Source organism: Trachypithecus francoisi, unplaced genomic scaffold, assembly GCF_009764315.1.
Source record: "Trachypithecus francoisi isolate TF-2019V2 unplaced genomic scaffold, Tfra_2.0 Lachesis_group8, whole genome shotgun sequence".
NCBI lineage: Eukaryota > Metazoa > Chordata > Mammalia > Primates > Cercopithecidae > Trachypithecus > Trachypithecus francoisi.
Window position 1 is genome coordinate 92,046,413 of NW_022681473.1, and position 144,179 is coordinate 92,190,591.

At 38.4% G+C, this 144,179-nt stretch overlaps 2 protein-coding genes across 3 annotated transcripts; one reads left to right on the forward strand and one right to left on the reverse strand.

Moving 5' to 3' along the window:
• Positions 1 to 6,397: 6,397 nt before the first annotated feature.
• Positions 6,398 to 32,214, reverse strand: ANGPTL5 (angiopoietin like 5). Its single transcript, XM_033205659.1, has 9 exons — positions 31,707 to 32,214; positions 23,745 to 23,932; positions 23,050 to 23,194; positions 21,689 to 21,792; positions 20,460 to 20,553; positions 18,282 to 18,382; positions 16,129 to 16,249; positions 10,594 to 10,779; positions 6,398 to 7,335 (listed from the first exon to the last, which is right to left on the reverse strand). The coding sequence occupies exons 2-9, from the start codon at positions 23,838 to 23,840 to the stop codon at positions 7,016 to 7,018; spliced, it is 1,167 nt and encodes a 388-aa protein (XP_033061550.1). The 5' UTR covers positions 23,841 to 23,932; positions 31,707 to 32,214; the 3' UTR covers positions 6,398 to 7,015.
• Positions 30,680 to 117,773, forward strand: CEP126 (centrosomal protein 126). Of its 2 annotated transcripts, XM_033205657.1 has the most exons (11): positions 30,680 to 31,084; positions 38,259 to 38,378; positions 59,172 to 59,317; positions 63,221 to 63,332; positions 73,291 to 73,489; positions 76,855 to 79,000; positions 88,885 to 88,997; positions 93,079 to 93,154; positions 104,556 to 104,765; positions 112,214 to 112,278; positions 117,340 to 117,773. In XM_033205657.1, the coding sequence occupies exons 1-11, from the start codon at positions 30,957 to 30,959 to the stop codon at positions 117,382 to 117,384; spliced, it is 3,360 nt and encodes a 1,119-aa protein (XP_033061548.1). In that variant the 5' UTR covers positions 30,680 to 30,956; the 3' UTR covers positions 117,385 to 117,773. The 2 variants fall into 2 exon arrangements, with proteins under 2 accessions (XP_033061548.1, XP_033061549.1); XM_033205658.1 differs by lacking the exons at positions 30,680 to 31,084; positions 38,259 to 38,378; positions 59,172 to 59,317; positions 63,221 to 63,332 and adding an exon at positions 71,048 to 72,066 and having other exon boundaries at positions 117,340 to 117,769.
• The last annotated feature ends 26,406 nt before the right edge of the window (positions 117,774 to 144,179 follow it).

Consider the following 144,179-nt stretch of genomic DNA (forward strand, 5'->3'; position numbering starts at 1 on the left):
CTCTGGTTTCTTTTCTGCCCAGTGAGCTTGATCTCTCACAGATCCTCTTCCAATTTCCCATCTTGAATATAATCCAGGATTCAGCAAACTTTTTATGTAAAGGGCAAGATAGTAAGTATGTTCACTTTTACAGACCGTACAGTCTCAGTGGGAACTTCTCAACTCTACCCTTACAGCATGAAAGAAGACATAAACAATATTCAAATGAATGCATATATCTGTGTTTCATTAATACTTTATTGGACAAAAAAAAATCACAAATATGGGCCATATTTGGCCTGTGGGCCACACTTTACCAACTGCTGATTTTAACCATTCTCACATCTGGACTCAAACGTGTCTGGGGAAATAAACACTAAATCTAGTGTGGGCAGGCCTGAATGGGCCCACACACTAGATTTAGTCTAGAAGCCTTTTGGGCCCAAGTTGTCAGGAAATAAAAAGAATGAAGGCAGATTATCAGAGAGTAGTCAACTTCTCTAGCCCTGCCACAAGACTTAACTTCTAGCCAAGATGCTTGGGAATCTTAGAACAAGATTTTATTCCCCCAATCTCAGACCTCCTGCTGCCCTGTATATGAGCTCATTTCTGAGACTATGCAGTGAAAACAACCATCTAACTCAGACCAATGGGTCGCCTAGTCAACCTGATAAGGTAACAATTCTTGAACTCTGACATATGGATGTCAGACAACATAGTGAAAATGTATTTGTTATCTCTCTTAGTTTGGGTTTATCTAAAAGTAAACCCAAAAACAAGAATTTGAGTACAGGTAACTTACTTAGGTGCAAAAAGATTGATAATCCTTAGAAATGAGCTCTTAAATCATGCCATTAACTTATAAGATTGTCTCCTGCAGAGAGAGACAATAGTCTGGCAAATAGCAAGACAATTTCTTGTGCATCAAGAAAGAACCAACCCTTGCCATCAACTTAAAATGAACTCCCAGGCCGACCTATGCTAGTTGGCTAACTGCCTGGCCACCCAACTTTATTCGTTCAAGGACTGACCACGTAGCTCAGTTTTCCTCTCCATGCTAAGACCTTCCATCCCTCTAGGAGGTTTCAGCACACAGACTCTGGTGCCTCAATTATCTGGCCTCCTCACTTCCCAAGACTAAAAACTGTCCCGTATTTGGCATTCACTCTCATGACCAAATTCTAGAGCTCACCACCTAGAGTCACATAGCTCTCCAAGCCCGCATTCAGACAGCACCCCAAGCCCAGCAGCCAGTCCTTCCCACTTGCTCAGGTGAAAGGAGAGGCCACCATGGACCACAAGAGCCTTAGGGCAGGGATTCCTTCTGGAGAATACTCAGAGACAACGAAAACCTCTTCTGATCCATGGATTCACGTTTCCTCTTTAAAATACCTTTGGATATTTCTTTGAAACCTGACAATACAAGGAAATAAATTTGTACAACTTGGGAGAAATCAAAGTTTTCATTATTCCATTTGTTTCACTTTCAGAAGACTAGCCTTGCTGGAATATAAAATGTCTCGGGCATTAGGGGAAAATGAAACATCTTGTTTTATTCCCAGCTGCTTAATGCGTTAAGTTCTTAAGCACAACGTAACAAGTATCTGACCTTACACTCTGCTTTTATAGAAAACAAAAAGAATGATTACATTTGATTTATAATACTCTGAACAATGAAATGAAGATAGCCTTTTATATGCTTTCGTATTACCAACTTTTCTCATTTCTATTTCTCAAAGCTTTTCTAGTCTTGTTTATTTGAATTGAAAGCACATGTCCTGTGAGCCTCTTATATAATTCCTTGGATAGTGAGCAATAACTGTGAGTCTGATGGCAAGCCTGGTTTAGGCTAATTTTAACAGACAATAAAGTTTTGGTTTTGTTTTCACAAAACCTGTCTCCTATTATTTATTACACATACCTAGATACCTAACTACCTATCTCCTGCTGTTACGTCACCACACGACTTTGCAAACTCTTTCTTTATGACATCGCTGAAAACCTATTTCAGAACTAACATAAGGATTCAGTTGTCCTTAACTTATAAGAACATTCACTGCATAATAGCACAACAGGGACTAGTGGTTAGAAGCAGGTGGAGCAGGGCCAGCCATATGGGGGCCGCCACACTGCCTCCCACACCTGGCTGTGTCAGCACAGTAGATGGAATTGAAAAGACCTGAGTTCCTTCAGCTACACATAAGTGGGATTGCTGTGGTTATAAATTGGATTCAGTTGTCTTCATCAGAAAAATGAGAATAATACCTAACTCATAGGATTTTCTAAGGACTAAATGAGATCCATGCATAATATTTAGCACAGTGTCAGGCACAAAGTAAAGACTAAATGTTAACTCTGATAGAATATTCATAATCAAGTGTATGTGTTATATAAATTTGTTATATAAAATTGGGATAAGCTGTTTTCTCCTGACTATTCCTCAGACCTAGACAAGTATCAAATGTACCCTTCAACAAGGTTGTATCAGTTTACGTAACAATAAAACTATGAGTAAGCCCACTTCTTGGCTTCTGTACAAACACTGAGTGTTACCTCATGTAAATGCTGACATAAGGTCTTAATTTTTATAACTCAGGAGATCATTTTATGTATATTGACCATTTATATTATGGCAATTGCTTTTCATGTCATTTGCCTATTTTATAAGGATGTTCTTTTCTTATATTTTAGGGTGCATCATATATAAGAAACAGAATCTGTCATTTGTTCAAATACTTTTTCTAGTTTCTCCCTTGTCTGTAATTTTCCTTACAATGTATGGGGTATATGGAGCCTTCAAATATTCAAGTAATCAAATGAAATCTTTCTGCCTTTGAAATAAAAAGATTAACTCATATGTTTGCCTAACATTAATTTTTTTTAGTGTATTTAATTGATCTGTAATTAATTTCTATGCAATACAGCATTCCTTTTTATTTTCAAGTTTTTAACCATTTTCCCAATTACCATTTATCCATTTTTCTCTTCTCCCACTAACATAAAACTCTACTTTTTCTGTATTCTGCATAACATATTTCTATCAAGTTATAGACATAGTCAAGTATTTTACTGACCTTTCTGCTTTCCTCATTACACATATTTTAATTTTGTAGTTTTATTGTGGTAGGCAGAATTCTAAGATGGCCTCCAATATTGCTCGCACATGCACACACCTTCTTCCAGTTATTCAATTAAACACCAATCCATATACTGCCTTGGAGGAATATCCAAATGCAATTAAGTTTCCAAACCAGTTAACCTTAAGCTAAGATTATGCAGGTGGCTTGACCTAACCACATGAGCCCTTTAAAAGCAGCTAGTTTTCTCTGGCTGGTCTGGCTGGCAGCAGAGGTAGTAGATAGAGAGATGTGTTCTGGTTGACCTGGAAGAAAGCAAATATTCATCCTGTAAACTGGAGGTCCCATGTTAGGGAACAGCAGGCCACCTCTAGAAGCTGAGAGCAGTCCCACACACAGCTAGATAAACCACAAGGTCCTGAATCTTATAACCACAAAGAAATGAATTCTGCCAACAAATAAGCAGGCAAGAGGACCCCGAACCCAGATGAGAACTCAACCTGGATGACAACTTGATTTAGTCCCATCATTCTCTGAGCAGAGAACCCACACAACCTTTGCCAGACTTCTGAGTTTCAAAACTGTAAGCTAATAGTTGAGAGTCCTTTTAAGCCACTAAATTTGTGGTAATCTGTCACATAGCAATAAAAAACTTACATGTTTATAGTATACTTTCACAACCAGTATATCAGAACACCATCAATTCCTATTCCATCATATTATTTGTTCTTGGTAATCACACTTACAGTGCTTTAAATTTTCTCAAAATTTAAAAAAAAAGTTCCATCGATCTTTCATGTTAAGTGTATGGATTACATTGGAGACAGATCTGAGTAGTCCAGGAGGCTCATTATCCCTCTTTCGTGGTAGCTAGACAGAAAGAGCAGCCTGGTGCCAGCCACTGCACTTCAGTGAGCTCTTCTTTCAAACCAGGCCACGCCCTCAACCACAAAGCCCATACTGTTACAAAACTGCCCTCCCAGAGCACACTGCTCATTAAGATTAGTAGGCTCCATCAATGATAGACTGGATAAAGAAAACATGGTGCATATATCCTATGGAATACTATGCAGTCATAAAAAAGAACAAAATTGTGTCCTTTGCAGGGACAAGCATGGAGCTGGAGGCCATTATCCTTAGCAAACTAATGCAGGAACAGAAAACCAAATACTGCATGTTCTCACTAGCAAGTGGGAGCTAACTGATGAGAACACACTGACACATAGAGGGGAACAACGCACCCTGGGGCCTATTGGAGGGTGAAAGGTAGGAGGAGGAAGAGAAGCAGGAAAAATAACTAATGGATATCAGGCTTAATACCTGGGTGGTTAAATAATCTGTACAACCAACCCTCATGACACACATTTACCTATGTAAAAACCTGGACATCCTGCACATGTACCCCCTGAACTTAAAATTTAAGTTAAAAAAGTAAAGTTTAGTGTACTCTCCTACCTGCAAGCCAGTCATTTACACACACACACACACACACACAAACCTATTCCCTGTATACCTAGGATGTTGCTGGGGTGCATCAGCAAGCTCCTAAGTAATACCCAAATCGTCCTTACGCATTGTTCCTGCATCTCCAAACCACCCTTGGTTCTCACACCCACTGCTCAACTTCACACATTCGGGGCCCTTTGCATCAAGTCTTCTATTTGAAGACTATGATGTGTGTTGCTACTTTGAGTTGTTTATGTTTTTCTGCCATGTTTTAGAAATATTTTTAAATAGATCATTACTTGCCTTTAGCCTACCTCTGAGTATTGTAGCTCTCAAAGCTATTATGAGTAAGTTAACTTTTTTTGTTTATAATTAATCTATGCTGGCATAAAGAGAAGCTATTGGATCTATATATTTCTGGGTTTTTTTTCCAACTGGACACAGAGTGTTTACTGACCATTGAAGTGTAAGTGGATGAAAGAATAAAGCATTCATATTTTTAAATAGGACCAGTTAGCCAGAGAAGTCTTCAGAATCTGAAAGAATGACTCTATAATGATGTTATTCAGACTATGAGCATGTGGTTGCTACCTATTATGCCTACTTCTGAGGCACATGTTCATGCTACTGGGGGAGTAGATACAAACAGAAAGAAAAAGAAGAAAAAGAAAAAAGAAAGAAAGAAAGAAAAAGAAAGAAAGAAAGAAAGAGAAAGAAAGAAAAAGAAAGAGAGAAAGAAAGTTGTCCTTATCCCTTAACATCTCCTAAGAGTCAGGCCTAAGTGTCTGAGGCTCAGGATTATGACCTGAAATACAGCTTCTCATTTGCAATAGGGTTTGAGACCTCTTAATACTTTTATAGCTTCTCACAAGGCATCCTGGAAGTAATGTTGTCCATGGTTAGTCAATTACAACTCAAATATATCTTCCCATTCCAAAGCCCCCAAAATTAAAATTTCTCACTGCTCCCTGGGTCCATCTTTCCCTTTAATATTCCATTGATTCCCATTCTGCTTTCATCCGCAATTTTTCCATCATTTCCATAGCCTTTGGATGGGATAAAAATGTGAAGCCCCTATCTCTTGCAGTACCATAAGGGAGATTGCCTCTGTCTCAGTTCAGCAAAGATTTCAAGGCCCAGATCTGAAACAACAGATTGGCTTGCTAAGTAACAAAATTATTGACTTGATTTGTAGGGGAATTTGCCTTGTGGTGCTCACGTCATTACAGATGTAAAAGTCAGTTCTGTGCTTCTCCAGTCTGGCAGGCATCTTACTCCACTGCCAAGACACAACCTCAGCTGTGCCTCTGTGATATGCATTGGAGACCACGGAAATCCATGTGCACCCTCCTGCAATCTTATCTCATGTAATCCTGTTCATGATTTATTCACTGCTTTCAGAGGATATCAAAGTGAAAGTACCTTAAATGATGACCTTATTATCATTTTTGTCCATCCCTGAACCCAAATCAGATTCTGTGTTCTATTCTGGGCTTAGCTATGTCACCCTGACATCTATATCCTCAAACCTACTTTTAATTCAATCCTCTTCCCATTTAATTTTTCAGCCACTTTTCCCCTCCCTTGAGTTTTATATAACCCTAACTCTGGACAAAGTACTTCCTATTAAAAACTAATTCTTGATCATTTCCCTTGTCTCTCTTATCAGTAACTGATACTTGCCCCTGCATGTTCCCTGCTGTCCTCCCCTATGGAATCCTTACCATCCAATTCCCTCCAGCTTAGTAGGAAAAGTAGAGAGGGCCAGCTTATTCCTAGAGTATATCTAGAATTGATTCATCACTCTTTTATCCACCATCCTTCACATAAAGTTCATACCATTCCTGCTGGTTTAAAAAGAGGTCAGATAAAGACATATTTTAGAATGCAACTGATCAGGATATAAAAGTATGGTATATTTATTACAAACAATAACAAAATAATTAACCATGATTAGATATGAAAACAAGAAAAATTATTTGGGCAGCAAACTCTTACTACTTTTAAAATGGTACGGCATCACCTAGAAATAGTAAAGTTTTAAAATCATGTGTAGTTTATATATTAATCTGCATAAAAGTTATTTATTGTAACTGTCTTCAGTAGAAATTATCTGTAGATTATATAATCATATAAAGTAAATATAAAAATAAGTAAAATACTCTCTTCAATTTTCCTAACAACATATTATGGTTTAAAAATGCTTCAAAGAAAAGGCAAAATCCTTTAAAAGCACTTTAAATTTTAGGAAGACAAGTTGTAATTCACTTGAAACAAATTTCATTGTATATTGTTAATATAGTCAGAAGTAAAAACATACAATGAGGCATGTTTTATTTTATAGAATACTACAAAATTGAAGTTTTCTAATTAAACTCATAATATCTAAATGCCATCCACAGTTAAATTTTGCCTAATATGTTTGAAACACTAAGTAAAAAGACAAACTTTTAAAAATCTTTGCTATATTATCACAAATCACTGTAGAACTTGTATTACAATGTTAAATGAGATTATTTAAAATATGGATTGTACATTCTTCTAATTTTCATTGAAACAGATTTAATCTTGACAGGTGAGTTGCTTTTGGTCCATGTGCCCCACTGAATTCCAGTTGCAAGCAATTTTCCAGGGAAGTGATGAATGCCATTTAGATTTGCTAGACCGCACTGGTTAAACCACCAGCCGGTCTTGTTATGGAGGTGACTGCAGCTCTTCACAGACTGACCATTGACCAGGCATGCAGGGCGACACCCATCATTATCAACATCTGATGTACTAAAAGGCATTGCATTTTGATTATCTTCTTTTTTGAGGCCTCGGAATGCATCACCTGGGGAAAAAAAATAATAATGATTGAATTTAAAGGAAATTTCTATTATTTTAATTAATCATTACCAGCATATCAGGCAAGAGCATCACATCTGGAAATAAGGTTTAAATGATTTTTCTACTGTTTATCATGTTAAAATTCTCCTACTCGAAGATTCAATATGCTGCAATCTGGTGATGAGTTCCTCAACATGACAGGCATCTTTAAATGAATATTTGATATACAAGTCACAGTCCAAAATGGAAGTTTTGCTGTGTAGACAAAACCAGATATTTAGGCCAAAAATTATAGCATACAGAGCTGTCATAATTTGGACAGACCAATATGATAATTGATAATTTAGGAAAAGAAAATAATTTACACGGGGTAGGTTTTCATACCACTACCATTGACGTCACTTTAGCTAGAGAAACTTTTACCTTTAAGAAATTTAGATTTACAATTTAAAAAGTTGGGGGGGGTTCTGGGATTTTTTTCTGTATATTATACAGAATACCAAATGCCCTCAAGAAAAATTCAGGTGTACTTTTGAGGTGTACCTTTTCTTCACGGCTCTTCACATGATTTATGGACCAATTGAATAGTAGTTAAGACAAAACATTTTTAAAGGGCTTCTACTAAACATTGTTTTACTTTGTTTTGTTTTGTTTTTGAGACAGAGTTTTCCTCTTGTCCCCTAGTCTCTGGAGTGCAATTGCGTGATCTCGGCTCACTACAACCTTCACCTCCCGGGTTCAAGCGATTCTCCTGCCTCAGCCTACAGTGTAGCTGGGATTATAGGCACAAGCCACCACACTCAGCTAATTTTTTGTGTTTTTAGTAGAGACAGGGTTTCACCATGTTGGCCAGGTTGGTCTTGAACTCCTGTCCTCAAGTGATCCACCTGCCTCGGCCTCCCAAACTGCTAGGATTATAGGTGCGAGCCACCGCTTCTGGCCTGAATATTGTATGTATGGCATCCCTCGTATTTACAATATCCCTGCAATGATTAAGTATCCTGTCCAAGATGACCCAGTTAACTCAGTGGCAGGAGCAGGAGTCATATTTTGTTTCATAAAATTCCATGAAGTTAAAGATTCTAAGTAAACCCATAATACCTACATTTCACCTGTATGTAAACTTTGGTTAATGTTTGAAACACTAATTAAAAAAGAAGTCATATAAAATCTGTGGAGAAACCAAGCTCTATGTTTGTTTCATTATTTCTGAATGCTTGGCATCTCTTGAGATAAATCTATTGAAAGAGCCTCAAGAACTTCATTAGCAGTGGTGGTGATTCTGCTGATTATTAAAGTCTCTGACTCCGCACTTCATGGGAAACAAAACACACACATTGCAGGTATTTTCAGAGACTATATAATCTCCAACACCCACACAGTGTAATATCTTTCCAAATCCAGTGAGAGACAACACCCATGGAGCATTGCCTAAACAATGTGATCATTCCACGGATACTCTCCCTAGATAAAGTCTGACCACCAGAAGGATCATACAGCACATAAGCTCAATAGATTGTATTCAATTCATTTAAAAAATATATGCATAGGTATATTTCCTTAAAAATAGCCTATTAAAATATACCCATCATGTTTTCTGCAAGAATGTGGTTGGAGAACATAACACTTTTGTTTTCTGTAAGAATCCAGAGAAATTTATCTCAAGTCTTATAATCAGGAATAGTTGTGATTCTCATGGAACAAGTGTACTGCTCAAATATTCAAATTCATATTTCTGTTTTTGCACCAAGCTCAAAACCAAATTTGTGACCTGCCTCTACCACACACCTGATTACGTTTAACCCACTGGTTGTATCTGTATTTCTATCATTACATTCTTCTGACACCTTTTTCTTTTATTCTTCTGATTCCTTTATGTGATCGACAGTTGAAAGTTACTTAACAACCTTGTTGGGAAAATGTAGAGTACCATATGGCAAAGTTTGAGAGTTTTGTAAGGAAAATACTTTTGTCATTATCAATGTTATCCTTTAATTAGATCCTAGTCATCTTTCAGAGAACCCCCACATAAACTTTTCCTAATATAATATATTCCATCTTTAGATAGTTCTTTACACTTTTAGAGAGGAAGCATTGAAAATCATATATTGTAACTTTTTAAATTTTTCCCTATAGATCATGATTTTAATGTCAGACTTTCACCTAACATCCCAAGTGTAAACCCTCAGGTATCATAGATTCTAACCATGTCAGACAACTCTCTGTGTCCTATAATTTTCCTCCCTCTATCCCTTAACTCAAACTGCTCTGCTTGTCAGCCTTCATTTGCCAAAAGCCTATCCATTCTTCCAAGACTAGATCAGTGGTTCTCAACGGCAAGTACGCCAACATATCCATCTGGCTTAAAATAACTGAATCAGATTCTATAGGAATATGTACTTTTAAAAAGCTTCCCAGGTTGAACCTAACATTAAAAGCTCGTTGAAAATTGCTTTTCCATGAATATTTTTTGGGTGCAATCAACTGGAATAATTCTCACCCTCTTTCTGACCCCAAAAGTCCTATCAGTATTCTATATTTCCAGGGTTACTTATCTTCTCCTTTATATTGGGATCAGTTAAAGAGCTGGGGACATATATCATTCATTTTTTGATTTCTAACACTAAATATACATAATGAACAAGCACCACAAACAGCAACAAGGGAATTGAATTTAGTACTTTTTAATTCAAATGCCTTTAAATTGTCAGCATTAAAATGCAAGTTTAACATCAAGTATTTTGAAGTTCTAACAAATTAAATTTATTTGGAAATGAGCAGATGCATCAAAGTATAATGAAAAGAACACTAAACTAGTTGTTCTGTCAGCCTGGATTCTTGCCTTGGCTCAGGTGACATGATCTGGGAATCTTGGGCAAGTCACTTTATCACTCAGGTTTTTTCACCTGTAAAGTGAGAAGACTAGAGATCGTCTTTAACAGTCTGTCACTTCTAAATGTCAGCCTCTCTGAACACGAAAATGAAAATACCTTCACAGCCTTCTCCACAGGCCCTCTATCCAAAGAATTAACTGAAATTACATAAGGCAAATTGTTTTAGAGACTATAAAGCACTTCAGAAGCATGAGGTGGTACAATGATCATAACCAAGTTTCAAAACTCAAGACTTGGCCAGCTTTCTTACTCCTAATCTATTCTGTTATCAGTTAGGTGTAAGACAAATGCATTATTTCTATCTTCGCTTAATAATGAGTCAGTTATAATTTAGATTTGGATAATTTTAGGAATAAAAAAAAACTTACCAGCATTTCCTGAATACCGTCCTAAGTGCATTTTAAAAAATCTTGTTTCATCCTCTAGCCAAAAATTATCATATGATGCATAAGCAAGTGTGTCATCTTCAGATTCCAAAGACACATACAGCATAAAACTGGTATTTTTCTGATTTACTATATAAAAAATCTTTTTTAGTCCTAGCCAAAATTCTCCTGTAAAAAAAAAAATGCTTTGTTTTAATATATTTTAATACAAATTAGAATAATGCTTTATTCTTGAATGTTTGGTCTTGTTTAGCATTTCAAAAATTCTGAGATGGCTCACATAAGTAATTACAGGCACTGGATGGCCTAGCTCAAATTACCAGTGCTTACCTACTTTATAAAACAAACAAAATTCCTACTTCTACTTCACCAGGCTTGAGAAAATCAGACCCTTTTTCAATTCTATCTCCCAAATTGAGTAAAATTTGGGGAGAGGAAATAATAATGATCTCCCCAAATTTTATCTCCCAAAATTAAATTAGTCTTCATTTAAAGACTAAAATAGAAAGTCAACTTTTACCTTAAAGCATTTCAACATAAAACCAATTGAAATATTATGGCAGGTAACAAAATGTTATTAACCAGTAAATGTAGAAGGTTTAACCTCCAAATCAGCAGCTCCTAAAGAAACATGTCCTAAAAACGCTCAGTCGAAATTATGTTTTGCTGCCTTGTAATACTTTCTTAACAGACACTTCTTGGTTACAATGCAGCTGGTTAATTTCCTATGCCTTGAACATCATGTAATAACATTGGAGTATCTCTGGGTTTGGGATCAATATTTCCAAGATGATTACAGATTCAGGATGAAATATAAACTCCCCAACTCAGACTGCATACTTCTTGCATACATATCCTAGCCAATGGCTTTCTACCTCTCCTACCCACGTGGCATAGCCCAAATGTGGATACCTCTACTCTGAGATATATGCCTCTACTTGAATCATAAAATTATTAAAGAAAATAAGGGCCCAGTCAAAACAAACTTCAGAGCTGGAGGATTATGTGACAGCATTCAAACTCTTAAAATTATAGCTAAGATATTAAGTCTTTCTTCAGAGCTCACAGGCACGGACATTTTAGCAACACACTTACAATTGAAAAGTAAGGAGAGAAATTGGACCCAATAAGATGGCTCCATAGGGGTCCATTGAGTCTCACACAGTGTATAACACTTCAGTTTAATTGCCCCTGCCATCTTTTCCCAGTAGCCCACCCTCAAATTTAAGACTTAAAAATGCATTTTCTGTAATCCCAAGTTAATTAATTAATTAATTTTTGTTTCTTTTTTTTTTTTTTGAGAGAGTCTCACTCTGTCACCCAGGCTAGGGTGCAGTAGTGCGATCTGGGCTCACTGCAACTTCCGCCTCCCCCCGATTCAAGAGATTCTCATGCCTCAGCCTCCCAAGTAGCTGGGATTACAGAGGCGTGCACCACCACCTCCAGTTAATTCTTGTATTTATTTTTTATTATACTTAAGTTCTGGGATACATGTGCAGAATGTGCAGGTTTGTTACACAGATATACATGTGCTATGGTGATTTGCTGCACCCCTGAACTCATTATCTACATTAGGTATTTCTCATAATGCTATCCCTCCTCTAGCCCCCTACCCCCCAACAGGCCCCGGTGTATGATGTTCCCCTCCCTTCTCATTGTTCACCTCCCACTTATAAGTGAGAACATGCAGTGTTTGGTTTTCTGTTCCTGTGTTAGTTTGCTGAGAATGATGGTTTCCAGCTTCATCCATGTCCCTGCAAAGGACATGAATTCATTCTTTTTATGGCTGCATAGTATTCCATGGTGTATATGTGCCACATTTTCCTTATCCATTTTATCATTGGAGGACATTTGGGTTGGTGCCAAGCCTTTGCTGTTGTGAATAGTGCTGCAATACACATACGTGTGCATGTGTCTTTATAGTAGATTTATAATTCTTTGGGTATATACCCGGTATGGGATTGCTAGGTCAAATGGTATTTCTAGTTCTAGATCCTTGAGGAATCCCCACACTGTCTTCAACAATGGTTGAACTAATTTACACTCCCATCAACAGTGTAAAAGTGTTCCTATTTCTCCACATCCTCTCCAGCATCTGTTGTTTCCTGACTTTTTACTTATCACCATTCTAACTGGCATGAGATGGTATCTGATTGTGGTTTTGATTTGCATTTCTCTAATGACCAGTGATGATGAGCTTTTTTTCGTATGTGGTTGGCTGTTTAAATGTTGTCTTTTGAAAAGTGTCTGTTAATATCCTTTGCCCACTTTTTGATGGGGTTGTTTTTTCCTTGTAAATTTTTTAAAGTTATTTGTAGATTCTAGATATTAGCCCTTTGCCAGAAACTTAGATTGCAAAAATTTTCTCCAATTCTGTAGGTTGCCTATTCACTTTGATGATAATTTCTTTTGCTGTCCAGGAGCTCTTTAGTTTAATTAGATCCCATTTGTCAATTTTGGCTTTTGTTGAAATTGCTTTTGGTGTTTCAGTCATGAAGTCTTTGCCCATGCCTATGTCCTGAATGGTATTGCCTTGGTTTTCTTCTAGGGTTTTTATGATTTTAGGTCTTACATTTAAATCTTTAATCCATCTTGAATTAATTGTTGCATAAGGTAAAAGGAAGGGGTCCAGTTTCAGTTTTCTGCATACAGCTAGCCAGTTTTCCCAGTACCATTTATTAAATAGAGAATCCTTTCCCCATTGCTTGTTTTTGTAAGTTTCGTCAAAGATCAGATGGTTGTAGATTTCTGGTGTTATTTCTGAGGCCTCTGTTCTATTCCATTGGTCTATATATCTGTTTTGGTTCCAGTACCGAGCTGCTTTGGTTATTGTAGCCTTGTAGTATAGTTTGAAGTCAGGTAGCATGATGTCTCCAGCTTTGTTCTTTTTGCTTAGGATTGTCTTGGTTATACAGGCTCCTTTTTGGTTCCATATGAAATTTAAAGTAGTTTTTTCTAACTATGTGAAGAAAGTCAATGGTAACTTGATGGGAATAGCATCGAATCTATAAATCACTTTGGGCAGGCCAGGTACAGTGGCTCACGTCTGTAATCCCAGCACTTTGGGAAGCTGAGGTGGGTGGATCACCTGAGGTCAGAAGTTCAAGACCAGCCTGATCAACATGATGAAATCCCGTCTCTATTAAATATACAAAAATTAGCCAGGTGTAGTGGCAGGCACCTGTAATCCCAGCTACTTGGGAGGCTGAGGCAGGAGAATCTCTTGAATCCGGGAGGCAGAGGTTGCAGTGAGCTGAGATCACACCATTGCGCTCCAGCCTGGGCAACAAGAGTGAAACTTCGTCTCAAAAAAAAATTACTTTGGGCAGTATGGCCATTTTCACGATATTGATTCTTCCTATCCATGAGCATGGCATGTTTTTCCATTTGTTTGTGTCCTCTCTTATTTCCTCCAGCAGTGGTTTGTAGTTCTTGAAGAGGTCCTTCACATCCCTTGTAAGTTGGATTCCTAGATATTGTATTCTCTTTGTAGCAATTGTGAATGGGAGTTCACTTATGATTTGGCTCTCTGTTTGTCTATTATTGGTGTATAGGAATGCTTGTGATTTTTGCAGATTGATGTTGTATCCTGAGACTTTGCTGAAGTTACTTATCAGTTTAAGGAGCTTTGGGACTGAGATGATGGGGTTTTCAAAATATACAATCATGTCATCTGCAAACAGAGACAATTTGACTTCCTCTTTTCCTAATTGAATATCCTTTATTTCTTTCTCCTGCCTGATTGCCCTGGCCAGAACTTCCAATATTATGTTGAATAGGAGTGGAGAGAGGGCATCCTTGTCTTATGCTGGTTTTCAAAGGGAATGCTTCCAGCTTTTGCCCATTCAATATGATACTGGCTGTGGGTTTGTCACAAATAGCTCTTATTATTCTGAGATACATTCTATCAATACCTATTTTATTGAGAGTTTTTAACATGAAGGGGTGTTGAATTTTATCAAAGGGCTTTTCTGCATTTATTGAGATAATCATGTGGTTTTTGTCATTGATTCTGTTTATATGGTGGATTGTGTTTATTGATTTGCATGTGTTGAACCAGTCTTGCATCGCAGGGATGAAGCCCACTTGATCATGGTGGATAAGCTTTTTCATGTGCTGCTGGATTCAGTTTGCCAGTATTTTATTTAGGATTTTTGCATCAATGTTCATCAGGGATATTGGCCTGAAATTTTCTTTTTTTGTTGTGTCTCTGCCAGGTTTTGGTATCAGGATGATGCTGACCTCATAAAAACAGTTAGGGAGGATTCCCTCTTTTACTATTGCTTGGAATAGTTTCAGAAAGAATGGCACCAGCTCTTATTTGTACCTCTGATAAAATTTGGCTGTGAATCCGTCTTTTGTATTTTTATAGAGACATGGTTTCAACATGTTGGCCAGCCTGGTTTCGAACTCCTGGCCTCAAGCAATTCACCTGTCTCAGCCTCCCAAAGTGCTGGGGCTACAGGCATGAGCCACCAGGCCCAGCCCCAAATTTGTTTTCAAAATACACCAGTACAAAGCAGTCTCAGTTTGCATGCACTATACCTGCCTGAAGACCTGGTCAGTCAAAACTCATATTCTTTCCCCATAGAAATAAACCTGAAGTAAGGAAGATGGCAATTCAAAGCCTGTATATGGATCTATAACTACCTAATTCAAGAAGAAGTATCAATGGAAAAATCAGAAGTAATGCTGAGAAAATGCAAGTATATTCACTATACTCCATAGCCTGGCAGTTACCTGGGTATAAGCCAAATGGCTTCTAAAATCACTGGCATTCAGTAGCATTTTTAGCACTAGGACTAACACCATTACTTACCAAATCCTTGGATGACATTATTATGAGAGATTAAAGATTTAAAATTATAAAAACAGTAACTGTTAAAATAGCATAAAAATTAGCAAACTCACTGGCAGAAGCTCCAACTAATGTAAAATTCTGCAAAGTTCAGAAATATTGGTGTTTCTGTTTATCAGCAAAATTGATGCTGCCATGTGGCGATAATGTAAACAGATTTTTACATTCACCTGGTGTTATAATTTTCAAATTTTGAACATAAAGATGTTTACTGACATTTTAATAATATGATCAGTTTAAATAATTTGAATTTGCACAGACACCTCAATTCGCCATTTTACTGGCTTGTATCGATACTACACACATCTCAAGAATTTTAAGATCTAGGACAATGCTGCCATTCAGTTTTTCATTCTGCAAACAGTTGGTGAGCACCTGCCAGAATTCTGCTGGGTACACAGTAGATACTTAATACATATCCAATCTAGAATTTTCACTCAAATCACATTTCACCAGATATCTACAAATAAAAATTTCCAGATCTCAACTGAAGATCTACTTATTTTAAATAATCTGGCATATGAAAAGAGGGTGATTTAAGTCGTATTTTGATATTTGCAAGCATTTGCTATTTTTACTGAAGATCTGACCAACAGAGATTCTATAGATATAATACCAAAAAGAGTAAAAAATGTAGAGTAGAAATACAAAAAATTAACCTAAAAGGTCTCCAAATCCATCCAGATAATCACACCACAACCTTTGGAAATCAATTATCCCACCAATCCTTTTCTGTATCACAGTCCATCCACCTCCTCTGTAATTCATGTCACACATTACCTAAAACAAGCACAGGGAAGCACAAAATAATACACTATTATTTTCATTATTTGATAATATAACACTCATGCTTCATCCTTAGGCTTAGAAAAAGAGACGATACTGCCACTGAGTTTTCAATGCAATCATACGCCATTAATTCATTCAGATTTTTTTATATCTCTAGAAATAATGCTGTTTATTACAAACCTGAAATTAACCTAAATAATGCTGTTTATTATAAAACAAATTTGTAATTAACTTAATCACAGTCCTTATAACAATCATTTTTAAAAATACGTATTTGCAGCATTTTTTTCTTTCTTTTTTTTTTTTTTTGAGACGGAGTGTCCCTCTGTCACCCAGGCTGGAGAGGAGTGGCGCGATCCGGCTTACTGCAAGCTCCGCCTCCCGGGTTCACGCAATTCTCCTGCCTCAGCCTCCTAAGTAGCTGGGACTACAGGCGCCCGCCAGCACGCCGGGCTACTTTTTTGTATTTTTTAGTAGAAACGGGGTTTCAACTGTGTTAGCTGGGATGGTCTCGATCTCCTGACCTCGTGATCCGCCGGCCTCGGCCTCCCAGAGTGCTGAGATTACAGGCGTGAGCCACCGCGCCTGGCCGTATTTGCAGCAGCATTTTAAGGTTATGCTGTTATTACTCAACTTTACAAATATTCTTCAGTTTGTATAACAATATTGCTCTGATGTGGCAGAGCAATGTATTTCTCTATAAACTTTTGAATTAAAACACTGGTGTGTGTGTGTGTGTGTGTGTGTGCGTGTGTGTGTGTGTGAGAAATGTGTTCACGTGCTTGTCTTTGCTCTTTTCTCCCACAAGCCTGGAAGGCCTGTGTTCAGACTGGCATTTTCAGAGAAAGGCATGATGTGTGCCCACTCAGCAGGTGCTCATAGACACATCTGTTGATGCTGTGTAAAAGCTCCCAAAAGGACCTCTGTAGGGGACGCATAGAAGCAATATAGGGAAGAAATCAGAGCGAAATTCTCCCTCAGAAACTTCCCGCATAGAGACAGAGAAAAGGCAGTGTGGAGGAAGTTAAGGAACCAGCACTTTCCCACAAAAGAGGTGATTATGCATCCCACTCTTCACAAAATTAGAAGCCTTCCTTTTCCACGTCTGTTCAGATCTAGTTTTGAATCTGTAGGTGAAGTAACTTAGGTAAGTTTAAAATTATTTCCCACCTAATTTCCAATTTTTTGACATCCTGTCAATAGATTTCAAATAAAATAATGGTAGTAACTCTAAGAAGAGAAACCAGTAGTACCTACTTAGAAAAAAAGTGACTTTATTATCCAATAAAGGTTATCAATAAGGTATAAGTATCATAAACTGTCTTCTGCACAAAGAAGTGCCCAGGAAAAAATATATATAATATATATAATTGTATGTGTGTGCGTGTGTGTGTGTGTATATATATATTCCATCAATATGCATAGTCTCTGGTAGAAATTTCTACTAGATATCCTTGCAGAGAACTACTAAGTATAGACATAAGAGTAATTTATCAATTTCAGAATGAATCAGCTTTTCAATCTGCCTTGCACTCCACTGAAAGGTTTTTTAATTATTAATTTCTCATACAATCACATAAAATCATCTGTCATCAAAAGAAATTATAAACATATACAGGAAGAGAAGTCAAAAGTATTTTTAGTAAACTCCAAGGCAAAGCACACCATTATTTTCCAATATACACAGGCTAATTCAAGCAAGCAAGTATTATATTGCATAGTTCTGCCTGCTATAGTTCTGCCTATTATGAGGATAATATAAGCTTTTGCATCAAATGGATTTACTTTAAAGAGTATAACCATGGAAACTCAAATAGAAAAGTGAAAGACAGACTCTAGCTCTTTTATTAATTCATGTTTTGGGCATTAGAATTCTAAAAAACCAAAATTTTGAAACTAGAACTTTACCTAATTTATTTAAAATTTTTCAAGGAAAAATTAAATATTAAAACAATTTAAATTTTAACATAAATTAAATTGGTTGGATGTTTATCTTAGCCCACGTAATATGGGAAAACCTTACCTCAAATGGGTAGCTAGATCCTTCTGGGTGAATTATGTATAAACCGCTCGGTGTTTTGGTGACAGAACCAATGGTATCCTTAATATCAGTGCAATCTAAACCTAGAAAAGCAAAATTATTTAATTGGGATATTTTCAAGTGTACATTTAAGGCAATCATTTTACTATAGAGAGTTGATAGTGCTATTATTATCATAATTTTCATTAATAATATTATTTTAACTCCCGCAAAATGAAAAATGGTCACAATTTTAGAAATAAGAAGAAAATTTAAGGGATTAAAGAATTTATGCTGCAAGAAGCCTTCACTTATAATATCACTGTTAGTGATTAGTTTCCTATACTGTTTAAAAGTTTCATTTGGGATCAACACTTATTAAACATATTTTATAATTACACATTCTCTTTCCCAATAAATAATGCCCTTTCAGAAATTTAAGTTTATCTTAGAGGACGTAATGTTTAAAGGAAGTCTACATGAACAGGGAGGAGAAAACCGAAAGGAATAAGCAAATTAACCACTATAGACACATCTTTCAGTATTCTATTCCCAGCTTCAGAGACTGATGTGTTTGGGACCACTAATACCAATAGCCAAAGGAAGAAAGGGGAAATCACTTTCTTAACCAAGAAATTATGCCTGACGTTAGAGCCTACTCTGTTTACAACAGTTAGAATTATAGCCCCCCATAATCACCTTCTCCAGAGCACTCATCTCTAAGGGATTGTAAACATGTGTATGTAGATATGGATATTACATTTTCTGGAAGATACTCTACTCTGTAGCATCTTTTATAAACTAAACAAATTCAACCCTTAGAGTGTCCATTATCCAAATGCCCGTCTTAATATCCTAGTTCTACCCCTATCACTTTACTTCATTGTGTTATCCTAACCATTTACGTAGTAAGGTATTACATAAAGCCCTTACCATAGTGCCCAGCACATCCAAATAATGAAGAAAATGCCATCTACAAAAAAGTTAGCTATAAAAAGTCATTTGCTTTCCCCTTCGTCTCTAGGAGACATAGATTTGTTGTTGCCTGTGTCCTTAATTGTTAAGAGATATTCTTATAATGACTCTGTGCTCAGAGACATGATAGAAATTCACGCTGAAGGACTGATCTGGGTTGGAGTATCTGTTTTATCATTACCTTTCAAATTAATGTGAACAGATTATTTCGATTTTTCTGGGCTGGATATTTCTTATCCGATGATGATGATCATAGCAAGCCCTTATATTGCTCTCCCTATGATTCCGGCAATTTTTTTTCCTTGTGATAAACATTTCATTCAGGCAATATTTTAAGAGACTTTCCTGTATTTATTCATTTAATCCTCACATCAACTGTAGGAGGTAGGTACTATCAGTTTACTGACGAGAAAACGTATCAAGAGAGCAGCAGGTCAGAAATTTGAAACCAAGGATTCTGACATCAGAGTCCATGCTCCTGACTACCACACCATACGTGCTTTGGGGCAGTTATGAGATATAATAAAATAATTTTAATAACAAAATAACGTGAGAAAGTGCCTGTCTTCCTACCTATCACATAGAAGATTTTCAGGCACTGTTTATTCTCTTCTTTTTTGAAGAAGAACATAAAGATCATGTTCTAGGCACTCAATAATATTTATTTGTTTAAACATTTGGAGATAAATTCATATTTATAAGATTTGTAGGGTATTGTTCTTAGAAGTCCAAGCCTTTAGGAATTAATATGCTGTATTTTACTAACTTTCAGTTTATTCTTGTCTTACATTTCTTTTTCCTTTCAAATTTTATGCCCCAATTTTAAACATTTCAAACATGTCAGAAACATTTTTTACAGGTGGGAGGAACTTTGAAACTTTCTTTTCTTCTATCTGAAGATGAATTATTAATAAGATATAAACCAGGAGCCCAGAACAATGCTACAGAAAACAATGTTATTTTCAACAGCTTCAGGATACCTTTATACAGCCATGGCTTTCACATGGTTGAAAAAGTATCCCATTTTAAGAAAGTACCACATTGTCTGTGGTGAAATTTGCTTAATGGCAGGTATTAGCACTCCAGTCTGTTAGAGAACGGTGAGCTGTAGTTTTTAAACAAAACTTTCAAATGGATTGACCTGTCCAGGAAAATTTTAAGCAATAAAAGACAAACATGTAAAGGCTGAAATACCAAAGTTCTCACCATGTGACTGAACTGGTCTGTGAGGAAAAGGATCCAGTTGTTTTCTAAAAACTTCTGTAGTCAAAAGGAGAACTCTATTCATGAGCTCGTTAACCTAAACACATGCATACACATTTAAGTAAATTTATATTTGAAGAAATTGCCATCTTTAAGCCTCTCATAAACCCAGCTCTGAAATACATAACGGTGTCCATTTCTCTAGATTGAGTTCTTACTGCTTTAACAAAGAATAAAGACAGGCCGGGCGCGGTGGCTCACGCCTGTAATCCCAGCACTTTGGGAGGCCGAGATGGGCGGATCACGAGGTCAGGAGATCAAGACCATCCTGGCTAGCATGGTGAAACCCCGTCTCTACTAAAAACACAAAAAACTAGCCGGGCGAGGTGGCGGGCGCCTGTACTCCCAGCTACTCGGGAGGCTGAGGCAGGAGAATGGCGTGAACCCGGCAGGCGGAGCTTGCAGTGAGCCGAGATTGCGCCACTGCACTCCAGTCTGGGCGACAGAGCGAGACTCCGCCTCAAAAAAAAAAAAAAAAAGAATAAAGACAAAGCTAAATTGAATTTCGTATTATCTACCTCCTTAACATCGATTTTATCTGCCCCTATTTCTGCATTTGGCTGCTCTTGCACATCTGTCTTTCATGCCTTGTCCAAACCATTGCTGTAGTTTCTTACCTCCTCCCTTGGCTCTTCCTCAAGTCATTGGCCACACAAGTTGATCAGATTGTGGCATTTCCTTGCTTAAACACTACAGTGGCTCGTTGGTGTGGTACAATTTCGTTCTTGCCTATTCCTGTAGTCAGTTTTCCTTAAATACTCAGCCTCACCAGCCACTCCACCCTGCATCAACTCCAAGAAGTTTCCCCAGAACGGAATGTCTCCTTCGCCTTACCCAACCTGTATGATTTTTAAAACATTTATTCATCCTTTATGACTGTTCACAGACTTTCTCCTCTGGGAAACTTTTTTGTATCTGAGACTTCCCTTTTGTGCCGTTCTAACAACCACATTTTTGTCAACACATTTTAATGCTCCACTAGACTGTATACCCCTTGAATAGTTCAATTGTTTTACTGCTTTTTGTTTGCCTAAAGTTTACTATGGTGCCTTTAACATAGTAGGCGCTAAATAGATGTCTGAACATGAAAGCATTTTTAAAAAAGATTATACCTCCAGCTAATTATACATCAACGTGCACATGCAATAAAAACAATGCTAAAACATCTATACCTGATTAGACAAATAATCCAAGGAAGCTTGTTGCTCATCCATCATATTCCTTAGTAGTTTTTTGGTACTTCTTGTGTAGGAAACAATAGAATTTTGCAAATTTCCTTAACCATAATTAAAAAGTGGCTGTTAAGTATTATATTGTTATAGAAAACAATCACAGTGAAAAATAGTGAATTTTACCTGATTTTGGATGTGTATGTTAACACAATACTATCTCAATTTATCTTAATACTCAGAATTACATATTTTAGTTAGTATGTATTTTGTTTAACTCAGGATTAACCCCAGAAATGATTGTGTCAATACTTATTAATGAAACTATGCTTCCTACTAATATAGATTATCCAGAATAATTAATCTGTTATCATTAAGAGACAGTGTTCTGATTATAAATTCTCACTTTACAAGATGAGATATATAAAGGCAGGAGATAGATGAGTCATCAATTCTTACTGTATAAGAAAGTTAATGGCAACAATTTTATACCAGGCAAGTTAAGTTTTAAAAGTACATCTTGGTTTTAATTTTTCTATTAATACTATATTTATGTAATTAAATTGCTAGCACATACATATACATACACATAATAAATCTTAGTCAAAGGTTTTGGTTATTTGGTTTCTGACTAAACATTTACCATGCATTTTCCTTTTAAAAATGTTTTTATCTTAGGAGAAAATTTCTTATAGTGAAGTTGCGGTAACAGTACAAATAACTTTTTGCTAACGCCTTTGAGACCATGTTGCCATGATGTACCATCATGCCCTTTCAGTGTGTATTTCTTACACCAAAGATATTTCTAATAACACAGCCATCAAAACTAGGAAATAAACATTGACTACCTATATTTCTCAGACCCTATGTGAGTTTTACCCAAGATAGCAATAATGATGCCCCCTATAACAAAAGGGCCCACACATTATTACGTATGTTATTCTTTAAAAATTTATTTTCTAAGTTTCTTTCCACCAGCAGTAGGATCGCATTAATAAATCTTGATATTTTTAATTCTACCTCACTCAGCTTCCTCTCTCTTTTTTATTTTCAGTCTCTCACTTTCTATTAGCTTTTCCCTGAATTTAGCCATCTGTCTTAATAGGCCTAAAGCTGCATTCATTGGTTTGAGAAGCCTGAGACCCTTTTGTTACACACAGAATTAGCTACATAGAAAAAGGATCCATTCATTTACCAAATATTTATTAAGCACCTATCATGGGCCAAACAATAAAGCTTCTGGCCTAGGATGATCACAATGTGTAGAAAATGACGCAGACAAAAGCTAAAGTATACTTTTCAATGTCTAGCCTAAAAATAATGAATCATATACCCTTATTATTGTGTTTATTTTTAATACTTACTACACATGAAATGTTTTTCTTCTCGTGTAATTTTAGTTTTAACATCACATGATTCCTCACAGTCTTCCTTACAAACAGTATCATTACTTTTACTTTCATCTTTTGCATTAGATACATCTTCTACAATGTTAACTACTGAAGAATCCTTTATATTAAAAAATAGAAATAAGAAAAAATACATTAAACATGTTATATGACATAATACATAATAAATAAGACTATAGGGAAAAGCTTAGATTTCAGGAAAGACAAGACTGATCATTAGAGAAAAATATAAGCTACTTAATTCAAACTTCCACAAATAAACCTGATGAGTAAATAAAATCTAATGGACCAATTTCTTAATATCCTAGGTAGCCACTCACAGGACAATATTTGAAATATGAAAGTTTGTGGAACAGCTTTTTTTAAGCAATGTGATATTTTATTACCTATCAGATATTTCATTGAAAAGTTGTGGGCTAGTTTTTAATCTAGGCCTGAAATGTCTTTAAAATTTTTTCAGAAGATATTTGTTGAGTCAATCTTCAGTTTATAGCTTCCTCAGTTTAAAAACAGTAACATTAAAGCAATTTTTCAACATTTCTAAATAAATGTTTTAATTGTTCCATAAATTATATTTGGTAGTTATGATTAATCTTTTCAAAATTCTAATCATGCTTTCCTAGCTAATATAATATTGCTAAAATTCTTACCGTAGAATGATGTACACAGTTACCTTGTACAGCTTCTCCACAAATAAAAATATATACATTTACGAATAAGAGTGAGGCTTGGAATGGAGACATCATATTTTTCTTGGATAGATGAAAACACTTCTTCAAATATCAGTCAGCTCTCTGTGGAAAGAACTACAGAGCATAGAGTCTTCAGTTAAAAACCTCTGGAAAGCGTACAACAAAAACAGAAGCCAATACTTACTAGTTTCCATGCCCTGGTTTGAAACAACACCCTTCATACGAAAAAAAAAGTAGCCTCTAGAGATCCTGACATTTTAAGTTGTACAATTTCTTTTTTATCACTTCATGTCTGTATTATATATCCAAGTTTTTGCAATATAGGCAACAAATAGATAAGTAAATAAATAAATGACAGATGTAGATAAATAAAGCATGAATTAATAAATTCATCTAATTTTTGTGAATCAGCCTTTTCTTGCCTTGGAAAAAAAATGCATTTGATAAGCTATACAGCAATAATTGCAAACTGCTTGCAAAAAAAAAGGAAATAGAAATGACTGATGGAGTGGTAAAAATATTACCTTGGAACTATTTCTATAAAATGCTAAGTAGAAATTTGATCAAGGTGGACATCCAGAGCAGATAATTCAGACTTAAAATATACTTTTAAACTGCCAAATTTCAAGGCCGGGCACGGTGGCTCACGCCTGTAATCCCAGCACTTCGGGAGGCCAAGACAGGTGGATCATCTGAGGTCAGGAGTTCAAGACCAGCATGGCCAACATGGCGAAACCCCGTCTCTACTAAAAAATACAAAAATTAGCCGGACGTTGTGGTGGACGCCTGTAATCCTAGCTACTTGGGAGGCTGAGGCAGGGAGAATCGCTTGAACCTGGGAGGTGGAGGTTGCAGTGAGCCGAGATCACACCACTGCACTCTAGCCTGGGCAAAAGAACGAGACTCCGTCTCAGAAAAAAAAAAAAAAAGCCAAATTTCAAGACTGTAATTAATCTGTAATTAGTTGTAATCTAATTACAACTATTTTGTCAAAACTGTAAAAATTCTGAACATCAGAGAAATAATGTTATTGAAAATGGCCACTCTTTGAAGGTTGATAGATCAATGTCTTCAAATTTTCTCTTTCAATGTCTCCTTCCCTTCATTCTACACACATGCCTAAGTCTTCATTATTCTCACATTAAGAGGCAAAGCAAAACTTTCCTGCATCTTTCTTCTGGTTCGAGATATTATTTTCTCCATCTCTTTTCCTGAACTGAGAACTGCCATAGTTTTTATGGTACTAGTACAATGACTGATACACAAGAGGCACTCAAATATTTTCTTAATGAAGAAACAGCTTAAAATAATTATCTGTTCTCTGACTTTCGTTCCTTACCACCTACTATTTAAACCCAAACAATCTTATCTCTTATTTGTGGCAATCACTTTCTCAGAGTTTCTCCAGTGAGATAGTATGAGATGGTTGGGAGTGCCGGCTCCAAGAGGAGATTGCCTAATTTAAAGACTAGTTTCAACACTCCCTTACCCTGGAATCTTGAACAAAGTTACTAATATTGCTACAGCTCAATTACCTCCTTTGTATTATGGAAACTGTTGTATGGATTAAAAGATTAATATATGTGACATTGAGGACAATATTGATGACTTTTTAAATTTATATTAATAGACAAATACACATATTGTAATCTTAAACTTCAAGTTGAAGTCTTACAAAATTGAAGTGAAAATGGCAGAACTTCAGCAGAAGTTGGCAGAACTTTAAATCAGCCAGATGTTAAAATTCTTTGTTCTTTCACATCTTGCCCAGAGACCAATTCAGGAAATTCTTATTTGAGCAAGAAAATACTTCAGCAGAAGATGGAAAAAATATATATACAGCCTCAGCCAAGACAAAAGTGAAAGCACAAAAAATTGTCCATCACAGCTGCCACATGGTTATAATACTTGTTAAATTAAATAAGCAGGAGGCCATTGCCTGAGGCTGTCTCTGTACTTTGAGCTCCTCTGTAGCAAACTGCAGCCTGACTTAGGAGTACATTTTTTGTAACAAATAGCGAAGTTTCAGCCAATCATAGGCAGCCAACTAATCAGAGTATACCCAAATAAGATAAACATCTAGCTGTAGTCAATCACATGATTCCTCTACTTTGTTTCTGTGTCCTATAAATAAAAGCTTGCTGCTCAAGCTGCTGGGTGGAGCTCTCTGAACTTCTTGTTCTGGGTGCTGCCCAATTCATAAATCATTCTTTGCTCAAATAAATTCTGTTTAATTTCTGTTCTAAAGATATTAAAAATAATATTCAGGCTGGGTGCGGTGGCTCATACCTGTAATCCCAGCACTTTGGGAGGCCGAGGCAGGCGGATTACCTGAGGTCGGGAGTTTGAAACCAGCCTGACCAACATGGAGAAACACCATCTCTACTAAAAATACAAAGTTAGCTGGGCGTGGTGGCGCATGCCTGTAATCCCAGCTACTCGGGAGCCTGAGGCAAGAGAATCGCTTGAACCCGGGAGGTAGAAGTTGTGCTAAGCCAATATCGTGCCATTGCACTCCAGCCTGGGCAACAAGAGCAAAACTCCATCTCAAAAAAAGAAAAATATATATATATATGTATATATATGTGTGTGTGTGTATATATTCAAATTCAAATTAAATAAGTTATGTGAATATGCTTTATAACCATAAAGTGGTTATTATTAGTTTCCTTTGTAAATAAAACATCAACAATTTATGAGACCACATTAATGAAATTGCAAGTCTAATAGACATCTCACATTTAACATGTTTGAAGCCTAACTCGTATTCATTATTCCACCCCTACCTATTCTTTCTCATCTTAGTAATGGCAATACACTTTATTCAATTGTTTGAGCCAAAAATCTGAGAGTCACATTTGACTTTTTTCCTCCCGTTTACTGCAGCCATCCACCAACACATCTTATTGGCTCAAGGTTCAAACTGTAAACATTTCTTGCCACCTCCACTGCTACCATCCTAGTGCAAGTCTGCCATCTCTGATAATCTTTTAACTGTCCTCCTTGTTTCTGGTCTTATCTCCTATACTCTGGTTTTCCCCATAACAGCTAGAGGGTCTCTTTAAAGGTTAAACAAAATTGTGTTACTCTTCTAGTCAAAACTCTCCAATGGATTTCCCTCCATTGAAAGTTGGATTTTATATTAAATCCTTGCATACCACACAAGTCACCACTAAATCTGGGCCATGTACCTCTCCAATCTCATCTGTTAGCACACTTCACTTATGATATGGTTTGGATCCACGTCCCTGCCCAAATCTTTTTTTTTTTTTTTTTTTTTGAGATGGAGTCTTGCTCTGTCACCCAGGCTGGAATGCAATTGCACAGTCTCAGCTCACTGCAACCTCTGCCTCTCAGGTTTAAGCGATTCTCCTTCCTCAACCTCCCAAGTAGCAGGGATTATAGGCCCCTGCCACCATGCCCAGTTAATTTCTGTGTTTTTAGTAGAGATGGAGTTTCACCATGTTGGCCTGGCTGGTCTCAAACTCCTGACCTCAAGTGATCCACCCACCTTGGCCTCCCGAAGTGCTGGGATTACAGACCCAAATTTTATGTCGAACTGTAATCCCCAGTGTTGGAGGTAGGGCCTGATGGAAGGTGATTGGATAATGGGGGCAGATTTCCCCACTGATGCTGTTCTCACGATAGTGAGTGATTTCTCGTGAGATCCGGTCATTTTCAAAGTGTGTGGCACCTCCCCTCTCTCTTTCAGTCCTGCTCCTGCCATGTAAGATGCCTGCTCCCACTTTTCCATCTACCATGAGTAAAAAGCTCACTAAAGCCTCCCCATAAGCGGATGCTGCCATGCTTTCTGTACAGCCTGTAGAATCATGAGCCAATTAAACCTCTTTCTTTATAAATTACTGAATCTCAGGTATTTCTTTATAGCAGTCTAAGAGCTGCCTAATACACCCTACCTCACTCTGTTCCAGCCACAGTGGTCTCGTGCTGTTCTTTGAGCACAACAGTATGATTCTGTCCTCACAGTCTTTTGTACTCACAGACCGCTGTGCCCTTATTCTTCATCCAGGTATTTGAATGGCAACCGCTTTCCTCCATTCAGACCTCTGTCCTAATTTCCCTTCCTTTGGGGTCTTTCCTGAGCACTCCCTCACAGATAGAACTGACATTGGTCTCTATCCCCCTCCACTATCCTACTTTCCATGTAGCACTTTTCACTACCCTAATATGTTCTAGTGGGGAAGAAAAATAAATATAAGCTTCATGAACATAAGGACTTTGAAGTTTGATTCACTGTATCCCTAGCATCTAGAAAGTGCTTGGCACATAGTAGGTGCTCAATATGTATTTCCTTAACAAAAGAAGGAATTGTTTTATGGTTTTACAGTGTGAAAGAATATAACATTATATTTAATTCAGATGCCCCTTCTGATAAAAATACAGAGGTTTTAGGGTAATATTCTTCTTTACTGCTTGAATCACAATTGCCTTTCCTGTCAAGAAATGAAGTTTATAAAATCCTCAAATTTTTTATTATCCAAATATCTAATCCTAAAGCCTTTTCCATAAATAACACTGACAAAAAGTCATGACAAAATCAAGAATCATGATGTTCAGAGCCCCTTGGGCCCTGCCTTTCTATAAGAATCTAGGATTCTACAACTAAAATAGAATGTGGAAAACCCACTTAACATTTTGAAGAAATAAAGAAAGAATTTAAAGGTCAAAAAAAAAAAAAACCTATGATAAAAAAAAAAAAAAAACTGGCAGCAGGGCCTGTTGGCTTACGCCTGTAATCCCAGCACTTTGGAAGGCCAAGGCGGGTGGATCACCTGAGGTCAGGAGTTTGAGACCAGCCTGGCCAACCTGGTGAAACCCCGTCTCTACTAAAAATACGAAAATTAGCTGGGCGTGGTGGCGGGCGCCTGTAATCCCAGCTACTCAGGAGGCTGAGGCAGGAGAATCACTTGAACCCGAGAGGCGGAGGTTGCAGTGAGCTGAGATCGCACCACTGTACTCCAACCTGGGCAACAGAGTGAGACTCTGTCTCAAAAAAGAAAAGAAAAGAAAACTGGCAACATTGTTTGAAATTTATTTTCTTCTTGATCATTACCATAAAACAATATTTGAATGAAGAATAATTATATAAGTCTAAACTGAAATAAAATCATAAGCCCCCACTGACCAAGTAGACCCCCTCTTGGCCAAGGGGACCCTGGGAAAACCTTAAAACATTTTTTGATTTCATGTTTGCTAAATACACATGCATCAGAACTACCTTCATAAATAATCATAACTCCTCCTGTATCCTATAAATTATGTATGTTTAGCCAACTTTTTCAGCATAAATCTCCTGTCTCAACCTCCCCTACTTCAAAGTACCTGCCTCTCTAGGCTTCAGCTAGAAGCACACTTTGCAGCTTGTGGGATGGCCCTCCTTCCAGGCTGTAACTCTTTCCTCTCCTTTCCAGATTCATAAATCACGTGTTTTTTTAAGTTAACATAAGAAAGGATATGTAGGCAATTGAAAAACCAAATTATGCTTCTTAGTGCTTATTGCAAGCCACAAAGCAGTGAGATGCCTAGGAGTTATGAGATTGCAAACTAATAATATAGCAAAAGCTGGACTTTTGGAATGATAACCATGCCTAAATACTCCAAATAGCAACCCTAATATACTCATATTCATCTGTACTTTGCACTGCCCTACTTTGCTCAGATCAGCCAAGGGAAGACAAACTTGTGATGATAGCAGTGGGAATAGAATCAAGGCCATTGCCTGCGGCCAGGCCAATTAAAAACTTGCCAAGATAGCCAAGTGTCCAATTGTATCCATTTAGCTTTTCGTGTCAGAATTGTATATTTTATCCTGCTGGTATGCTCCTGAAGGAGACTTCCTGTGTTTTGTGTCTTAAATCTAAACTGGATTTGTTGTGGCACTTTAAAATCTGTCCCCAGTGTACATTCCAATTTCAGTCATTACAACCAAGTTTGCAAAGATTTTTTTAAATAATTTCAACTGGAAAAGTTTATTATTTGAACTCTTAAAATGAACAAATTAATTCACAAAGGCAGAGACATTTGAATGGTGGGTGGATAATCTTTATTTGGTCTGTACATTTGGCTTCCAATCTGGGAATTTTTCCAAGAAAACACTGACTGAAATACAGTCAGAATTTATATGTGCATTTACATTAGGCTCCAACAATAAGATTGAGCCTTTTTCAAAATTTTCACTTGCATAGCCAATAAACTAGTGGCTCAAAAATCCATTTAATTTTCCATGCTTCCCAAAACCATGTCAATGCAATGATCTCTTTTGGCATATCATCCCAAGAGATTGCTAGTTTTGCTGTGATGGTCCATTTCCAGAATCTGGCAGCAAGGCAAGAACCATTAGGAGGCTTTGAAATGTAGACCTTATAAGTAGGGCAAAGGCAAGGAAGACGACTGCAGAGGGAATGCCAGAAGTATTACCGAGTGGATGAGAAAATGCAGGAAAGGAAAATTTCCACTTCACAAAGACATTTTAAAAAGACGGTGTTTGGGGATAGTGATGCCACAGAAAGACTCACAACTCAAAATCTCATAACAGGATTCAGTAGTTTAACAAATTCAACTCCAAATTGTCCCCCAGACAATCACTGCAGAATCCTCCCGGTGGCAATTGCCTGTATCTGAGGATTTTTCATTTGTCTTTCGTCACTGTCAGTACTGCCACAAAAACACTCTCCTAAAAAGGGAGGTAGAACTGCATCAGGCTCTAAAACACCACCCAGCTCACCCCTCGCGCAGCAACGCGGGTCGCTAGGGATGCCTGGGTGGCCATCAGCCGCTCGAAGCGGGCGTGGCTGCCGGAGCCTGCGATTGGCTGCTTCGTGCATATCGTCCCGCCCCGCCCTGTAGCTCCTCCCAGGTTTCCGTTGTCAAGGACGCGGCGTCGGTTGTTGTCAAGATGGCGGCTGCGGGGTTGCTGCCGCCTCCTCTGCTATTGCCCTGCGAGGTCGCCGCTGCCTCAGCTGCCATCTCCACTAAAGGCACAAGTGCCGCTGCGCGGGAGCTAGGGCTCTCGCGGCCGACCCTTCGGCGCCCGTGACGCGGGGCCTGAGAGACGGAGTATAGGGAGGGGCCGAGCAGGAGCAGGAGGAAGCCAGATCTGCCATGAGGGAGGCGCTGGGGGCGAGCAGAGAGGCGGCGCTGAAGTGAAGGATGCTGGCGGGGAGGCCCGGAGCCCGGAGCGCGGTCGGGGAACTGGGCACTGAATCATCGGACAACCTCGACAGAGCCCCCCTCGACCCTCGGGAGAGCGGCAGGCATCACCGACCTGGCGCTTACCTGTATCCTTCCCATTCTGTGGCTGCCAGGGTAGCGATGTTGAAAACGGGGCCCATCTTTTTTCCAATTAGATTCCCATTACCTTTGACGCAGGGTGATCAAAACTAGCAAGTCATCATAGTGCAGATATTTGCTTTAGCAACTGTCGTGGCTCACCTTAGACCTGAAATTATACCATTTTATCTAATTCTGTGGCTGCTTCCGCCACATCACCCTGTTATCCTACTCCCATTCTTCAACTTTGTAACATTTTTGTGAATTTTAAAACACATCAACTGCGTATTCTGTGGGGATTATTTTTTACTTTCTAGAATTATGCCATTATGTTCTTCACTTATATATTAACTACTTCCTGATTTATCATACTACTTGGAGAGAGAAATTACACAAATAAGTAAAATGTTTTGCTATCCTGAAGAGTACGTTTTAACAGTTATCCTAACACAGCCCTAAATCCATTTACCAGAGCTGCTTAAGGCTACACAGTTTGGTAAGTTGTTTTGTTTTCCATCTCTGCCAGTCTGTTGTCAGAGCGACAGAAGAGAGGAAATGAGAAACAAGGGACCTGGACGCTTCACGATCTGGGTTATCTCTGACTTTTCTCGAAGAGTTAGTTAAGCCGACCTTTGATGTTGCTGTTGGTTGCATTGTAGAAAATGGAAAAATGAGAAGTATTTTGTTATCAAAATCTGTAAATCACGTTTATTCCTTTAGAGACTGTTGTGATGATTAGGATTTAACCTTTGTGTTCCCAAAGGACTTGGTTGATTGACAGTGATGGTGTTGTGTAATCATCTTCATTCTTGTCAGAGATGAGTGTCTTCTCTTTGCAAGTTAACCCTGTTTTCTTATCCTCCTTGTCTCCAACTTCTAGGATGTTCTTTGTACTCTGTTACAATTTTAGCAGCAAGTCAACAATGTGTATTGAGTGCCTGCTCTTTGGCTGACTCTGTTCTGGGTTCTAGGGATACAAATCTAGTGAGGAAGACAAATGTGTGTAGAGCTTCACTAAAAATAAAACATCTCTCCTCCGATCATGCTTTCTCCAACCTTCCATCCCTTCAGTCTTTTCTTTCTTTGGGCAACTTCTCAAAATGGTAGCTTGTAACAGCAGCTTCTAGTTCCTCTCATCTATTCATTATTAACCCCATTCAGTTTGGCTTCTGCCCTTGCTACTCCCCAAAATTGCCCTCTTAAAGATGTACTCTGAAATGAACACAATCATTTTCTGTATGGATTTAATTCTAGCCTCTTAACATTATATGTTCTTGGACACAACTGCTATTACACTGACCCTGATTTATCTCTAAATCAGAAAATAGGGAAGTATTGTAAATGGCTCATTGAGAGTGTTGTTCTATTATTTTCATTAATAAAATGGTTGTAGGCCTCAGTTTTTAAAATTTATGTGGTATAAATTTTGATACAACTGCCAAAGAAAATATTCATAAATAGAATCCAGCAATACTTTGAATGAATATGACCAAATAGACTCTATTGCAGAATTAGAATGACATTTCCTATAAATACAACACTAAAAAATATCCATAAAGGCTAAATATATAGTTAAAATTAGGCAAGTTATAAATGAACATTTTAATAGATGACCAACAGACTTTGATAAAATCCAACAACGTGTGTGTAGGGGGGGAGGCTGGTTTATATATATTTTTGCTAATTTGTGCATATATATATGTTTAGATAATATATATTTAAATTGGAACAGAGGAAGTATTTTTGAACATAAGATTATAACACTAAATCAAGAATATTATGTTTACTAGTTGGAAAAACACTAAAGCACCTTTTATATAAGTTTAATTAGAATGTTCTTTGTGTCTATGTTTTCCATTGGATACCTAGTACACAGTAGGTGCTCAAATTTACATGACTAAATGAAAAAAAGGAAAGAAAACAAATGAAAGGACCATAGTCTTAAAATAAGCAAGTACGTGGTAACATTTACATTTCGATTTCAAATATGAACATGATACTGAGAGGCCATCTGGCTTTCTGTTGAAGACATTTTCTCACTGGAGTCAGAATTTTCTGACTCTAAAGGTTATAAAACAACAAAACCTTATAAAGTTTATTTAATTAAAATTAGCTAAAGTTCTATCATTTCAATCTCTTTTGAGAGTTCAAATAGAAATAGAATAAAGATTTTTTTAAAAGGAAGGTCTCTCATGTCCCCTTATACCTGCCTTTTTTTCCTCAGAAATATCTCTAGACTTCAACCCTCCCATTTTATCCTAGCACCCATCTTGCCTCTCCTTTCCTCTCCAGTTTATACCCTATTCTTAACTATTTGAACTTTCTCTCACCAACATCTTTGGCTATTTGTACCACAATCATTCTGCCTCAGTCACTCAGTAACTACTAAAGTCCTGCTCTTTACTCCTTCATGCAAATAATAAAAATGCTGTCAAAGAAAAAATCACAAAACAATACAGATTGTACCACTAAAGATTGATGGTTTCCAGCTTCACCTAAACAGGAACAGGGTTCTTTCTTTTTCCTATTAATGCCTCTGCCAGGTCTCTGTCACCTTCCACCACACTCAGTGTACTGTCTTACCACTTGATAAGACATGGATGCCCTGACAGGTCTCTTCCAACAAACAGCACAAACTCACACACTCCCACCCACCTGTCTTTTTTTTCCTCCAGGCTCACTGATGGGATCTTACTTTTACTGTAGAAAGTGAAGTAAACCCATTCAGCTGGGCCAGGTGGCTCACATCTGTAATCCTAGCACTTTGGGAGGCCGCGTAGGCAGATTGCTTGAGTCCAGGAGTTTGAAACCAGCATATCTCTACAAAAAAATACAAAAATTAGCTGGCTGTTGTGGTGCATGTTTGAAGTACTACTTAAGAGGCTGGGACGGGAGGATTGCTTGAGACTGGGAGGTGAAGGTTGCAGTGAGCTGAGATTATGCCACTGCACTCCAGCCTAGGCAACAGAGTGAGACCCTGTCTATAAATAAATAAATAAGTAAGTAAATAGTATTTTGCTACTACATACATAATAAAACATAGTTTTGTACCTTGTCTTTCTAAAAGGTACTGCCCCATGCTCATGAGATTTTGGAACTTATGTACATAGTACATTTCTAATGGCATATACATTTGTATAACCCTCTTAGGAGCCAAGTTTTCTATAGTGCACTAAAAGATATAAAAATGCATATGCCTTTTGTCCTCATATCTACCCCAGAGAATTTTCTCCAAGAGAATAATTCAGCAGGTTTTTATTAAATCATTACTATATTCTAAGAACTATGCCAGGCATGAGAGTTACAGAAATGTAGTGAAGACACTTATGATGTACTCATGAAGGTGTCATCAAGTCATCTGGTGGAGGTTAGAAAAGGCTTCAAGGGAAGGAACTGCTTGAGATGGCCCTGAAAGGATGAGTAGAGTTAGCCAAGCGTGTGCCAAGAGATAATGGTATGATACAACACGGGTTGTTCTGTTTATAATTATCTTAGTGTGTCTGGGCATAAGATTCATACAGGGAAATGTTAAGAAATGAAGTTGAAAAAACAAACTGTATTATAGAATGGTTTATATATAGGTCCAAGAACTTTGGAATTTTTCTTGAAGGTGATAGGGAGTTTTTAGAGAATAACAAAGAGAAACACAATCAGATTTGTATTTAGCTGACTTCGTGTAGGTTCAAATAGAGGATGGCCAGTTTTGGAGTAAGATGAGTTAGAGGAGCACTGCAATAGTTGAAGCAAGGGATTTAGAGCACCTGAGTTAAGGGGGAGGAAGAAGGTACAGTAGAGGAGAAATAGAATCAACATAACTTTAATAGATTTGGGGGAAAAATGGGTTATGTAATACATGGTTACTTGTGATGATAACATTTTAAACAACCTAACTGGAGAAAAGACTTAGTTGGGAGAGGAGAAGTGAGGATAGAGTGGGGTAGAATAAGCTGTGCTTTAAAATTACATGTTACAATCCATAGTATTCTTGGTTTTGTTTTTTTAATGTTAAGTATCTAAAAATTCCCTTCTTTTGGACAGGTATTTAGCAGTGTTTTTTATGGAACTACCTACCTTTACCATGCAGCCTGTATAAAAAACAAAATTTAACCAGCCATCTAATTTTTTTAAACTTGAATACCTTATTTGAAAAGATACAAAAGCAGCAGGATTCTTTATATTAGTAATTAATAATTCAGCAGGAAACAAACTATACTATTATATATAAATAAAGAAAGACAATCATTTGGTTAAATTGAAGACTATGTAGTTGTCAGAACATTACAAACATTACATTTGTGATTTTCTTTATGCTGTTGTGATGGGACTTCAGACATGTCAAACAGAGAACAGAACTGTCTCCTCCTTCTCACTGAAGCCGAAGCATCTTCCCTCCCTTCAACCTCATGTTGGCCCTGTGCACACTGAAAGAAAGTTGCACTTTTCTTTACTGCCAAGTTGTCACTTTTAATACCTAGCCATCTTGTTGAAGTCTGGCTCTTAATAAAGTATTCTATCAGAGAAAAACAGTTTTTCTGTGCTAGCAAAGAACCAAATTTTCTTCCCTTTTGGCTTGATTTTTATAAATCCTTTAAAAGAAATCTTTAAGTAAAAATATGTTTGTGAGCGTGTTTGGGTCTTTGTCTTGAAGTAGTGTAAAATTTTATTTAAAATGAAGGTAAAATGAATTGTGGCCTATGGTATAAAGATGGTTAAATAGCAACATGAAACAGATAAGCCCCCATCAGCAAAGGTCTAAACAACAAAATGTTCAAATAAATCTGTTATTCTGAATAACAGATTTAATATGTTATTCAGAATATGTAATAATAGAGTTTCTTTATAATATTGATGCTGAAGCACTATAGGATCCTGAAATTAACATATGTTGAATTAACAAATTATGTACCATGTAGTTTATTATTGAGTGTATTTCTTGTCTTGTTTTACCATCAATAATCAATTTATGAAATTTTTACAATCTTGATTAAGTGCAACTTTTAAAGAGAATTTTGAACCTCCATCTTAGAGTAAAAAGTTTTTAAACAAGCTGTTTGTTCTAAAAAAGACAAGTAGATATGCCCTACCATCTATAACTTCGGTGTAATCTCATATATTTCTACATCTAATGATGAGGTACTAAATGTGATTACATGGTAATTGAATGAACTTTTTTTTTTTTTTGAGACAGAGTCTTGCTGTGTTGCCCAGGCTGGAGTATAGTGGCGTGTTCTCAGCTCACTGCAGCCTCAACCCCCTCCAAGCTCAAGCGATCTTCCCACATCAGCCTCCCAAGTAGCTGGGGCTACAGGAATGCACCACCACACCTGGCTGATTTTTGCATTTTTTGTAGAGACGGGGTTTCACCATATTGCCCAGGCTGGTCTCAAACTCCTGGGCTCAAGCAGTCTGCCCACCTTGAACTCCCAAATCGTTGGGATTACAGGTGTGAGCCACTGCACCCGGCCAAATGAACTTCTTCTAATTCAGAATCATTAAAAACAGAAGACTCATGAAAAACAGAAAATTACTCTGACAAATTCGATAAAGATATTTAATAATGTCAATTAAAACACCACTAAATAAATTGGAGAAATTATTCATATTGCTACAACTTATTTAAGGAGAATTTAATGTTATAAAATAAATTTCAAATGAATAGATGATTAGGATAACCAAAATATTCCCCTTTTTCTCTGATGAGCTTCTGGATACACAGATGACTATGCATGGTTTTCCTAGTGGTATTTTATAACCACTAAGTAAGTCAGAAACTATATTCCTAACTGTTCTAGTTATATGGCTATTTGATTGTTTAATATTTGAAAATGTACTTTCCTACTATAGATTAAGGGATCTGTTGGAACATTTACTTCATCTACTTTCTATTAGTGAAATACAACCTTCTTATTTCATTTTCTTATATTTATGGCTATGAGGGCAACTAGTTGGTAAGTACTCAAATATCTGTGTAATGAGGACATGCTCAGTGGCTCACACCTGTAATCCCAGCACTATGGGAGGCTGAAGTGGGCGGATCACCTGAGGTTAGGAATTCGAGACCAGGCTGACCAACATGGTGAAACCCCGTCTCTACTGAAAATACAAAAATTAACTAGGGGTGGTGGCACGTGTCTGTAGTCCCAGCCACTTGGGAGGCTGAGGCAGAAGAATCCCTTGAACCTGGGAGGCAGAGGTTGCAGTGAGCTAAGATCATGCCACTGCACTCCAGCCCGGGCGACAGAGTGAGACTCCATCTCAAAAAAAAAAAAAAAAACCTGTGTTATGAATGAAGATATATAGTCTTCTTATCTGAGCTCATTTTTTTTTTTTTTTTTTCCTGAGGTGGAGTTTCGCTCTTGTTGCCCAGGCTAGAGTGCAGTGGTGCAATCTTGGCTCACTGCAACTTCTGCCTCAGAGGTTCAAGAGATTCTCCTGCCTCAGCCTCCTGAGTTGTTGGGATTACAGGTGCCCGCCAGCACGCATGGCTAATTTTTGTATTTTTAGTAGAGACGCGATTTCACCATGTTGGCGAGGCTGGTCTCAAACTTCTGACCAGGTGATCCACCCACCTCGGCCTCCCAAAGTGTTGGGATTACAGGCGGGAGCCACGGTGCCCAGCTTGAGCTCATGATTTCTAAAAGATTTTTTTCTCCAGGAGAAGTGAGCTATATCTTAAGTTCTAATACCAAATCAGAATTTTTTTTTTTTTTTTTTTTTTTTTGAGACGGAGTCTTGCTCTTGTTGCTCAGGCTGGAGTGCAATGGCACAATCTCGGCTCAGTGCAACCTCCGCCTCCCGGGTTCAAGCGATTCTCCTGCCTCAGCCTCCCAAGTAGCTAGGATTACAGGCATGCACCACCAAGCCCTGCTAATTTTTGTATTTTTAGTAGAGACGGGGTTTCGCCACGTCGGCCAGGCTGGTCTTGAACTCCTGACCTCGTGATCCGCCTGCCTCAGCCTCCTAAAGTGATGGATTACAGGTGTGAGCCACCGCGCCCAGCCCAACATTTTTTTTTACATAAAATGTTTGCCAGTCATATACTAATGTGGGCACATACTAATTATTCCACAAAAACTATCATTACATCATTTGCATGAGGCTGTAGTTATATTTATCATATAGCACTTGACACTCTTCCACTAAAGATGTAGACCATTGTTCTTAACTTAATGCTATCATTAGAGATATGAAAATCCATCTGGAGAAAAATTTAGAAGAAGAGCGCCAGATATTACTGCAGCAACAAAAAATATGTCGAAATCGAGCACGTAAATATTTTGTGGAGTCAAATCGGAGAAAAAAGTAAGTCATTGCACTTTATTCTGAAGTACAGAAATTCAAAGTCAGTATAAAGTAATAGTTTCTCTACTTTGTAGCACTTTATGAAACTAAGTCATGGCAATGTTATCTGTGAAACACTGATCAAGATTTGTGTGACTTTGGAAATTTTATTATTGTTTTCCTCCCCATAGCACAAGGGTGGTGGTGTATTATCTAGGTCTCTGACAGTAGCAGTCTTTTTTTTTCATAGAACAGCTTATTGCATTGTCATGTACACTTCTTAAAATGACTATGAAATGTACTATCTTCTTTTTTTGTATCATTTCATGATGATTTTTAAATTACCAATTAATATTTAGTCTCTATTGGTATATAGTTTGAGTTTGATTTGTTATTCACTTCTATATAATTTTTCTATATCTGCCACTTTTCATTCGTTCAATCTGAAAAAATGGAAAAATATGAATAATGGTACAAAAATTGGAAAAATATGAATAATGGTAGAAATATGAATAGCAGTAGAAGTGGTAGAAATGTTTTATAAGTGAATGCTGGAAAAAGAAGCTTTCTAAGGTAAACTAGAAACTCTAGTAAAGTAAAAATACAAATTGTTCAATCACGCTTAACATTTTTCAGGATGTTTTTTAAATATTAGATTTTTTTGAGACAGAGCAGTTATGCCATTTTTAAATTGTTTTTGCTACCTTGTCCATATTTCTACAATATATGAATAGCAGAAAATCCCTAAAGTTTATTAACTACATCACTGGGCGTATGTTACAAATCCCATTTGAGGAATACAAAGTTGTTTACCTATAATTTTTGCCTGGCATTATGTTTATTTTTAGATTAACTTTTTCATTGTCTGATGTAGTTGAAATTATTTACTGAAATTTAGAATTTTATTTTGTATGTATCTGTTTCCATTTTTCTCCTACTTTTGGGCTCCTGGCATCTATAAACGGCATGTGACAGGTGTTCGATAAAGATGAATAATCATATGTTGAAAGAGTAATGGACTTTGGGGTCAGAGATGTAGGAAATACTAGCTCTATGAATTAAAGGAAGTCTGTTTAATGTCTTTAAGCCTCAGTTTTCTCATTTATGATTGGAATTAATAACATCTGTTTCAATGGATTTTGCTGTACAGCAGAAAGGGTAGAAATAAAGTGGAGTATTTGAGAATACATGTAAAAATATCAGTGTCTGACATATAAGACTTCCTATTTTTATTATTAATGTTTGTCAATTGTTTATTTTACAATAATCGACTTTGTGTAATAGCAAGCCTTATATGGAATTTTATTAATAAATTTTCTATTTGTATTCTCTCATCAAATGTAAGAATTCTGATGTAGAAAATGACAGAAAAGAAATTTTGGTTTAAAATTCTAAGAGGCAGGACATTTTCCAATAAAATATTATTGTGTTTTAGTTTCTGTTACCCTAAAGTGCAATGTAAAGATACATAAACATTTCTTTTAAAACACTAATCATTTGTCTCTGTATTTCACCTTTTATAAGGGGGCCAAATTATTTGTGCATATCCCAATTTCAGGAGCTGTTTATGATTATGGTCTTCTTAACCATGCCATGATCTATCAATTTATACTTTACATCATTTAAGTTTATACTGTCCACTTACATTGTGGTCACAAAGGATTTTTTTGTTTTGTTGTGGTTTTGGCAGTGTGTGTGTGTGTGTGTGGTTTTTTGTGTTTTGTTGTGTTTTTGAGATGGAGTCTCACTCTGTCGTTCAGGCTGGAGTGCAGTGGCACAATCTCAGCTCACTACAACCTCTGCCTCCCAAGTTCAAACGATTCTCCTGCCTCAGCCCCCAGAATAGCTGGGATTACAGGCACGCACCCCCATGCCCAGCTAATTTTTTTGTATTTTTAGTAGAGACAAGATTTCGCCATGTTGGCCAGGCTGGTCTCAAACTCCTGACCTCAAGTGATCCTTCCGCCTGGGCCTCCCAAAGTGCTGGGATTACAGGCATGAGCCACCATGCCTGGCCATCCATACTATATTAAAGAAAATTAGGATATTTTGAAGTTATCTTTGACTATTTAAAATGTTGTGACATAAGACAGTCGTTTATTCACTCAACTAACATTTACTAGGAAACCCCAAGGTTTCATATTCTGAAGGATAAAAAGATACAAAGCATAATTTCTGCCCTCAGATTACTGATAGTGAAATAATAAAAGATGGCAATGCTATGCAGTAAGTACTACAATAGCATCACTTCCAAGATTCTATGGAAGCACATGCCATAGACTTAAAGGACAAGAAAGAATTCCTGGAAGAACAAAGTCTTTTGTATTAGTTAACCAAGAGTTAGCCAGAGAAGATGAAGAGGAAGGGAGATGTTTTATTTAGAGAGAACAGTATATGAAAAAGCCTAATGTTATGAAATACAGGACAAAAGTTGTATGTAGCTGATGCATGGGAATATGTGTAAGAGTATCAGGAGATGAAGTTACAGTGTTGATAGTACACATTTTATGAAATAACTTTTATGACAATCTAAAGAAATTAAAGATGCTGTTGAAGGAACAAAATCAGAGGAATGTCATGATCAGATTTATATTTTAGCTCATTATAGCAAAGGGGTAGAGGATGAATTGAAAACAGGCTGGAGGCAAAGAGTACAGTAGAAAGCTGTTATAATGTTCTAGGCAAGAGGATGGTTATGGAGGTGGAGTTGGATTGAGTAGACAGGGTCAATAGGAGTCAAGGATTAATTATAGGTGAAGCATGATCAGCATTGCCAGAAATGGAATTCTTGTAGATTATGAAAACTTTAACATTTTAACATAAATTTTTCTAAAATACAATGCATATTTCTGTAATCTTTCATATAGTTTATGATAAAGGTGGTTTGATCTTCTTACCCTAGAATCATTATTATGAGCATTAATATTCTCCATTATATTATTGTACTGCCTTTGAGCTGTTAAGCTTTATTTAGTTTATAATAAGTAGCCTGTAACAGTTAAACTTGGTGAGTTCTTGCATCGAGGATTATCTATCTTCTTGTAATTTCTCTTTTTAAAATTAAACTCTTGGCTGGGCGCAGTGACTCACGCCTTTAATCTCAGCACTTTGGGAGGCCGAGGCGGGTGGATTACTTGAGGTCAGGAGTTCAAGACCAGCCTGGCCAACCTGGTGAAACCCCGTCTCTACTAAAAATACAAAAATTAGCCCGGCATGGTGGTGCACTCCTGTAATCCCAGCTACTCAGGAGGCTCAAGCAAGAGAATCTCCTGAACCTGGGAGGCAGAAGTTGCAGTGAGCCAAGATCACGCCACAGCACTCCAGCCTGGGTGACGGAGCAAGGCTCCATTTAAGAAAAAATAATAAATTAAATTAAATTAAACCAAATTATACTCTTTATTTTGAGGTAATTGTAGATTCACAGGCAATTGTAAAAAATAAAACAGAGAGATTCCATATACCTTTTACCCAGTTTCCCCCGGTGATAACATCTTGTAAAACTATAGTACAGTATCACAACTAGGATAATGAGATGTTTGTAGTCAAGATACAGAACACTTCCATCACCATAAAGATCCCTCAAGTGTTGTCCCTTTATAGCCACACCTACTTCTCTCCCAGTCCCACCCCCTGGAAATCACTCATATGATGTTCTCCATTTCTACAGTTTGTTTTCATTTCCAGAGTGTTGTATAAATGGGATCATACCATATATAACCTTTGGGGTTGGCTCTTCTCACTCAGTACAGTTCTTTGGGATTCATTCAAGTTGTAGTGTGTATCACTAGCTTTTTTATTTTTATTGCTGAATATTTATTATTATTTCATGATGTGGATGCACCAGAGTTTGACCATTCATCCATTGAAGGACATGATATCTCAGTCTATTATAAATAAAGTTGATAAAAAACATTCATGTGTAGGTTTTTGTATAAACATAAGCTTTTATTTCTCTGGGATAAGTGACCATGAGTACTCTAGGTAGGTCACATGGTAGTTGCACGTTTAGTGTATTTAAAAACTGCCAGCTGTTTTTCAGAGTATAAGCATGATCGAGCTTTTCCTCATCCTCACTAGCATTTGGTATTGTCACTTTTTTATTTTAATCATTCTGATAGGTATGTAGTAATATCTCATTGTGGTTTTAATTTGTACTTAGGGAAGTACAAAATTGCTAATGATGCAGATTATCTTTTCATATTTTATTTACCATCTGTTCTCTTTTAGTGAAATTTTCTTTACATTTGTATTCATTTTTAATTTCTTTACATTTGTATTCATTTCTTTACATTTGTATTCATTTCTTTACATTTGTATTCTTTTATTATTGAGTTTTGAGAGCTCTACATATATTCTAGATACTAGTCCTTTGTCAGATATGTAGCTTGTAAATATTTTCTCCTACCTTGGAGATTGTTTTTCCATCTTCTTGATAGAGTGTCTTCCAGAGCAGAAATTCTGAATTTTGATGAAATTCAGTTTATTGGTTTTTCTTTTTATGGACTGTGCTTTTGGTATGAAGTCCAGGAACTCTTTGCTTAGCCCTAGGTTCTGAAGATTTTTCTCCTGTGTTTTATCCTCAAAGTATTATAGTTTTATGTTTTACAGTTAAGTCTGTGATCCAGTTTTAGTTAATCTTTGTATGAAGTATCAGATGTTTATCAAAGTTTGGTGGTTTTGTTTGATAGTTTTTTGGGGGATGTGTTTTGTCTCCAGATGTCCAATTGGCCCAGCGTTATTTGTTGAAAAGGCTACCTTTCCTCCATGAATTGTTTTTGCACCCTGTCAAAAATCAGTTGAGCATATTTGTATGCATCTATTTTGGGGTTCTTTATTCTATTCTACTAATTTTTGTGTCTATTCTTCCATCAACACTCCACAATTTTGATTACTGAGCTATATAATAAGTCTTCAAATCATGTAGGCTGATTCTTCCCACTTTGTTCTTCTACAAAATTGTTTTAGGTATTCTAATCTGCCTTTGAATATAAAATTTAGAATAACCTAAACCTGCAAAAATTATTGTTGGGAATTTCATAGGAATTGCATTATACTTATATATCAATGTGGGATGGGGAAAATTGACATCTTCTATTGGTCTAAAATTAGCTTTTTTGTGTGTGTCTCTGCCAGGCTTTGGTATCAAGATGATGCTGGCCTCATAAAATGAGGATCTCCTAATAAATCTACTGAGTTTTTTATTTCAGTCGTTGCATTTTTTAATTCTAAATTTTTTCATTTGACTCTTCTTTATATTGATTCTTTATGTCTTCTATTTATTTGCTGAGACTATTTTTTCATCTGCAGACGTGCTCATTGAAGCATTTTTGTCGTGGCTGCTTTAAAATTTTAGCAAATAATTCTAACATTCCTGTCATCTTGATGGTGGCGTATGTTGATTGTCTTTTTTCACTCAGTTTGAGAGCTTCCTGGTTCTTGGAATGACAAGTGATTTTCTCTTGAAACCTGAACATTTTCATATTCTATTCTAAGATTCTGTGGCTTATTTAAACCTTCAACTTTAGCTGGCTCTCTCTGACACTGCTCTAGTGGGGGAAGAAGGGATGCAGCCTCACCATGGAAAGATGGAGATAGAAGCCAAGGTTCATCAATCAGCCTCTGTGGACACCAGACGAGTAGGAGGGTTCCTTATTACTGCTGAGCAGTAGCAGGAGTTCCAGCTTCTCACATGGTCTCCATTGATACCACAGTGGAGGTGGCCTTATTACTGCTGGATGGTGATGAAAGTCATGTCTCACTGCAGGCTTCCTCATGTCTCTCTGCAGGCCTCCTCAGATATCACCCACTATGGAGAGGTAGGGCATCTCTTCCTGCTGGGTAGGTGAAAATCCAGACTTGCCACATAGTCTCTGCTAATACCAGGGTGAGGAGAAGACCACATTACCACCAGGTGGAGATGAGAGCCAGACGTTCTACTCAGCTTCTCTGACAACATCCCTACAGCAGGGTTGAGAGCACATTGTTATAAGGGAGGCAAGGGTAGAAATCTAAGCTCTCCATTTAGTCTTTTCTGGCTGGATGGGGATGGAACCACAATTTTCTGTGGTGTTCGGATGGAGTAGCAGGATTATTGCCTAAGTTTTCTGCCTAGCTATGCTGATCTTTTCCTTATCCTGAGGCTAGAAAGCGCAAACTTTAGTTGGTGTGTGTGTGTGTTTGTGTGCGCGCACACACGTGTGTGTGTGTGTGTGTAAGCTTTTTGATGCTTCCATGCTTCCAGCTTTTTTCTGCTCCAAGTCTGGAATATATGAAGCAAAAAGAAAACCCAGAGAACTTAATCACCATGTCCTTCCTCAGGCGCCAAGGTCCCTAGCCTGCTGACCTCCTCTTCTTCACTTCTCAGACTCTTCTTATGGCGGGGGTGTGTGTGTGTGTAGTTGTCCCTCGGTATCTGCTGGGGATTGGTTCCAAGACCCCCAGGGATACCAAAATCCACAGATGCTCAAGGCTCTTATATAAAATTGTGGAGTATGTGCATACAATCTATGCACGTCCTCTCATATGCTCTAAATCTTTTCTAGATTACTTATAATAACTAATACAGTGTAAATGTTATGTAAATCGTTGTTATACTGTATTTTTATTTGTATTATTTTTATTGCTGTATTGTTATTTTTATTGTTTTTTTCCCAAGTATTTTCAATCCAGGGTTGGTTGAATCTATAGATATAGAACCCACAGATATGGAGGGCAAACTGTATATATCATGCACAGGAGTTTTAGTTGTACTTAGTGGGAGAAATAGAAAAAGTATGTCTACCTCCATTTTCCCAGAAGCAGAATTTGTTTCTTTTTAATGTTAGTATTTCTCCTTCTAGCAGCTCCTTCACATTTTAAAAATATTTCTAATACATTTTAACCTACCGAATAGAGGGATTTTGTTAGAACTGAAATCTAAGAATAGTGAATGAGAACCTAAGTGATCTCGTTACTGAATTTTTAAGCTTTAGTTAATTGATATGTTTCTCTTCACTGACACCTCAGCCTTTAGAGAAATGAGGTACTTTTATGTTTTTATTTTGTATGATGTCTATTACTAGTTCTATGAATCTTTATTGTTTGGGTGTTTTACCCTGTGATAGTGTATTGAGGGTGATTTTCAACCTTTCATTTGTTTTCTTTTACAGTCAAGTGAAAGACAATGTGTTGGAAAATATGATTTTCAATACATTTTTTTAGGATTTCAAATAATTTTAAGTCTCAGAAAGCACAGAATCATAATCTGGGACACATGTTTCTTTGACAGGCAATGAAAACTCACAGTATATTATTGGGTTTAGTTCTATTTCTTGTAGGCTTATTGTTGGCATTATTGTTTGTTAAAAATGATATTTTTCGGCCGGGCGCGGTGGCTCAAGCCTGTAATCCCAGCACTTTGGGAGGCCGAGACGGGCGGATCACGAGGTCAGGAGATCGAGACCATCCTGGCTAACACGGTAAAACCCCGTCTCTACTAAAAATACAAAAACTAGCCGGGCAAGGTGGCGGGCGTCTGTAGTCCCAGCTACTCGGGAGGCTGAGGCAGGAGAATGGCGTAAACCCGGGAGGCGGAGCTTGCAGTGAGCTGAGATCCGGCCACTGCACTCCAGTCCGGGCGACAGAGCGAGACTCCGCCTCAAAAAAAAAAAAAAAATGATATTTTTCATTTCTAGAAACTATGTCTCCAAGTGCATTTTTTAATTTGCAAGAAGAACAATTTTTCCTTATTTTTAATTTTTTAATTTCTAATTATCTCAAAATACGTTTAGCTTTACAGTTTAATATTATCATATCTCTAGAAAGTTGTAACTACTTAGATCTGAAATATAGTTCCATCCAGAAAAAAGAAATGTATCACAAAAGGCAAGTTCTTCAGTTCTACATTTGTCTCCTGTGACCTCAGATACTCTAAATACTACTCCCTAGGTTCTGTTGTTAAACTGTTGCCATGATGTTTATTTGCTCACTTCTTAAGAGTATTTCCAACAGAGGAAAATGATACCCGTAGCTGTAGACTCCTGGGAAACTAGAACAAGTAGTTTGGCATATAGCTGTCATTTGATGAGATGGCTCACATTTGAGCCAAGGTGCTCTACATGTTTCATGAGGCAGAACTGCACCTGTTAAACAGACGCTTCCAAAGTTGCTAAGGCAGATTGTGTTTCTTCTGCAAAAAAGACTAATTCCAGGGTAAATAGGAAGAAAAATGTACTTTCTCAACTCTGAATTCTACAATGGTAGAGAAGCTTTCTCATTTTTATTGCCAGTTCCTTCTATTCTCACAGCACTTACCAGTGCCTGGCACCGAATAATATAAAAGGAATTCTGTAAATAGTCATGGAGTAATGAAAGAATATAGTAATCATCACTATGATTGCTTATTAAAACTTTTTATTATTGGCCTATCATTGAGTTCAGGAGTAGAAATGTCTGCTTATTGGTCACACTCCATCCCTGGTTTAATGTGGCTCAACCTAACACAGGTTTTATTTTCTCCAGTCCCATAAAATACTGCATGAAATTATTATTACTTTCTGTATACATTTTAGCCCAGAAAACCTGGCCACCGTGGAACAATATGAAATAATGCTGATGATAATTTGCTATCAAAATAACTTTTGGACAATAACAAGGAAAATACCACCTCTTAGCTTTGGAAATCCATCATTCATCATTGGCAAATATTGCTGAGTTGGTGGTTATTTTCTCAATTTCTCGAACATGCTAAGTTTTTTTCCCTCTCAACTCAGGGCCTTTGCATACTGTTTCTGCCTACAGCACTTTTTCCCCATTTTTAAAATGAATTTCCCATGTGTATTTGGAGTTTTTTAGCTTAAATATCTCCAGAGAAATATTCTCTGTTTACCTTATTTAAAGTGGGTTCCCCTGGCTCCCTATCTCAAACTAGAGTTTCTTTACTTCCTAGCACTTATGACAATTAGTAATTCTTTGTTTACTTGGTTTTGTTAGCTTGTCTCGCTAGATAATAAATACCTGCCTGAACCATATCTGTTGTACTTACTGTTATATACTGAACATATACATTATTAAATCAAAATAATAGATAACTGCTTTTAAAAGTGCTCTGATTATATTTGAAGTTGACATATAGTCAAACATTTATTAAACAATTATTCATTAAGCATCTACCAGATACAAAGCATTGTGTTAGGAACAGGAATTCCAGAAATTAAAATTTCAGGCTCTGCACTCAATGAACTTGGAGAGTATCATGGGGAAGACAGACAGTTAAAATGCAATTAATTATTTCATTTGACAATGGTATTGCATGCTGCTGTATTCCAAGCCCTATGCTATGTGCTGACACAGACACTGAACTTATGATACTTAGAGTCTGATAAGCAATGCAGAAAAGTAAATAATTACAATATAGTGAGATAATTCCTATGGTAAGGTTAAGCTTAGGGTTCCATGGGAAAACAAATTCATGTTATGTGTGGAAGTTGGAGATGAAAGTGCTTTCAAGAAAAAAAAATTACGGAAAGGTTGTTACATAGTGTATACTCGTTTAAAACCAGATAGAATCAGGCTGCCTAGTTTAGACTCCCAGTTCTTCCACTTAATAGTTATGTGGCCTTGCACAAGTTACTTAACCTTTTTAAGATTCAAGTTTTTTGTCTGTAAAATGCTTACCTCAGAGAACTGCTGTGGGATAAAACAAGGTAATACATATAAAATACTTAGCATTTATAGTACCTGACCATACTAAGCACTTGTAATGAATGATGATCATTTTCACAGGTCACCTTATATGTAATGACAAACTTTGCTTTGCCAACAGCCTTCTCCCAAACATTCTTTCCAAATCAGTCCCTAGCACCCTGATAGTATCCCTCTATCCAAAATATAAATGCCAATCATATAAATGCTCACATGCACAGTGCTTTTGGGAAGAAAGTAAACATGGGAAACTTTCACCCCCAAGAACCCCCCAAAACAATTAAGACTTAAAGCAACTGAAGATATGTGATTATATTAGAAATTGTTTCTAGAACCCCAAATTGAGGAAAACATGGATGAAGTATTTTTTTGGATACATGATAAGGTCTGTGCTTATAGCTTCTGTTTACTCTATGATAAAGGATGTGAGAGGGAGGTAGAAAGTGATATCATGGAAAGTGTGAAGATACTCAAAGATAGATATAAAGGTGTCATCTTTGCTCTTTGTTGTCATTTCTGGCCATTGCTCTCCCTTTTCTCTAAAATCCTCCAGCTCTCTTCAAGCACATGCCATCAAAATATACTGCTTACCCCTCCTTTTCCTAACTGCAGTCATCTATAGATCCTCTGTGTCATTCCTTGAAAATTTTAGCAACTTGGCTCTTTTTGTCTCCCTACCACTATTCTAGTGATCATTCTTTGTGATTTTAGCGTCCACATAGACCACTCATCCAGCCTAATGATCTGTCATTTTCTTGAACTTCACCCATTCAATGGCACATCACCTCAACTATTACCAATTACTACTTCACCTCCAAAATCTCAATTTCAGTCACCTCAATCTCTGATCTATGTCTCCTATTTTTCCATGTCAGTTCCTCTAGTACCCTGAATTCAACAGTTCTAAAACCCCACCAGGTCCTCCAATCCATTTATCTTATTACCCTTTTTCTGTTAATCTGACCTTTTTTACACACCCTCCAGCAATGCATGTGAGTCCCAGTGGCTTTATAACCTTCCCAGTCAGCCTTTTTAATTTTAGCCATATAGTATGTATAAATTGGGTTTAGTTTACACTTCTCTGATGTGCCATTCCTAAGTTTTTTATGAAATATCTATTCAAATATTTTGTCCATGTTTTAAGTTGGGTTGTTTGTCTTCTTGTTGAATTGTAAGATACATATATATTCTGGGTACAAGTTCTTCGTCACAGATATATATTGCAAGTATTTTCTTCTAACATATGGCTTGCCTTTTCGTTTATTTAATGAAATCTTTCAAAGAGCAGTTTTACATTATGATGACATACAATTATCAATTTTTTGTTCTATGGCTAGTGCTTTTTGTGTCTTCTCTAAGACATTTTGTCCACCCTAAGGTCATAAAGCTAGTCTTCTTGATTTCTTCTGGGAAGTTCATACTTACAGATTTTCAGTCTAGTTTTATCATTCAACTCAAATTATTTGTGTGTAGTATGATATAAGGGTTGAGTAGTTTTTTCATATAAGTGTATTTAGTTGCTCTAGCACCATTTGTTGGAAAATAATTTCCTTTCATCAGTGGCCTTGATGCCTTTTTAAAAATCAATGGAGGGTCTACTTCTGTGCTCTGTATTTTGTTCCATTGGTCTATTTACTCTTATACTAATACTACACTGTCTTGATTATTGTAGCATTATAGTAGGAATTCTCAACAGCAGTACTATTGACATTGTGGATAAGATAATTACTTGTGGGGGGCTACCATATAGGAATTTCAGGACGAAGTATAGGATGTTTAGTAGCACCCTTGCCTGCTGTCCACTAGATACCAGTAGCATACCCCAGTCATGACCATTTAAAATGTCTCTAGACATTGTCAAAGGTCTACTTGAGGGGGAAGGAGCAAAACTTTCCTCAGTTGAGAACCACTTCTTTATAGTGAAATAAGATAGTGTGTAGCCTCCGATTTTGTTTTGATTCAAGATAGTTTTGCTTATTCTAGGTATTTTTACTTTTCCCTATAAATAGATCTGCCTGGTTTTGAGCAGGATTGTGATGAATTTGTAGATAAATTTAGACAGACTTGATAACAATTCTAATCGCGTTAATAAAATTGAGTCTTGCAGTCCATGAAATCCATGAACATAGCTTGTCTCTTCTCTTCCCCCAACCCTTTATTTTGGTTGGAGTTTTTTGTTTGTTTGTTTGTTTAATTTCTCTCAGCAGCATTTTCTAGTTTCAATGCAGAAGTCTTGCATGTCTTTGTTAAATGACTCCTAAATATTTTGTATTTTATAATGCTTTATGAATGAATTTATTTAAACTTCATTTTCAATTGTTTGTTGCTTATATGTTGAAATACAAATTATTTTTCTATATTGACCTTGTATTCTAAGAACTTGTTAAATTTTCTCATTAGTTCCAGGAGTTATTTTATATATTCCTTATGATTTTCTAGTTATATAATTATATCATCTGCAAATAAAGAGAATATAATGTCTGTCTTTCCAGTCAATATGGCTTTTACTTTTTTGTTGGTCTCAGTGAACTTTCTAGGAGTACTTCCAGTGCAATTGGGGAATAGAAGTAGTATGAGTAACCCTCTTTGCCTTCTACCTTTTGGGGAAGTATTTACTATTTCACCATTAACTATGCTGCTAGCTAGGGAATTTGGGTAGGTGCCCGCTATCAGATTGAAGAAGTTTCCTCTCATTCCTAGTTTGCTGAGAATTTTTATGAATGTGCATAGAATATTGTCAAATAGTTTTTCTAAATCTATTTTGATGATCATATCGCTTTCCTCTTTTTTGTCAATATAGTGAAATTCACTAATTTTGCATTGCATGAATAACCCTCATTTGGTAATGATGTGTTATTTTTATAAATTGCTGGATTTTATTTGCTAATACAGATTGAATGCTCGTTATCTAAAATGCTTGGAACTAGAAGTGTGGTGGATTTTAATTTTTTTTTTAACTTTTGGAATATTTGCATATACATAACGAGTTATCACGATTGGGACTCAAGTTTAAGCATGAAATTCATTTGTGTTTGATAAACACCTTATGCACATAGCCTAAGGTAATTTTAATGTAATATTTTTAAATAATTTTGTGCATGAAACAAAGTTTGTGTACACTGAACCGTCAAAAAGCAAAAGTGTCATTATCTCAGTCAACGATGTGGACAATCAATCTGTGGTTGTTTGGTCATCACCATCATTCCTGAGTCTGAATTTATATGCTACTCATAAGCAATCATTTTCTTGTACTTATTCACACTTAACTACTTAAAAGTAAAATATATAACAGATAACATTAACACAATGAAAAAGTAATGTATTTAAGGTAATGAACCAGTACAGTAGCATCACCAGAATACCTGTATCAGCTGTCAGACGACAACAACAGCAAACAAAGGCAGACTTTCAGTCTTCATGTCAGTGCTCAAAAGTTTCAAATTTTGCAGCATTTCAGATTTTGGATTTGTGGATTAGAGATGCTTAACCTGTATTTTGTGAAGGATTTTTGTGTAATGTCGATGAGAGATATTGGGCTATAAGTTTCTTTGCTTGTAATGTGTTGTTGGGTTTTGGAATCATAGTTATGCTGGCCTTATAAAATATGGCAGGGAGTGTTTTCTGCACTTCTATATTTTGAAAAAGGTTGTATATGATTGTCGTTTCTTTTTTAAATGTTTGACCAAAAAAATTATATCTGAAACTAGAGTTTTTTTGTGGAAACTTGTTAATTATAAATTACATTTTATTAATGTGTAGAGGTTTTCATATTTTATTGTCTTTTGTGTCAGTTTTGGAAAGTAGTTTCTTTTAAGAAATTGGTCCATTTTACCTAAGTTGTTGAATTTATTAGTATAAAGTTGTTTGTAATATTCTCCTGTTATTTCTTAAGGCCTGTGGTATTTGTAATGATATCCTGTCTTGCATTCGTGATATTATTAATTTTTGTTTTCCCGTTTTTTCTTCATTGTTCTTGCTAGGAACTTATCAATATTCTTAACATTTTCCAAAGCAACTTGTCTGTGTTTTCTCTGTTTTTTTGCTTACTATTTCATCAGTTTATTTTCTTTTTATTAGATTCTTTCTTCTTTTTTTTTTTTTTTTTTTGAGACGGAGTCTCGCTCTGTCGCCCAGGCTGGAGTGCAGTGGCGGGATCTCAGCTCACTGCAAGCTCCGCCTCCCGGGTTCACGCCATTCTCCCGCCTCAGCCTCCGAGTAGCTGGGACTACAGGCGCCCGCCACCGCGCCCGGCTAGTTTTTTGTATTTTTAGTAGAGACGGGGTTTCACCGTATTAGCCAGGAGGGTCTCGATCTCCTGACCTCGTGATCCGCCCGCCTCGGCCTCCCAAAGTGCTGGGATTACAGGCTTGAGCCACCGCGCCCGGCCGATTCTTTCTTCTTCAGGATAAATTTGCTCATCTTCTATCTTGTTAAGGTGGAAACTGAAGTCGTTGATTTTAAACCTTTCCCCTTTTCTGATATAGCATTTAAAATTATAAATTGGCCAAGCATGGTGGCTCGCTGCCTGTAATCCCAGAACTTTGGAAAGCCAAAGTAGGAGGATTTCTTGAGGCCAGGAGTCAAGACTAGCCCGGGCAACAAATCAAGACCCCCCATCTCTACAAAAAAATTAAATTAAATTAAATTATAAATTTTCTTCCAAACGCTCTTTTAACTGCATTTAACAAATTCAGTATGCTGTATATTCATTTTTATGTCATTCAAAATTTTTTTTTTTTACTTCTCTTTAGATTTTTTTCTTTGATCTGTGGTTTATTTAGTACGGTGTTTTCATTTTTTCTTTAATTTTCAGTTATTTGGAGCTTTTCTAGATACCGTAATTGATTTCTAATGTAAATGTGTTTTGGTCAAAGAACATACTCTGTACGATTTAAATCTTTTTTTTTTTTTTTTTTTTTTTTTGAGACGGAGTCTGGCTCTGTCGCCCAGGCTGGAGCGCAGTGACCGAATCTTGGCTCACTGCAAGCAACGCCTCCCGGGTTTACGCCATTCTCCTGCCTCAGCCTCCCGAGTAGCTGGGACTACAGGCGCCCGCCACCTCGCCCGGCTAGTTTTTTTTTGTATATTTTAGTAGAGACGGGGTTTCACCATGTTAGCCAGGATGGTCTCGATCTCCTGACCTCGTGATCCGCCCATCTCGGCCTCCCAAAGTGCTGGGATTACAGGCTTGAGCCACCGCGCCCGGCCACGATTTAAATCTTATGAAATTCATTAACACTTCTTTTATGGCTCAGCATAAGATTTTTATGGTGTACTTGGGGAAAGACTGTATTATTGTTGGGTATAAATTATTACTCTTCTACAAATATCAACTAGATTGATGTAGCTGATAGCGTTGTTCAAATATTCTGTATTCTTACTGATACTTCTGTTGTTTTTTTTTTTTTTTGGAGACAGAGTCTCACTCTGTCTTCCAGGCTGGAGTGCAGTAGTGCGATCTCGGCTCACTGCAAGCTCCGCCTCCCCAGTTCACGCCATTCTCCTGCCTCAGCCTCCAGAGTAGCTGGGACTACAGGCGCCCGCCACCATGCCCGGCTAATTTTTTGTACTTTTTTAGTAGAGACGGGGTTTCACGGTGTTAGCCAGGATGGTCTCAATCTCCTGATCTCCTGATCCACCCGCCTCGGCCTCCCAAAGTGCTGGGATTACAGGCGTGAGCCACCACGTTCGGCCTCTTACTGACACTTTTGTCCAGTTGTTGTAAGAAAGGATGTTACGATATGCAGCTAGGATTGTGGATTTGTCCGTTTCTATCTTTAGTTCTGTGTTTGCCTTATGTATTTTGAAGATCTGTTATTAGGTTCATACATCTATATAATTTTTGTGCCTTCCTGATGAATTGACCTTTCTATCATTATGAAATGTTGTATTTTATCTCTAGTAATACTCCATTTCTTAAAGTCCAATATTAATAGCACTCTAATAAATTTGTCTGATATTAATATACATAGTCAAAAACTTGATCTGATATTAATGTAGTCAAATAAATTTTTCAAGCTTTTCCATTCTTAGGTCTTCAGCCTGTGTATATTTGCACTTGGGTCTTACTTAGTATCCATTCCAGCAAGTGCTAAGTCAGAAACTGTGAAAGGTCTGAGATTTTGCCCTACTTGCAAGCTAATAATTTAGTTTACCATGATTTCACTCAGTACCAGTGAGATAGTTGTTAATTCATGTTGCCTGTTTTGAAATATTAAACAAATAACTTTTGTTTCCTTGTTTTCATGAGTGTCTGCCATATGACATAAATGTTTAGTGTCTTTTTTGATAACTCAGATACGAGATATTACCAAACGACTTCAAATACTTTAATTAGAGGAAGGCTTATAAACTTACGATTTAACAAATTCCCCTGAGCATCTAGGCAGCCATGTATTTCTCAAACCAATTCTCAGATATACAGTTTTGTCTAGAGTTAGCTCCGTATCAGCCATATTAAAGGACAGACCATCAAAGCATTTGCCCAGGAAACAAATCGGTAAGGATCACTGAAATATCACTAACATAAATCAGTTATACACATCAGCTGACTAAGATTCCTTCCTTACCTAACTAGATAAATGTAAATTGTTCTCATTACCAGTGAAGTAGATAGTGCTCTAAAAGAAAAATACAATAGTACAAAAAAAATCCCTGGAACAGTCATCTCTGTTTTAAAAAATGTCATAGGTATAAGTTGTTTTATGCAGTTACATGCCGCACTATCAGCCATGAGACATAAAGACGCCAGTTGCCTAAGTTGGCAGTTGCAGTGCACTGATACTCAGAAACTGAATAATGCATGATGTAGTGCTATTTACTAGGAAGATTTTAATATCATAAAACTAATTTCCAAAATCAAAAAAAGTTTTATTCTTCAGAAAAGCATACATAATAAATGGATGTAATCCTTTTAAAATAACATAAAGAAGAAAGTAAACCATTTTTGTTAATAAACATTTCTCCCCATCTCTACTAAATAAATGTTAACTGGTTTTTAATATACTAACTTAAAGTTATTATTCTGGTCATTTGCTTCTCTATAACAAACCACCCTAAAATTTAGTAGCTTAAAACAGCTTATTAAAAATCTGTGTTGCATGGCTGAGCTGGTTTATTCTCCCTTGGAAGTCTCATGCTATTGCACTCAGATTTGTGCTGTGGTTGGTGTTATCTGAAGATTCCACTTCGTTGGATATCCAAGATAGTTTCTTCAGTCACATGTTTTGTGCTAGGCTGAGACGGCTAGAACAGTTGGAACCAAGCCATTTATCTCTCTCCAATGCTGTCTTGCCTGTTAGCTAGCTTGGGCTTCTTTTCAGCATGGTGATCCCAAAGGCACTAAAATTCTTACATGGGGTTGGCCTTTTCCTGGAGTGAGCATTCCAGAAGTCCAAGTTGGAAACTGCAAAATTCTAGCATGGTAAGTCACACAGTATCACTTCCATAACATTCTGTTGGTAATAAGAAAGTCACAGGGCCACAATGATTAAAGGGGAGGGGACTACATAATCCTGCTTCATTGAACATTATGTTTGGAGACTGACTATGGCTACCACAGGAGTGCTTGACATGTGATTTTATCTGCTTGACACATTATTTTAATCTCAAGAGCATATGAATGTAGAATTTAGAACTTTTTAAGTTGACTCTGTTAGCTTCTGCTAAGCAAGCTGTGCCTCATTCCTCCCAACAGAAAGTAGAATACTCTATTATGACTCTCTATTTAATCTCTTTTTTGTCTGTCTTCAAAGACTACATTAAGTACATTCACATTGTTGTGTAACCATCATCATTATCCATCTCCAAAACTTCGTCTTGCCCAACTGAAATTCTGTACCCATTAAGCACTAACTCCCCATCCTTCCCTCCCCACCAGCTGGTAACCCCCATTCTACTGTCTCTATGAATTTGAATACTGTAGGTACCTCATTTAAAGTGAAATCTTACAACATTTGTCCTTTTGAGACTGGCTTATTTCACTTAGCAGAATGTTTTCAAGATTCATTTATGTGTAGCACGTGCCAGAATTTTCTTCCTTTCTAGACTGAAAAAAATTCCATTGTATGTCTATGCCACATTTTGTTTATCCATTCATCCATTTATGAACACTTGGATTGCTTCCACCTTTTGGCTATTATGAATAATGTTACTATGAAAATTGATATAAAAATATCTCTTTGAGTCCCTGTTTTCACTTCTTTGGGATATAGTCCTCAAAGTGAAACTCTTTTATCTTATGGTAATTCTATGTTTAATTTTTTGAAGAATCAGCATACCAATTTCTACAGCTGCTGCACCATGTTATATTTCTACCAGCAATGCATAAGAATTCCAGTTTCTCTACATCCTTACCAACAGTTCCTATTTTTTATTTTGTTTTGTTTTTTAAATAATAGTCATCCTAATTGGTGGGGTGTGGCATTTTGTTGTGGTTTTAATTTGCATTTTCTTAATGATTAATGATGTTGAGCATCTTTTCATGTGTTTGTTTGTATTTGTATATCTTCTTTAGAGAAATTTCTATTCAAGTCTTTTGCCCATATTTTTAAATCAGGTTGTTTTGTTGTTGTTGAGTTGTTGAAGTTCTTGATATCAATCCTTATCAGATATGTGATAGGAAATATTTTCTCTCATTTCCTGTGTGGCCATTTTACTCTGTCGATAGTGTCCTTGGATCCACAAAAGTTTTTAATTTTGATGAAGTTCAACTTATCTATTTTTCCTTTTGTTTGTGCTTTTAGTGTGATACCAAGAAATTATTGTCAAACCCAATGTCATGAAGCTTTTTCTGTATGTTCTCTTCTGAGTTTTTAGTTCTTATATTTGGATATTTGATCCACTTTGGGATAATTTTTATATGTGCTGTAAGGTAAGAGTCCAACTATATTGTTTTGCAGTATCCAGATATCCAACACAATTTTCTATAAAGATTGTCCTTTTCTCATTAGATGGTTTTGGCATCCTTGTGGAAAATCATTTGACCATATATAAGAGGGTTTATTTATGGGCTCTCTATTCATTCCATTAGTCTGTGTGTCCATCTTTATGCCAGCACCACACTGCTTTGATTACCATAAATTTGTAGTAAGTTTTGAAATCAGGAAGGGTGAAACATTCCGTTTTGGGTTTTTTTTTTTTTTCAATATTATTTTGGCTATTCAGGGTTCCTTGACGTTGTATGTAAATTTTAAAGTGGATTTTTCTATTTCTGCAAAGAAAAAAAAGTCATTGGGATTTGAGGGATTGAATAGATTGAAGGTAGCTTTGAGTAGTGTTGTCTTCTTAACGATATCTTCTTTGAATTCATGAACATGGTAGGTCTTTACATTTATTTGCATCTTTTTAAAATTATTTCAGTGATGTTTTACAGTTTTTGGTGTATAAGTCTTTTGCCTCCTTGGTTAAGTTTATTCCTAAGCATTTTTGTGCTATTGTAAATTAAGATTGTTTATGTCCTGTCTGGATTGTTCATTGTTAAGTGTATAGAAATGCAACTGGTTTATATGTGTTGATTTTGTATCCTGCAACTTTGCTGAATTCATTTATTAGTGATGGTTTTAGGTGGAATCTTTAGGGTTTTCTAAATATAAGATTATGTCATCTGGATTAGAGTTAATTTTACTTTTTCCTTTCTAGTCCGGATGCCTCTTTTTTTTTTCTTGCCTACTTGCTCTGGCTACAACTTCTAATATTATGTTGAATCAAATGGTAAAAGCAACTTCTTATCTTGACCTGGGGAGATTCTTGAAGGAGATTGTTTAGGGAGCTAAAAATCTTCTCCCCCACCTCTGGTGCTATATCACTACATTCTACCTATCTCATATGTTGCACCACTTGGAGATCTATGGTTCTCTATCACCTGAAAGTATATATAGTTCCCTTAATCGGAGCTATTTAGAGTAGAATAATGTTCTAGCCAGGAGAGGTCTTTAGAAAGATGGTTAATAGTAACCTATGGCACTAAAAATTCTAAAAGAGTTCTTACCAACCATCTCCTAACCCCATGCATTCTAAGGAGTTCCCTTTGAAGGTTTCTCTATCAGTGATTTGTAGGCTCATCTTTTTTTTTTTTTTTTTCATTTTCCAGCAAATAATTATTGAATCATACACACATACATGCACGACACACACACACAGTCTTCCAAGGACAAAATCAATTTTTGAGACAGTATAGCTTAAACTAGAGAACATAAATTTCAAGTGTCTGGGAGCAATCAGAAATAAATGAAATAAGAAAGTTAAGAAAAATAGGGAATGGCAGGGATTGGGGCAGGTGTTTGGAGCTATGTGTGATTAAGAATCCAGATTTGCCAGCTCTTCCAAATTTTGAAGAGAAACTGGAAATTCACATTTTTATGTAAATTTACTGAATTTTTAGCACAGTTCCAACTTAAAATGACAGCCAATTTTAAACTTGTGGTCCAAAAGAAAAAAATGTACAGATTTTATTGAATACCTCATAATTTTCAAAGTTACTTCTTTCACTAATGAATTCATTCTTCACATTACAGAAAATGGCATAGCTTCCTTAGAAAAGGTTTTTTCCACAGGACAGTTTGCAAGTGGGAATAGGTATGCAGACCTGTCAGAAATTAGAAAGGGACGCATAGTTGCAAGAGACCTGGATAAAGTTCTGAAATTACATTTACAAAGAAATAAGTCTTTGGGCCGGGCGCGGTGGCTCAAGCCTGTAATCCCAGCACTTTGGGAGGCCGAGACGGGCGGATCACGAGGTCAGGAGTTTGAGACCACCCTGGCTAACACGGTGAAACCCTGTCTCTACTAAAAAAATACAAAAAGCTAGCCGGGCGAGGTGGCTGGCGCCTGTAGTCCCAGCTACTCGGGAGGCTGAGGCAGGAGAATGGCGTAAACCCGGGAGGCGGAGCTTGCAGTGAGCTGAGATCCGGCCACTGCACTCCAGCCCGGGCGACAGAGCAAGACTCCGTCTCAAAAAAAAAAAAAAAAGAAATAAGTCTTTGGCAAACACTTATTTTAAAAAATTTAAAATATGTTATTTTTAAGTAAAATTTTGAAATATGAAAACATTGTTATATAATAAATGCATCATTTTGAAACTATTTTTTAAACTTACCACCTATTTCTGTTGCCTACTTTGTGTTTTAAATATAGAGCTTTTGAGGAAAAACGAAAAGAACAAGAAGAAAAAGAACACCAAATTAGAGAACAAATACTTCAACAAAGAAAACAGAAGTTTGAAGAAGTTACTGAAAAATTCCAGCGTGCCCATATTCCTCTTTCACAGCGGAGGAAAGCAGGTGCCTTAATTTCTAGAACAATATGAGAACAGAAATTGAAGTTTTAATCTTATTTGACTTGAGTAGACAATAAAATCATAAATGAAGAAATGAAGTGGAAATAAACTAAAATGACCAATATAACTTTTGAGTAAAAGCACTTTAACCAAATGAAAAACAGTTATTTGATTCAGGTTTAATTCAGAGAATACTGTTGGCTCTATTACTAAATTCTGAAACTTACAGTTTGAATTGGCTTCCAACTGGTTATGATGTTTTGTCTTTTTAAAATTGATTTGGTAAGTAGCTTAGTACAAAGAAAATTTAACGTTTGGGTTCAGAAAATTAGTGTCACATTTATTCTAGTATTTTTTAATGGTTTGGTTCAAATTCATATTTGAGAGACTGGCAGAACAAAAAGAAAGTCTGCAGAGTAATATAATCCAACAAGATAAAGACTTGGAACCATTTAAGAATTTAAATAAGATTACAGTTGGTTCTTTTGTATTATATCTACAGTTTAGTAGCTTAAATAGTAAGACAATTAACAGTATGTCAAAACTTCATAAAGAAAAGTGATAAGCAGAACCTTTATGTATTCAGCAAACTTATGGTATACTGTGTTGTACTTAGCCTTAGGCTAAGCTGAGATATAGAAAAATCTAATTGCATTCTACCATTAAAGATCTCACAACCTATTTTGGAGATGAGAGTGGTATAAGCAATGTCAATAATGTAATGATAATTGCTATGGTAGCAGAGTGTGTAAAGTGCCGTGAGAGCACAGAGGAAAGAACACTAAACCTATGTCAGGACCTCAAGGACATCATTCTTGGAAAAATGACTAAGTCAGATCTTAACAAATGAGCATATTGCGAAGCAAACAGAAAATAAAAGGACATCCCAGGCAAAAGAACAGCTTGTACAAATAAATTATGTATTTCAGTGTATCTGAAGCATAGGATGGGGAAAAAAAAGAAAATGGATATGAAGCTAGAAAAAATAAAAGTAGCCAGTTCTCATAGAACTTTATATGCCATGCCAGGAATTTCATCTTTATGCAAAATACAGTCCACTTACAGTTTTTTTTATGAGAAAGCAAGCCATTGCTGTGTTAGTAATATTACTATTAATAAGGGCAGCTAGTAAAACTGTGCAAAATAGCAATAGCTTCAACATGATAGGAGTTTATTTTTCTCCCGTATAATATGGAGTTCTGTGGTAGGCAGTCACGAGCTGGTTTGTTGATTATACTGAGTTGAGAGACAGAAGGATCATCTGTCACTCGGCTCAACAGTCTTTAGTATATGGTTTTTATCCTCACTGTCGTGGTCACATGGTAGCTGCCAGAGCTCAACTATCAGCAGTGTTCTAGGCAAGAAGAAAGGACAGGAAAAAAGGGTGCACCTCTGAGATCTCTGCTTGGCAACTTTATTTGCAAGGGAGTCTGAAAAAAATAGTTTTTTTAATGTGGGTATATTGCTACCCCTAACTATATAGGGTCTATAAGGAAAAAAGAGAAAATGCATATTAGGTGGAGAACTTGGGGTCTCTGTTATATAATTAGATTTGTTAAAAAGATGATTATAGTTACAAGATGGAATATCAATTGAAGAAGAGACTTACTAAAGTAAGTAGACTAGTAGGATACTATTTAAATAATTATGGTGAGAGATGTTAAGCTCCTAAATTAAAGCAGTGCATTGAGTGTAAGAGATAAGAGTTACCGTATTCATGCTTTTTTTTCTCTTTCTTTTTTTTTTTTTTTGAGACGGAGTCTTGCTCTTCTCACCTAGACTGGAATGCAGTGATACGATCTCGGCTCACTGCAACCTCCACCTCCCAGGTTCAAGAGATTCTCCTGCCTCAGCCTCCCAAGTATGTGGGATTACAGGTGCCCTCCACCATGCCCAGTCAACTTTTGTATTTTCAGTAGAAATGGGGTTTCACCATGCTGGCAAAGCTGGTCTTGAACTCCTGACCTCAGGTGATCCGCCCTCCTTGGCCTCCCAAAGTACTGGGATTACAGGCGTGAGCTACTGTGCCCAACCAGAGATACTTATTCAAGAGATATAATCATAGCCAGCTGAGGTGGCTTATGCCTGTAATCCCAGCCCTTTGGGAAGCCAAGGCAGGCGGATGGCTTGAGAGCTCACGAGTTCAAGACCATCCTGGGCAACATGATGAAACTCAATCTCTACAAACAATACAAAAATTAGCCAGGCATGGTGGTGCATGCCTGTAGTCCCAGCTACTCAGGAGGCTGAAGTGGCAGGGTCACTTGAGCCCGGGAAGCGGAGGTTGTAGTGAGCCAAGATCACACCACTGCACTCCAGCCTGGGAAACAGAGTCAGACCTTATCTCAAAAAAAATAAAAAAATAGACATAATCAATAGGATTCAGTTACTAATTTGATTGTGGTGAAAGAGGCTGAGCACGGTGGCTCACACCTGTAATCCCAGCACTTTGGGAGGCCGAGGCGGGTGGACCACCTGAGGTTGGGAGTTCAAGACCAGCCTGGCCAACACGGTAAAACCCCATCTCTAATAAAAATACAAAAGTTAGCCAGGCATCGAGGCGGGTGCCTGTAATCCCAACTACTAGGGAGGCTGAGGCAGGAGAATTGCTTAAAAACCCAGGAGGCGAAGGTCGTAGTAAGCTGAGGTCACACCACTGCACTCCAGCCTGAGTGACAGAGCAAGACTCCTTCAAAAAAAAAAAAAAAAGTGGTGGAAGAGAGGCTAGAAGGAGAACAGTGCCTCTATAAATTAGCAGAAAACCTTATTTTAAACGTTCAATAAATACTTTTTAAATTAATTGATTACTTTCATAGATGCATCCTTTATGATGCGAAATATCAGCAGACTATCCTATAGCTTTGCATTCTTCATGTAATCATCAGTTGATTAGGGAAATGAATTGTCTCTAGAGTTCAAGTTTGAACTAAACCTTGCATAATAACATACTGTTTTTACTTAAACATTCTAAATAAATTACAAACATTGTAATAATTGAAAAGTCTGATGACATATCGGTGTTTTAAAGGAGAAAAGAGGAAGATAGTTTGGAAGTACTCATGAAGAGCTAAAGCCAGAAATTCACTCACTCTATTTCTAGGCCTTGAGTTATTTATAGTATATGATACACTATAGATACCATGTATAGATAGTATAGTATATTTATAGTCTATGATGGGAGGAAAATAATGTCTCTGTTTGAGGAGGTTGTAGGAGAATTGATGTCTTTAAAAGACAGCTATGCTTCAACTTGAACAAGAAAGAGAAGACAATATTTAGAGGGAAGTAGGGGAAAATAGAGTATGTTGAGTACCAAAGTGCACAGTGGAAGGCTTTGAGAAAGTGGATACATATAGGACATAGGGTTATATTAAACGTTGTACAGGACAGTATATGGATGAGTGTCCATAATAATGTATGACCTTGAGCAAGTTACTTTGCTTCTATATGCTTTAGTTTCCTCAGTTGTAAAATTCAAATATACCTCATAGGCCATAGCGAGGGTTAAATAGTTTATGTGTATTAAGTGCTTAAAAATAAGGTCTGTAACTTAAGTGCTCAGTAAATGTTAGTTGGTGTTTTTGTATGTTCCCCTTTTCTTCATAGGAATATTTATAAATAGTGTCAGAAAGGGGAGTTTGCATGCCAGGATGAAGAGCCTGGACATTTCTCAGAGTCTCTTTTTTCCTGATAAATATTCTTAAAATTGGTGATGAAAACTTTGAGGTAACACATTATCTTTTGGGAAGTGAATGTCAAAATGTAAAGTATTTACACTATTCTGAAAATATTTTCTTTTTACAAAAGTTTTAAAGTAATATTTTATCATTAAGCAATTAAATTAGATGTAAAAATACCACTGAAGATAAAGTGATTCAGCACTCTTTGGTCTTTATTATCTCTTTAGTTTTCCGAAAACCAGTTCCTCCATTAGAAGAGGCCCTCAAACAAATTCAGGAATCCAACTTAAAATCAGAAGTAAACCTTCCCTTTTCCCATAGACCAACAATAAACTGGAGGTAAGTAATTTATGATTATTGTATACAATTATTACAATAATTGTATAACCATCCAGTTGCTGTGCTTGTCAGCCTTTTCATCAGCTATTCCTCACCTCTGTTTTAGAGTTTATTATTTTATTTTTACAGATTAAATTGAGGTAGAGTAGAATGTAAATTGCTCCAAGAATAGGTCAGAATTCCAATTTGTTGTCTTAAAGTCTTTGGTGTTACAAAATACTATGTATGTTAAATAATTTTTTGTGGAACATACCATCAAAACATTTAAATATTGATATTGATATTTTGATTAAAATTTAATATCTTTACTGAGAGGAGAAAAATTATGTTGAATTGTAACAAATGTAGGTAAAAAGAGTAACTTTATGGTAGAAATGGGTTTTTCCTCACTAAAAATCTATCTTGGATGTCTTGAAAAGGCTAGAGTCTCCTGGTTCTTCTACAGGATGGCATAAGTGAATCATCTATAAGTAATAGGATAGACCAATCAACCAGTGGGTACCCTTGGACATCCTGTATCTTCCATTTATTTATTCCAAACATTTCTTAACGCTACTATATGTATAGAAGTAGATCAGGCATTATAAGGGGATATGGAGAAGTATATACTATTGTAAAATATAATCCCTAGTGTATAATCGAAAAGATAAGTGAAATCATGCTTCAGAAATATAGAATAGTGCCAAATGAGTAATTATAATAATATATAACATTCATTTATATAAATAACATCTACAATTCAGACAATAAATTATGTTAATATTTTACCTGTGCATAATGTTATTCCATTTTTAGAATATCTGTGGTCAATAGTTCCCTTGATTAGGACTAAGAACAAGTAAATGTATCTTCTTGATCCTAACTAGAGTTCAGGAAAGACCTCATGGGACAGAGAATTCTTCAGCAAAGCTTTGAAGAAAATAGTAGTTATTTGCAACAAGTGAATAGATGGCATTTTAGACAGAGAGATGAGCTGTGCAAAAGCCAAGGGCAATCGAAGCCATGATATACTCTTGGAGTAAGAGCATGTGTACATCATAGAATGCAAAATACAGATGGCTTTGCCAGATACAAGATTGGAGGGATAAGTGCATCTGTATGCCAAGATGTATAAACTTTACCTTGAGGGTTTAAGAGGAGTCAATGAATAATTTTAGACAAATTAGTGATAAGGTGAAATTTTCTTTTTAAACATATTATTCCAATCCATTGTGAACAATTGTGGATAATGGATTGAAAGGTGAGGATATTTCAATAAATGTAGAAATTATATAGCCTAGAGCTCAAGAGAAACTTAGGCTAAAGGCATTTGAAGCTATGGTAATGCATATGGTCAACTATGGAGAGTATGTGTGTGATGACATTTAAGCAAGTGGAAAAAAAAGAGACGCTTGCAAACAGAATGGCTAGAATGGCTCATATAGGACTAGGAGAGGTCAGTACCATGAAAACTAGGGAAGGATAAATTTTCATGGGAAAAAAATAGTTTACAGAGATTGAATGACTTCTAAAGAATCAGACATATAATGTCTGTCAATCAGGATCCTGGCAGGAAACAGGAGGCACACTTAAAAGAGGTGACTGAGAGGTTAAGTAAGGGGCTATAAAACCAACAAGGGATGGTAAAGCACCCCCAGAACTGACACAAAGTCAATATTACCAACACAGACCTGAACTGAAAAGAGCTGGACTGTAGAAGAAGGAGGCTGTGGTCTTAGGGAGAGGAATGTAAGCCACTGCTAAACCAAGCCCAGCAGGGAGGAAGTCAGAGGAATAATTATCAAAAACCTCTTTCTTCTGTCACCCTCGTTTCTCCTTCTAGTCCCTTCCACTGGCCAAACTCAGCCATAAATCAAAGAGCAAGGGACGATTCAGTCTCTTGGAGCAGAGTCAAGTAGAGAAATGTGACAAATGAATCTGGAGAGGCAGAGAATATCCAACATAGAAACAATGTGTGCACTGTATTTCACAACAAAAGCAGTTACTGGCAACTTTTGTCAGGCCAATTTTAGTGCAGTGGTGGGGGCAGAAAACAAATTGCGATGAGTTGAAGAGAAATGGAGAGCAAAAAGGATAACAAGTTTTGTTTGACTGTGAAAGTTAGAGAGTGATAGGACAATAGCCAGAGGAGATGTATGGCCAATATATGGCTTTTCCCTTAAGAGAGATCTTATGATATTTAAATATGAATATTAAAGTGATAAGCAACAGAATTATAGTCTAGAAAGGTAGAGTAGAATTTTAGTAAGTACTTATTCTGTGTTGGACATTGATTAGCATGGATTACACATGTGACTGAGATATGGTCCTCTGCCTAGCAAGGGTTTGCAATTACATTATAATACTGTTTGTTGGTCTTTACAACATAATACACATGTAATACTGCATAGTGGGGGTTGTTACAGAAATACTAGCAAAGTAATAAAGAAGTACAGCATTGAAGGTAGAAGGTAGTCTTAAAGAATGAGTTAAGATTTATCAGAGAAGCATGTGTTGGGTTTTAGGCATGTGCAGTGCTACAGTGTTGTGAAAGGCATAGACCCCCGAGGAAATAGAACTTATTCAGAGTGGCAGGGCTATAGGATGTGTTGCTGATGGGACAGGGGATGATCTAGAAATGTAGATTGTGATCAGATGTAAAATGTTTGTATGTCTAGCAGGTGAGTGTGAACTTTATCCTGTAACCAGTGGGGAGCCAATGGAGATTTTTCAGCAGGGAGTGAGAGCATCCTCTTTATTATTTTAGAAAGATAAATGGTGCAAATGTTAGAGAATAGAGAAGATAGAGACAAATTGGAGGCAAGGAGACCAGAGAGGAAATTATTGGAATAACCCGAGGGATAGATCCTTACTGCCTAAACCATAACAGTGCTATTTTGTATAGTGAAGAAAGGATGGATCTGATAAGAAAAGGTTTTGAGGAGTCAGAGGATGAGAGAGAAGAAAGAATGAAGATAATGTGCTTTCACAGTGCAGAGAAGTAACATGAAGAAATAAGAGTTTAAGGATATTGATCAACTAGAAGTATAAGAATTGAAGTATAGGCTGGGCATAGTGGCCCATACCTGTAATTTCAGTGCTTTGGGAGGCTGAGGAAGGAGAATCGATTAAGGCCAGGAGTTCAAGACCAACCTGGACAATATAGCAAGACCTCATCTCTACACATACATAAAATGTAAAAATTAGCTGGGCATGCTGGCACACATCTGTAGTTCTAGCTACTCAAGATGATATAAAAGGATCACTTGAGCCCAGCAGTGAGCTGTGATCACACCACTGCACTCCAGCCTAGGTAACAGAGTGAAATCCTGTCTCAAAAGAAAAAGGAGAAGGAGAAGGAAAAAGAAAAGAACAAGAAGATGAGGAAGAGGAGGAGGAAGCAGAATTGGAGAATAGACAGAATGGAAGCAGAAAGAAAAGATATTTTATTAAAAGAATAGATGAGTTTGGTATAGGACAAAGGAAATAGAAAAAAGCAAAAAAAAAATCAAAAGCAACTGATATTTTGAGTCTTGATGATTAAGAGAATGTGATTAACTTTTTAAAATTCCCTTTGAGCCTTCTGAATTGAGGGGACAAATATCCATGTAGAAATGTGTAAAAATAATTTAACCAGTGAGGTGAGAGGCCAAGGCTATAGGAATAGATTTGAAAATTATGATTGTATATATTGTTGCTTAATTTTCATGTGTACTTTCGTCCCCGCAGCCAGATTGTGATACTCTAAAGGACAGTGTCTCAGTCTTACATATGCAGGTATTCCCTATAGTGCTTAATTCAGTGCTATCATGTTGGAGGTATTCAGTAAATACTTTGAATGGAAAAATATCATGACATAACATGAGTGAACACTTCTCAAAGTGCATAAAGTGGCCTGAAGTTAGATACATGGGGAGGATATTTATCTGAGACAAACACCAGGAAGAAACTTCAACCAGAAGGAATATTAGCATGTGAAAAACGCATAGAATCATAAAAGGCATGTTGTGTTAAGGGAGCCACAAGTAGCTCAGTTTGGCTAATGTGTACGGTGAGAAGAAGAGAGTTGTGGGCAGATAGGTTGGAAAGGAAGCCATGAGTTAGATCATGAAGAGTCTTGTTAAGGATTTTGTTTTAAAAACAATTACTGAAAGATTTTAAGCAAACACACAATATTTATAGGTTGGAAATGTTGCCAGAATTGAAAAGAAAAGGGGAACACTAAAAGTATAAAAATCAGGTAAAATGGCACTTTAGTTGATGAAAACGATGACTTCTTGAAAGCTATTTAGAAAGTAGAATCAATATGCTTTGGTAACTGTATAAGACCTGGAGTGACTGGAAAGAATCAAAGATGACTCCAGAGATTAGATTTGGTCAGTTAATAAGTGGTAAAACCATTTATCAAAATAAGGACTATGAGGTTAAGAGGGTAGATCTCATGTTGTGTTCTTGCCACAGTAAAAAAAAAAAAAAAAAAAATTGATGAATATGAGGGAAGAATAAATAGGTTTAGGGGAGGAAGTAATTGGAAGGAGAATGACATGTTTGAGTTTGAGACACTTACGAGATATTCAAGAGCCAATTTCTTATAGTAGGAAATCTGGGCCATGAATATAGATATGACAGTCATCGATGAATGAATAAAGTTAAAGTCATGGCAGTATCCACCAGTGGTAGTCTTAGATTCAGCTAAACAATCAAATTCCCTTAACTGCAATAGGCTATGTTTGGCTTCAGTTAGAGACCAGGAAACACTGCATGCCAACTAGGTAACATTTTTCAATCGGATGAATCCTTATAGAAAGCCACAAAGCAGTTAAGGGGCTAGTTTTCGCTACGTTTCTACCCTCTATAAGTGACAGCTCAGCTTTAAGGCTTATAATGCTCACATTATCACAGTGGGTGGGCATCTACCTACTCTGGATAAAAGGGCCTGTGTTCTAAACAGAAACAAATGTTTTTTGTAATGGCTCCATATGAATTGCTCCCATGGAAGAAATATGTCTGGTAATAAGAATCATCATACTCAAGGAAACTCAAAACTATAGCTTTCTAGCCGATATCTATGGTTTCTTTGCAGTCCTCTTAGTCCAGATGTGGTTTACCAATGAAAGGCCATTTTTACTGTAATCAATGTGCCTTGTAACACAGCTTAAATCCTAGTAATTATCCAGAGAAATAGACTTAGAAAGTTAACTCAAAGTTGAATTGGTCCACAGAAAAGGAGAAGATTTTGTTAACCCCTTACTCACACACTAATATAGATAAGGTCACAAAGACAGTATAAGTAAGATTACAAAGGAAGTATGGGTATAGATAAGAAAAAAAGAAAGTCACATAACTCAAAAATTTTATATATATAAAGGACAGGCAAAGAAAAAAATTATATATATAAAGGACAGGCAAAGAAAGAGGAGCTCAAGTAAGAGCCTGAGAAGGAACAACCAGAGAAGTAAGAAAATAAACAGGAAATGTGATGTGGAAACCAAGGGAATTAAAATCAAGAAAGATAGTGGTCAAGAAGTACCTATTTTTGCAATTATTAGGTAATTAGTTAACCACAAGCAAAGTAGTACATTGAAGTGGTAGAGGTGGAAGCCAGATAACAGTCAGGTTAAGAGACAAGTGGAAGTTTTGGTAGTAATATAATTTACTACCACATTATATGTAGCAATATAATTTTAGAGTACTCTGTAGAAAAGCTTGTCTGAAAAGAAATGACAAACAATTAGAGGGAGTCCCAGGATTTATTTAGACTAATTTAAAAAATTCTAAACCAGTTAATATAGAAGCAATATACATTTTTTATACAGGGCTTCTTCACTTTCAGGTTTTTTTTTTTTTCTATTAGTTGTTGTACTTCATGCTAATTGGATATTTTAGTCTCAATCTGTCGCCAGGCTAGAGTGCAGTGGTGCAATCTCAGCTCACTGCAACCTCTGCCTCCCGGGTTCAAGCAAGTAGCTGGGATTACAGGCACGTACCACCATACCCAGCTAAGTTTTGTATTTTTAGTAGAGATTGTGTTTTACCATTTTGTCCAGGAGGGTCTCGATTTCTTGACCTGGTGATCCACCCGCCTCAGCCTCCCAAAGTGCTGGGAATACAGGCCTGAGCCACCGCGCCAGGCCAGATATTTTCAGTTTTGAAAAACTCTTGTAGAATGAAGAAGAGCATAGGCATTTTTCTCGTTCAACAGTGTGCAGTTGCTTGAAGTCTTAGAAGAGTTAAACTGTCAGAACAACTTTGTTTTCCCTGTAGCAAACATGTAGATATGATTACAGCAAGTCTATGCTAGGATCATTAAATAACACACATCGTCTTTGTTTTACGAGAAATGATCTTCATTGTGCATTAGAATACCTAGTTAGTTTTCGTGTTATTTTAATATACTATTTTGACTTTGACTTCATGATATCTATCTATGTGTGCATGTTTATATATATATCACATAAATTCTGTGTATTCGGAAAACAACAAGTATATACAATGTATAGTGAGAATACTGTGATTTACTTATTAAAAAGTTAGACTTCGCTCCACAGATACCCAATAGTCTTAAGTAATGTATATGAAAATGCTTTGTAAACTATGAAATTCTATACAAATATGAGATATTGGAATATTAAGAATCAGGTGTTAGGTTAGTGGGCATATTTTTATTTATTGGAAATTTGATTAAGCTGAAATCATTGATAAACTACTATCATATTAAAAATACATTTTCAGTGGAACGTAAACCTAAATGTGTTAAGAAATAAAGTAATGCCATGAAATAAGGGGCTTACAAAGAAGCAGAAGTATATCAGTAAGATTATTCTAATGTGGAAAATGTTAGTGGTAGATAAAAACAAGATGTGGGCGATGTGATCATGTAAAAGAGAAAAAAAAGTATGACAAAGTTCAGGGCATTTAGTGCTTAAGCCCCAAGATAAATCAGAGAATAGGTTCTCATGAACATAGAAGCTGCTTCAGCAAATAGTGAGACATAGGAATATTAATAAGGAAGTAAAGTTAAAAATACAAGAAGTAATTAGTCTTCTATCACCACCAAATCCTTATCATAAAACTAATGTGCTTGACCATTCTGGAAGGTGTAAGGTAAAAGGGGGATATATTGTCTCCTGTATTAAATGGTTAAACTTCAATAAAATGATACTGCTAGATATCTATCTCCAATATCCATGTATTTGTGGTATGGCAGTTGATCCTGAACTATGTGCTACACTGAGAAATCTGGCCAGAGTTGAGCAGTTATCTATTGACCTCTATTTTCCCTTTGAACTCATGCTTTACACCAGATTGTCCAGCCCATATTCCTGTATCTGTATGAGTAAAAGGCTTCTGAGAAGTGAAAATACTCTCAGAGCCGGAAATAAGAAATGGCGAACCTGAATAAGCTATGTACATTTTTCAGTCCATGTGAGAGGACACTGGTTGATGAAAGGAAGATGATGCATGGACCCTATGGACAAAAAAAGCAACACATGAGTCAAAAGCCTAGAGGCAGCCCAATAAACCAAAAAAAAAAAAAAAAAAAAATTCTTAATAAGGCTGTCTCTCTACTTGCCTGTCCAAATGCTTTTCCACCTGTGCAGATCCATTCCTGCCTGTCCAGCTGTCTCCACACCTGACCCCTACTTACCTGATCAACTGTCTCCTCCGCGGGTCCCATTGCGGTCCCACTGCTTCCAAATTCTTCCTAGCTACCCAACTGTTTCTCCTACCCACCAGCCCCATATACTGCCTGTCCATCCATCTGTACCCTCTACTCTTCCAAAGACCTTTGCACCAGTCCCATTACTGTCTTACCCAATTAAATATCGTCCTCGTCCTCCAACCCCAGCTACTTCCAGCATTTCTAGCAGCTTCCCTCATCTACCAGCACCAATTCCTTCTTGCCCACCTGGCCGTCTACCCCACCCACCCCAAAGGTCTCCAATCATTCCTGACCCTGACTCACAGAACAAGTTATTTTACAAAACTTTCAGACCCAAACGTTTCCTTCCAGCACAGCGTTCCACCGCAGCCACTCTAATGCCTGCCCTTGTTCATCGTTCCCTTCCAGCTCAACTGGTTGTTTCCCCAACCCCTTTGGAACCTCTCCCTGTTTTGAAGCCTTCCTGTTTATCCAGTCACTCCCCTCATCCACCAGTCCCCACTCTTTCTTATGTCACTCCGTTGCCTGCACATCCTGCTAGCTTGGATCCTTTTCAGTCAGTCCAGCAATCTGTTCCACAAGCCACAGCATTGTCAAATCAGCCCAAGGCCTTTGCAGATCATCTGCCAGCCTCAGTTCTCTCCCTTGCATCTCCCTGTCATTCTCCATCTTCTTCTTTGCCTTCATCTCCTTCTACTTCCACATCCTTTTCTTCAGCCTGTATACCGTTTTCTTCCTCCTCATCTATTCTTTCCTCTTCTTCGACTTCCTCTTCTACTTCTCCCTCCTTACCTCCTTCATCTATCCCTCTTTTTTCCTCTCCTTTGCATTCATCTTCCTCTCCAGGTTTGCCTCCAACTTATTTAGCTTTTCCCTCTCCAATTTCTTCTGTTTCTTCTTCCTTTATGATTTCCTCTTCCTTTCCCCCTATTCTTCACTCTCCTTCTGTTTCTACCTCCCCATCTCCTTTTATTCCTATCCACCCGTTCAATCCTCCTCACTGGAGGAAGAAAGTAGAGAAGAGAAGAGAAGAAAGTGAAGTAGAGAAGAAAGGAATAGAGAAGAAAAAGTTGACAGACGACAACTTTAAAGGTAAATAAATTGAGTTTATTAGATATTTTGTAGATATAGCAAGATTTTGTTTGGGAAGGGCGACTGAAGGGGAAGGATTATGTAAGAGTAGGAAAGTGTAAAAGGAAGAGACAGAAACATACTCTCAATGTTCAGGAACTTGTATTAAATACCTTCTTGCTCTCCCTGATTAAATGTGTGATCACAAAGGGATAGTTAAGAATCTAGTAATCTTTGACCTTGACTACTCCAGTCTGTCCAAATAAAGATATATATGGATATTGGAGATAGGTAATAGGTATATATCACATGTGACCATCGTCACCTTCCAAAACATTTTTATTCTCATTAAAGTGAGAATAATTTAATTGAATTAGGAATAAATGCTCTTGGGATTCATACTGCCAGCCCCAGTGCAGCAGCATTCAGCTATATGATAGTCTCATCCCCATCCTATCCTCCCCCAAAAATCTTCTTTAGTTCTTTGCTTTCACTTTATATGTGTACTGAAATGTAACATGCTATAGGTTTGCAGAAGATACAAAATTCTAATAGAAAATGATGTCATGCACTGAAAATGTTTGAATGACCCTTTAGCATAGTAAAGGTAGGCTCTATATTAAGGGTACACTTCTGTGGCATAAAAACCATACCTATATTCCTATTTGTATTCCTGAAATAACTGAAAATAAGTGAGTACTTGGCCTCCATTGAGGAAGATCCAAGTTCCCAAAGCTAGTTAAATAGGGAGGAAATTCCTGCCGACCCCAACAAGCAATTTTTATATTTTCTATCTGCTTGAATCTTCAACCAACACTATTAGGGTTACAGTTTTTTCCTAACCTACCAGCCATGACATCAACTCAGAAAGAAGGGTAATGCAGTGTATTATTATCCATATAGGAATGCTCTTAAAGACCTGAGGACTAACTCTACACAGGAATTACTTCTACCCTTATCCCAGATGATAGAGGGATAGGTTATAATAATTAAAGCCATGAATTACTGGGCATTCCTATATGAAGGTGGAGTTCTTTACTGGCACTTTAGTCTTATAACTATTTTTATTCTACTATTGATTGCCTTAAATTCTCATTCTAACATGTCTATATATTTCTCCAATATCCTTATATGTGGTTACCTGGACAAACACACACATATTACACAAATGTGTCATGTATATACATATAGAAAGAAGTTAACTTTATTTAAATGTACTAAGCACTTTCTATGTCTGGTTCACAGAGCTATAGATTCTGCCTTGCCTTCAGCATTATCAAAAAATGATCACAAACATCAGAAACAACTCTTATCCAGAATCAATTATGATAAAGAAATGAATGAAAACATGAGAGCAACCTTGGCTACTAGCAAAAATGTGTTCCAGCTTAAACTGGAGGAAACTCAGAAACGCCTAGAAGATCAGCATCTAAGCAATTTGCAAGTATGAAACTATAAAAATGTTGTTAATATTTTAATTCCTTGTACTAATTTTGCTCCACTTTTGCAGTGTTCTCCACTGAAGAAATATCTTACTAGCTAAGAGTAGCCTTGAAAGAGAGTGTGGATGAATCAGCACAAATTCATCATAGAAACTATAGAAATAATTTTTTAGTTTTTTCCTTACCTTTGAAAGTACAATGTAATGTATTATTGTTAGAGATTGTATTATAAAAAGCAACCAGAAAATTATAAAGATGTAGATATTAGTTTCTTAATGGAAATATGGCAGAATTCACTAGAAATGATGTTTTTAATCTATCCCTAGAAGGGCATATACTTTGTTATTTTTTCCACAACTGAATACAGAGATATCGGCTGATTTTCCTACATGTCCATCCATGTACTTTATTTTTCATTAATAATTATACACATTTATGAGATTTTTAATAAACCAATATCAAGATTAAATTCATAACATTGACCTGATTCATCCAACAATTAATCAACAGTGGCAAGGCTAAGAAGGCAAAACAGAAGATTCCTGGCAGCTATCGTGATGTGCCTTCCTACCATAAACAACTATGATTATGAATAAAATATATAAAACAGCGGCTTTTAGACATGAGCCAGAGGCAGTGCAAGATGTGATCTTGAAAAGGGGAAACAAATGATGTAAGCCTTATGACCACCTAGGCTTTCTATGTAGGTATATTGCCTGAATAAGCCTTAAAAAGATCCACTAGTAACCCAAGCTACCTATTAAACAAAAAAACTTAACACTTTTTTCTATTTTTCTTTTCTTTTTTGGGGGGAGGGGGAATGGAGTCTCACTCTGTCACCAGGCTGGAATGCAGTGGTGCAATCTCAGCTCACTGCAACCTCCGCCTCCTGGGTTCAAGCTATTCTCCTGCCTCAGCCTCCCGAGTAGCTGGGACTACAGGTGCCTGCCACCACGCCTGGCTAATTTTTGTACTTTTAGTAGAGACGGGGTTTCACCACGTTGGCCAGGATGGTCTCAATCTCTGGACCCCATGATCCGACCGCCTCGGCCTCCCAAAGTGCTGGGATTACAGGTGTGAACCACCATATCTGGCCAACACTTTCTTAAAGAAGATTATGAAATCTAAATATTCAATAACATGATGCTCACAATGTCAGCATTCAATCAAAACTTACTAGACATATGAAGAATCAGGAAAATATGACCCATAACCAGGAGAAGAGTAGTCAATATAATCAGACAGAAATAACAGAGATGATGGAATTAACCAGCAAGGAATTTTAACATATTTTTATAAATATTTTCAAGGAATTAAAGTAAAAACGTACATAAGAAAAACAGTTTAAGAAAGAAATAAACAGACCTTCTAGATCTGAAAGACATACTGTCAGAAATGAAAAATTGACTGGATGGGCTTAACATTGCAGTGATTGCAGAACAAAAGATTAGTGGACTTGAAAACATAGCAATAGAAATTATCCAAGATGAAGCTTTAGGAGAAAAAGGCTGGAAAAAAATGAACAGATTGTTAGTGATCTCTGAGTCCATATAAAGCCATCAACACATTTAATTAAAATTTAAATAAAATTTTACAAAGTGGGAATGGAAATGTTTAAAGAAACCATCACTGGAAATGTTTCAAATTTGATGAAAATTGTAAATCCACAGACTCAAGAAGCTCAACAAACTCCAAGAAGGATAAGTGTATGCACATACACATACCACAGAAAGGCACGTAAAAATCAGATTAAAGCCAGAGGGAAATATATGTTACATGCAGGGCAATAAAGATAATATGGACCGCTCATGTAACTTATAAGCAAAACTTGAAGTTGATCATAATGTTTCATTATTTAATGGTGGAAAAAATTCTGAAAAAAAAAAAAGAGTATTGTTTATGAAATCAGAAATTGCCAAACTTCTTTTGAGGTGATTTGGGAGATGAAGCAATTACAGACCTATGCAAACGGAAATCTTAGAGCCATGGATGTCATACTTATATCTAGAAGGATCTTCTAATGCAAATTCTGTGTCTCTCTAGATGTAACCTCAAAGGATGCCTTCCAGGCCTGATTTCATCATCATTATCAGTTAAAACAACTTAGTTCCAAGAAAGGCATTGAAGTAGCTGTGCTTTGTTTTGTTCGCTGTTTGGTTGAGTGACTATCACTTTAAGAAGTATGCCAAAGGATGTGATAAATAGGGACTAAATGCTAAAACTATAAAACTCTCATGAATAATTTTTAAAACTTATTCCATAATACTAAATAAGAACTAACTATGTAAATTAAAATATTTTTATTCTGTAATTTGTTTACTTTAGTTTTTAGTTTACTTACTGGGCTAAAACAAGAATATAATTTTGTCTGATACCATAGTATGTAAATTTTTTAAATTTTCATATTTTAGATAAATCTAAAATGTACGATAAATCTTAAGGGATATCAATTTTCTTTCCATTCAGCATTTTGACTAGATATACAATTTAATGTCTTCTTAAAATTTATTTCTGTATATGTGATATAGATTAATGCATTCTAGATATGTGTGAGAAAATAGAAATATTTTTAAACATTTACCATACGTTGAAGTAATTTTGAAATTTTATTAAAGACTGATAAATTTCATGTAAATTTCAGTGAAATAGTGATGAAAATGTCTATGGAATTTATGGAAATTACTGCTATGCTAAACCTCCAAAAGGAGTCATTAAAGTCAATAGTTTTTGAGTCTAAACCCATATGAAAATTACCTGGGGAATTTAAATAATACCAATATATGGACCCCATCCGAGTGTTAAATCAGCAGGACCCAGGTTTAGATATTTGACACAGTTCTTCATGTGATTTTAACATGTAGCCAGAGTTAAAAGCCTTACTGCAATCCACAAAATTAAGTTTTGTAAAAAGATGTAGCCCCTACTAACAGGAGGCTCACATTAGGATCGCAGAGCTTTTAGGAGCCTCATTCAAGTCCAGTGAATGTTTTAGGAAAAAATACAATTTGTAAATAATTATTTTTCAGAATCTCACTTGCTATTACTAAGCCTTCAAGAAACTTCATACTCTAAATGGAATAGCAATAACAAAAATATTTTCTAAGTTATAACTGTGGCTAGAATAAGCAGGTATTACTTTAGGAGTTGAAATCAAAGCAAGCATACTATACTGTAAGTCTTTGTTACCTCCCTATTTGTTACCTTGAGGATTGCTGCAGCGATAAGAATTATTTATATACCCACGATGTTTATAGTCATATTACTCTATATGCAAGGAGATTTGGGCTCAGTAACAATGGTATGTTGAATCATTAATCTTGGCATTTAAAAGTTTATAAGCTATAAAACAGTGTTCTTTTTTTTCCAGAAATTTTGTGATGAAGTTAATCAGATAACCAATTCTGAAACCCTCTCAAGTATAGACAGTCTTGAGCCTACAGAGCATGAAGAAATATATTTAACACTTAATAAGGAGCATTCCACATCCATCCAGCGGAATACCATTTCCCTCAAACCAGCAAATATGCAGTCAACTAAACTCAGCTGCTTTGATGAAGATAAACTGGCATTCTCTAAAACTCAGCATATAAATAATTGGCTTACAAATGTAGATGCTTCAAATACTCAGAATGTCACACCTTTCTCAGATATTTTAAGTAAATCTAATGTTCTACCTTCGTGGGAATATTTTAATAGTAAAGAACAAAATCCGTCTTCTTTGAATGGAACAGTGGAAAGAGCCACAAATACTGCTAATAATTCAGTACCCTTTGTATCTAGCCCACCCATGTTTGTACTAGATAAAAAATGTGAAAAGACTTCTGAAACTAGCACTATGAGGACAACTGACTCCACTTCTGGAGCATTCAAAAGAGAGAGGCCGTTAGTTACTGAGAGCCCAACATTTAAATTTAGCAAATCCCAAAGCACTTCAGATTTTCCAACCCAGGAAGTGGCTACGTTTCCAGACCAAGAGAAATATTCTGAAATAAATCAAGAAAATGGAACTACTTCAGTTCCTACTTCATGTGTACCAGTGGCAATGCCTTTAGTTTTGCCATCTAATAAACAGTCAGCTAGACCTTCAGCAAAGAACAGTATACACATAAAAGAAATTGTTGCAGTGCAGTGTTCTGATAAGTCAGATGAATTGAAAGATGGTGAAGAAGAAAAGATAAAATATTTTAACTGCAATAAGGGAGAGTTGCCTTTATTTTCAGACAGTTTTCAAGATGCCTATATACCTCACAATCCGGATTCAAAAGATGAAAAACAAAAATTAGCTGAAACATCATCCTTGTCTAATGTAACTTCTAATTATGACTTTGTTGGCCAGCACAAGAAAGTGAAATACAACATCCATGAGAGAAATGGTGTGAGGTTTCTTAAAAGTATTTTAAAGAAAGAATCTAAATATGAACATGGTTATCTTAAGGCATTAATTATAAATCAGAGCTTTAAGTTTGGAAATCAAAAAGCAGCAGCTATCAAAGATAGTATTGAATTAACAAAGGAAAGGGAAAAAGGTGCAGAAATTCCAAAGACTATTAAAAAGCTGAGGTGGTTTGATGAAACTAGCAGTATAGAAAACAATGCTGAAGACAGTCATTCACTGAAGAATAAAACAGGAATAACTCAAGAGCATTCTCAAAAATTCCACATTCAAAGTGGTGCTGGAAGCAACATAATTAGTGTTTCTGCTTGTGCTGTAAATTCTGCTAGAAAGAAGTCCAGGGAGGATTCTATCTCTGAAAACGTTACGACTTTAGGAGGATCTGGAGCAGACCATATGCCTTTGAACTGTTTTATACCTTCAGGTTATAACTTGGCTAAACATGCCTGGCCGGCCTCAAAAAAAGAGGAAAGTAAAATCCCTGTACATGATGATTCTAAAACTAAGCAGGGTAAGCCACAAAGAGGTGGAGCAAAAATAATTAGAAAACCGGGATCTGCAAAAGTCCAATCAGACTTTATATGTACAAACAGAAAAGGCACTGTCATTGAACCACAGTCTGCAAGCAAAGTCAACATATTTACACAAGCTCAGGGAAAATTAATTATACCTCGTCCTCCTCCTCCTCAATGTACATCAAATATTAGAAGTGGTAAAAATATACAAGTGTCTCAGTGTCCATCAGTAACTCCTGAAAATCCTCAAAACATTGTTACACATAACTGTTTTAATTCAAAACATGAGCTTCCAACAGAACACAATTTGAATCAGTGGAATCAGGAAAGTAGTTCTCCACTCTCAAATGCTCGTTCTGATCTAGTCACTGTGATACCATCACTGCCATCATATTGTTCTTCAGAGTGCCAAACTCTTGCAAAAATAAATCATTCAAATGGCACTCAAGCAGTTGCCCAGCAAGATGGGACATTATATTGCACTCAAAGAAGTCCTGTTTGTGAAGAAAGTTATCCATCTGTGACTCTAAGGACTGCTAAAGAAGAATCAGTTCCCTTGTGGAAAACAGGGCATAATGTCCTGCATCAAAATAAGAGGGCTATGGGTAAGAATAAATTTATGGCTTTTTATAGATAAAATGTACACCTCTGTTAAGGAAATTGTTCCTATTTATGTATGGACATACATACTACATAAATATTAATATTAAACAATAGCTATATAGAACTAACTTACCTCCAGGCCGAGCACAGTGGCTTACACCTGTAATCCCAGCACTTTGGGAGGCCCAGGTGGGTGGATCACTTAAGGCCAGGAGTTCAAGACCAGCCTGGCCAACATAGCAAAATCCCATCTCTACTAATACAAAAGTTAGTCCGGCATGGTGGCACATGCCTATAGTCCCAGCTACTTGGGAGGCAAAGGAAGGAGAATTGCTTGAACCTGGGAGGCAGAGGTTGCAGTGAGCCGAGATCGCATCACTGGCACTCCAGCCTGATGACAGAGCAAGACTCTGTCTCTAAAAAAAAAAAAAAGAAGTAACTTACCTCCTGTAATATTGTGATTTCTGGCCAGGCACGGTGGCTCTTGTCTGTAATCCCAGCACTTTGGGAGGCCAAGGTGCGCAGATTTACTTGAGATTGGAAGTTCGAGACCAGCCTGGCCAACCTGGCGAAACCCTGTCTCTACAAAAATACAAAAATTAGCTGGGCATGGTGGCGCGTGCCTATAATCCCAGTTGCATGGGACGAGGCAGGAGAATCGTTTGAACCTAGAGCCCAGGAGGCGGAGGTTGCAGTGAGCTGAGATTGTGCACCACTGCACTGCAGCCTGGGTGACACAGCCAGACTCCATCTCAAAAAAAACACAAAACACTGTGACATTAGTAGCTGAAGTTTTTAAGAGAATGACCCAACCTGTGCTCAACTGAAATTAGAAACTTTTGCCAGCCTCCATTTTTTTCCATGACTTTTCCTGTTAGTTACAGGAAAAGAGGAAGGACAAGGAATAGGATCTAATTCTTGTCCCATATTATTCTGTCATTACTATTGTAGTCAAATTTTCCATCAAAGAAAGCACAGTGAAAAATATTGTTTAAATTATTATAAACAAGTGAATACATGTAATTATATTCATTTTTCTTTAAATTGTTTGTTAAATTGAGTTGCTATAAACTAATATTAATTAGATATACCTGATTCTCCCATTCCCTTTCCCAAAGTGTGGTAGCTCCGCTTTTATCTGCCATGAGAGCAAAAAAATGATATCATTGCCTTGAAATATTTTTGAAAATTAATTCTCTAGAGAATGCCATTGCCCTTACTAGCTGGTTGACTCTCATAAAACTTCTTTCCTCCTATGAGGGAATAAACTAGAAAGCAATACATTTTCCTGCCAATAGGAAACAGTTGCCTATTGAGAAACAGGACTGGAGTCTGGAGGCAATCAGAAAAACAACTCTTGTTTTTCCAAAGGTATGAATAAATATTGATATATAATGAGAGTTTAAAATTTAATATTCAAAGTCATCTTCAATTAAACCATGAGTTTTTAAGGACCAGGGACATTTGTGTAATTCATCACAGTATCCCCGGATCCTAACAAGTGTCTGGCACTTAGTAATCACCCAGACTCTACTTGAATTGAATGGATACAAGCCACATTAGCAGAAGGGAAGCTAAATGCAGACACTATAATCTAAGAATCTTCATTACTTTTCTACAAAAATCTAGATTTTAAAAAATTGTTTCTGTCACTAAAATTATGATTTTTTTATCCAGTCATTTCAAAATGTAACTTTAGTTTTCACAACACTTCAAAAAATGAAGGTATCATACAGATTAAATATTCTAAAATAAATAATGATGGTTACCCTTTTTGAGTTTCTACCTTGTACCAGTCACAGTACTAAGTGTTTTATACTTATTATCTGATTTAAACCTTCTAATAATATTGAGAAATAAATATTTTTAAGACACTGTTTTGCAAAGAAGTAAGCAGAATTATCCAAGGTCAAGAGCTAGTAAATAGCAGAATTGGTATTTTGATCCAGATCTCTGTGGTTCCAAGTCCTGTGCTTTTTGTACTAAAACCATATAGTAAATATAGTTATGAAGCAAATATCATATATCACACTCTGCTAATTAGGAAAAATATTAGGAAACTTACAGTTTCCCAATAGCTTATGTACAAAAGGGTAGCATATTAAAATTATCTGATTCTCTGATAAAGGAATGGGATACATTTTATCTGGAGAAACCAATATTTTACCGACATTTAATCAAAGGAGGTACTTCTCTCTGGGACCTTCGTATAAAGGACATTGGAAAATATAATGAATTTTAGCATTCTTAAATGTTCTTAAATATTCACACTGTTGTAAATATCTATACATATTAATACAGTGATTATACTTCGAAAATATAACAATATTAACAATACTGAATATTTTGTATGTTCAGTCATTTAAGCTTTTTTTCCAAAACTGTTTAAATATAAAATGCTTCAAGTGAACTCTTTGTTAATGCTGGATTGTAGTTCAGTGAGCATTTGTGGGATTTCTTTTCCTACTCTTTTATTTGCCAATTCATTTTATTTTTATACCCTTATGCATCCAGAGTTGACAGTTGTAGAGAGCATCTTGTTCTCAATTAGCATTTCCAGAACACTCTAGCATAACTCTCTAGGAAAACCTCTTCCAATTAGATCCAAGCCATTCAACTATACCACCTCCTCATGTCTCAAGTTATTTCCCCCCTAAAAGATGACTTTGATATTTGGTTCACAGTCTTCATTTCCAAAGTCTTTGCCATCATACTGGATAGTTCAGCTTTTATATGGATGAGCAAACACCCTGATCTTCCTCACTCCTTTTTCATCTGTAATAACTTTCTATACAATTCTGCCTCAAATACCCATTCCCTTTGCTATATTCTGGACCTCGTCAACATTCATAACTTCTCTACTTCTTTTTTTTATTTCAGCTTTTATTTTAGATACAGAGGATACATGTGCATGTTTGTTACATGGGGATACTGCATGATGCTGAGGTTTGGGGTATGGATCCTATTATCCAGATAGTAAGCAAACTCACTCACTCCACTACTTAAGCAGATTCTCCTCTCTTTTCCCTACTCTTACTCCTCCCATTCTTCTACCCTACTGGGCTTCTTCAGTCCAATATTTTCTCTACTTTCTCATTCCAATTCATCATCTCTTTCTTTCCAAATCATCAGCTCTTTATTTTCTACTCCTTACCCAGCTTAAATTTAATGGTCCATTTCTTTTTCTTTTCTTTCTTTTTTTTTTTTTCTTTTTTTGAGATGGGGGTCTCACTTTGTTCCCCAGGCTAGGGCACAGTGGCATGATCATGGCTCAGTGCAGCCTGGGACTCCTGAGCTCAAGCAATGCTCCCACCTCAACCTTTCAGGCACTACAGGTACACACCTCCATGCCCAACTAATTTTTTTATATAGAGACAGGGTCTCCCTATGATACCCAGGCTGGTCTTGAACTCCTGGGCTCAAGCCATCTTCCCACTTGGTCTCCCAAAGTGCTAGGATTATAGGCATGAGCCACTGTGCCTGGCCAGGTTCATCATTTCATTAGTTCTTTTACCAATATCCTAAGCTCTTTGCCTCTTGGTCTTTTTTGTCACAGTAATCAAACAACCCTCCCCCACCCAGGGGAAAAAATTATTTACTTTTTCTCTGCCTCCTTCTAAGTAGCAGAGAAAATTCATACCAATGTGCCAGGCATATTGGCTATACTGTAGATTTATGATCAACATTTTCTGATGATCAACATTACTGAGTATTCCTACTGTTTCTCTCGTAAATTCACTGTCCTTCCTTTGAAATAATTATTTCAAACATCCTCCCCAAACATCTAATTTCCCCACTTCTCTTTCCTCATCACTTTCACTGCTCATTTTTCTTAAAATGAGAGACTATTTTCATCCAGAAAACCATTAACAGATTGAAAAGGCAAACCACAGAGTGGGAGAATATTTGTAATGCATGTTACTGACAAAGGGCTTATATCCAGAAGATATAAAGAACTCAAAATGTTCTTCAATAGTATAATATATAAATAGAGTTAAATTCCATTATTCATTTAATGAAATACTCTAATATAAATGAGCTATTGCTGAAAAACAGCAGTATGGGTATACCTTACACCATAATATTGTGCAAAAGAACCATATTGCACAATAAAAATGCATATTCTGCTCCATTTATATCAAGAACAGGTAAAATGGCAGGGGGGTATATGGAAACAGGTAATGAGGTGAGCATTTTTGGTGCTAGTAATATTCAGTTTCTTGACATGAGTGGCTGTGAAATCTAGGTTTGGGTATATAATCTGTTTATTTTCAGTTTGTGCACTTTTCTATACATAGATTCTACTTCCATTTTTTTGAAAGCCAAATGATGTTGACACATTATTTAAATCTGATTTCAAAAAGAATACTTTTTTCTTTTCCAATAATTATTAAGAATATCTTCACAGAATCAAAAATTTGATTACTAGAAAGGACCAATGTGACAATTTACTTTCAACTGTCACATTTTATAGATGAGGAAATATCCTAGGCAAAAATTAGGTAACATTTATTATGTTCCAATTACTAAGCACTTTAAATATTGAAACAAAGTTAATCCTCCCAATAAATCTGTGAGGTAAGTAATATTCTTACACCCATTTTGTAGCTGAGGAAACTGGGTCACATAGAGGATAACTGACTGTATAAATTGCATAGCTAGTGTAAGTGGCATACTCAAAATTAAGGCATTATGAATCTATGTTCTTAAATATTGAGCTACTTTGTTTATTTTTTTCTGAGACAGGGATCTCACTGTCACCTGGGCTGGAGTGCAATGGCATGATCTTCGTGCAACCTTCGCCTCCCAAGGTCAAGTGATCCTCCCACCTCAGCCCTCTCAGTAGCTGAGACCACAGGCACGCACCGCCACGCCTGGCTAATTTTTTGTATTTTTGGTAGAGATGAAGTCTCACCATGTTGCCCAGGCTGGTCTCAAACTCCTGAGCTCAGGCTCAGGTGCTCTGCCTCCCTAGGCCTCCCAAGTACTGGGATTATAGGTGTGAGCCACCGTGCCCAGCCTTACTTTGTTTTTTTTAAACTCTTAATAACAACAAATTTTTCAGTAATATACATGAAAAAAATAGTACATTAATCTATACAATTTGTGGATGGTGCAGAGTATCAAAGGAAGTTACTGATGAAATCGAGGCTGGAAGCAAGCTTCAGAATCATCCTGGCTAACTGAACTAGCAAATCAAAACCAGTAAAGTTCAGTTTAGCAGAAATAGCTATAAAGTCATACATTTATTTGCATTCAGTTTACTGTTTACGGTTTTGGGGGGGGGTGCCTTTATTTTTTTTTTTTTTTTAAGGTGGGGAGTCACTGCATTGCCCTGGCTGATCTTGAATTCCTGAGCTGAAGAATTCCTCCTGCTTCAGCCTCCCAAGTAGCTGGGGTTACAGTTGTGAGCCATGGTGCCTGGCATACTTTTAAAAGTTTTAATTGTGAAATATATCTGACATAGAAAAGAATGTATGTGGCATATAAGAACAAGTTAAGACTAATAATAAGAGAACCCTGTACCCATTGCTCACTTTTAGAAATAGAAAATCACCAATAGTGGCCAGGTGCCGTGGCTCACACCTGTAATCCCAGCACTTTGGGTTGCCAAAGCAGGTGGATCACTTGAGCCCAGGAGTTTGAGACCAGCCTGGCCAACATGGTGAAACCCCGTCTCTACTAAAAATATAAAAATTAGCTGTGCGTGGTGGTGGGCGCCTGTAATCCCAGCTACTCAGGAGCCTGAGGCAGGAGAATCACTTCAATCCCAAGGCGGAGTTTGCAGTGTGTCAAGAACATGCCACTGCACTCCAGCCTGGGCAACAGAGTGAGACTCAGTCTCCAAAAAAAATAAAATAAGAAAGAAAAGAAAAATCCCAATACCTACAAAGCCCTATATGCTTCTTCCCAATTGCATCCCCTTCCTCTGTTACAGACGTGAACACCATGAAGAATTTCATGTTAAGCCGGGCACGGTGGCTCACACCTGTAATCCCAACACTTTGGGAGGCCGAGGCAGGCGAATCACAAGGTCAGGAGTTCAAGACCAGCCTGGCCAACATGATGAAACCCTGTCTCTACTAAAAATACAAAAATTAGCTGGATGTGCTGGCGCGCACCTTTAGTCCCAGCTACTCCGGAGACTAAGGCAGGAAAATCACCTGAACCTAGGAAGTGGAGGTTGCAGTGAGCCGAGATTGTGCTGTTGCACTCCAGCCTGGGTGACAGAGTGAGACTCCATCTCAAAAAAAAAAAAAAATTCATGTTAATTATTCCATGATTTTCTTGATAATTTTGCCACATATGAATGTATTGCAATCAACTTTGTTTTTTAGATTGATTAGTGAGCTGTACTTCATATTCATTGCTACAATCACATTCAATTATATGAATGTTCAAACAATGTTTTCATTCTCCTGGCACTGGACATTTGTGTTGCTTCTAGTTTCTTCCTTTTATGAATAATTCAAGAACAGCTTTGTACATCTACTGATGCACACGTTGCTGAACCATATGGTATGTGTATTTTCAACTTTACTAGGTAATCCAAATTGTTTTCCAGAGTAATGTATGAAAGTTGCCTTTACTCCATCTTCACCAAAAGTCTGATAAACTTTTTAATGTTTTTCAGTCGTACAGTATAAAATGGTTTCTAATTATGTGATACATATACACCATGGAATGCTATGCAGCCATAAAAAGGAACAAGATCATGTCCTTTGCAAGAATATAGATGAAGCTGGAAGCCATTATCCTCAGCAAACTAACACAGAACAGAAAATCAAACACCACATGTTCTCACTTATAAATGGGAACTGAACAATGAGAACACGTGGGCACAGGGAGGGGAACAACACACACTAGAGTCTTGGAGTGGGGAGGGGAGAGCATCAGGATAAATAGCTAATGCATCCGGGGCTTAATACCTAGGTGATGGGTAATAATTTTAGGCAGTAACAAGCAGATCTTTAGAAGTACTGCTGTACTCTATGTCATTTTATAATATATATTTTCAGGAATTATAAACTAGATTACCCAGGGCTATGAGAGGAGAGATTCAGTCTAAAAGTCAGTTAAAGAAACACAAGCCTAAGAGACATGATAGCTATGTACAAATATTTGAAGGCTTATTACAAAGAAGAAGGAGTAAACAGAACTGAACTAAAAGGGTAAAAATTGCAGAGAGGTTTTCAGCTCCGCGTAAGGAAGGATTTGAGCTATCCAGCAAAGGAAGAGGATGCCCTCATGAGGCAGTGGCTCCTCATCACTATTCCATTCAAGCAGCAGTTGAATGTCCACCTGTGAGTAATTTAGATCCATGGGTTACAGGTTGAACTAGTTAACTTCGAAGTTTTTTTTCCAAAACTATAATTCTGAGATTGTCTCCGGTATTTTTTTTGTGTTTACAATTAAGAATACTACAGATTTTAAAAAATACAATGCTTTATTGAAGATTAGTTGCTTTATTTTGAGTTGTGGTGGTGAAACTATCATATCTAGAATTTTCATATGAAACTAGGAATTTGGCCAGAGATACCAGTGCAAGCTACATTATTTTTGCAAAAATAGCAAGATTCTCAGCTATTGTATTAATTGTTAGATAATATTTAAACACGTGTATATGAACAGAAAAATACATGAACTGTTTCAGGCATATACTGTGTCTTTAACTGCAATCAATAATTTACAATCCACAAAACTACAAAGAACAATAAAGCACAAAGATAAATAATTCAATCAAGAAAGTACAAAAGTGACTTCAGAAGATTGATGAGTAGACTGAGGGATGAGATAAAACCTTGACACAGCAGTTACGTGAACAAGGGAATTTTTATGCAAGGTGTTTAAAGCTTTTTAGATAAAGATGAGGGCTTCTCAAGATTTAGAGGAAGAAAATTCCAAGAATAGAAAACAACATAGAAACTATATTGCTGCCGAAATAATCTCAGTGGAAACTATAATATTTTGCGTATGTAGCATTTAGCATATTGATACAGGTGGAAATAAGCATAATATAGTGCTTTTTAAACTGTGGGACATGACTTGTTCGTCAATTGTGAAATCAATGACTGGTAACCAGTATTTTTTTAATGAAGTCTAATTTTAGAATTAGAATATTCTAGAATGGAAACTACCAGAAAGTATCATATGTTGTGAGGATAAATATATTTTATAAAACTATGTATGTATCCAAGGTCACAATGCAAAATATATTTATTTCTGTGAGACACAGTCAAATCAGAATGAAAATTACTAGCATATGTGTAGGAGCTAGAAGTTTAGATTTTAGACCCCAACTAATTGGAGCTGAATCCCAGCTTTGCCCCTTACTGGCTCTACGGCCTTGGGCAGGTTATTTATCCTCCCCCCTCCTTTATTTATTTTTGTTGTTGTTGTTTCTTTTTTTTAACTTTTAGGTTCAGGTATACATGTGCACATTTGTTATATAGGTAAATTGCATGTCACTAAGTTTTGGTGTACAGATTATTTTGTCACCTAGGAAGTGAGCATAATACCCAAGGGTGGTTTTCCAGTCCCCGCTCTCCTCCCACCCTGCACTCTAAAGTAAGCCCCAGTGTCTGCTGTTCCCTTCTTTATGACCATGTGTACTCAAAGTTTAGCTCTCACTTACAAGTGAGAACATGTAGTATTTGATTTCCTTATGATCAAGACCATCGTGGCCAACATGGTGAAATCCCATCTCTACTAAAAATACAAAAATTAGTTTGGCGTGGTGGCATGCACCTGTAGTCTCAGCTACTCGGGAGGCTGAGGCAGGAGAATCACTTGAACCCAGGAGGCAGAGGTTGCAGTGAGCCAAGATTACACCACTGCACTCTAGCCTGGGCGACAGAGCAATCTCTGTCTCAAAAAAAAAAAAAAAAAAGCAAAGAAAAATAGTATAATAAGCATTCATGTACCTACAACTCACCTTAAATAATAAATACCAAAGATATAGTAGAAACCCTACAAAAGTTATTTTAGCCACTTTGTTATTTTGTGAGGGCTTGTTAAGATACTGTAAGACGGTGGCTCAAGCCTGTAATCCCAGCACTTTGGGAGGCCGAGACGGGCGGATCACGAGGTCAGGAGATCGAGACCATCCTGGCTAACACGGTGAAACCCCGTCTCTACTAAAAAATACAAAAAAAAATTAGCCGGGCGAGGTGGTGGGCGCCTGTAGTCCCAGCTACTCGGGAGGCTGAGGCAGGAGAATGGCGTGAACCCGGGAGGCGGAGCTTGCAGTGAGCTGAGATCTGGCCACAGCACTCCAGCCTGGGCGGCAGAGCGAGACTCCGTCTCAAAAAAAAAAAAAAAAAAGATACTGTAAGATACGCATAAGTTCACTTACCTGGGTACACATAATTTTTAGTACATTGCAGGAAGCTAACTTGAGCTAATGAATTATGACACCACTGTCACCCTCACACTTGGAATTTTGACTCTTAAGATAACTGAGTTTACTTCATGCATTACATGAGCATCTACCTTGCAAAATAACCAGGGTGCCAGTGTCAGTCATATATTATATGAGTGAAGTTTTACTTCTAATTTTTAGATAATAAATATGAATTGGAATTCTAATATGTTCTTCCAGCACACCAGTGGATTATCTCACACAGTCTTCTGGTGTTCTGCATCATGCTCTGGAGGTTACTGCTCTAAACTATAAACCCCTCAGAAGCAAGGATTTTGTTGAATTCAACATTTTAACTGTGCCATGCATAGAACATATAAGAGGAGCTCAATAAAGTATGCCAACTGAATAAATTAAACTTACAGAGTTTTCTTGATGTTTGAAAGTAACTTGAAAATTTGCAGTGGATATATATTGGCTACTCAACTTACATAATTTTTGACATTGTGCTGGCATTTGTTCAAGGGTCTACTGTTATGAGAAGAAAACGAATTGTTGAAACTAAGCGAAGAAATATTTTAGAGCAGAAAAGACAAAACCCTGGATCTGTAGGACAGAAGGACAGTGAGCAAATTAATGTAAGTACAATATTAATCAAAATCTCTATTCAATATTTAAAAATTGCTTGGAAAACACAGGTTCTTAAAGAACTATGCTCTTGCTGTAAACTGTATGCCATAACATAAATATAATTATAGCCAAAGCCATTTGTGAAGCAGTGAATCTTTATGCTAGGAAATTATTCCACTATACCTACTTGCTGTATTCTAGTTAGCCTGTATAATCAGTTACCAATGAAAGTTTTAAACCACCTCTAAATCATTATTATTATTTTACTTGTTATTATTGATAGCCAATGCTGGAAAAAACGAGGTCATTCACAACAAAATTCAACAAAGCTATTTAAATATACACTTAAAAAAGAAAGAAAATTAGAGACCTGGATAGAAGAAACAAGTATGCTAGGCCAGGCACGGTGGCTCACACCTGTAATCCCAGCACTTTGGGAGGCCAAGGTGAGTGGATCACCTGAGGTCAGGAGTTCAAGACCAGCCTGATCAACATGGTGAAACCCTGTCTCTACTAGAAATATGAAAAATTAGCCAAGGGTGGTGGCAGGTGCCTGTAATCCCAGCTACTGGGAGGCTGAGGCAGGATAGTTGCTTGAACCTAGCAGGCGGAGGTTACAGTGAGCTGAGATCACACCATTGCACTCCAGCCTGGGCAACAAGAGCAAGACTCCATCTCAAAAAGAAAAATACAAGCATGCTAATCATAAAGACAACTATAGTTTCATGCGACTGAATATCCTATTTGTGTCTAAGCTTCCTGGAAGACATGGCAAAAAGGAAAATTAGATGAGTTATATACTTCTCAAGGGATATTGATGATGATGATGTTGTTTGGGATACAATTTTAAAAAACATTTCCCACTGAGGACCTTTCATAGGGAACTTTGAAATACATAATGAATATGCTCCTAATAACAGTTCCACAACAAATGAATAGTTTAATATGACTGTTTGAGATAGAGATCTTCAATAAAAGTAAACAGCATAATAACAATTTTTAAATAATGGCCAGGCATGGTGGCTCATGCCTATAGTCCCAGCAGTTTGGGAGGCCAAGGCAGGAGGATTACTTGAGCTCAGGAGTTCAAGACCAGCATGGGTAACATAGCAAGACCTCATCTCCACAAAAATAATAATAAAAAAATTAGCCAGGCACGCGGTGCATGCCTGTAGTCCCAGCTACCTGGGAGGCTGAGGTGGGAGGATGCATGAGCCCAGGAGTTTGAGGCTGCAGTAAGCTATAATTGTGCCAGTGTACTCCAGCCCAGGTGACAGAGCAAGACCCTGTCTCTCAAAAAAAATGAAAGAAAATTAAAATAAATGGAGGTAATTCTGTAAGAGCTAAGTAAATGAAGTCAAATATGGCATTTTCTAGAGGTCTAACTTGATCCAGGGATTGACTTTAGAATATTAAAAGTCTAGATAGATAAGTAAATAGCATTTCACTTGGGAATTTCCACTTTAAATGTCACTCTGACTTTTTAAAATAAAACTGGAATATTTTTAATAAAATGCCTTATGAAGAATTTATATTCCAAGTTACCGGTTGAAGATGCTATGATTTGTATATTATAGGAAGTACTGATTTTTATATGGATAAGATTATTATGTGGAGAATAATCAACAATGATGTAATCTTACCAGCAAAACAAGTCATTTAGTTGTATATTTATGTAAACAAAGTTAATCCCATTACCCATATATTTTTATTGCTTAATAGTGTAATGGTTAATTACAGATATAACCTCCTGATTACAAATACAATAATGCCTAATAAGTCCTTCCATTTCAACTGCCGTGTTCCCATCCAACATCTCAAAATGCACAATGCAAAAACATCTTTACCCTTATTTTTTCCTTATTTTCATTAATATATTATAAATTTAAAAGTAATATGTAATTATAACCAAGAAAACGAACTAACAAAATTTTAAATGCCTGTTATTAGTGCCCTCTGTAAATTCATTTTTATTTTACTAGGTCTTATTCTATTCTTCTGTCTCTTGCTCTTTGGCATTCTTAATATGTTTAGAGCCCATTTTTGTCCTTTTCAGAAGCCTCCCTTCCACTTTCACATACAGATCTTCACCCATCCACTTACACACTTTCCAAACACGTGTTAGCCTAAGAATAGGTCAGTGTTCCTGAATCAAATTTTTTCATCCTTATTATTTTGACTTGTTTTTGTTTTTGTTTTTTATTCCAGAGCCTAAGCAAGGGTTCAGTTACTACAGCAGTGGCCCTTGTCACCTTGTATTAGGAAATGCATGTTATCATACTGGATTTTCTCCAGCCCATGACATCTATATAGAGAAAATCTCAAAGAGATAAGTGAGATACCATCTCACACCAGTTAGAATGGCAATCATTAAGAAGTCAGGAAACAACAGGTGTTGGAGAGGATGTGGAGAAATAGGAACACTTTTACACTGTTGGTGGGATTGTAAACTAGTTCAACCATTATGGAAAACAGTATGGCGATTCCTCAAGGATCTAGAACTAGATGTACCATATGACCCAGCCATCCCACTACTGGGTATATACCCAAAGGATTATAAATTACTCTACTACAAAGACACATGCACACGTATGTTTATTGCAGCACTATTCACAATAGCAAAGACTTGGAATCAACCCAAATGTCCATCTGTGACAGACTGGATTCAGAAAATGTGGCACATATACACCATGGAATACTATGCAGCCATAAAAAAGGATGAGTTTGCGTCCTTTGTAGGGACATGGATGCAGCTGGAAACCATCATTCTTAGCAAACTATCACAAGAAGAGAAAACCAAACACCGCATGTTCTCACTCATAGGTGGGAACTGAACAATGAGATCACTTGGACTCGGGAAGGGGAACATCACACACTGGGGCCTATCATGGGGAGGGGGGAGGAGGGAGGGATTGCATTGGGGAGTTATACATGATATAAACGTCATGCACATGTACCCTAGAACTTAAAGTATAATAAAAAAAAAAAAAAAAAAAAAAAGAAAAGGTAGAAAAGGTTTGCACCAGGGTTTCAGTCCAAGGTATCTCAAGTCTATAATGGAGATCAAACAAGACTGTGAGATCCACTGAAGGAGAGCTGTTGCAAAAATCTGCAGTTTTTCATCAGATCAGATTGAACAAAAGTTACGTATAGTCATAGCCAGGCAGTTTTATCTGACAGAAAACAATTATTTCTTAAAGTGAAACAGAATGGTAATAAAGAAGGAGGTAGACCATATTCAGGGAAGGGAAGTTGACATCTCTCAGAAAGTGTTGGATGCGTACACTTTTTGCCAGTGTTCTGAGACTTCCATTTTCAAGGTTCTGTGCAGCATTGGGGCAGCTATTTGTGTTTTAAGTTTTGTCATATAAGATAATTACCTATCCTTGGCATTAGCTGTAGTCAGATGCTTTTGGCTAATAGTTGTGATTCACGCTTACAATGATAAACCAACTAGGTTATAAACTTTAAGGTAATTTCTTACCTTTTCTTTAATTAGCACTTCTTTTATTTGTGAGACAGAGTCTCGATCTGTCACCCAGACTGGAGTGCAGTGGTGCAATCTCAGATCACTGCAACCTCCACCTCCTGGGTTCAAGTGATTCTCCTGCCTCAGCCTCCCAAGTAGCCGGGACCACAAGTGTGTGCCACCACTCCTGGCTAATTTTTTTTATTTTTAATAGAGACAGGGCTTCACCGTGTTAGCCAGGATGGTCTCGATCTCCTGACCTTGTGATCCGCCTGCCTCGGCCTCCCTAAGTGTTGGCATTACAAGCATGAGCCACTGTGCTGGCCTAATTAGCACTTTTGATTACCATCCTACTCACTTTACCTCTTCCAAATATCCAAGACAATATCATAACCTGAAAATTTTTTAGTGGACATAAAACATTATTCATAATATTCTGTTACCATAGAATTTCTTTATTATAATAATTCTTGAATTCAGCTCTAAAAAATGTAATATACAAGTTACGTGAACAATTGTAGCTGAAAATATATATAGCAATTAAATGTTTTTTAAAAGTTCATGTACATATGAATTTTAAATATGGAAATATGTTTTAATTCAATATTCTGTTTTTGTAGAATTGTGGACAAAGTGTCCAGCTAAGTTCAAGTGAGCCAAAACAAACTACAAGGGGTACTTCTTATGTTGAAGAAGGTACGTTTTAGTTTAAACATTTTCCTCTGATCTTTGTTCCCAGTGATTTTTTTTTCTTGTATGCCTATTCTCAGATGCTAACGTATTATGTAATTGTTAAACCACCATTTAGAACCTGAACTCTCCTCACCCCTGCACATCTAGGTCATTGTCAGTGTTTCTTTATTCTAAATAATAATGTATTGAACATCTTTCTACATCAAGTTATTTTCTGATTTTTACTTATTTCTGTAGGTTAGATTTCCAGAATTAAAATTACAGTTAACTGACATGTAAATGCCACCCAGTAAATATTTATTGAATTAAACTCTGTGTATTAAATGAATACTGGATCAAAAGAAATAAGCATTGATATGGCTTTTCATATATATTGCTAAAGTATTTTCCAGAAAAATATTATTCAAAATTGTTCTAGTAGTATATGTCCAGTGTTGTATGTCAACTTGAGGTAGAATCTTTTCATATTTGCTATAGACAAAAAAAATAGTATTATGTTAGTTTTGATTTCTATACCTTTCATTAATATTATGCTTAATTGCTTTTCTGTGTCTTTTCTGGTGAACTGTCTCTTTGTACTCTTTTTTCTTAGCTTAGATAGTAGAGTTTGAAATTTTCTTACTAATGTCTGCAAATTCCTTAGCTATCAAGGATTCTAATTCTTATATTAGTTGAAGATGTTTTCACTACTTTACTATTTGCATGTTATTCTACTTATATGGTATTTTCACATGTTTTAATTTTTATTTGTTCATTCAATAAATGATTATTGAGAGCTAATCTTCTGCTTGTAAGCAGGTATTAGATGTACATGTTGAATATCCCTAATCCAAATATTTCCAAATCAAAAATGCTCCAAAGTCCAAAGTTTTTTGACCCCTGATATTACACCACAAATGGAAAATTTTACACCTGACTTCATGTGATGGGTCACAGCTAAAACACAGGCTCATACCACACAGTTTATTTAGCATCCCCAAGGGGAAAAAAGATCCTCTCAACCCTCTTCAGCTGCGCTATATCTGTTCCATGCACACCCGGATTCCCCCATGTAAGCATCCTCACAAGGAGTAATAAAATGGTACATGTACCAATGGCAGATTCCCCACGAGGCCCCACATGGGGCCAAGACCTACATGCATTACGCACTATATTTTTTTTTTTTTTGCTTTTTCTCTGCTTTGTGGTGTAAAGATATTGTTGAAAATATCAAAAAGACCTGAAGATACCCATGTGGGTAGCAGTGATAAGAAAAAGAGGAAACATTTCTGTTTATCAATAGCACAGAAAGTCAAACTGTTGGAGAAACTAGACCAGCAAAATAAGTGTAAAATGTCATATAGAAAAGGATGGTGTTGGAAAGACCACAATATATGACGTGAAGAAACAGAAGGATAAACTGTTGAAGTTCTGTTTTGGAAGAGATGAACAGAAGTTAATGCAAAATATAAAAACACTGCATAGGATTTCAACCATGAAGTCAAAGAGTAGATCCCTCAGCGTGGCAGTGAACATGTGCCACTTAATGGTATGCTGATCATGAAACAAGCAAAGATCTATCATGATGAACTGAAAATTGAAGAGAACTATGAATATTCAACAGGCTGGTTATAGACACAGCATTTAAGACACAGCATTATTTTTAAATATTTGTGGTGATCAAGCAGCACAATTTTCTCTACAAAGCAGCAGAGAAATTAATTGAAGAGTTTGCCAAGGTCATCAGTGATGAAAATCTGACACCAGAACAAGTATATGTTGCTGATGAAATATCACTGTCTTGGTGTTGTTACTCAAGAAAGACGTTGACTATAGCTGATGAGACAGCCCCTATAAGAATTAAGAATAACAGAATAACTGCTGGGTTGTGCTTATGACTCAGTCACACCTAAGTGTAAACTTGCTATGATAGGCAAAATCTTGTGTCCTCACTGTTTTCAAGGAGTGAATTTCTTACCAGTCCATTAATATGCTAACAAAAGGACATGGATCACCAGGGACATCTTTCCTGATTGGTTTCACAAACATTTTATATCAGGGAAGCTGGTTCAAATGATGACTGCAAGATTTTGTTATTCTTTGACAACTGTTCTGTTCATCCTCCAGCTGAAATTCTCATCAAAAATAATGTTTATGCCATGTGTTTTCCCCAAAATATTACTTCATTAATTCAGCCATGTGACCAGAGTATCCTTAGATAGATGAAGAGTAAATATATATAAACACTTTCTTGAACAGCATACCAGCAACAGTGAACAGAGGTGTGGACGTAGAAGGTTTTCAAAACAAGTTTAGCATGAAGGATGCCACACATGCTGTTGCAAACACTTGAAACACAGGGACTGAAGACACAATTGTGCATTCCTGGCACAACCTCTGGTCTGCAACTATATTCAGATGAATGATGATGAACAAGGTAGTGACTGAAGGATTCTGTATGTCAAGTGAGAAAAAAATGATGTCTGACTTTTTGGGCAGAGCAAGATGGCCGAATGGGAACAGCTCCAGTCTCCAGCTCCCGGCGTGAGTGACACAGAGGACCGGTGGTTTCTGCATTTTCAACTGAGGTGCTGGGGTCATCTCACTGGGGAGTGCCGGACGATCGGTGCTGGTCAGCTGCTGCAGCCCGACCAGCGAGAGCTGAAGCAGGGTGAGGCATTGCCTCGCCTGGGAAGCGCAAGGGGGAAGGGAATCCCTTTTCCTAGCCAGGCGAACTGAGACACACAACACCTGGAAGATCGGGTAATTCCCACCCCAATACTGCGCTTTAAGCAAACGGGCACACCAGGAGATTATACCCACTCCTGTCCAGGAGGGTCCCACGGCCACGGAGCCTCCCTCATTGCTAGCACAGCAGTCTGTGATCTAACCACAAGGCAGAGCGAGGCTGGGGGAGGGGTGCCCGCCATTGCTGAGGCTTAAGTAGGTAAACAAAGCCACTGGGAAGCTCGAACTGGGTGGAGCTCACAGTGGCTCAAGGAAACCTGCCTGTCTCTGTAGACTCCACCTCTGGGGACAGGGCACAGCTAAAAAACAACAGGGGAAGCAGCAGAGGCCTGTGCAGACCCGAACGACTCTGTCTGACAGCTTTGAAGAAAGCAGTGGATCTCCCAACACGGAGGTTGAGATCTGAGAAGGGACAGACTGCCTACTCAAGTGGGTCCCTGACCCCTGAGTAGCCTAACTGGGAGACATCCCCCACTAGGGGCAGTCTGACACCCCACACTTCACAGGGTGGAGTACACCCCTGAGAGGAAGCTTCCAAAGTAAGAATCAGACAGGTACACTCGCTGTTCAGCAATATTCTATCTTCTGCAACCTCTGCTGCTGATACCCAGGCAAACAGGGTCTGGAGTGGACCTCAAGCAATCTCCAAGAGACCTACAGCTGAGGGTCCTGACTATTAGAAGGAAAACTATCAAACAGGAAGAACACCTATACCAAAACCCCATCAGTACGTCACCATCATCAAAGACCAGAAGCAGATAAAACCACAAAGATGGGGAAGAAGCAGGGCAGAAAAGCTGGAAATTCAAAAAATAAGAGCGCATCTCCCCCTGCAAAGGAGCGCAGCTCATCGCCAGTAACAGATCAAAGCTGGTCAGAGAATGACTTTGACGAGATGAGAGAAGGCTTCAGTCCATCAAACTTCTCAGAGCTAAAGGAGGAATTACGTATCCAGCGCAAAGAAACTAAAAATCTTGAAAAAAGAGTGGAAGAATTGATAGCTAGAATAATTAATGCAGAGAAGGTCATAAAGGAAATGACAGATGAAAACCATGACACGAGAAATACGTGACAAATCCACAAGCTTCAGTAACCGACTTGATCAACTGGAAGAAAGAGTATCAGCGATTGAGGATCAAATGAATGAAATGAAGTGAGAAGAGAAACCAAAAGAAAAAAGAGAAAAAAGAAATGAACAAAGCCTGCAAGAAGTATGGGATTATGTAAAAAGACCAAATCTACATCTGATTGGGGTGCCTGAAAGTGAGGGGGAAAATGGAACCAAGTTGGAAAACACTCTTCAGGATATCACCCAGGAGAACTTCCCCAACCTAGTAGGGCAGGCCAACATTCAAATTCAGGAAATACAGAGAACACCACAAAGATACTCCTCAAGAAGAGCAACTCCAAGACACATAATTGCCAGATTCACCAAAGTAGAAATGAAGGAAAAAATCTTAAGGGCAGCCAGAGAGAAAGGTCGGGTTACCCACAAAGGGAAGCCCATCAGAATAACAGCAGACCTCTCAGCAGAAACTCTACAAGCCAGAAGAGAGTGGGGGCCAATATTCAACATTCTTAAAGAAAAGAATTTTAAACCCAGAATTTCATATCCAGCCAAACTAAGTTTCATAAGTGAAGGAGAAATAAAATCCTTTAGAGATAAGCAAATGCTTAGAGATTTTGTCACCACCAGGCCTGCCTTACAAGAGACCCTGAAGGAAGCCCTAAACATGGAAGGAACAACCGGTACCAGCCATTGCAAAAAATGCCAAAATGTAAAGACCATCGAGGCTAGGAAGAAACTGCATCAACTAACGAGCAAAATAACAGTTAATATCATAATGACAGGATCAAGTTCACACATAACAATATTAACCTTAAATGTTTTTTTTTTTTTTTTTTTTTTGAGACGGAGTCTTGCTCTGCCGCCCAGGCTGGAGTGCAGTGGCCGGATCTCAGCTCACTGCAAGCTCCGCCTCCCGGGTTCACGCCATTCTCCTGTCTCAGCCTCCCGAGTAGCTGGGACTACAGGCGCCCGCCTCGTCGCCGGCTAGTTTTTTTGTATTTTTTAGTAGAGACGGGGTTTCACCGTATTAGCCAGGATGGTCTCGATCTCCTGCTCGTGATCCGCCCGTCTGGGCCTCCCAAGTGCTGGGATTACAGGCTAACCTTAAATGTTAATGGACTAAATGCTCCAATTAAAAGACACAGACTGGCAAACTGGATAAAGAGTCAAGACCCATCAGTCTGCTGTATTCAGGAGACCCATCTCACATGCAGAGACATACATAGGCTCAAAATAAAGGGATGGAGGAAGATCTACCAAGCATATGGAGGACAAAAAAATGCAGGGGTTGCAATCCTAGTCTCTGATAAAAGAGACTTTAAACCATCAAAGATCAAAAGAGACAAAGAAGGCCATTACATAATGGTAAAGGGATCAATTCAACAGGAAGAGCTAACTATCCTAAATATATATGCACCCAATACAGGAGCACCCAAATTCATAAAGCAAGTCCTTAGAGACTTACAAAGAGACTTAGACTCCCATACAATAAAAATGGGAGACTTTCAACACCCCACTGTCAACATTAGACAGATCAACGAGACAGAAAGTTAACAAGGATATCCAGGAATTGAACTCATCTCTGCACCAAGCGGACCTAATAGACATCTATAGAACTCTCCACCCCAAATCAACAGAATATACATTCTTCTCAGCACCACATCACACTTATTCCAAAATTGACCACATAATTGAAGTAAAGTACTCCTTAGCAAATGTAAAAGAACAGAAATTATAACAAACTGTCTCTCAGACCACAGTGCAATCAAACTAGAACTCAGGACTAAGAAACTCAATCAAAACCGCTCAACTACATGGAAACTGAACAACCTGCTCCTGAATGACTACTGGGTACATAACGAAATGAAGGCAGAATAAAGATGTTCTTGAAACCAATGAGAACAAAGATACAACATACCAGAATCTCTGGGACACATTTAAAGCAGTGTGTAGAGGGAAATTTATAGCACTAAATGCCCACAAGAGAAAGCTGGAAAGATCTAAAATTGACACTCTAACATCACAATTAAAAGAACTGGAGAAGCAAGAGCAAACACATTCAAAAGCTAGCAGAAGGCAAGAAATAACTAAGATCAGTGCAGAACTGAAGGAGATAGAGACACAAAATCCCTCCAAAAAATCAATGAATCCAGGAGCTGGTTTTTTGAAAAAATCAACAAAATTGACAGACCGCTAGCAAGACTAATAAAGAAGAAAAGAGAGAAGAATCAAATAGACGCAATAAAAAATGATAAAGGGGATATCACCACAGACCCCACAGAAATACAAACACCATCAGAGAATAGTATAAACAACTCTACACAAATCAACTAGAAAATCTAAAAGAAATGGATAATTTCCTGGACACTTACACTCTTCCAAGACTAAACCAGGAAGAAGTTGAATCCCTGAATAGACCAATAGCAGGCTCTGAAATTGAGGCAATAATTAATAGCCTACCAACCAAAAAAAGTCCAGGACCAGATGGATTCACAGCTGAATTCTACCAGAGGTACAAAGAGGAGCTGGTACCATTCCTTCTGAAACTATTCCAATCAATTGAAAAAGAGGGAATCCTCCCTAACTCATTTTATGAGGCCAACGTCATCCTGATAACAAAGCCTGGCAGAGACACAACAAAAAAAGAAAATGTTAGACCAATATCCCTGATGAACATCGATGCAAAAATCCTCAATAAAATACTGGCAAAACGGATTCAGCAGCACATCAAAAAGCTTATCCACCATGATCAAGTGGGCTTCATCCCTGGGATGCAAGGCTGGTTCAACATTTGCAAATCAATCAACGTAATCCAGCATATAAACAGAACCAAAGACAAGAACCACATGATTATCTCAATAGATGCAGAAAAGGCTTTTGACAAAATTCAACAGCCCTTCATGCTAAAAACGCTCAATAAATTCGGTATTGATGGAACGTACCTCAAAATAATAAGAGCTATTATGAAAACCCACAGCCAATATCATACTGAATGGGCAAAAACTGGAAAAATTCCCTTTGAAAACTGGCACAAGACAGGGATGCCCTCTCTCACCACTCCTATTCAACATAGTGTTGGAAGTTCTGGCTAGGGCAATCAGGCAAGAGAAAGAAATCAAGGGTATCCAGTTAGGAAAAGAAGAAGTCAATTGTCCCTGTTTGCAGATGACATGATTATATATTTAGAAAACCCCATTGTCTCAGCCCAAAATCTCCTTAAGCTGATAAGCAACTTCAGCAAAGTCTCAGGATACAAAATTAATGTGCAAAAATCCCAAGCATTCTTATACACCAGTAACAGACAACAGAGAGCCAAATCATGAATGAACTTCCATTCACAATTGCTTCAAAGAGAATAAAATACCTAGGAATCCAACTTACAAGGGATGTAAAGGACCTCTTCAAGGAGAACTACAAACCACTGCTTAATGAAATAAAAGAGGACACTAACAAATGGAAGAACATACCATGCTCGTGGATAGGAAGAATCAATATCATGAAAATGGCCATACTACCCAAGGTTATTTATAGATTCAATGCCATCCCCATCAAGCTACCAATGAGTTTCTTCACAGAATTGGAAAAAACGGCTTTAAAGTTCATATGGAACCAAAAATGAGCCCGCATTGCCAAGACAATCCTAAGTCAAAAGAACAAAGCTGGAGGCATCACGCTACCTGACTTCAAACTATACTACAAGGCTACAGTAACCAAAACAGCATGGTACTGGTACCAAAACAGAGATAGACCAATGGAACAGAACAGAGTCCTCAGAAATTATACCACACATCTACAGCCATCTGATCTTTGACAAACCTGAGAGAAACAAGAAATGGGGAAAGGATTCCCTGTTTAATAAATGGTGCTGGGAAAATTGGCTAGCCATAAGTAGAAAGCTGAAACTGGATCCTTTCTTACTCCTTATACAAAATTAATTCAAGATGGATTAGAGACTTAAATGTTAGACCTAATACCATAAAAACCCTAGAAGAAACTAGGTAGTACCATTCAGGACATAGGCATGGGCAAGGACTTCATGTCTAAAACACCAAAAGCAACAGCAGCAAAAGCCAAAATTGACAAATGGGATATGATCAAACTAAAGAGCTTCTGCACAGCAAAAGAAACTACCATCAGAGTGAACAGGCAACCTACAGAATGGGAGAATTTTTGCAATCTACTCATCTGACAAAGGGCTAATATCCAGAATCTACAAAGAACTCAAACAAATTTACAAGAAAAAAACAAACAACCCCATCAAAAAGTGGGCAAAGGATATGAACAGACATTTCTCAAAAAAGACATTCATACAGCCAACAGACACATGAAAAAATGCTCATCATCACTGGCCATCAGAGAAATGCAAATCAAAACCACAATGAGATACCATCTCACACCAGTTAGAATGGCAATCATTAAAAAGTCAGGAAACAACAGGTGCTGGAGAGGATGTGGAGAAATAGGAACACTTTTACACTGTTGGTGGGATTGTAAACTAGTTCAACCATTATGGAAAACAGTATGGCGATTCCTCAAGGATCTAGAACTAGATGTACCATATGACCCAGCCATCCCACTACTGGGTATATACCCAAAGGATTATAAATCATGCTGCTATAAAGACACATGCACACGTAGTTTATTGCGGCACTATTCACAATAGCAAAGACTTGGAATCAACCCAAATGTCCATCTGTGACAGACTGGATTAAGAAAATGTGGTACATATACACCATGGAATATTATGCAGCCACAAAAAAGGATGAGTTTGCTTCCTTTGTAGGGACATGGATGCAGCTGGAAACCATCATTCTTAGCAAACTATCACAAGAACAGAAAAACAAACACCGCATGTTCTCACTCATAGGTGGAACTGAACAATAACATCACTTGGACTCGGGAAGGGTAACATCACACACCGGGGCCTATCATGGGGAGGGGGGAGGGGAGAGGGATTGCATTGGGAGTTATACCTGATATAAATGACGAATTGATGGGTGCTGACGAGTTGATGGGTGCAACACACCAACATGGCACAAGTATACATATGTAACAAACCTGCACATTATGCACATGTACCCTAGAACTTAAAGTATAATAAAAAAAATAAAAAAATAAAAATACATTTTTAAAAATGATGTCTGATGTCGTTACATAAGCAAAAAATATACCTTCAGAGTCTATCAGTAAGCTGGAAGAACTGGATATCAAAGAGGTTATTAACATCTATAATAAGACTCCAGGTGTTTTCATTGACCAATGGTGAAATAGCCAAAAGAGCTCTGAATTAAGATGATTGTGATAATAGTGATGATAATGACATTGTTAACACTGCAAAAAAAAAAAAAAAGGTGCCAATTGACAATATGATGAAAATATGTGATGGGTTTATTGAACGACTAGAGCAGTGTGCACTCATAACAACAAGAAATTATGCCGGTTTTTAAAATCAAAGAGAGGCTTATAATATAAAAGAAAAACATTGTAAATGAGGCAAAAGACTCTGGAAGAAACAGTTTTTAAGGTCATCTAGCAGAATATTTCCTCATCCCTAGAGGACCCACTTCCTTGTGCTTCTGATGTTTCTTCTCACCTAAAAAAATAAAATACAGTGTACAGTAGCCATTTGATCAAAATGTAACATAATACCTAAGATTGAAAGCCTGCCATTGTTCCTTGTTGCTGTTGCTGAACAGCTGACACAGAAATTCTGGTGGTGTTACTGTGGTGCTTAGTGGCCCTGAACACATTATTTTCTCATGGTATAAAGGATACATCATATTTTTTACTGTTAAGTACTTATGTGTGAATAGGTGTAAGAACATTATTGCTTTTCAGTAGATATAAATTCGGAGTCAGGAATAACAGTGATGCCTAACAACCACAGATCATCCACATAGGTTGCTGATACAGTGATATCTTTGCTTTCTGATGGTTCAATGTATACCAACTTCGTTTCATGGACCAAATTATTTAAAATATTATATAAAATTACCTTCAGGTATGTGTATAAGGTATATATGAAACATAAATGAGTTTCTTTTTTTTTTCTTTTTTTTTTTTTGAAACGGTGTCTCACTTTGTCACCTAGGCTAGAGTGCAGTGGTACAATCTCAGCTCATTGCAACCTCCGCCTCTCAAGTTCAAGCAATTCTCCTGCATCAGCCTCCCAAGTAGCTGGGATGACAGGCGTGTGCCACCATACCTGGGTAATTTTTGTATTTTTAGTTGAGACAAGGCTTCACCATGTTGGCCAGGCTGGTCTTGAACTCCTGACCTCAGGTAATCCACCCACTTCGGCCTCCCAAAGTGCCGGGATTACAGGCATGAGCCACCACACCCAGCTGAGTTTCATGTTTAAACCTAGGTCTCATCACCAACATATCTCATGTATATGCAAATATCAAAAATTCTAAAAAAATCCAAAACCTGAAACACATCGAGTGCCAAGCATTTTTGGATAAGTAATACTGAACATTTATAATAATGAACAAAATATACAAAAGTATTGCTCTTCAGAGATTTAAGTCTATTAGGGAAGACTGGCTTTAAATAAACATGTTTTAGTCTTTTTTTTTTTTATTCACTGATTTCTCCATTACTTTTAAGCTTTGCTGAAAAACCTTCCCGATATAGAAATTCAGAAACATTTGTTTCATTTTTTTCTGGGTTGCTTTAATTAATGGGTTGATTCCTTAAGTTTGTCTTTAATTTCTTTGGAAGTTGTTTTAACAAACAGTAGGAAATAAAACTACGAATTGATTTTTTTTTTTTTTTTTTTTTTTTTTTGAGACAGAATCTGTCACCCAGGCTGGAGCACAGTAGCGTAATCTCAGCTCACTGCAACCTCCACCTCCCAGGTTCAAGTGCTTCTCCTGCCTCAGCCTTCCAAGTAGCTGGGATTATAAGCGCCCACAATAACACCTGGCTAATTTTTGTATTTTTAGTAGAGACGAGGTTTCACCACATTGGCCAGGCTGCTCTCGAACTCCTGACCTCAAGTGAACTACCCGCCTCAGCCTTCCAAGGTGCTGGGATTAGAGGCATGAGCCACTGCACCCAGCCCAAATTGATTCTTTTATAAGCAACAACTAATTTGCAAAATCATCTTTCCCTTCTGTCAAGTCTTTGATGCTTCTTTGATCACATGTTCTTATATCTAATTGGGTCTGTTTCTAGGCTGTCAGTTCTGTTCAGCTGATCATCAAAGTTTCTAATGTTTCCTTAAGCTTTTTTGTGTCTTACTTTTTTATAATTCATTATAACTACTATTATAAAAACGGTCTCTTTCATCTTTTTTTACAACCAATGAATAATAAACATATTACAAAAATGATCTACATTAAATATTTTTTTCTTTAGTTAAGTAATACTCTGGGAATTTTTATTAACTCACTGCCTTTATTTTCAATATCCTTTTTTTAAAAATGAAGGATGGGAAAATGCTAGATAGAGAATCCTGATAGATGAAATCAAAGTAGCAGATATTTACTATGTTTCTGTTTGTAATATGAATATATCCAGCCAGTTAAGTATGTATAAGTATGTATGAGGACTGATCGCAAAGACAAAAGGGGATCAAAGAATAATTGATGTAAGTTTCTGTAGTTTCAGATAGTACTTCTGAGTTTTTGATGGCTGAAAACTTAGTGAAAGCATCAGTGCCGGAGGATGAGATTCTGACTGTCTTGAATAGCAAACAGATACAGAAATCAAATCTACCTTTAAATAAAACTCAACAATTCAACATCTGCACACTATCAGCTGAAGAACAGAAGATCCTAGAGTCCCTTAATGATCTCAATGAAAGACTACATTGTAAGTATGGAAGAACACCTCTTATAAGAAATACTGCATTTTTCACTTAGATAATTTTAATTTAAACTTTAATTTAAAAATTGAAAGGAAAAATACAAAATGTATCCATATGACCAACTACTTAATTGAGTGTATAACCATTCAGAACTTATTTGAATACTATTTCAAGTATGCCATATCATTTATGATGATGTCAACTTATTTGGCAGACTTATCCGTCTTTTTGGAATATATGAATAGACTTCTGTTTCAGCAATGGACAGGCTACGTATGTATACTGACCATCCATCAAAACAACCATAAATCCTTGATTAAGTATTTTTTAAACCTGCAATATAGTGATGATCTAGTAAGAATGTAAGAAATGCTTAACACCAAGAACTAAATATAGAGAAGAACTAAAAAAATAAGAAGAATGCTGCAGCTAGCTCTTGTCCTGAGGATATTTAACTCATGGAGTGAAATTGAACTTTGCTTTCCATGGCTTCATAGAGAAAAGGGAACAGGCCTACTCAAGATGAGTAGTCTCATAGAAGATCTTTTCATCATAAAGCTGGGCCACCCAACGAGCTCTGCACCACACACGCATACACAGAGGAGGCAGCACCACACATGCACACACACAGGAGGCAGCACCACACATGCACTCACAGAGGAGGCAGCACCACACATGCACTCACAGAGGAGGCAGCACCACACATGCACTCACAGAGGAGGCAGCACCACACATGCACTCACAGAGGAGGCAGCACCACACATGCACACACAGAGGAGGCAGCACCACACATGCACTCACAGAGGAGGCAGCACCACACATGCACTCACAGAGGAGGCAGCACCACACATGCACACACAGAGGAGGCAGCACCACACATGCACTCACAGAGGAGGCAGCACCACACATGCACTCACAGAGGAGGCAGCACCACACATGCACACACAGAGGAGGCAGCACCACACATGCACTCACAGAGGAGGCAGCACCACACATGCACTCACACAGCACCACACATGCATACACAGAGGAGGCAGCGCCACACATACATACAAGAGGAGGCAGCACCACACATGCACTCACACAGGAGGCAGCACCACATATGCACACACAGAGGAGGCAGCACCACACATGCACACACAGAGGAGGCAGCACCACACATGCACTCACAGAGGAGGCAGCACCACACATGCACACACACAGGAGGCAGCACCACACATGCATACACAGAGGAAGCAGCACCACACATGCACACACAGAGGAGGCAGCACCACACATGCACACACAGAGGAGGCAGCACCACACATGCATACACAGAGGAGGCAGTGCAGGAAGAGGGAATTTTTCCTTAAAAAAAAAAAAAAAAAAGCTTGCATTTTTTAAACTTCAGTATTGAGCAGGTGATAGAGGAAAAATGATCCCTGAGAATGTAGAATCACAGTCTAGTACAAGTATCACACTAATTTACAGCCCATACTCACATTACCTGAGTAGTTCTTAAGATCTCAAGCAAAGAATTTAATTTAGAATGATCTCAAACTGGTAGTATTCCAAAACACTTGAGAAAAGTACATTTATATATCTTCTAGACCTATATTCCAGTCCTCATAGAATTATCATAAGTGAAATCCAAGGAAAATGAGCAGCCCACAAAAAAAAAAGTAAATAACTTAATCCATAACGAAAAAAGGCACTAAGAAAAAAAAAATCAAAAAAATCCACAAAACAGAATAAACAGACCCAGAAAGGATTTAGATAATGAAATGACCAGGCACAAACTATAAATAACTGTGCTTGTATGCTCTAAAGTTATCAGAAGTAAGTTTTAAAATGCAAAAATGCAGTCATTTTTATACTTAAACATGCAGGAAATAAGAAACTATAAAGAAAGAACAAACAGATTTGAAAAAGGGCCCAAATAGAATGCCTGGAAATTGAAAATATAATAATTGAAACGTAAAATTTAGTAGATGGTTTAACCACCAGATTACAAACATCCGAAGAGAGAATTAGTAAACTAGAACATGAATCAAAGAAATTTATCCACAATATATTTTAGAGAGACAAAGAGATGGAAAATATGATATAGAGCTTAAAAGACACAAGAGAGTAAATTAAAAAGCCTGAAAGGCCAGAAACAATATCTAAAGTGATAATGGTTGACAACTTTTCCAATTTGATGAACAATACCAACCTACAAGTTCAACAACCCAACGTATTTCATAATAAATAAAAAGAAATTACCACAAGATACATTACAGTTAATTTTAATCAGCAACAAAAAAGGCAGAAAACAATGAAAAAAATCAGGAGATATTGATAACATGTCCATTGTGCTGAGAGAAAGTAACTTGCAAATTTAATACCTTCTTTTTTTTTTTTTTTTTTTTTTTTTTTTTTGAGACGGAGTCTTGCTCTGTCGCCCAGGCTGGAATGCAATGAATGGTTCGATCTCAGCTCACTGCAAGCTCTGCCTCCCAGGTTCATGCCATTCTCCTGCCTCAGCCTCCCGAGTAGCTGGGACTACAGGCGCCCGCCTCCACGCCTGGCTAATTTTTTGCATTTTTTAGTAGAGATGGGGTTTCACCGTGTTAGCCAGGATAGTCTCGATCTCCTGACCTCATGATCCACTCTTCCTCGGCCTCCCAAAGTGCTGGGATTACAGGCGTGAGCCACCACACCCAGCCATTTAATACCTTCTTAACATGAAAATGTCTCTCAAGAAGAGGGGTGAATTAAAAATATGTTCAGACAAAAACCAAGAGACTTTGTTAACAGCAGACTTGCTAAAGAAAATTCTCACTGCACTTCACCAGGCAGAAAGTGTAGTTAACCTCAGATGGACAGTCTGAGAGAGTAAATTTCAACAAACATTGCATAAAACAATAAATATAATAAAGTAGTATATGTTTCAGAGAGAAAAAGGTTGGAATTAAAATACCTATCAATAATAGGACATAAGTTCAGAGGGCATAAATGGAGTTAAAGTATAGTAGCATGTTTACATTGTTAGGGAATTGGGTAAAGTCCTAGATTAAAGTTAGCTATTGATAACTGAAGTATGCCTGTGATAATTACTAGAGTCACAACTAAAGAACTAGAAATGTAATATACAACTTCCAAACTGGTAGAGAAGGAAAAGTGGCACCTAAAAGCTAACAAATCAATCAGAAATAAAGCAACAAAGGAGAGAAAAATAAACATAGAAGAAATACTGTAAGATTGTATGTAGGAGTATATTTACAATAACTGTAACTATAGTAACTGCTACAGTTAAAAGAGGTTGTTAAATGGAACTTTACATTGAAACTGTATTCTGTTTATAAATAATACATTTAAAGCATAAGGATATTAAAAAACTGAAAGCAAAAAAAGATGGAAAAGGTATGCCAAGCAAGTTTTAACCAAAGGAAAGCTGGTTTTGATTCACTTTTAAATAGAAAGCATTATTAGACATAAAAAGTATCACTTTGGGCCAGGCACAGTGGCTCACTCCTGTAATCCCAGCATTTTGGGAGGCCGAAGCAGAAAGATCACAAGGTCAAGAGATCGAGACCATCCTGGCCAACATGGTGAAACCCCATTTCTACTAAAAATACAAAAATTATCTGAGTGTGGTGGTGCGTGCCTGTAGTCCCAGCTACTCAGGAGGCTGAGGCAGGAGAATCGCTTGAATCTGGGCGGTGGAGGTTGCAGTGAGCCGAGATCGCGCCACTGCACTCCAGGTGGGCAACAGGGCAAGACTCCGTCTCAAAAAAAAAAAATCACTTTATGATGAGCAAAGTCTTACTTCAGAAGAAATACATAAGATTTTTATATGCACTTAAGAACACAGCCTCAAAATATATAAAATATTTTTAACCATGGTGGATGATTTTAACATACCATTGTCAGTAATTGATAGAACAAATAGATTTTAAAAATCAAATAGATATATAAAAATTAAATATGATTAACAAACCTGATCAAAGGGATATGTTCTTTGTAAGTAAACATACAACATTTATAAAATGAATCATATGTAAGACCATGAAACAAGCCTTAACACGTTTCAAAGGATTGGAGTCACACAGCCCACATCTCTAACCACAGTGCAATTTACCTAAAATCTACTAACTAAAAGATAGCCATTAAGAAACAAGTTTCTAAATAAATCATGATTCTGAAGGAAAAAAATATAATAGGAATTTCTAAATATTTCGATCTGAACAATAATATACTTTATGTATCTATCAGGTTTTCTCTACCTCAGCACCGTTGACATTTTGAACTGGATAATGCTTTATTGTGGGAGACGGTCTAGCGCATTGTAACATGTTTAGCAGCATCCCTGGCCTCTACCCACTAGATGCCATAGCACTTCCCTATGATGACAAGTGCTCCCAGACTTTACCAAATATCCCCTGGGTGGCAAAAATCACCTATGGTTCAGAACCACACACGTATTATATTTCCTCCTAAAATGTAGAAGGCCAGAATGTATCCATCCCATTCTAAGAACAATAAAAGATAAATGGCAAAAGTATAACTTTTCTTGAGCCAATTAGAGAGCTGAGGTCACATCACAACCAAGTAGCCTAGCATCCAAGAAAACACAGAAACATCTAAAGAGAGACAGGTTGTGAACATTTTCTCACCCATGGGAGAATATGAGAGAGGGAAATGTCGGGTTGCATACAAGCTGATCTTAGAAATTCTGTTTAAATCTTCGACAGATTGCTAAAAGATGAATGTGGACTACTGTGAGGATGTAGAACCTCTGGGAGCCAGAGGCAAAAGGGAACTTCACCCTACTCAGATTCTTCTCCATGGATCTACACTGAGTGTTCATGAGGAAAATAGGAGGCAGAACAGGAGACAAGAGAAACCGTTCCTCAGCAGTGCAGACCTGACAAAGGGCAGCAGCCACTGCTGTAGGAAAGGCATGAAGCGCCCCCATACAGAACGTTTCCCCCTGCAGAATAAAGGCCATCTGGGACAGAGGCAGCATACCTTCTTGATTGCTCTCAAGGCACAGGTGAAGACTTAGTGGGGCTAGGGAAAAAGTAAAGGAAAAAAGCCTCTACCCCTGGGAGAGGAGCAAGAAACATTCCTGGGCCAAAACCATTAGAGGTATCCTACTGTTAGAGGAGGAGTCTAAAATTCTCTTGCACAGAACCTGCCAAAGATACAAGGCAAAGTTAACTGTCATGGGAAGGAGGAGCAGGAGAAAGCGGGGGACACACAGGGTCTGCTTAAGACTGAGCCTGGACCAGGGCAACAGAAAAATTACCCTACTTCCCCACCACCAGACCAGCAAGTACCAAGTAACAAATAAATCTACTACTGGGAGACAGGCAAGGGCATAGAGAGAGATCCCTTCTACTGTACACACATGTAGGAAGGCCAAAACATGAGGGCAGAACAGGAACATTTCAAGGGGTAGGGGGACTCTCCAAGACGCCTGCATAAGTACAGAGTAACACTAATGGAATTTGAAGTTAGTAATGTTAGTAATGTGCTGTAGTTGGCTGCAGCAACAACAAAACCCAAACTCACTCAGGGAGGCTGAGGCAGGCTGATCGCTTGAGCCCAGGAGTTTGAGACCAGCTGGGCAACATGGTGAAACCCTGTATCTACAAAAAATTCAAAAAAAATTAGGCATGGTGGCACATGCCTATGGTCCCAGCTACTCCAGAGGCTGAAGTGGGAGGATAACCTGAGCCCAAGGAGGTCAAGGCTGCAATGAGCCGTGATCACAGCACTGCACTCCAGCTTGGGCAACAGAGGGAGACCCTGTCTCAAAAAAAAAAAAGCCCAAATAGCTTGGGCAACAGAGGGAGACCCTGTCTCAAAAAAAAAAAAAAAAAAAAAAAAAAAAAGCTCAAATTCCCTACTAAGGTTTTAAACATCTACACATACACACTACACACACCTACACACACACACATACCCTCCAGTGACCTAGCAGAAGTGGCAGAAGTGGATATACTCATTTCAAGACACAAATACTATCTGCCTTGGTTCCTAGCATTCCAAAAATGATATCCAGCATTCAGTCAAAAATTATGAGACATACCAAAAGAACAAGAGAAAAAAAACACTATCAAAGGACAAAGCAAGCAATGAGTAAGATGCAAAGATGACCAAGATGTTGGAACTATCAGGTAACTTAAATAACTATGACTAATATGCTAAAGGTTATAGTGGGAAAGATGAATAACACGAGAGAGACAGACAACGTGCATGAACAGATGGAGAATTTCAGCAGAGAGATGAAAACTATAAGAGACAGATGTGTGAGAAAGAAAAGTAACAGAAATGGAAAATGTTTTATATGTGTTCATCATTAGACTCAAGACACCACTGACGAATCAGTGAACTTGAATATAAGTCAATAAAAAATTTTCCAAACTGAAAGAGCAAGAGAAAAAACAAAAAGAAAATAAACAAACTACAGCTACACACATCATCATTGATGAATATAAAAATTTATAATTTGGGGCAAAAAAGGTAAATCACAGGAGAATAAAGACAGTACAATTCTATTTATATGAAGTCTAAAAACAGATAAAACTAAACAATATTATTTTGCATGCTTGCAATTAATATGTGCTAAAATCACAAAGAATCAAACCAGTATAGTGGGTTGGTTACCTCTTTGGGTGAGGGAAGGAAATGAAATCCACAGGGCATTGTGTAGGCAGGAAGTGACAGGAAGCTTCCAAGACAGTGATAATGTTCAAATTTCTTAATCTAGGTGGTTACACAGACATTAACTTTATAAGTATTAATTGAAATATGCATATATGTTTTATATACTCTGTATTTTTAAATTAAAACTAAATTTAAAAATAATATGTTAATAAAAACCAGGGAGCTACAATCATGAACTAAGGCTATGAGTTTAAGATGTAAAATTATGCAGATAAAGAAAAAAAATTTAAGTCAATAATTGGAGAATTTTTAAATTTTTATTTGATATTTCCACATATTTAAATGCTTCCTGTAAAAGATTCTGCATGAATTATTTTTCTTTTGCTCAGATGCTTGCTATTATATAGACAAAAATCTAAAAATTGAAAAGGGAACCAAGTTACTCAATTTTTTATGCCTCAATAACTAAATAAACATCTCTTTTTTTCTGAGAAGCTCTAAGGATGAAATTAATATTTTTGATTAAAAAAAAGAAAGGAAAAAATAACATTTGAATGAAGATTGTCATATAATAGTAAAAGTACTAGGAATTCTCTTTTATCAACATAAGCTTTATGTAATTGTTAGTAATCAAATTACTTCCATTTTTGGACCTAATATAAGTATAAAGACTATTTCTGGGGGGTGATAGAAAAAAGTTTCTTACTCAATTTTGAATATTTTGATACATCAGAATTTAATAATTGATTCTTTAGTCATTCTTCTATTTCTGTATATGTAACTAAATTATTTTGGTATTGTGGTATAATTATTTCAGATATACAAGAATCCATTTGCAAAAACCCATCCATCAAAAATACTTTACAAATAATACCACTTCTGGTAAGTATTTGAAAAAGTTCTTTTTTTCTTTTTCTAGGAAACTTCTGATTTTATGTACATATCAATACAAGTAAGAACCCTGTATTAATATTAATATTTCTTGGGATTGGTTTATAGAGGTTTTCTCCTCAATCAGGTTTTTATTATAAGACCGTTTGTTAGAATTATGCCAATATCCTCTCATTTAAAAAAATGTGAAAGGTCAGAATATGATTTTTTTTTAACTTTTAGGCTCAGGGGTACATGTGCAGGTTTGTTAAATAGGTAAATTGTGTATCGCAGGGGTTTGATTTACAGATTATTTCACCACCCAGGTAATAAGCAGAGTACCTGATAGGTAGTTTTTCAATCCTCTCCTTCCTCCCATCCTCCATGGCCTCAATTGGGCCCCAGTGTCTGTTGTTCCCGTCTTTGTGTTCATGTGTACTCAATGTTTAGCTCCCACTTACAAGTGAGAAGGTGTGGTATTTGGTTTTCTGTTCCTGTATTAGTTTACTTAGGATTATGGCCTCCAGCTCTATCCATGTTGCTGCAAAGGACATGATCTTGGTCTTTTTTATGGCTGCATAGTATTCTATGGTTTACATATACCACATTTTCTCTATCCAGTCTACGATTGATGGGCATTTAGGTTGATTCCATGTCTTTGTGAATAGTGCTGCAATGAACATACCCCTGCATGTCTTTAAGATAGGATGATTTGCATTCCTTCAGGGTGTATACCCAATAATGGGACTGCTGGGTTGAATGGTACTTCTGTTTTAAGTTCTTTAAGAAGTCGCCACACTGCTTTCCATGATGACTGAAGTAATTTGCATTCCCACCAGCAGTGTATAAGAATTCCCTTTTCTCCGCAGCCTCACCAGTATCTGCTATTTTTTTACTTTTTAATAATAGCCATTCTCACTGGTGTGAGATGCTATCTCATTGTGGTTTTGATTTGCATTTTTTAAATGATTAGTGATGTTGAGTTTTTTTCATATGTTTGTTGACATGTATGTCTTCCTTTGAAAAATGTCTGTTCATGTTCTTTGCCCACTTTTTAATGGGGTTGTTTTTTGCTTGTTAATTTGTTTTAGGTTCCTTATAGATTCTCAATATTAGGCCAGTCACGGTGGCTCACGTCTGTAATCCCAGCACTTTGGGAGGCTGAGGCTGGCAGATCACCTGAGGTCAGTAGATTGAGACCAGCCTGGTGAAACCCTGTCTCTACTAAAAATACAAAAAATTAGCCGGGTGTGGTGGTGTGCACCTGTAGTCTCAAATACTCAGGAGGCTGAGGCAGGAGAATCGCTTGAATCTGGGAGGTGGAGGTTGCAGTGAGCCGAGATTGCGCCATTGCACTCCAGCCTGGGCGACAAGAGCAAAACTCTATCTCAAAAAGACTTTTTAAAAAGATTCCGGATGTTAGAACTTTGTCAGATGTGTAGTTTGCAAATATTGTCTCCCATTCTGTAGGCTGTCTGTTTACTCTATTGATGGTTTATTTTGCTGTGCAGAAGCTCTTTAGTTAGGTTCCATTTGTCAATGTTTGCTTTTCTTGCGATTGCTTTTGGTGTCTTCATCATGAAATCTTTACTAGGGCCTATGTCTAGGATGGTGTTTCCTAGGTTATCTTCCATGATTTTTATAGTTTTAGGCTTTATTTAAGTCTTTAATCCATCTTGAGTTGATTTTTGTATATGGCATAAGGAAGGGGTCCGGCTTCAGTCTTCTGCACATGGCTAACCACTTATCCCAGCACCATTAATTGAATGGGGAATCCTTTCCCCATTGCTTGTTTTCGTCAACTTTGTTGAAGATCAGATGGTTATAGGAGTGCAACATTATTTCTGGGCTGGCTACAGAATATGAACATTTTTATATTCAGAGTATTTTCATCAGTCCTGGGAGCAGAAACAGGTATTAGTGTACCAATCTTCAAATAATTTTAGATGTGTATCCTAATTGAAAAACTGCTAAGAAGTGTACATCATTAAGGATCCATATCTCTTCTGTGTCTTGAGAGTTTTTTTTTTTTTTTTAATTATACTTTAAGTTCTGGGATACATGTACAGAACGTGCAGGTTTGTTACATAGGTCAACACGTGCCATGGTGGGTTGCTGCACCCATAAATCCGTCATCTACATTAGGTATTTCCCCTAATGCTCTCCCTCCCCTAGCTCCCCACCCCCGATAGGCCCTGGTGTGTGATGTTCCCCTCCCTGCGTCCATGTGTTCTCATTGTTCAACTCCCACTTATGAGTGAGAACATGCAGTGTTAAAACTAGACGTTGGCCGGGCGCGGTGGCTCAAGCTTGTAATCCCAGCACTTTGGGAGGCCGAGACGGGTGGATCGCGAGGTCAGGAGATCGAGACCATCCTGGCTAACACGGCGAAACCCCGTCTCTACTAAAAAATAGAAAAAACTAGCCGGGCGAGTTGGCGGATGCCTGTAGTCCCAGCTACTCGGGAGGCTGAGGCAGGAGAATGGCGTAAACCCGGGAGGCGGAGCTTGCAGTGAGCTGAGATCCGCCACTGCACTCCAGCCTGGGCGACTGCGAGACTCCGTCTCAAAAAAAAAAAAAAAAAAAAACTAGACGTTACTGAATCTTTTTTTTTATTTTTTGCCTTGGCACTGGGTTCTGGTAAAAATGGTCTGAAACAGTACTTTTTAAACTTTAGTGTACTTTGTACCACCTACAGATCTTGGTAAATACATTTTCTAATGTAGTAGGTCTGGGATGTGAGTAGGTAATACCAATGCTGCTAGCTAACTTTGAAACACAAGTTAGTTCTATGTGAAGCACTAACTTCACATAGAAACATAAACATGGATACACATTGGAATCACATGGAGAACTTTAAAAAATATTGATGCCTGGGTCGTACCTGAGAGCAGCTTCAGCATTTAGATATTTCTAAGCTCTCTGAAGAATTTGAATGGGAAGCGAAGGATGAGAAACACTGGTCTAGAAACAGTGATGACAAACAAGAAAGTCACCTACCTTTCTTGTTCCCCTGTCCTTTGTCCATCTGGGAGTTCTTGGGGAAGGGGATCAAAGTGTAGCCTGCACTGATGAGGAAAGCCAGTGAAGGAGTCAATCCAAGTACCCTCTCCCATTGACAGTACTAGACATACAGTGACAAATTCTTCTTTTGCTGGACTTCTCTTAGTCACCAATCTATCAATAAAACAGCAGTACTACATAAATGTTGAATTAACTGTTATAGTCAAGAAAGAGATTTATGAAACACTTTCATGTCTCAGTGACAAATTTTGCTTTGCTTCTCATTTGCAGTGTATAAATGGTCTTCCATTTCTTCTTTCGTTTATTAAATATTAAGTGCTGTCTATGTGCCAGAAACTTTGCTACATTCTAAGAATACATCATGAGCACAAAATAGCCAACTTTGCTAAGGCTAGGATTCACATTTCTAGGTTAGAAATTTTGGCCACAAAAGAAGGCAAAAGTGACTAGAAGCCATTATTGTTGGAAGATCTTGATTATGGTTAGTCAGTGATGGACAAATACAAAGGTGCCCAGCAGCTCACTCCTCTCTACTCTGTAGCATCTTCATGACTACAGGCCCTGCTGGCCAACAGTAGCCCCGGGCCCAACACCAGGCACTGGGCTGCGGACCTGAAGACAGTAGCTTCAGAAAAGCAGAGTCGTTCCACATTCAGCAGTTTCCATAGATTTCCCCAGCAAGCTCCACCTTCATAGTTCCACTTCAGCAGCTTGGGCATGCTTGGATTATCCGATTTCCCTGCAAGCTTCAATGTGTTTCCCACACCAGTGTTTCAAACAGCCTGCTTAGTCATCCTTTCTCTGATCCTGACTGGCACGCCACAGTAGAGCAGGCTACATTTTTATGCTTTGCCCTATATACTCTGATCCTTCAGTTTTCCTTTTCCAGACCCTCATTTTCCCAGCTCCTGTATTTGGCAAAATGTAATTTCTGTAATAAATACCTTAGTCCTATAATTCTTATAATGGCTTTGTTTTCCTGATGGGTACAGTCTGATAGAGGAAACATAAAAATAAGCAGTCTCTTATAAATCAGTGTAAAAAGCGCTAACTTCACAGGTATATGAACATATAGGAGATGAACAACATTCTGAATTCTGAGAAAAGCTTCAGAGTTAGCCAAATGAATATTATTTCAGAGACTGAAAAGGAGAAAATAACTTCCCAGGACTAAATGAAACAGATTCATTACAAAGAGGGAGAGAGACAACTGGAGAGGGACACAGGGGCTAACATTCCCATAGGTTTCCTTCTGACGGGCCTAACGACGTGGGTTCCAGGCCCTTTCATCATTAGTTCCATTGGACATTGTTTTCACAAGAACTCCCGTTTCTGCTATACAACACTATAGAGATTTATTGGTAACAGAATTTATCTAGAAGAAAATTTTAAATAAAGAGCTTTAAATGCAGGTGCAAATAAATTAGAATTTATCATTTCACTTTGAACCCTGAATTTTTTTTATTTTATTATTATTATTATTATTATTATTATTATTATTATTTTGAGACAGAATCTTGCTCTGTCACCCAGGCTGGAGTACAGTGGAGCGATCTGGGCTCACTGCAACCTCCGCCTCCCAGATTCAAGTGATTCTTCTGCCTCAGCCTCCCAAGCAGCTGGGATTATAGGCACATGCCACCATGCCCAGCTAATTTTTGTATTTTCAGTAGAGACAGGGTTTTACCATATTGGCCAGGCTGGTCTTGAACTCCTGACTTCGTGATCTGCCCACGTCAGCCTCCCAAAGTGCTGGGCTTACAGGCATGAGCCACTGCGCCCAGCCTGAACCCTGAATTTTTAATGAAATTGTAAAATTGGACATTTTCAAAATGGGAATTTTATCTTTTAGAGGAGAAAGGTACTGATGAAAATAACATAAGGGTTGAGGTAAATAATCTGTAAAGTCCTCTCCAACCTTAAAATCATTACCTGGGAGAATGATGTCAGGATGTATTGAATATGCCACTATTTGACATACTAGCCTAGTTTGTGGCTGCACTGTTTCAGCATGTGCTTGCATGCTTGTTTCTTCTTTCTGATTTCCAGGAGAAGAGAGAAGATAGAACCAGCAGCTGCAGAGACAAGAGATAAATTCCAGCAGAATCCGTCTAAGAAGACCTTTCATGTACTTCTCTAGGACTAGATGCATACCGTTTTGTCAAAACCAGCCATAGGAAAACATGTGAGCAACAACCCCTGTGAACATTTGTCCTAACTCAGATTTTGTGAGCAGTGAAGTTTAACAGAGCAGTGACATTTAACAAAGCAGTGAAGTTTAACAAAGTTCTGAGAATACCGTGAAAGACATTATGCCTGCCTTAACAAAAAGCAGGACATAACCTAGCTCTGAATACATGCCACAGGGATGAAGCTTGTGAGTAGAGCAAACAAACATTTTTCCACAGAATTCACAGTGCTCCTTTGTAATTTATAGATTCCATGTTGAAATATATGTTAAATAAAATTTCTGTTTATTAAACCTCTAACTTACTGATAAGATGTTTATAAAGTATGGCATATTTTGATTTTTTAATTGCCCATTTCAGTGTAATAAATATTCCTAAAGTTACCACATCCCACAAAATGGCCCTTGGTAGCAGCAATAGAGCAAAAGTTACCTTTTTGTATGGTGAAGGGAGGCCTTCCTACGGCTGTACAATTACATCGATTCTTCCAAATTTCATACATGGCACTTTGGCATACAGAAAAAACATGAAATTTTTCATTAAAATGTCATGAATCAAGCCAGGGCCATTGGCTTATGCCTGTAATCCCAGCACTTTGCAGGCCGAGGTGGGCAGATGGCTTGAGCTCAGGAGTTCGTGACCAGCCTGGGCAACCCTGTCTCTACAAAAAATACAAAAATTAACCAGGCATGGCGGCATGCACCTGTAGTCCCAGCTCCTTGGGGCCTAAGGCAAGAGGATTACTTAAGCCCAGGAGGATTACTTGAACCTGGGAGGTTGAGGCTACGGTGAGCTGTGTGTCGCCACTGCACACCAGCCTGGGTGACAGTGTGAGACCCGGTCTCAAAATTAAAAAAAAATTTAAAAAGGTAACGAATCAAAATTAGAAATCAAGAGTTTTAAGAAAACATGTTATGTGGTCTTTTATTAATAACACTACTAAATTTTGGTGCCTCCCCATAATTAGTTTTGAAACACTTGATGCAGTGAGAAATGCATTAACATGTTGAATGCCTACCATGTACCAGATTTTGTGCATATGTTTTTTATTTAATCTGACCAGTCACCCAAACCATGGGTATTTTTGTCTCCATTTTACAGATAAGAAACTGGAGGCTTAAAGAAGTTAAACTTACCCAAAGCCACATAGCTACCTACAATGAGAGAATCAAGATTCAAACTCAGGTTTATCTGGTTCCAAAACCCATGCTCTTTCTGCCACACCTTGTTGGTAGAAATGGAAACTATTGGATGAAATGAGGGAAAACAGAAAATGAATTCACTTTTTCAATGAAGAAAATTAGTGAAAAAATTGACCTAATGAAGGAAACATTTGTGCTTTCCTATATTTTTAATTATAAGAGTAGGATTTAGGAAGGCAACAGAAAATTTAGTGCTTAGACTTTTAAATAGAAAGTTGTGTGCCCTTTTAGAAAATACTTGAGAATTTTTGTACTATCCAGAAAAAATTATGTGAATTAAGATGTAATTTATAAAATAACATTTCAATGGGGGTAAGCAGGCCAGAAGAGTGTGCCAAGTTGTTTCTGAATCATTCTAAGCACCTCAGATGAAAATTCACTTTTATTAAAAAAAAAAAAAAAGACAAGGGTTTATATTCATGTACACTAGTAGTATATATGTACACAGCAGCATCCTGCATGCCAAACTAGCTTCACCGTTAATAATCCCTCACTTTAACACCTCTTAGGAACCAAAGAATGCCTCTACAAGCAAAAGATAGTTGAAAATAGTTAAAATCCAAAGTCGGAATAGGCCAAAAAAAAAAAAAAAAGCCTAAATAGTAAGCTGGTGAAACAAGATAAGATTTGCATTTTATTAGAACTTGCACATTATGACATTGTCCTTTTATGAAACTGTGATATGACCAGAATTCTTATGCAATTCTGCCCATGGCTACTCCAGAATTTTAGTAGATTACAGGGTGGGTTCATTGAAAGTGACAAAAGTGGGAAGACAAAGAGTAAAGATCCCTTGTGAATTAAAGTGGAAGAGAATAGCACTTTGCATGCTATAAAAGTGAAAAGTGGAAATGTAATAAAAATAAAATTTTTTGGCTGGACACAGTGGTTCATGCCTGTAATTCCAGCGCTTTGGAAGGTCGAGGCAGGATTGCTTGAGTCCAGGAGTTTGAGGCCAGCCTGGGCAATGCAGCAAGACCCCATCTCTATATAAAATATTAAAATGTTAACTGGGCATGGTGGCTCACACCTGTAATCCCAGCACTTTGGGAGGCCAAGGCAGGCAGATCACGAGGTCAAAAGATGGAGACCATCCTGGCCAATATGGTGAGACCCTGTCTCTACTAAAAATACAAAAATTAGCTGGGGATGGTGGCGTGCACCTGTAGTCCCAGCTACTCAGGAGGCTGAGGCAGGAGAATCACTTGAACCCTGGAGGCGGAGGTTGCAGTGAGCTGAGATTGCGCCATTACACTCCAGCCTGGCAATAGAGCAAGACTCCGCTCACAAGAAATAAATAAAATAATAAATAAAAATGTTATTTTTAAAAAATAAATTTTTTAATAATATAAGAAAGAAAAATGCCCTTTCACACTGAATCTTCAAGTTCTAAGGAAAAGAAGAGTCTCCTTTCAAATGTGGAGAATTAAATTTGGAGGAAATCAAAGAAAGCATCACTTTCCTCAATGGAAAAACTTATGAAACTTATTAGCGTAATCTCAGGCCGGGCATGCTGGCTCACACCTGTATCCCAGCACTTTGGGAGGCCAAGGCAGGCAGATCACGAGGTCAAAAGATGGAGACCATCCTGGCCAATATGGTGAGACCCTGTCTCTACTAAAAATACAAAAATTAGCTGGGGATGGTGGCGTGCACCTGTAGTCCCAGCTACTCAGGAGGCTGAGGCAGGAGAATCACTTGAACCCTGGAGGCGGAGGTTGCAGTGAGCTGAGATTGCGCCATTACACTCCAGCCTGGCAATAGAGCAAGACTCCGCTCACAAGAAATAAATAAAATAATAAATAAAAATGTTATTTTTAAAAAATAAATTTTTTAATAATATAAGAAAGAAAAATGCCCTTTCACACTGAATCTTCAAGTTCTAAGGAAAAGAAGAGTCTCCTTTCAAATGTGGAGAATTAAATTTGGAGGAAATCAAAGAAAGCATCACTTTCCTCAATGGAAAAACTTATGAAACTTATTAGCGTAATCTCAGGCCGGGCATGCTGGCTCACACCTGTAATCCCAGCACTTTGGGAGGCTGAGGCAGGTGGATCGTTTGAGCTCAGGAATTCAAGACCAGCCTGGGTAACATGGCAAGACCCCGTCTCTACTAAAAATACAAAAAAAAAAAGCTGGGCTTGGTGATGTGTGCCTGTGGTCCAAGATACTGGGGAGGCTGAGGTGGGAGGATCGCTTGAGCCCGGGGGGCAGAGGTTGCAGTGATCAGGCATCATGCCACTGCACTTCAGCCTGAATGATAGAGCAAGACCCTGTCTCAAAAAAAAAAAAAGAGATAGTAGTCTCTTGGGCAAAAGGTATCAAATAACCGAAAGAAAAGTTTAAACACATTTGGGAGAGGCAGGGCGTCTAATAACTGGTCAGAAAAATTTACACAGTCTTCATTTGAAAATTGGCATCAGGGAGGATTACCATGGCCTTATTTTAAATCCATGTTGCATCAGAATAACTATGTCTGTGTTTCTTATGAATGTTGAAGCTTTTTGCGAAAACTGTACTATAAACATATATAAATATACACACACTTACATGTATGTATTTTGATAGATATTACATGTACTAAATTTTGTCAATTTCATGTAATTTACCCTTTACAATAAAAATGATCAATTAAATGTATAACTAAATGTGATTTAGTTTTTATATCTCTGTAAATTTTTAATATAAAAATTCTCAAAATGTTTGAATCTTCTTTGACATTAAGAAAACTGACACTCATGAGCCACAATGCATGCACTAATTTAACTCTAATATACATGAAAATTCGCTTCAGAATTGCTAATCCACATACTTAGGAGAAACAAAGTACAGCATTTTTATCATTCTTTTCATGCCCAATCTGACTTATTCAGTCAACACACAGTTTTCCAAAGTTACTAAGGTCAGTTCCTTCCTTTCTACCACCTTCACTGTGGTGGGTTTTTGTTTTGTTTTTAAGAGTTGGGGGTCTCACTTTATCACCCAGGCTGGGGTGCAGTGGCACAGTCATAGCTCAGTGTGGCCTCGAACTCCTGGGCTCAAGAGATCCTCCCACCTCAGTCTCCTCTGGGACTAAAGGTATGCACCACAATGCCTGGCTTTTTTTTTTTTTTCTTTTTAGAGATGGGATCTCACTGTGTTGCCCAGACTAGACTGGAACCACTGGCCTCAAACCACTTTCCCATCTCAGCCTCCTGAGTCGCTAAGATTACAGGAGTGATAGTTTACCAAGTTTACTCATTTTAATACGGTTAGATTCATTTGTCACAATCTATATCCCACGTTGGATTCTTCCAACATCCTGGATGTTTTTCTTACTTGCATACAGTAAATTCACTCTTTGTAGAATTGTGTAGGTGTTGACATGCATAGCATTGTATACCCACCACTACTGTACCATGCAGAACAGCCCTATCATGCCAAAAATGCCTTCCTACAGCCCTGAACAACCACTCATCTGGATTTTGTTTCTATTATTTTGCTTTTCCCAGAAAGGGGGAATACTAGAATAAAACTTGTGGTGCTGGATTGATGTTGGAGATATAGAGAATCCTTTTTTTTTTTTTTTTTTTTTTTTTTTTTGAGACGGAGTCTCGCTCTGCCGCCCAGGCTGGAGTGCAGTGGCCGGGTCTCAGCTCACTGCAAGCTCCGCCTCCTGGGTTTACGCCATTCTCCTGCCTCAGCCTCCCAAGCAGCTGGGACTACAGGCGCCCGCCATGTCGCCCGGCTAGTTTTTTGTATTTTTTAGTAGAGACGGGGTTTCACCATGTTAGCCAGGATGGTCTCGATCTCCTGACCTCGTGATCCGCCCGTCTCGGCCTCCCAAAGTACTGGGATTACAGGCTTGAGCCACCGCGCCCGGCCGAGAATCCTTATAATTTTATGTTGCTCAGCATCCGTTTTGAATATAAGTTTAACTTTCTTATGCCAAAAGCAGGGCTCAGTCATCTTTGGCACAATTTCCAGTTCTACATTACACCTGGATGGCTCAAGCTGGTGGCCAGCGACAAGAACTTAGATGGATCTCTCCTGCCTAGCAGACTGGGCTCCCTGCTCTCCTGCCTCTCTTTAAATGGGCCATTTAGACATTTGCTTGTTAAAGTGGCCCATACTCCATTCCTTTAGACATGCTGCTAGACACACTTTCTCTCTGGCTCTTCCTTTCTGCCTTATATGACCCAGGGACAGAGGACTGCCCTCCTGACTCATTATTCCCTCCTTGCCCAGGATCTGTAAGTGAAAATCATTGAACTTACTCCTGTTGTGCTGATGTACTGAATTTGTGCTTTCCATCTGAAGAACCAGGGGACACCAGGGAGAGCACAAGGTTGAACTCCCGGTGCCAAAGTGATGATCAGGCAGGCACAAAGTGGATACAGATCAGACAAGAGCCACAAGGGCACCTGCCAGTATAAACAAGTTTCCCATGTGAGACCCCCAGTCAGGTCAGGCAACTAGGCCTTAGGCCATCCTCCAGGTAAAAGAAGTATCCCATGAAAGGCACACTGTAAACACCCACATCCATCTCCCCTTCATATCCTGTTGGGGTAGGGTTGCTAGCGACTCTGGTACTGGAACCCCAGTTTAGCTAGGGGCTCTCAAAATAAGGTACCAAGGCCAGGCACGATGGTTCATCCCTATGATCCCAACATTTTGGGAGGCTGAGGAAGGAGGATTGCTTGAGGCCAAAAGTTTGAAACAAACTTGGGCAACACAGCAAGACCCAGTCTCTATAAAAACTGAAATAAAATAGCCAGGCATGGTGGCATGTACCTGTAGTCCTAGCTACTTGAGAGACTGAGGCAGGAGGATCACTTGAGGCCAGAAGTTCGAGGCTACAGTGAGCCATGATTGCACCACAGCACTCCAACCTGGGCAACAAAGTGAGACCCTGTCTCTAAACAATTTTTAAAATTTTAAAAACAACATATGAGCATAAATTCGTGCTTTTAAAACTATAGATACAGACACATGGATACAGAAATATAGATATGTGTGTCTACATAGGTTAGTACATATGCATATATATGTCTTTGCTGACGGGATCTGACACACAGAAGACTTCGCACCCAGATCTTGGTTTCTAAATACCATTCTCTAATGAAAGGATTCAGGGCTTTTAGAGAAGTGATTGAATCCAGGGCTAGGGCAGGCAAAATACAAGATACAGAGTAAGGATGTACTAAATTAAATATAAATAAAAATGGGCTGGGCCCAGGTGGCTCACACCTGTAATCCCAGCACTTTGGGAGGCCGAGGCAGGCAGATCACCTGAGGTCAGGAGTTTGAGACCAGCCTGACCAACATGGAGAAACCCCATCTCTACTAAAAATAGAAAAAATTAGCCAGACGTGGTGGCAGGCACCTAATATCCCAGCTACTCGGGGAGGCTGAGGCAAGAGAATCGCTTGAACCCAGGAGGCAGAGGTTGCGGTGAGCCGAGATGGTGCCATTGTACCCCAGCCTGGGCAACAAGAGTAAAGGTCTGTCTCTAAATAAATAAATAAATAAATAAAATGGGGACATTCCAAAAAGACACAGGAGCCAACCTGACAGAGCTCTGGCCTGGGGAACAAGAGCAAAGCTCTGTCTCAAAATAAATAAATAACTACATGAATAAAATGGGGACATTCCAAAAAGACACAGGAGCCAACCTGACAGAGCTCCCCATGCCAAAGCTGGAACAATTTGAGCAACAAAATAAATAATGATAATATTCTGTTATAACCAAAAGAATAAAACAAATTACACCTGCCTACACTGATAATGAATAAATGATTGAATAAATAGATGAGGAAGAAGGAATGACTCTACAGTAGAATTCCAATTAATAAATGTAGAAGAAATTAGAGAAATATAAAAATCACCATTAGAAAACCACAATTAATTGTTGCAAGCAAGATCCACAAATGACTGCTAACATTTGTTAAAAACTTTAAGAAGAGGCCAGGTGCAGTGGCTCACGCCTGTAATCCCAGCACTTTGGGAGGCTGAGGTGGGCGGATCACGAGGTCAGGAAATCAAGACCATCCTGGCTAACACAGTGAAACCCCATCTCTAGTAAAAATACAAAAAATTAGCTGGACGTGGTGGCGGGCGCCTGTAGTCCCAGCTACTTGGGAGGCTGAGGCAGGAGAATGGCATGAACCCGGGAGGCAGAGCTTGCAGTGAGCCGAGATCGCGCCACTGCACTCCAGCCTGAGTGACAAAGCAAGACTCCATCTCAAAAAAAAAAAAAACTTTAAGAAGAAACAGGATATTTATGGAGCCTCAAAGTATCTCCCACAAAATATGTATTAAATACAAAGAGGGGAAAAAAAGTAATTTTACAGTACAGAAATCTAGTTGATATCACCTGAACCAAATGATCAAGGTTAAAATTACTAAGAAAAAGACACATCAATATCATGTTGTACCTCCTGATATAATGTGATATGATGCACTAAGAAGATTACATCGCCTCTGCTGTATTCTTCCCAGAACTCAGTTTAATCAAGACAGAAACATCACACAAACTCAAATTGAGGGACGTTCCAAACATGTCAACATCATGAAAGAGAAGAAAAGATGGAGACTGTTACAGATCTGAGGAGACAAAAAGCACATGACCACAAAATGTTTCATAATATCTTTGATTGGACCCTGAAACAGAATAAGGATATTCATTTTTAAAAGAATGGTAGAATTCTAATAAAGTCTGTCACTTGTTAATAGTGTTATATACAAATATTAGTTTCTTAGTTTTGATAACTGTACCTGGTTATGCAGGATGTTAACATTAGAGAAAGCTGGGTAACAGAAACTCTTTGTGTCATTATGGCCACTCTTCTATAAGTCTAAAGTTATTTCAAAATAACAAGTTAAAATTTTTTTAATTCTCAAAATTTTTAAAATCTTTTGTTATACGACGTGTCCCAATTTGGGGTTTGGAGCAAATATCACTATAATTATATAAAACATTAAAACATATATTGAATAGTTTTAAATGTATGAAATATATATATATATTACATGATATAGATTATACAGGGTAATGTTCTTGCCCACAGGAGTTAATAATTTAGACAGTCTGTTTCAAAACCCCATTCCAAGCCCAATATCAATGATACTGAAGAAAAGAAATTTCCATCTCATCAAAGTAGTGAAAGAGCCTCAAGGTGCTGGCTACTGCAGCAATATTTCCTACTGCTTCTGCAGTGGCTGTAAAGATTATGAACTCTGTGGATGGATGGGTGGATTCGTTTGTTCTCGCCCTGCTATAAGGAAATACCTGAAACTGGGTAATTTATAAAGAAAAAAGGTTTAATTGGCTCGTGTTTCCACGGGCTGCACAGGAAGCATGATCTGGCATCTGCTCGGCTTCTGCAGAGGCCTCAGGGAACTTTCAATCATGGCAGAAGGCAAAGGGGAAGCAGATACATCTTATGTAGTAGGAGCAGGAGAGAGAGGACAAAGGTGCCACACACTTTTAAACAACCGGATGTCACGATAACTCACTATCGTGAAGACAGCACCAAGGGAGGGTGGTGTTAAACCATGAGAAACCGCCTCCGTGATCCAATCGCCTCCCACCAGGCCCCACCTCCAGCACTGGGGATTACAATTCAACACGAGATTTGGGTGGGGACACAGATCCAAACCCTATCAATGGGGAAACAGTCTGGGAGACTTTTTGAGGCCCATCCAGTTGTCCCCGACCCGCAGCAGCCCACAGGGGAGGCTTCACCACCAAGGTTTTTACAGTCACAAGCACTCGTTTGCTTATGGTATATATCTTATCAAAATGACAAAAATACTCCTTTTTATTGCCACAATGGAAGAAAAAAAAACCGTTAAGCGCTGTTTATTTGAAACGGAAAAATATCTACATGCCAAGAAAAAAAAAGATTTTATCTTGCAATAAAGACCTTTTCCTGTAACAACAGCTAACGTTTGTGGAAAGCTTACAATATGCCAAGTCTTGTGCAAAGCTCTTTATATGCAGGATTTCATCTAATCCCCCTAGGAACCCAAAGAAGTATTATTATTATGTCCATATTCAAATAAGGGAACTGAGGTGTTGCAAGGTTAAGTAATGTGCCCAAGGTTGCAAAGGTGGGGAAAGATATATATCCAAGAATCAAACCAAAGTCTATCTGTCCTTACAAGTGACTTAACCTCTATCACGTACAACCAGCTTTCTTTTTTGAGACAGAGTCTCACTCTGTCATCCAGGCTGGAGTGCCGAGGCACCATCTTGGCTCACTGCAACTTCCACTGCCCAAGTTCAAGTGCTTCTCCTGCCTCAGCCTTCCTAGTAGCTGGAATTACAGGCACGCACTACCATGTCTGGCTAATTTTTGTATTTTTAGTAGAGACAGAGTTTCACTATGTTGGCCAGGCTGGTCTCAAACTCCTGACCTCAAGTGATCTGCCCACCTCGGCCTCCCAAAGTACTAGGATTATAGATGTGAGCCACTGCGCCCAGCCAAGGTTTCTTTTCAGAGCAGAATTTTCCAGATGATTATGACTATAGGCTTATTTACAAGATGTAGAATTAGCTAAAAATATTTTTTCAACTTTTTACAAACATGACTAAGGTGAACATATAACGAAAATTGTATAAACAAATGCATATACCAATTGGGTGGAGAATTGTTTAATTTGCCATATGAGCACTTAGGACATACTGAAACTTCAAATCTTTTAAGCTTTTATAGACTACCAGTGGAATGTACTAGGAACCCTGTCTTTTTTTTTTTTTTTTTTTTTGAGACGGAGTTTCACTCTTATCTCCCAGGCTGGAGTGCAATGGTGCAATCTTGGCTCACTGCAACCTCCACCTCCCAGTTTCAAGCAATTCTCCTGCCTCAGCCTCTATAGTAGCTAGGATTACAGGCATGCACCGCCACACCTGACTAATTTTGTATTTTTAGTAGAGATGGGGTGTCACCATGTTGGCCAGGCCGGTCTTGAACTCCTGCCCTCAGGTGATCGGTCCACCTTGGCCTCCCTAAGTGCTGGGATTACAGGTGTGAGCCACTGCGCCCGGCTGGCACCCTGTCTTCTTAATACCAAAGGTGTCAGCATCATTAGCTGCTAGCCAAATGGCAAACAAAACTGCTTTACCTACTTGGCCAAGTAAATATTGCAAAAGTAAGGAAGGGATGGAATAATAAAAGTTAGTCTTAGCTATTGTATTCCTAAAGTAAATATCATCTTGCAAGTCATCATGGGGGAAATAACTAGGGAAATCTACATCATCCTGCAGAATTCCCCTCCCGTTTCATATTCAGTAAAGCCTAACCCTCCCTCACCATCAATAAGTCAAACAGTCTGTCGTTGGTTTGCTCTGGCAGTTGAATAGCTGCTATGTTAGTGGCATATACAAAATGAGAGGGTAGAAGATCAATTGAGAGATTACATAACAAAGAAATTCATTACAGTATCTCTTTATAGCACTTCTATTTGCTCATTGACTAAATATTTATGTTAAGCACTGTCTATGTGCCAGGCATTATACCCCAGCTACAGAAAAAAAAAAAAAAAAAAATGAATGATATATTCCCTGCCCTCCAGTGGTTCAGTTTCCTGGGGGAATGAGACATAAGCAATCAACTGTCATAGGGCTGAACTTGACCCAGAAGGAGTCAAGTGGAGAAAGCACATATTTTTTTCTGTCTGGGAAAGTCAGGATATTGGGGCTTAGAGTATAAGTGGCGGTTCACCAGGCGAAGAGGGACACAAAAAATATTCCAGGAAGACAGAAGAGTGTGTTCAAGGTGACTACAAGTAGCTCAGCATGATTGCAGTTCAGGTTGCAAGTTGGGGAGTGGCAGGATATGAGGCTGGAAAGGCAAACATAAGCCCAAACGACATGCATAACTGCCTTGTAATATCACACTTACCTTCTCACTGCATTCTAGAACATGGCTTATTCATCAATGTCTCCCTAACTCAATGTGTGCCATGTAATAGATCCTCAAATAACAGTACATTAACAGCCCGACAATCTTTTTAAATGTAATTTTGTGTCTATCATAATCAGTTGTAAAACTAGGTCAACTTGTGTTAAGCTGTTAGTTGGCCTTTTTTAAAACTAATGTAATGACTGCCCTCTAGTGGTTTTAAAACAATAAACTTTTCTATCGGTCAATGCCAGTAGCTTTCACTCCTTTGAATAAGAAAACTAAGGGATGCCCTTTGATATTTTTATATTGTATTGTATTGTATTTTTAAAACAATGTTGGTTACAAGGAATAATGTATCTTCACCCACTAATAGCTTGCCATCCAGTTTGACAATCAGTGGTCCCTGACAACACTTGGTTTAATATATTAACTATGTCACATAGACTATGGTTTATGATTTAATTTATTCTGAAAGTAGATATGATTTAACTTTTTCTGAAATAGTAGGCTGCTTAAGTTTAACAATACAGATAATATAAATAATACAAATAAAATTCCCCATACACTAATACTAATCATACCTACCAAATATATTACCTTTTCTATTAATAACTTATGTACATTTCACATGTATTATCTCAAAAAAGTCTCTACAACAAAACCTGTGTTTACTTTCATTCTTCAGAGTTACAGAATGAATTTCCTCAGGCATAACAAGACTTACAATAAAGTTATGAACTATAGCTTATTGCTGTAATAGGACAAATGAGAAAACACTCTATAAGATGATAAACAGGGAAACTGTTAAATTATGGTACATTTATATGATGACTACTACACAACTATTAAAATTATATATTCAAAGAATATTTAATGAATTAAAGAAATAGCAATGATTCATTGCTAAGTGGAAATAGAGGGACCTGGAGCTATACTTAGAGGGTCTCAACCATGGGAGGAAATAAACACATCGAGAAAGAAAAGCCAGGAAATTAATGCAATCGAATATCAGTAGTGGTTTCGCTGAAGTAGGATTCCAGGTGATTTTCCTTTTTCCTTAATTTTTTTTTATATTTTTCACACTATCTACATTGTGTATGTGTAACTTTAGAGAAATCCAAAAAAATTAAAAGCAAATGAAATTGTCTCCTTTGTTAAAAGTGTACACATGAAAGAGAAAGAATGCCCCTCAAAGTCTGCCTTTCCAGATGTCCTGTGTAGCTGAATTACAGACCCTGTAATAGATTTTCTATACTGGAGGATGAGTATGCTTGTCACAAAAGCATCTTCCAGGGTATTCCTTATCTACAAATATTCTTAAAAGGGCCTGCTGGACCTTCAGAATCAGAAGATGAATAAGTATAATTTTGTATTATCTCCTATATATAAATAGCAGTCAAACAAACTCTCCAAGAACTTTCCCTTGGGAAGGTTACATCAGTCTGAGTTTTGTTCCATTGGATGGCCCTTTTTTTTTTTTTTTTTTTAAGAGATGGGGTCTTGCCATGTTGCCCAGGCTAGTCTCAAACTCCTGGGCTCAAGCAATCTTTCTGCCATCCAAGCCAGGCACAGTGGCACTTTTGACTGCAAAGTATGACAGCACTAAGAGTATTGCACTACAGAATGGTAAATATGATATGCAATTTTATATTAATTTATATTAAAAGGTTGCCAAAGTTACCAATGTTGCTTTTATTTCCTAAAATGGATTATGACCTAAACAATATTTATGAACACCTAAAACACCCATTAAAAATCTCTTCCGTTTTTAATATTTTATCCTCATATTTTATTGTATATGCAGTAGTTGTCATAATGCCTTTCTTCTAGAGATTTTTTACAATGCCTTAGTAGAAAGCTTTCCAAGAATTTCAAATAATTTTAAAGAAAGAAATTTATACATCATCCACTCCATCTAACTCTTCATATTAAAGATGAAATCCAAGTACTTTTTAAATGGCATTGGTTAAAGTTTCCAATGTCCATGGAAATAAAACTAGTATTTTGCCTTTTTGGTTTCTCCAGCTCAGCAAAGAAAGAACAAAAAAAAATTTTGCAGAAAGTGAGAACTTTGTAAGCGACTGCATTGATCAGAAATCAATTCAAAGCTATGTAATACGTATTCACTCAATACAACTTTATTGAGTACCTCTTAAATCGTCTCTATGCTTGAGACTAGGGACTCCAATAGAGATCAAATAGAATCCCACTAATCAAAACATTTAGCCTATGAAATCTCAAAGACCATTAAACAGGTAATTACAGCAAAGTGTGACAAGGAGTGAATACAGATTATAATGAGATTGTCTAGAAGGGCCATCTAATCCAGGACTTGGGCTGTGAAGTCAGGCTTTCTGGGAAATGTGACTATAAAGTGAGGGCTGAAAGATGGGTTAGACAAGCAAGGATGGAAGAGGATGTAATTTCAGGCATTAGAAACAGCATGTGTCAAACTCAGCCTGCTTTGCCCTTACTTCATAAATCTTCCAAATCAAGCAGGGCTTTCAGGCAAGAGAGCAATTGGAAGCACACTTTTATTATACCTCTGCTCTTTCTTGAAGCCCTACTTAAATCACAATTAAGGATTAAAAAGGAGAGATACCGGCCAGGAAGAGATACCAGCCAGGCCCGGTGGGTCATGCCTGTAATCTCAGCACGTGGGGAGGCTGAGGTAGACGGATCACCTGAGATCAGGAGTTTGAGACCATCCTGGCCAATATGGTGAAACCCCGTCTCTACTGAAAATACAAAAAAATTATCCAGGCGTGGTGGCGGGCACCTGTAATCCCAGCTACTCGAGAGGCTGAGGCAGGAGACTCGCTTGGACCCGGGAGGCAGAGGTTGCAGTGAGCCGAGATCGCGCAACTGCACTCCAGCCTGGGCGACAGAGTGAGACTCCGTCTCAAAAAAAAAAAAAAAAAAAAAAAAAAAACAAGAGACAGAGACAGAGAGATACCCTAGATGTCTCAACTGTTGTAGATAGTAATAAAATAAAAGGAGGGAATACAAGACAAAGAGAAAAGAAGGGAAGACAGCGCCAAAACGTGGAAAGTTAGAAAGCAGGTGATGAAGTGGTAACTGATTTAGATAATCAAAGAAAGCTAAAACCTATGCTGGCAATAGGAGAAGCCTAAAGCAAGCCAATCTTTCCTGCAAAACCAGAAAGGCCCAGGTTTGAAAGACATCTGGTAGTTCTGAAAACTGGGGGTAAAGGTAAGACTGAAACAGGATTAGTTGGAAGTCTGTTAGACAAACAGTTAAACCCCAGATCCAAATGTCATACAATACAGCTGGACCACTCTGCTTCTTTTGCCAAAGCAGGAACATTTAACTTTAAAACTGAATAAACGAGAATTTCTTTAACCCGTTAGAAGGCATTTAGTGGTTGCTGAGGGCCTGCTGCTAAGATAGCCTGGTCAGGACCTGAGGAGTCTTTCTCCAGCTGACAGGAATGTCGGGGGCTGACAGCTCTCAGCTGAGTCACTCTCCAGGCATTTCCCGCAGGCCAAGAGGCTCCTCACACGGGGCCACGCCCAGTCCCTGAGGGCCGCCCTTATCCAATGCCTGGTTGATGTGGGGCATAAAGTCCTGGCCCGTTTGCCTCAAGGTAGGTCCGTTTTGAAAGGCATAACTGCACACCAGCAAGAAACGACCAAAAATTTTTTTGTAACTTTTTAAAAGATACCATTTACAAAAATAACAAAATTTAAAATGCCAGCTATGAATCTTTAAAAAGATATGCAAGCCTTTTCTGGAAAAAAGATTAAAATATTGAAAGACATTTTAAAAGACTTAAATAAATGGATATATATACCATATCCTTGGATTTGAAAACTCAATATCATGTCAGTTCTTCCCATTGATATTAAACATTCAATGCAATTCCAACTAAAACACTAAAGGGCTGTTTGTGGAACTTGACAAGATGATCTAAAAATTTATGTGAAAGAGGAAAGAACAAGAATAGCCCAGATACACCTGTGTCCGAAGACCAACGTGGAGGTACTTGCCCTATCAAACAACAAGACTTTTTGGTTTTCTCTTTTTTTTTTTTTTTTTTGAGACAGAGTCTTGCTCTATCACCCAGGCTGGAGTGCAGTGGCACCATCTCGGCTCACTGCAACCTCCACCTCGTGGGTTCAAGTGATTTTTCTGCCTCAGCCACCCAAGTAGCTGGGATTACAGGCATGCAACATCACGCCAGGCTAATTTTTGTATTTTTAGTAGAAACAGCGTTTTTTCATGTTGGCCAGGCTGGTCTCAAACTCCTGGCCTCAAGTGATCCATCAACCTCAGCCTCCCAAAGTGTTGGGATTACAGGCATGAGCCATGGCACCCGGCAAAGCTCTTATAATTAAGATAATGTGGTACTGGCACAGGATGCATATAAAAATCAATAAAATACATATTAAAAATCAAAATACGGCCGGGCGCGGTGGCTCAAGCCTGTAATCCCAGCACTTTGGGAGGCCGAGACGGGCGAATCACGAGGTCAGGAGATCGAGACCATCCTGGCTAACACGGTGAAACCCCGTCTCTACTAAAAAATACAAAAACTAGCCGGGCGAGGCGGCGGGCGCCTGCAGTCCCAGCTACTCGGGAGGCTGAGGCAGGAGAATGGCGTAAACCCGGGAGGCGGAGCTTGCAGTGAGCTGAGATCCGGCCACTGCACTCCAGCCTGGGCGACAGAGCGAGACTCCGTCTCAAAAAAAAAAAAAAAAAAAAAAATCAAAATACATATAAAAAATCAATAAAAACTCTTGCAAATAAACCTGATTTACAGCAAAGCAGGCATTGCAAACCTATCAAGGAACAATAGCTATGGTAGCTATGAACACGTACCACTCAGATTTCCTTTCAAGAGATAACCTGCGCCAAAGAGACTGTTGGCTGACAGCCCCTACCTGCTGTACCTTCTGCATCTACCACGGTGTTCACATCAATGTCTTTCTCCCCACAGAGTGTTCCCAGTGACTGAACATTGTGGGTGTACCAGAAACAGACAATTCTTAACCAGTGAGGGACTTCTCTGGTGGGCAGTCTTTACTTATGGGTGCCTCAATAGCCCAGGGCAAGACTACCTTTTTCAGAGCTACTTCTTCCTTCCCATGCTCTTTTCACATGTGTCAGACACACATCATAACATCATGACCTTTATCCTTCACAGGTGTTCCTTTCCAATAAATCTCATACACCTCTAATTCCATCTTGATATCTGCTTTTCGGAGGAACTGAACTGACATAGTTGGTAGCAGGAACGGTCCAAGAAAGCAGGCTGTAAGGTGGAGATTGGGGATGGAATCACTGACTGGCAAGGAAAACCCCATGCTGAGTGGAGAGTGGGTCACAGATTGTCCCTGGCTCAAGGTAGTGGCTCGATTGCCACTGTTTCACAGGTGATGACCTGAGGAAACATCCCCTGAGAAAAACAGGCTTGCCAATGCAAGAATCCAGGCATTTCAAAGATGCAGTGGGGACAACACCTGCAAAGACAGTAACTAGTTATTACTAAGTTGAATTGAAACCCTTCAGAGTGATGAGAAACCGAGAGCAGTTAACAACTAAAGGTTAAGTATGAGAGCCAGGATGCACTTGTGGTGGTATTGCTTACAAAGAGATCCTTATCACCCTGCAGTGGAAGAGAGCTCAGCTGCCGGGCAATCATAGGACTTAGAATAAGGAACTGCAGAGGCATTTATCAGGCAAGGCAGATCTGTCACAAAAAGACCAGAGCCCTGAAACATCTGGGTGGGTAGCCCCAAGAATTCTGGGTCACCAGATTCCCAAATCTGTGCCCATCTCTCCTACCTTTAGGAGACTGCAGGAACCAACAAGGTCTCAGTGATGCTGCTGCCTCTCCCTGCAGATCCTTCTTGCAGGTCCTTCAGACCTAGAACTTCCCCAGCTGTATTGGGCTGGGATTTAACATTAGTTATCTGCTTGTCAGCAGACAGGGGGTTAACTGTGAGGGTTTTCTGGCTGCCTTGTGGTGGAAAGGCCTCAGTAGGGTCTTCTCACCTGCGGTAAATGCTAGCTCTTAACAAGGAGTAGTGAGAGAGAGGCACTGATGTCACTAAGAACTTCAGTGGTAGCTCTGCTCTGTAGGCCAGGAATGAAGATATGAGAGGAGATCAAGCCTCCTCTATTAAAGAGCTGGGCTCCTTAATTGTAGTGAGCATGATGAGCCCCCAGAGTAAGAGAGACTAAGTAACTGCCAGAAGCCAGGGGCCACAGTTACCCTAACAACCAGCAAGGTTAAAGAAGCAGCAGAGGGGGCTTGATTGTCAGGCAGTTGTAGAAATGATGAATACAATTTGGAGTTTCTAGGGTACAAACAAGTTGGCATCCTACAAGGGTACTACTTAACATCTATAGTCAAAACAAGTAAAGAAGGGAGGAGTAGGTAGCTTAGGACAGTGATTCCAACAAAAATTATAATATCTTGCTCCGTTTCCAGACCTGAGCCTTTTTTTTTTTTTTTAAGACAGAGTCTTGCTCTGTCACCCAGGCTGGAATGCAGTGGCACGATCTCAGCTCACTGCAGCCTCCACCTCCCGGGTTCAAGCAATTCTCTGGCCTCAGCCTCCTGTGTAGCTAGGACTACAGGCACATGCCAGCACACCTGGCTAATTTTTTATATTTTTGATAGATACAAGGTTTCACCATGTTGGCCAGGCTGGTATCAAACTCCTGACCTCAAGTGATCCGCCCACCTCAGCCTCCCAAAGTGCTGGGATTACAGGCATGAGCCATCGCACCCAGCCTGAGCCTATTTTTAAACTGAAACCCGTTAAGTGATGAGATGGCCGGGTCTCCAGGAAGGACCCTGCAATTCCCCCAAGAAATATATACTGCAAAGATTCCCTCAGTCATCTGAAGGGACCTATGGTCATTTCAGTGGGAATACACTGAGGAAAGGGAATAACCAAATATTCGAGGACTACTGAAGCGGGATCTTGGGCCATGATGTTCTTAAGCTACTAGACGATAAGATCTACTAAACCAAGGGAGTAAACCAAGAAAACAAAGATAAGAAATCTGAGAGGCAACAAAGCTGCAGTGGCCATGAGAATGCACTTTGCAGCCCTCCAGCTATGGAGCATAACTGATCAAAGACCTTAGCTAAAGTGCTCTGAAACCCATCCCAGCCCAGAGGATAGATTCTCAAAGGATGCAGAGGAACAAGGAAAAGGCAAAACACAAACAGAAATCCCCAGGGTGACAGTAAAGGAAAAATTCAGCTGTGCGGCAAGCCTAGAAAGCAACCAGTCAAGACAAGTACAGAAGGAATGGCCGCAAGAAGATAAAATTGACAGGAAATCTACTAAGTTTGGGTTACTAAGAGGATGTTTGCAATCTGGAAGAGAAAGAATTAGTGATAAATTACATAGAAAACTAAACAAAAATCATAATTTGTATGACAGCCCAAACAAAAATATGAACAAGGAATAATAAATATTCATAGTATACTAGATGACAGCAAAAATTATATTTAGTCATAATAATGCAAGTGTTAAATATTGATCTAACAAAAATTAATAAGAATTTTAGCAGGCTGGGAGAATGGGAAGTGTGAGGGAGACAGGTGGAGAATATAGTAAGAGGTTAACAGGTCATATATGAAACAAATAGCAAGAATGACGGGATAAGCATGTTATTTAGAAATATGGAAGTAAATACTATAAGAAAAAGCTAAAAGAATTAATATTATCTAGGGAGAAGAAATGGAGAGGGATACTGCTAATTATTCCATAATAATAAGACTTGTATTTTATGTTTAAGCTATCTTTAACTTTGATAAACTTTAAATTCAAAATAATTATTGAGCATGAAAGAGATCAAACACACTCACACATTCCTCAGCCCTGGGCCCAACACAAACACATTCCTCCATATATCTCAACTTCCTGAGCCCAGCACCAACACAAACACATTCCTCCATATATCTCAACTTTGGGGGAAAAAACACCACCTGGAGAGTTCCCTGATAAAGGTCATGAGTGTTTGAAAGAATAACTGAAACTCCCAAAAGGCGGGAACCAATCATAAACGGCCAAATCGCCTTGTTCAAATGTCAGCCAATGCCAAACCTGTGTTGCACAAAATCCCCTGTGATTCTGTGCCTGTTTACTGCTGACTATATAACGCTGTCTCAGACCCAGCCGGGGGCTCTCGAACAGTTTTTGGTCGGGAGTCCAGGTTCGAACTTGTATTAAAGATCCTTGCCGTTTGGCTTTGACTCTGGACTGTGGTGGTCTTCTTTGGGGAATTAAAGGACTGGGGCACAACATCTGGGGGCTCGTCTGGGATTTCCCCCAAGCCCACCAGACCCCAGGTCAACGGATCATCACTGATCAGTAAGTGAGCCGGCTTTGTCTCTGTTCGTCTTTGTCTCTCTAAGGAATCCCGCGGGATCCGTACTGAGGTTGGCATAGTCTTGGCGGACGCACTATAAGACAGCCACCAGGGACCGGTAGGAGACGTCCTCCGGTGCCCATCTGGGGCCTCTGTATTCTGTTGGCCCATCTGATTCTGATCGGGAACTAAACCCGAAACGCGCTTGCGGAACTGTTGTCTGTTGTTGCTGTTGTAGACTGTTAGTTGTTTAGAACTCACTTTCACTTTTCAGGAGCCGCTGGACGAGACAAAAGTTACTTCAAATCCTGTTACTGATATTTCTCTGTATCCCTTTCTCTACCTCCAGGGGTTCCTGAAATGGGCGGCGCCCAGAGTACTCCTCTCTCTCTCCTTTTAAATAACTTTAAAGATGCCAAAGCTAGGGGCTATGACCTTAGTGTAGAGCTAAAGAAAGGGAAATTGATAACTTTCTGCCTCTCAGAATGGCCCGCTTTCGGAGTAGGGTGGCCTCCCGAGGGAACATTTTGCCTCCCTATTATCACTAAGGTCAAAACTAAAATCTTCCTACCAGGACGTTCGGGGCATCCTGATCAGATCCCCTACATCTTGGTATGGCAAGACTTGTGGAAGATCCGCTACCTTGGCTGATCCCTTTCGTGCTAGCCCCTGAGCCCTGTAAGGCCTTAGTCACGCGGCCTGCGGAAAATTCCCAGAGACAAAAGATCCCATCCGCCCCTCCTGCCCCTGTGTTGTCTGACAGCCAAGACCCCCTGTCGTTAGAACCCCCGCCTTACACACACCCCGGCCCTCAGCTCCAGGCTCCGCCGGCTGCTTCCCCGAGAGAACGCGAAAACCAAGAAGCCGCGGCAGCACCAGCAGTGGTGGGAAGCGAAAGCAATCCTGGGGGGCTGGCCGGACGGAGGCGCGGCCGTACCCAAGGCGAACAGGCTTCGCAGCCCCCGACTCCACTACAGCGCTACTCCTCAGGGAAATAGGACCCCCGATGATACTGGGCTCCCCCGCCTCCAGTATTGGCCCTTCTCCACTAGTGATCTGTATAATTGGAAATCCCAGAATGCCCCGTTCTCAGACAACCCTAAGGACCTAACATCATTATTAAACAGTGTTATGTTTACCCATCAGCCTACTTGGGACGACTGTCAGCAACTCCTCCGGATTCTATTCATGACGGAGGAATGAGAAAGGATACAGGTTGAGGCCAGAAAACTGGTTCCCGGAGATGACGGCCAACTGACCGCCAATCCTGACCTCATCAATGCAGCCTTCCCTCTGACCAGACCTAGATGAGATTACAACAGGGCAGAAGGTAGGGGACGACTGCTCATTTACCGCCAGACTCTAATGGCAGGTCTCCAGGCGGCAGCTCGCAAGCCCATTAATTTAGCTAAAGTGTATTCAGTGTTGCAGGGAAAGACAGAAAGCCCTACCGTTTATCTAGAAAGGTTAATGGAAGCTTTCAGACAGTTTACCCCTATGGACCCAGAAGCACCTGAGAATCAGGCAGCCGTAGTAATGTCCTTTGTAAACCAGGCAGCACCAGATATTAAGAAAAAGTTACAAAAACTAGAAGATTTAGAAGGAAAACAGGTGCAGGATCTCCTCCGCATTGCCAGTAAGGTATACAACAATAGGGATGCCCCAGAAGAAAGGCAGTTAAAAGCTACCAGAGATGACCAGGGTCCTGATGGCTGCCTTCCCTCAAGCAGAGAAAAACCAAAGAAAAAAACAAGCACAAGGCCCTAAGCAAAAGTTAGAAAAAGATCAGTGTGCTTACTGTAAAGAACATGGCCACTGGATTAAAGACTGCCCAAAGAAAAAGAGGCAGTCGGACTCAGGATTGTGAAGACCTACCCCCATACTTGTTACCCAGGATTCCGACTAGGGGGGACGGGGTTCGGACCCCCTCCCCGAACCTAGGGTAACTCTGCAAGTGGAGGGGTCCCCGGTTCAGTTCCTAGTCCATACCGGGGCGCAACATTCAGTCTTGGTCAAGCCTTATGGAAAATTGTCTGATAATTCATCTTGGGTACAAGGAGCCACAGCAATTAAAAAATATCCTTGGACAACTCAGAGGACCGTAGACTTGGGAACAGGAAAGGTGTCTCACTCCTTCCTAGTTATTCCCGAGAGCCCTTGCCCCTTGTTGGGGAGAGATCTATTAACAAAAATGGGAGCCCAAATTCACTTCCAGTCAGGGGGTCCCAAAGTGACTGACTCTCAAAACAAGCCAATATCCATCCTCACTACCACCTTGGAGGATGAATATAGACTCCATCAGGAGCAAGTGCCTCCTGATCAAGATATCAACTCCTGGCTCCAGCGTTTCCCGGAAACATGGGCAGAAACCGGGGGCTTAGGGCTCGCAAAACACCGCCCCGCCATATTTGTTGAAGTTAAGCCTGGGACAGACCCGGTTAGGGTTCGGCAGTACCCAATGCCCCTAGAGGCCAAAAAGGGAATTACGCCCCACATCCGCTGGCTTCTAGACCAAGGAGTTCTACGCGCCTGCCACTCGCCCTGAAACACTCCGTTGTTACCTGTCAGTAAACCTAATAGTAAAGACTATAGGCCGGTGCAAGATTTAAGAGAAGTCAACAAAAGAGTCATGGGCATACACCCCACCTTACCCAACCCATATACCCTAAGTACTTTGAACCCTGAAAAACAGTGGTATACTGTCCTTGATTTAAAAGATGTTTTTTTCAGCCTACCCTTGGCTCCCAAAAGTCAAGAGCTTTTTGCATTTGAATGGACAGACCCCGAGAGGGGTATAAACGGCCAGCTAACATGGACCAGATTGCCACAGGGATTCAAGAACTCGCCAACCCTGTTCGACGAAGCCCTCCACGAAGATCTGGGTGAGTACCCACGGCAACACCCCGAAATAACTCTTTTGCAGTATGTTGATGATCTTTTAGTAGCGGCCAAATCCCCGGAAGCCTGTGTTCAAGGAACCGAAGACCTCCTAAAGACTTTGGGGAAGCTAGGCTACCAGGCCTCAGCAAAAAAGGCTCAAATCTGCAAATCAGAGGTAACCTATCTGGGATACCTGTTAAAAGGGGGGCAACGCTGGTTAACCAGTGCCCGGAAAGAGACAGTCCTACGTAGCCCTAGACCCCAATCAACGCGACAAGTAAGAGAATTCCTGGGGTCGGTGGGGTTCTGTAGGTTATGGATACCCGGGTTTGCAGAGTTAGCCAAGCCCCTATACCAGGCAACAAAGGAACAGCAGCCCTTCAATTGGACGGAAGAGGCTGAGTTGGCCTTCCAACAGATCAAAACCGCTCTGTTATCAGCCCCCGCGCTGGGACTCCCTGATGTCTCCAAGCCGTTCCACTTATATGTGGACGAAAGCAGGGGCGTTGCCAAAGCGGTATTAACTCAGTATTTAGGCCCCTGGCAGAGACCAGTGGCCTACCTGTCAAAAAGATTGGACCCCGTAGCCGCAGGATGGCCGCCCTGCCTCCGAATAATCGGGGCAACCGTCCTGATGGTGCAGGATGCTGATAAGCTTATCATGGGACAGGAGCTACGGGTCACTACTCCAAATGCCATTGAAGGCGTTCTCAGACAGCCGCCTGATTGATGGATTAGCAATGCCCGGCTCACCCACTACCAGGGGCTACTGCTGAACCCCCTCAGGATAACTTTCCTGCCCCCAATGACCCTAAACCCAGCGACACTATTGCCAAATCCAGACTTAGAAACCCTGTTCCATGACTGCTCCGAGATACTGGCCCAGGTACACGGAGTCAGGGAAGACCTACAAGACCACCCACTACCCGACGCCGATCTCATCTGGTTCACCGATGGAAGCAGTTTTGTCCACCAAGGACAGAGGTATGCAGGAGCGGCAGTAACTTCGGAAACTGAGGTAATTTGGGCCGAGCCATTACCCCCCAGGACGTCGGCACAAAAAGCCGAGCTTATAGCACTCACCCAGGCCCTTACGTTAGGGGCAAACCACAAGCTGACAGTTTACACACTGACAGCCGGTATGCTTTTGCCACAGCACATGTGCACGGGGCTATTTACAGGGAAAGAGGTTTGCTCACAGCAGAAGGAAAGGACATTAAAAATAAAAAAGAAATCCTTGATTTACTAGCAGCCCCGTGGAGGCCAAAGAAACTGGCCATTGTGCATTGCCCAGGACACCAGAAACCAGTCAGTCCAGTCGCCCGGGGCAATAACCTAGCGGACTCCACTGCCAAAGAAATTGCAAAAGCTCTCGATAGGCTCCTTGCACTCCAACTCCCTGACCCAGGATCTCGAGATTTACCCTATAACCCTGAATACTCAGAAGAAGACCTACAGTGGATAGACAAGCTCCCAATGAAACAGATTCGAGATGGATGGTGGACAGATACATGTGGCAACATCGTCCTACCTGAAAGGCTGGGACAGCAAGTGCTAGAACGTATCCACAGGTCCACTCACTTGGGGGCCCAAAGGATGATAGACTTAATCAGACACACCAAGCTTAAAATTAGGCATGTGGCTGAAAAGGCCGGCAAGATAGCTGCAAACTGCAAGGTTTGTCTACTCAACAATGCTTATAGTCAGTCCCAAACTGTTGGGACGAGGTTAACAAGGACCAGGCCTGGAGTCTATTGGGAAGTGGATTTCACTGAGGTTAAACCAGGTAAATATGGGTACCGATACTTATTAGTCTTCATAGATACTTTTTCAGGATGGACTGAGGCATTCCCAACCAAACACGAGACTGCACAGGTTGTTGTAAAGAAAATTTTAGAAGAAATCCTCCCCAGGTATGGCTTTCCTGTCCAGATAGGGTCTGACAATCGACCGGCTTTCATCGCTAAGGTAAGTCAGGACCTGGCTTCCATCCTTGGGGCTGATTGGAAATTACATTGTGCTTACCGACCCCAAAGTTCAGGACAGGTAGAAAGAATGAATCGGACCCTAAAAGAGACCTTAACGAAATTGACCATGGAGACTGGCGCTAATTGGGTAGTCTTACTCCCCTACGCTCTGTTTAGGGCTCGTAACACCCCCTATAGGTTAAAACTTACCCCATATGAGATCATGTATGGTCACCCCGCACCTATAATTCCCAGCTTAAAAAGTGACTGTTGAATCCAGACTTAGAAAGTGTTTCTGAGTTCTTTTTTTTTTTTTTTTTTTTTTTTGAGACGGAGTCTCACTCTGTTGCCCAGGCTGGAGTGCAGTGGCCAGATCTCAGCTCACTGCAAGCTCTGCCTCCCGGGTTCACGCCATTCTCCTGCCTCAGCCTCCCTAGTAGCTGGGACTACAGGCACCCGCCACCTCGCCCGGCTAGTTTTTTGTATTTTTTTTTTTTTTTTTAGTAGAGACGGGGTTTCACAGTGTTAGCCAGGATGGTCTGATCTCCTGACCTCGTGATCCGCCCGTCTTGGCCTCCCAAAGTGCTGGGATTACAGGCTTGAGCCACCGCGCCCGGCCTCTGAGTTCTTATTTCCCCTGCAAGCTCTACAGAGAGTCCAGGAGGAAGTGTGGCCTCGACTGCGAGAATTGTATGAGTCATTCACATCAACCAGGAGATTGGGTTTTGGTCAAGCGGCATCGGCAAGAAAGCCTAGAGCCACGGTGGAAAGGACCATTCCAGGTACTCCTAACCACCCCTACCGCTCTCAAGGTTGAGGGCACCGCGTCATGGATCCATCACACCCACGTCAGGCCTGTGAACCCAGCGGCAGATCTCCTCCAGCAAGGCGTGGAGACGCCAGGGACTGCGGATACTTGGACAATAGATCGAACTAAGGACAATCCTTTGAAGCTGACACTGCGCCGGCGCCGCAACCCACTGTAACTATGTTAGCTTTCTTTGTGACTTTGTGCCTCCTGCCCCTATCCTCCCCGCTCACTGCAAATCCAGCTACTAACCCCTTTGTTTGGAGGTTCTGGCTCTACGAGAACCAAACCCACCCAGGAGAAACCCCCCAAGCTGGCAAATTGCTAGCTAGTGCAGATTGCCCCCCCTCTGGATGTAATACCCCAATTTACCTCAACTTCACTGGGTTTCAGGTTGCCAAACCGGCATTACCCACGATCTGCTTCGAATTTGATCAGGCCCAACACAACTGTAAAAATTATTGGAAGTAAATGAGTGCAGGATGCCCCTATAGCTACTGTAAAACCCACTCGGTCAGAGAGTGGACACAAACCGGGTGGAACTTCTATCACGGTGCAGGCACCTATACTTGGATAATTAAAGACCCATGGGATTCCCGGTGGACCTCGCCACAGCATGGGGCTGTCTACTATTCCTCCACCAGTACTTGGCCCAGTAGTCACTTATATCTGTGGCGCAGCCTAGTCCAAGTCCAGTCCCTAGTCCACAGGAACATCCACCAACAGAAAGAAAAACTGTTACAGGACCTACGTCCCTTTTCGTGGCTAACCCTACTGCAGGAGGGGCTAATGGTCGCCAACCTTACGGGCCTAGGCGACTTGTCTTCTTGCTTTATGTGTGCAGCTCTAGGGCGTCCGCCACTGACTGCTGTCCCCCTGTCTACCTCACCCAGCAACCAAACTGTAAAACCCTCGTCTGCTGCTCCGGTGTCAACCATCGTAATCCGAACCAAGAAAAGCTCCCCTACTGCTATTCGGCTACCAACTCCAGTCTCTGTAACCACACAGCTGCCCTCCCTAGTACCCCGTTGTATGCCCCACCTGGCATATTTTTCTGGTGCAATGGTACACTGTTTAAAAATTTGTCTGGGGAGTCTCCTGACGGATGGATATGCCTCCCTGTCACTCTGGTCCCCCGGCTAACTTTACTGACACCAGCTGAGTTCCTGGGCTGGACAGGTGCCGTCTTTGACGAGGCCCTTAGACATAAACGGGCAGTGTTCCTACCCCTTGTCGCTGGAATCTCCCTTTCCACATCCCTTATTGCAGCTGGGTTGGCGGGTGGGGGGGGGGGCACTAGGCCATTCAATAGTGGAAAATGACAAGCTGTTCCAGCAATTCTCCGTCGCAATGGAAGCGTCGGCTGAATCCCTTGCCTCCCTCCAGCGGCAACTCACCTCTCTAGCACAAGTAACCCTCCAAAATCGGAGAGCTTTAGATTTACTCACCGCTGAGAAAGGGGGCACCTGTATGTTCCTCAAAAAAGAGTGCTGTTTTTATATAAATGAGTCGGGGCTAGTGGAAAGTCGGGTACAACAGTTACACAAGTTAAGCCTAGAAATGAAGAGGCAGCAGTTTGCCTCAGCCGCTAATAACTG

Excerpts from the sequence above, each read along its gene's own strand:
- ANGPTL5 (XM_033205659.1), bottom strand. The coding sequence starts at position 23,840 with ATGATGTCTCCATTCCAAGCCTCACTCTTATTCGTAAATGTATATATT. Across the intron at positions 16,250-18,281 it reads GATCTAGCTACCCATTTGAG|GTAATGTGTGACATGAATTA; the intron begins GTAAGGTTTTCC and ends TGCTTGTTTTAG. Across the intron at positions 10,780-16,128 it reads TGGATTTGGAGACCTTTTAG|GAGAATTTTGGCTAGGACTA; the intron begins GTTAATTTTTTG and ends TTTTTTTTACAG.
- CEP126 (XM_033205657.1), top strand. The coding sequence starts at position 30,957 with ATGCTGGCGGGGAGGCCCGGAGCCCGGAGCGCGGTCGGGGAACTGGGC. Across the intron at positions 73,490-76,854 it reads AGCATCTAAGCAATTTGCAA|AAATTTTGTGATGAAGTTAA; the intron begins GTATGAAACTAT and ends TTTTTTTTCCAG. Across the intron at positions 112,279-117,339 it reads TACAAATAATACCACTTCTG|GAGAAGAGAGAAGATAGAAC; the intron begins GTAAGTATTTGA and ends TCTGATTTCCAG.